The sequence below is a fragment of the Echeneis naucrates genome, chromosome 8, assembly GCF_900963305.1.
Source record: "Echeneis naucrates chromosome 8, fEcheNa1.1, whole genome shotgun sequence".
Lineage (NCBI taxonomy): Eukaryota > Metazoa > Chordata > Actinopteri > Carangiformes > Echeneidae > Echeneis > Echeneis naucrates.
Genome location: NC_042518.1, coordinates 5,088,328 through 5,228,952, shown reverse-complemented (window position 1 = coordinate 5,228,952; position 140,625 = coordinate 5,088,328). Strand labels below are relative to the sequence as shown.

Genomic DNA, 140,625 nt, shown 5'->3' with positions numbered 1-140,625 from the left:
GAAACAGCTTTATCTTCAGACTTTGGTTTGGCTTTCTCCTTTTCGTCACCCGTTGCCTCGTCTTGATCTGGAGCTTTGTTTTTGCTCTTCTTCCGTTTGTGTTTTTTCTTCTTCTTGGGTTTTTCCTGCATTACCTCAGAGTCTGCCTCTCCACCTTCGACTGCTCCTTTCTCTTTTCCTTTGCGTTTTGAGTGCTTTGCAGACTTCTTATGCTTCTTCTTTTTCTTTTTTTTCTTGGCACTACTGCTGCCAGTTGCAGGCTTTTGCTCATCGCCTTCTGCCTCTGATTGGCCAGCCTCTCCCTTCATCGTCGGTTTGTCTTTGTCATTGCTGGTTCCAGGTTTAGTAGGTGAATTTTCTGCAGCTGTTGAGGTTGTTACCTCTAGTCCCTTGTCATCAAACTCTTCACAGGGCTTGGGAGACTTTGCTGCTTTGCCACCACGTACTCCTTTGTTGCGGGACAGCTTGAAGTCAAAGTAGAGAGGATTACAGCTATAAGACAGGGAAGGCTGTGCTTTTGTGAATTCAAGGAGCTCAGAGGGCCACTGCAGGGTGGTACTTTCATCTTTGCTAAGAACCGGGAAAAAGGGACCGGTGGGTATTTTAGGACCTGAAGAGGAATCCTGAGTATCCTGTGTGGTCTCTGCCTTTTGTGTAGGTGAAGTGGGTACTGAAGAGGCGGTGTCCGCTGCGCATGAGGAGACGTCCTCTGTCTTCACTTTAGGTGATAGAGTTGGCTCTGAGTCAGGGTTTAAAGGGGCACTGCCTTGTTCTTTTTCAGTCTTACACTCTATCATGCTGGACTCTGTCTGCTCAGAACTAGTTTCAACCTTCTTCTCCTCCTGCACTTCGTCCTCCTCTTCCTCTTCTTTACTCTGACACTGCTCAGTGGCCTTCATGAACAGCAAAAACTGAAAGTGAGGCTTCACCCGGCAGTGAGCTGGAGGTACATAGTGATAGTACTGAGGCTCCTGGCCAGCATATCCTTCCTCTTTTTTCATCATCATCTTCAATTTGTTGAGTGTGGAGGCAAGAGAACCTCCGTCATCGGGCTGCTGTGCCTCCTCCATCCCTGCCACATTTCCCCCCTCTCCTCCTTCACCTCCTCCTGAGACTCCCTTGGGGCTGTCTGTACTGCCGCCAGAAGCCTCCTCTTGTCCTCCAGTCTTTTCTCCCTCCTGGCCTTCCTCTTCCTCCATAGCCTCCTCACCATGATCAGCGAATACTGCAGCTGCTGTCTCCAGTTTTACTGGAGCTTTCTTGGCAAAAGAGAAGGACACACTGACTTTAGATGCACCACTCGGGGTTGGGGAGGAGGAGCTATTCTTTCCCAAAGAGAAGCTGATGGTTGGGCCAGGCTTTGGCGAGGTTTGCCCAGTTTTGTCTGTCAGTGATCCTTCCAGGGCTCCATCCATCAAAGCAGGGTTGTCGGAGGTCATGCTGTCACCATCCTCTGCCTTCTCTCCATCTACGGCCACTGTGGTGGTTTTGAACATGGGCCCACTTCCTGGAGTACTGAAAAACAGATGCATGAGACCAATGTGATGTGGGTCCAACATTTCAAATTTCATTGCGGTGCTAGTAGGAGAAGAGGATAATTAAATGCTTGCTAACATTACAAGAGTCTGACACAATTTCTAAAGTCTTTAGCATCATCCTTTATTTTAATAAACAATCATAAAGGAATTTAGAGATTGTTAAAGTAAAATCTATGACATTTCTGTTCATTTGGGAAATGTGTCCCGCAGACAAAACTACCATTTCACTTCTATTATGTTTACAGAGGAGATCATTCACTAATATTAAATCCACATTGTGGTCTCTGTTTGGCCGCACAGTGATGAAGGCTCCACAGACACTGTGCCATAATAAATACATGGTGAAACCAGCCAGCAGGAGGCACTCCAGGAGTAGATTCTTACCGGTCCTGGTGTTTCCTCTGTTCAGCCAGCTCATGCAATCGGCGCAGCATCTTTTCTTGCTTCTTTCCATCTTTCCGGGAGCGCGATGACACATTTCGAGCAAACTCTCTCTGCTTCAGCTCTTTAAGCCTCTGCATCACACAAAAGAAGGGGGAGAAACATAAGGACCACTTTTTTTAGTCTCCAATCAGAGAAGAAAAACTCACAGTCAACAGTACCTGCTTGTGAGCGTGGTCATAAGAGTTGATGTGGTTGTCAAATTCCTGGTGTTTGGTGTACTGTTTGTCACACAGCTCACAGTAGAAATTGGCTCTCAGGTCTTCCAGAGCCTTTGCAATGGCTTTCTCTTTTTCCATCTGATCCTAGAATTGGTGGAAAATAAAGGAGAGAATGAGCGAAGGAATCTTAGAGGTAACCAAGTACAGAACGAGCAATCTTCTCTATCGTGGCAAAATGCTGAAAGGATTCACCTTGTATTTTTGCCGCAGTTCTTCTGTGTCCTCCTTTTCCACTTCGAGCACTCTTCTCTTCTCTGTGGCGTCCTCTGCATAGTCCAGCTAAAAAGGACAAACACAGCAGTTGGAGCACAGCAAACAAAACGCTCCTGCAATTACAACAATCCTAATTCACTTTGTACTGTATTTCTGCTGTTGTGTCCCAAAGCGCAATGCATCTGGTTCACAGGAGCTTTGAGATAGTGTCTGATGGTTATTGAAGAATTACACCAACACATTTACTATTTACTATTTAATCATATTCAACTCAATATTCATAGACCAAGAAGAGCCGTTTTATGATTTTAAGGTGAATAGTTACATCTTTGTTTCAGCAAAGAAGAGAATGATCCCATGCACAGTCCCCACAAAAGCAATACCACAAAACTGAAGCTGCACCATGATTTTTCCTCCTTGTACTGATTTGCATTTAATCATTCATGCAGTGTTTCCTGACATACCACACACTCATAGTTGTCTATCAGACTACCAACTGGTAAAAGGTGAGTGATAACTTTTGACAGTTTTCACCCCTCCTCAGCCCTTTGCTGCTGAGCTTTGCACAACTCCCATTTAAACTTGGCAAAAGACTCAGTGAGTGCTGCACCTACGCAAATATGTGCTCTCTGAAGCAAAAAAAAAGAAAAAGGGGGGCGGGGGTTATTATTCATAAATCAGTAGTGAGCTATGTAACAAAGGAAATATGATTTCAGTTGGATATAAGCTTCATCATTGGGTGTTCTTAATCTGTCTCTATGTGTTGCCAGTTACTGGACAGCTGTTGCTTCTGCTTAAGCTTAGCACTCACACATCACCAGAAGAACTTTAACAAATGATCCTAGTTTCTAGTACCATACTGAAAGTCAATGGGCTTTTCAATATTAGTTTCACAACTAATAGTTTTGACTTTCAGCAAAGCAGCAGTGGACGCTGAGTTGAAGGACAGGTCTGGTCCAACATCAAAACAACAATAGCGGAGTTGTGTCAAAAAGTGATAAATGGCATCTTACCTCCATCTCCATCCGTCCCATCCCCATGACATCATATTTGAGGATAATGGGCACAGGGTCGGTGCGTCCTGAGGGAAAAGAGACAGAGAAAGGAATAGGTGAGTTTTTGAGACATAGACAGGGAGCCAGCTCGGAGACAGCCTGCTTTTAGAGCATAGGGTGCTGGGGTTAGAGAATTTTGCCTTGAAGTGCAAAGAGACCAGAAAGCTACAGTGAACCAAACACCAGCTATTCTCACAGCTTACTGCAGCCAACAAGTACCAACCAATTTATCCTTCCTTTAATATTTGACCTGGCTGCTCATTTGCATTTTGAATTAGTCAAATTAGCTGCAATTATTTAATTCCTGGCGGATTTAATGAAGTCAAGGGCATCATTGTTGTCAATGATAAAGTTCACTACGAGACTTAAACGAGCTTAAAGTTAATGTGTTGTTATATCTTTTCAGTGTAGTTATTCGACCCCTCCTCTACCCATTCACTGCAGTCCTAGTAAACCAGAATCCCTAGTTTATCAAGGATACTACAGCTCGAGGGACTGCTTGTGTGTGTTTGTGTGGGTATGTGAAGGAGTTGCAACAGGCCTGCGCAGCTGCTGCCACTGCTCACTGAGCACCACTGCGACATCCTCAATGAGGGTAACAAAGCCTGCCAATATTAGCGAGGGCCTATTGCATCATCTCTCTCTGAACTCTGCAGGATGGCTGACCCTTGCAACCCCCTTCCACTTTCCTGACATCCAAATCTGTTCCCCTCTTCCCAGGACCGCTTTCCCATCAAGACTGGAACTGAAAAGTTATTTTCCTTTGTCTAGTTAAACTATGTTATGTAAGCTGTGAAAAGAGCTAGATCAGAAGGAAATTAACTGTTGAAAAATAAACAAACCAAAGACAACCAAAAGAAAACAAACAAAACAGAATGAAACATTAAAGATATAAAATATATAAAAATCAAAACTACTTTGGAGATTGACACAGAATTGCTTAATCCACTCATAATCAGCCAAACAAAGCAGAGAGAAAGACAGTAAAAATTAAAATAGGACACAAGCACTGAACTACAGCAGAGTGACGTCACAGGCCAGGTATCGCCATGGTGACAGTGCAAGGGATGGGGATACTTACCTGGTAAAACATGGGTATGGGTAGGAGGAGAAGGGGAGGACAGACAGACAGATAGGCAGGGAATCTCAAAACAAAAGGCATAAAAAGAATTTGGAATAGTCTGCTGCTCCTGTTGCCAGCCAGATACAATAATCCATCTTACTGATGATGAGTGATTATCAATTCAGTTTGATTTCAGTTTTTTTCCTCCCACATTATCAAGTTGGGTAATTTTTGGTTTTTGGGTTTTTTGGGTTTTTTTTTATGAATCAATTTTCTATGTATACCATTGGGCGCATGGAATAATTACAAGTGCTTGGTCTTGGAAATGTTTTTTTTTTTTTAGTTCTTTACCAATTTGACTTGAAAATGAAGTCCTACTGCAATACATTTTCCATTTTCCAGCCTAAAAGAGGCCACAGGTAGCATGCATAATATATTACAAAATGTATTTAGCTTCCCTAATTCAACTTTAAATTTGGAACTAATCTGGGCTACTCCCGGCACATTCTTACCTTCCTTGACAGAGAAGGGTAAGAATATTGTTGGCTCATTCCTTATGAGTTCCTTGAATAATTTATTTGTCACAGCCCAATGACATATTAATTCTGAAAATCATAGATACATGGGCATTGTAACATAGAGTGGCCTGTCTGGACTCTCACGCCCACTGCAGTGTCTGTCAGCTTAGAGTGCCTGTAACTGCAACCCTAACTCTGATTACAGGATTGTGGAGCCCTTAATCCACAAAGGAAGAGAAACAAGACTGTTTGTGTGGTATCTGGATCATAAGACTGAAGGGAAGTGAAACCAAAAACAAAGTTTGGTCTGTTAGCCAGCCACTGCAGTGGTCTGTCTGAATGGAGTCACAAGCCAGGCCCAGAGGTAAAGATTAATGAACAATTACAGTCATCCCAAACTATCACCAATCTTTAAACACAGTGACAATACTTCCACATTACCCATTCCAGTGGAAAAGAAAGGGACCAGACAAAAACAATGTGCATCTAAATCACAGGGTGTGAATCACAAGGTTTAAAAAAAACTGAAAACAAACAAAATGACAATGTTCTAAGAGTAATACATATGCATGATAATATACAAGCAGCAGAATGAGGACTAATACAGAAAGATTTGAAAGCCTATGTAGCATTGGTGCTCTGATGAGAGGAAAACAAAAAAAATGGGAGAAATTAAAACAAAAAAACAAAACAAAACAATTCAATTGGGGGATAAAATAACATTTACCACTAAGTTTACCATCAGCACAACATGGGCAGGATCAAATCGCTGTAAAAAAGAAACACCAATTGGTTAAGCAGGAAGATTGAGGCACATAGAGAAGGGAAGGTGGGGTTGGGAGTGTGGTTGTGGGGTTAAGGGGAGGAGGGGGTCATTACTTGAGGGGCATCAGTGTGTTACCCCCCACCCCCCTCATCCCTTCACTCAGGGCTAGGTGCTTACAGGGATTTCCTCTCACCAATCTCTCCCAACCACTGTTCCCAGTCCCCAGGCCCCTAACCTGGCATCAACGTGCTCTCAACCACAGTATGCTCTGAGGATAGCAAACTACAACCCCTTACAAAGAGCACCAAAAGACCCGTATCCCTGTTTTAGTATAAAAAAATAAAAAAATAAATAATAATAATAAAAAAAAAAACAACAACAACTAGCAATCCCTAACGAAGCAAAACGCTAAAATCCCCATAAGATAAATGTTTTGGGATGAGCTGTACTGGGAGAGGGGATGCTTAAAAAAACAACTTGGTGGTATATCAACTCAGATAGGTTGAGGAAAGAAGGAAGCCACTAGTCTAACAAAGAAATTAAAGGTAACAACTACCGTTGCAATGTTTGTTCCTTTTTTTTTTTTTTTTTTTTTTTAACTTGTGTTCAAATGTCTAGTCTGAGATTGGAGATGCCTTTAGGGACAACCACCATTTTCCCCCTTTGAGCTTTTTGCCTCACAGACACTTGTCAGCCCAGTTAGCAAATCTCCCTGAGATTCTTTCATTTCCTTGCTAGCCTACAGCCAGCAAGCCTGTTTTGGGATGTGCTTAACCCCCGGAACAAGTGATCACATGACACACATAAAATGTACCTGAGGAAAGAGTCAGCAAGGCTTTAAGCAGTGCTTAGAGCAGATTCTGCATTGCTATGAAAAAGCAATTTTTAGCAAGGTGTACTACATTATGAGCTGTGCACCTTTGATAATTTTTACATATCTCGGTAATGTGAAAGTCGTTGTTCACTGTGTTACCTCCAACACTGCTTAAAGCCCCAGGTGAGTGTGACAGTTTGAGGCAGGCAGGAGTGCACCTCTGGGACAAACATGCTGTGCAGGAGGGGCAAAGAAACAGGGGGAGGATGGGAGCATGTAACCATGGGGACAGAGATATACGAGGTGTGGAAGGGTGGTGAGGTTTTCCCTGTAAGTTGACTTGATAGCCCGGTCAGTAACAGACACACACAAACACACGTTTCTCAGTCCCACATAATGAACACACATACACACAAGTTTCACATGTTTGGAGGTAGAAACAGGCAAACAAGCGGGGGAGGGGAGGGGCGACTTGTCTACTCTGCAAGCCATTCAAAGTCTGAGCCGTGGTTACAGCCAATCAGATACCCGACAGCAGCCACGGAAACTCAAAGAGGAAACAAAAATCTAAAATATATGAAGATGATGATTCTAAGGGTTGTGATGGAATCATGGCTTCCTAAATCTACCTTGATTTCCAATGGATTTTTGTTCTTTTGTTCAAATCAAAGATCTTTACTCCTGAGCAGATTGAAATACAGGTTAAGTGATTATGAAGCAAAGAGAAGGAAGCTGACAGAGGCCATTAGCCTACAGTACACTGTAAAAGGGGTGTTACATTGAGGTCAACTGCTGAGTGGGAGAAAGAAAACACACCCACACACACATACTGACATACAGAGGGGATCCAACAAACCTTACCTAAAAAGGGGCAAAAAGGACAAAAGAAGAATAAGAACAAAGTCAATACAGTGAAAAACTTAAAAAGGGGACACAATGCTTTCACTTCAAAATTCAAAAACCTTCTCTTCTGACAAGGAGGACAGGAAAGGAGAATAAGATCATAATGATTATCTAGCAGACTTCAATGAGAGATAAGGGTGCAGTTGTGTTACTCCTCAGTGTATTAGCAAATTTTAAGTAATTTGAGATAGTGGGCTACAACACTGTGCCAATAATTCCTATATAACAACTGGACACAGTTTGCCGCAGTATCATCTGCCCACAAAGCAGGATGGTTATATAACCACCCATCAGTGGTGCCAGAGGCAAAAACAAGAGCACAGTCAGCTCCTGCAACTTGTTCTCTCAGCCACACAAAGCACACATCCTTATCACATCAAATAGATTGCTATTCGAGCTGTTCAAGGACAGATGAAAATAAACATCAATGGACGCTAAGCTCAGAAATTTCTACTGTTGTTAGCCTCTGCGCACTTGTCAGCCTGCCCAGCATGAAGCAGATCCCTGATCTACTCTGGTCCCTAGCCATGGTCAGGCTCAGAATACCTATGAGACGACACAAGGAAGCAAGGCCATATAAGTACACAAAGGAGTGTTGCTAGTGCAGCAACAACTCAGCTCAACAACCAGTCGCCAGATCTCTGTATCTAGAAGCACCAGTACACACAATCAATAGTTTAATGTCTAACTGCTTAGGCCAGATATAAACAAAAACACAAATGGTTTATGGCCGTAAGACCTTTTCCATATGGTTGAAAAATCTGACACCATTTATTTATTAGGGAAAATTGATTCGAAGACCAAACCAAATACAACTAAACAGCCCTTTTGTCTGTAAATGTTTATCATTTCAGTCGGTATCTAATAAAAAAAAGGAACAAATACAGCATCTACTTTATCACCACCTGCTCTGAGATAACATGTATGCAACTGTATTATTCAATACAGTCAGACACAATTCACTGAACTAGAAAAACCATGACAACATTTCCATGATGGATGTAATTTCCATTATCTACATGGCCAGCAAATCCAGTTAACCAGCACAAGTCAAAACACGCATATCTTGGTCTCTGTGTATTTACATTGTGTCTTCATTGACCCTATCACTTTGCTGGCTCATCATAGTTGTAGGTTATGTGTGAGGACATAACTAAACTGCAAAGTTTGGGTGTGTGCTGGAAACTCAGTTAAATGGAATGAGTGGCATTTCTCATTAAGTGTGGTTATAAAGCACAGATGTTACTGCTGGGTTTACAGGGAGAGCAACGCACTTGGAACAATAGTTGCAATTGAGCAACAAATAGAGGAAAAGTAGTAAGAAATGAGTACATAAGGGTCATATACACAAAACAGGTATCAGTAGTTAAAGTGGCATGGAGCAAGAGGACAGGAAGAGAATTTGTGGAGGAGGTAGACAAGAGTAAAAGCCAGAAATTATGTGGAAAAACAAGCTCTTAGCAGACTGCGAGGCCTCATTAGCTTGCCAACGATGACATCACTTGTTGACAATGCTATGCATCCTCCTCTTTGGCTGGAGTACAGGCAACAGCGAGGCTATGAAGGAACAGTTCAGAAAATAATAAAAGATTGAGAGAATGAAGATACTGACAGGAGAAAGGAAAGTGAGGGAAGACACAGGAAGATGCTCAGTGGAAATGTGCCAAGCCTCTGCACCACCATCTTTAAGCCAATGAGCACAGCAGGGTTGAGCTAGTGAGGTGCTGACGTTAGCCAAGTCCAACCCACACACTCAGCTCTATTCAGCCAGCTCCCTCTTAAAACAAATCAATATCAACTAGGCCATTCAATAGCAGTTGCTTCCAGAAAGTAAAGCAGCCATGTAGCTTTGTGAAAGCTCTCTAGATTACACAGAATTCATTCCAAGAGGAGTTATTTTTATTGTACATCTTTCAATAAACTTAAACGGGAAAACAATCCTCAAACTTGAACAATGATGGAATGATACTTGTGCAAACACTAAATTATACAGATACAGTGAGTGGATTTGTCACAGACTATAGGTAATCTAGTGGAGACAAAGTATCTGATGAGATTCAGCGGGGACCAGGACTGAAAACAGTCCTGTGCTAAATAAGGAAATGGGGCTGCAGTGATAGGGCTTATTATTTAGAGACCTGAGAAATAAGGAAATGTGATCCAGGAAGTCCAGTTTGAGGAAAGGATAAATGCAGGTGCCAAAACGCTGTCCAGTGTGTTGCAATACAGATATACATGATCTTTGCAGCTGTGGAAATTTATCACAACAAGCTATTTTGTTGAATGACCTAAAAAATATAAAGGTATTGCGTTCCAGTTACAATGCATAAGTGACAGGAATGCACAGTTAGTTGTATTTGATTGGAAATGCAGCTTGTTGAGCTGCAGCCAAAACTGAGTTTAGTTAACTGTTTTATTGGACAATATTGTGTTGTCAGAGCACTCTGCCCTCTGCATTGACACCTACAACTGTTAGCTTTAGGAGGTTATAATGTGGCCATCAACTGGCACTGCAAATTTAGAAAGGTTTTAGCACAGAATCTGAACAGTCTTTGAAAACTTAACTCCCTACTGTACCTAAGTTTTGAAGTGGGCCCAATTTCATGTCACAAGGGCGAGGTCTGAAACTGCAAGTGCAACGACCCCAGACAAAGAATATGCTCACACTTTCCCTATAAATTCATAAGCTTTACATTCCTGTCATGTTGCAGCCATGTTAATGTTTCCAGAATAAAACATGTGTTCTTCATTATCTGCATCACTGGCTCTAAAAATAGTTAACACCCATGTTTCAGAAGAGAAGTATTTATTTTCTGTTCCCAAGATATGAATCCAACAGGAGATGATAAGAACGGATGTTTGATTTGAACCAGGGGTTTAGTGAAGTAGACATAAGAAACTAGCACATCAAAGAATCTTAAGTTCAGAATCACAGTTTCTGAAAGCTGGTGGCCTAAAAGAAATGAATGTCAACAAATTTCTATCCAATTGTATCATCATTTGGAGCAGTAAAAAGCACGGTTTAATCTGCACTGATGACTAAATGCAGCAACGGCAAACAAATTAGCAATTCACTTCCATCTCCCACCCCTCAGGGTCCCTGCTTTTCCTTGCTCAACAAAACCGCAGCATAATACTAAAACGGACTAGTGGAACGATAATAAAAACCCACATTTCCATTTTTACCCAGTAACAGACACAAAGGAGGAGGTCAGAGAAAGGATAGGAACAAACAAGAAAAGTTGCTATAGTACAAAAAAATCCTGGAGAATTTAGAGTCAAGAAAATGGCATAATGTGGCAGCCAAGTACCACCAGCATACATTGAACATTAGTGTAAAGAAGAGTGAGTCCTTACCCTGCATGGTTTTGCCAAGGCCTTGCCCCAACTTCCAGCCATGTTTCTGAAGCAGCCGGTGCCCAATGTTATCCTAGCAGAAAGAACAGAGGAGAAAAAAACCAAAAATATTCCAATAATAAGAGGAGCTTTTCCCCGTGGGCATGAGTCAAAAAATAAACAAACAAAATAAAAATAAACCACTCAGATCACGCTATCATCATCAGCACAACCACCACCACCACCACCACCATCATCATCATCATTATCGTCATCCACATCACCTACAGAGTGTAACATCAGTGTCTTCGAGCACAAGGAGTGGTAGTTGGGGGTGGGTGGGGGGGAGATAGAGGGTGGGAGACTGAGAGGGAGGGCATGTTTTCCACTATGATGAATACATGAGGCTATGTGTAGCCTGTAAACTACATGACACCCTCCTACCGTGGGAGTGCAGTTTAAAAACTGTTTATGGCAAAGAAATTGGGCATTAGCACTTCTATTTTTTGGGGGGATGATAAAGATAACACATCAAGTCACATCCACTAACTGAGAAGTTAGGAGGAGAAGGAGGAAGGATAGGGCAATATATGTATCACACGCATACATATATGAACCACTACAGAGCAAGATCTTAGTACACAAAGAAAAGTGACACAGAACAGGTATGGAAATCTTGCATAAACAAAACAAAGACCAGAAACTCCAAGCTTGCTGTGATTCCGTAACCATGACAAGGGGAGCACCATGAAACATATGCAGCTGTCACAAAAAATACAGCAAGAGGGAGAGACAGAAGTGGAGCTATTGGGCCTTGGATTACCATTACAAGGCCCAGGGTGGACAGAATATGCTTGTGTGAAGGGATATGTGGGTGTGCAGGTGAAGAGAGGGAGACATTGTGTGCATGTGGCCCCATTAGGTATGCTAGAAATAGCTGTTGTGCTGTTCTTGGACACCTCCAGCATCTCTGGGCAGTTATCAATGATCTATTCCGTGTTTACGCCTTTTATGTTAAAAACCACAAATTTATGCTGTTAGCATGTCTATTATTTGACAATTGTCAAACAGTATGCTAGCAGTAGTAATCATACAGCAGAAACACTCTTTATTGACCAGATAGCTCTTATAAACAAAGTGGTTTTCAGCTAGCGTACGTGTATTCACAGCAGCTTCACAGCAATCTCAAAAGAGATGCATTCTTCACACAGGACCCCTGAAAGTGTGAAACCGGCAGTGCGGCCATCTACATTAAAATATTTAATTTCACATTTACTTTCAGTGCTAGTGGCGACAATTTACACCCCCTACACAGCCAACCATGTGGATAATGCCTGACAACTGGTAATGTATCAAAGAGGCTAGTGAGGAGTGCAGGAACAACCCTAACAGGAATTCCTAGCACACTGTGGGGCCCAATGTCCAATGTGAGACTGTTATATCACTAGTGTGGGTCAGCAAGAACATAAAAACATTAAGTGAAATGCAAGACCGTCCCACCACTACACACTACAGTACATCCTCAAGCACAAATAAACAGGAAACAATGAGATTTCTTATTAAGCATTTTTCTGTTGTGATTATAACTATTCCAAGCTTGTCTAACATTCACCAGAGTGCTGCATTCTACCAAAAACATACAAACCAAACAAAAAGCATATTTATAATCACAAAGAGAGTGACATCAACTTTCACAAAAAGAAAGTGAAGGGGTTGGAACAAAACAACAAAAAAATTAAAAAATAAAAACAGCATGCAGCTTTTTGTTAAAGAGTTTTAACAAAAAGGATCGTCGGTGTTAGTAGCGCACTGTGAATGGTGCACATACAGAGGGGAAGGGCGGGCTGGGGGTGGAAGGTGGCTTAACAGAACTGCAACTGTGTTAGTCTCAGGTGGATCAGGCACAGAGAGGAAGGTGATGGCTCAACAGGGCTCAATTAGTTCTCTTTGACAAAAGAGAAATCAGGACGGGGGGCAGAACAGAGCAGGCTGAGCCATGGTGAAGGTGAGTTTCTAGGGTGGTGGAGGTGAGCTGGACTTGTATGGGTTAGTGCATGTGAAGGGGAGTGGTAGTCACACACACAGCACGCACTACATCTCCGCCCACATGGTCTTTATTGGAAAACATTTGGCTTAATCTTTTTTTTATCCAATCTCTATTGGTATATCAGATCAAACTGTTGCCTTCATTTGCCCCCAAAAAAAGCAAGAGGGCGGTTGTAAAGACCATGAAATGGTGCTTCACCATGATGATCAAAATGATGTCCAAAACATCTGCCTGATGTTTTTTCTCTCTAATACCCAAGAGAAAGGCTGAACTGCCTCACTTCCTGTTGCTGAGGGTTTGGTATTTTGTCCCTCCATTTGATAGATTTGTTGGAGCTGTGTGTCTGTCAGATCGTTTCCGCTGTGGAATGAGATAGGAGAGGAATCTCTGCTGGGCCTCATGTAGTGGTTACTGACCTGAGGACAACCCACCCGCATTGACTCATAACCAGGACACTGAAGGCTACATCACTGTGATTGCATTGTCCCAATCCAGCAGTTTGTGGACAGGTCATAAGAGGCAGAGAACTAGAAGCTGTATGGCGGGACAGCGCAGTTCCTCCTTTTAGTGGACAATATCCACGGACTTCCCTGTGTAGGGCAACACTGCAGAATTTGCTGCAGTGAATGACTCCCCTCCCACCAACACTGGCCATGCTTCTGTCCCTTACTGCAGTATTATGGTGCAACAATATTGCAAACATGGGCATTTGTATTAATTTGGGGCTGATGTCTGAAAATTGGAGTAAGTAAGGAAATAAAATGCATCTGAGAATTGCTCTTGGTCTCTTAACTTAATTTGGAGAAAACCAGCCAAACATTTCATTGTGAATGCACTTCGCAACATAAGCCCTACATGAAAGCAACCTGGTTTTCTCTTCCAAATCTAACTTTTTAATCTATGAAATTTAAAAACAACAACAAAAAACAGGAAGGGCAGGCTGGATGAGGCACCAATTGCAATTGTTAACACTAATAAACAAATTAGTTCAAAATGGACTCTGGAAAGGTCAAAGGGCAGAGATGAGGCGCAGACTGTATGTTGAACAACGGATGGGTGCACAAAAAGATTAGACAGACAGACGGATGAAAGCAACGACGGCGAGTCCAACAGCAGTGCAAGTGGAGTGAAGGCATTTCCATACGAACCTGGCTTTAAAATACTGGGCTGTCAAAAAAACAGTCACACGTGACACAACGTAAGAAACCGGCCAAACGCTTTCAACTGCAATTCTGCTAGCTTCACTAGTTCTTAAAAATGCAAATCTCTCTGCTTTTAAACAAACATAATACTGTATACAAACAGAAAAGGTAGGCATGTCAATAAATCCACCAACCGACTGTTAATACAGGAGAAAGAAAAAAATAGAAAATGTTATCCAAACGAAAGAGTTCTACAAGAGGGGGTGTTTTTTAAAAACTGTGCATTGTGCTGTTATCGGCACAGTGCATGGATAAAGATGTGGGTAAGGGAAGTGATATGCAGGGGACCCCGCCTAGAGGCCTCAGTTATAACTTATATACTTTTTCAGACTATGCAGCCATTCATCTGTGAAAAATATTTTGATGTGTATGTTATAAGAAGCTGCTCTGGCTAAGATTACAAAAGAGGATGTAGCACAGAGCAGGCCTTGAATTTACTAAACCTGAACTGATCATTTTCAGTAAGTTTTCTTGAGTGATTGCTCTTAAACAAATTTGAGGTTTAGCACATAAAAAAAAAGACCCAGAAAGACTCCTTTGGGATCTGTCATGCAAAAAGTGGTCTGCTGCAGTTACTCATCATCATTTTTCATATCCCTGAGGAATGTCTTCTGACAAGCACTGGTGGTGGACCAGTTCTGCCGTCTGCTGCCGCTCATACACTTAACTCTTGCGGTGCCCTTGTGCTTGATGCTCTCTGTATTCCTTGCCTTTTTCCGCAACCGTAGGTAAAACTAAATGGAAACAAATGTCTCTGTGCATCATTAGGCAAAGGCCTAATACAGAAAGCTCCTACTTCCCAGGGAATTGTGTCAGATTTAATGTGAAGGGATTAAAGTTTTCATTAATTTAATGTGCGGGGAAAATGACTGATGATTTGGAAAATAAGGATTTAAAAATACATACTTACCTCCAAATCTGAAGACTCAATTCATCAAGCGAAAGCTTACCAAAGTTAAGTGAAGGCCCGAGTTTGAGTCTTCAGCTTCTTTAAACAGACTGTAACACTTATATTCCCAGTTTGAAGAAAAGTGGTCAGACTAGTTTACATACAAATGCGCTTGGATATTTTCAAGAGTTGTTCATTTGTTTAATTTAGTTTGCATTTTGAGGGGTGTTCAGTGGGTTGAGAGAACGATCGAGAGATTGTAGGAGTAAAAAAGATTACAAGAAACAGGGGTTTGGGTTTGACCTTTTCCCTCTGTTCTTTTTCAGAACGATTTGGCTACATAAGTCGAATAGTTAACAGAGACAAAGAGCTGTGTTAAAATATGGTCTGGCTATAATGCAAAGATGTACACAACTCAGTCTTCTTTGCTCTTCCACTTGATGAAACCAAGCTTCAGTAACTGTCTCAGTGATTAATAATAGATACTTCCACTAGAAAATAAAAATTGCACTAACTTTTTTACCAAAAAGTTAACCTTCCCATGGCCTTTATACATGCTTGGATTTCCAGTCTGTATGTGTGCTTTCTGTGGCTCTGAGGCTTCCCGCTGCATATCGCTCTAGGACGGGGTCAGGTAAGGAGAAGGAGAGGGGTAGGCGTGAGGGACTTGAAGGGGCAGGAAACGTAGGAGGAATGAGTTTGGAAGGGAAAACTGTCGTGATTAGGACAGAGTGTTGAGAGGACATAGTACTGAAATCTACCAAGTTAACACATGCAATGCAAAAACAACGTTAGAGAGAATGAGCAAAGACCAAAGGGGAAAGAGAGAAAGAGAAAAAAGATCCCAATAAAGTACCACAGACCTCTAGCTGCCTATAAATCACACACAATAAGTGGCAGGTGAGGGGCTCTGAGAAGCTGTGCTGAAGCATTCACCAACAGCTCCAAGAGGTAACATTTGTGGACAGTACCACATATCCTCCTAGAAGGCAGGCACAGTACTTTGTTTCTAAAGACATATAACTCATTATATGTATCTAGTTTAGGTGTTTTACCATTTAAAATATTATATAGGGAATCCATTAGTAACTCCTGCCTGAAAGTTAATGTGTAACTTGAATATTTGTTTTATGTTTTGAGCCTTTTTCTTTTTAAATATGAACTTCTGCATTTTCATGTGGCTGCTGTCACAAAAGGTCATGCAAGTTTACATCTTTAGTTTCCTCGAGGATAAAGAGTCTGCCACCTTCATTTTTGGACATGCACTTCCCAAAGACAAAACATAAAGTGTGCAACTTTACTACTGGTGACTCAGTGATAGTGACAGCAACTCTGATGTGGCCAAAACTGAGTGATGCTGCAGCGCGACCCTCAGTGCCCCTCCACAAATAATAGCGCAGGAGCAAAAGAGCCACTCAAGCCAGGTGAGCAGGCCACCTCTCCCTTTCTCTTCTCTAACCCCCCCCCCCCACACACACACACACACACACACGCGCACACGCACTGAAAGTACATCATACCCGCAACTAGACAAGGTCATAGAAATTTTATAACCATATGGAAATTATGTTATTAGATACATGAAAATGACCTTGGTCAGCAATGACTGAATTTCCTTCTGCTGTGCCTCAAACAATAAAAAAAGATACCGAGTGGGGAATATTAATTTATAACCTAAAGCTCTTTTCATTTAAACAAACAAAAAAAATTGTTAAGCTGTTTTTTTTTTTATGTTCTATATGTTTAGTCTTTACTTGTAGCAACTCATTTGCTTGCCATAATTATCATGTATGGTGAAACCTGTCAAAAATCTGCATTTGCGTTGATTATACATTTATGCTGTTTCAGACTGGGAAAAAAAATTATTAAATGTCATTACTTTGACCTGTATCTCGCTGTTAATGGGATCTGATTCATGATGTTGAAGAGAGGTGACCCGAAAATGCGGCGCTAAGAGGAGTTTGGGCCTGCTCACCACAGTGCTTCAGAGACGGAGGAGGGGATGGAGAGAGTGGGAAAGACAGAAAGAAAAGAGCTGCCTGCGCTATTATTGATGTGCCTCTTCAGCGAAAAATGCAGTCCCAGTTGCACAAGCACCATGCCAGCACAGAATGACAGAGGGTACTGTACACCGAATCACTGTGTAGTAGGGAGGGAGCGAGAGAGAAAGAGAGGTTGAGAGAGAGAAAAGATGTAGAGTGTCAAAGCAGTGAAAAAGAAAGAGAAAGATAGTCAGAGAAGCGTTACAAGGACCCTAAAGATAGGAGTAAGAAAGCAGAGCGTGCAAATACAAACCGGGTCATTGCTGCTTAGCTAATAGGGGCCAATTCGCTGCAGGAGAGAAATGTCGAACACCCCAAGTTGTGTACAATAAGATAACTGTCCTATAAACACAAACACTGTACACTAACACATGAATTCTAAAGCTACATATATACACACTCTCATTCAAGCACAAATGTAGCCATTCATACCATCTAATGTGTGCTCATATAAAGAGGAGTGGAATAAGCACTGCCTACATTTTATATTTGAGTTCAGATTTCCTCCTGTAAAGTCTATCTAATTAGGCTCTTTTAACACCAAATCCTTTCTGTTGTTGATTAATGAGTACTGGGAGACTGGATATTTGGTTTATTAGGTAGATCACTAACGGGCCATGCTATAGAAAGGCTCCGTTTACTAAATCTCACTCAAAGGAGCACTATCTAATGTCTAGAAAAAAAATTGGTCATTACCAACTCTATTTTTTTTTTTTATAAATTTAAATACATTAATAGCTCAATGATTTACATAAAAGTCATTCTTGACAGTGCTTCATCCGCTTCATGCTGTCAGAGTCTTCTCATCTCTGTGCTAAGATGACTAACAATGACTAATGGGAGACGTATCTGTAAACTCTACATAAACAAGAAGATCTAGCATATGCATATTATTTTAACTGTCACACAGGAAATGGAGTGGGCAGACGACATGGGAAGTGGAAGGGACTTTAAGGGTATTAATAGACATGACAAGTGGTTCTACAGGTTATGTGGCAACTGTGTTCAAGAAAACACTGGATGCATCTACATGGACAGAATGAATGGAGTAAAGAGGTGTGGTTCTTATTCCTCCCTGGACCAATCATATCCACTCTCACAGCTGGTCCAATGGATTGGGATTATGGATGTAGCCTTACCGATTCGATGGGCTTGTCCAGGGATGCCTGCTCCAGCTCCAACTGCCCTTCTTCATATTGATCAAAGTGATTCCCACCCTAAATGACGGACAAGCAAAAATCACCACAAAATCTTATTTTACGATCATATTTGAATGTCAGTACAATTCACCAACTGGCATCATTTTGAAGACAAGACACTGAGTTTATTTCCATCTTTGGGCTGTCAAAACAATGAGACAGCATTGTGCAAGGAGGGACACCAACTGCCTGTCATTTTTACTGAATAATACTTATTCACAGGAAATGCTAGTCAATAACAAAAAACTGTGACTAGTAGGAGTACAGTAGGACTGCATTAATCATTGAGAAAAAGAAATACAAACACATTCAAAGTTCAGTACTGTAAAACAGTGGAAAAGGCAGGTACATGCTACAAATGGAAACGATTATGGCTTTCTTTCTGTCTCCTGTAATTGTTATTCTAATTTTAATGTGAAGTTTATAGCAGAATTGCATTTCACTTTGGAAATGCTTTATTCCAAACATATTCATTCCAGCAGTGATGGTAGAGAAGAAAGATTTCCTCAGGGTATTTGCAGTCTGAATCTATGGCACAGCTTTACTGTAACAAACTGTGACTATATGGCCATGCCTTGGTTTGGACAGAGAGTGAGTAATGGGCTTACTACCCAAACCAAAAGGAGTTTGTTTATAGAGCTGTTCCTTCTCTGAGACAGATGGCTTCCTCTCTTCTGCAGCAGAGGAGAGATGAAGGTCATTGTTGTAGGTTTGTTTTCTCCTGACCTCAAATAAGCTGAAAAATATCAGAAATAGTCCACACTGTTAACTAGCTAGCTACCAGTAATAGACTCCTAGATGTATGCTGACAACTATAATTGTAATTATGAAATTATATCACAGTGGTAGTTTTTTTTTCCTCTCCAAATGTCTTCTCAGATGAAACATGCATAGTATGATCTGACTTTGATCTCCGCAGATCCCAACATTGTCTGATTATTCTGCTGAATTGTAAAAACACAACAACAACATGGGCTGGGTCATGAAAAAGGCTTTACCCACCACATTCTCCAGGGAATGTGGCTTTGCAGAGATAAGGACTTGCTCAAATAAGCCCACAATAATGAGGTGATTTGATGCCACTCTGACAGTCATTAATTCAGATGAAACAGAGCCCTGCATCAGCATAAGTGAAGACAGGCATTATGAGAAGGGGAGACGCCGGGGAAAAGCAAAGGCTTTATTTATGAACAAATCAATGGCAGCTGCCCCCCACCCCCTTCCATGTCTCTCCCTTATGGCTTTCTGCTCAGATCACTTAACGTGCTATCAGCACAGCCCCCTACCACAACAACTTCTTGTATTGCTGCTGCTTGCTTCCTTGTCACTCCAACTCGATTGCACCAACTCAAACCTACTGCATAGAAATTATATGACTTTAGACCTCAAATGAACATGAAACTGTAAATTTCCATCTGCACAACAACTGCAATGTGAATGCTCAATTCCACCCCACATTAGGAAATGAGAACACTAATGCTGGCAAGCTGTCTGGATGCTCAGAATTTCCAGGAGTGTTTCTGCAGATTAGCCACATTCTGAAGCTCTAACACTGATGTAAATCAAAAGAGCTGTTGGACTGGTTGTGCAGTAGATATTAGGTAGCCCGTCTGTGGGTGTTTCCAGGGCCGTGTTGCTTGGCAGCAAGCTTTAGTCCATGGAGTCAGAGAGAAACTTTCTGAATACTGAGCATATCAATGCCTTCACAGCAGATCTCAGACACAGAGCTCCCCTGTGCCGAGCTGGAGCTCCTCTCAACGGACTCATTCAGACCACATAGCAATTCAACACTCACTGACAAAAAAGGAGAATACTGAGTTCCCACTGGGCACCAACAGAGCGGGCGTGCAGGAAAAAACTATTTCACAAACTGCTTCTCCAACACATGTTTTAACTTGTTACAGGTTGCACGACAACTGCAGGTGACTTGACTCAACATGACATTGCTACATCAAATAGCTGAAAACCTCTAAAGCATACCATGCACAAACTGCAAACAATATATTTTAAGCATAACAAATTTTCTGCAGGTATTTTCAATTGTACTAAAAAAAAAAAAACCCACAATATTTGATAAATCAAAACTCCCTCAAACCAAATCATTAATGGCTTAACTGTTCACAAACACTTTCCATATTTCTAATAGGGTGCATATATGACAAACCAAGTTCTTGTCATCAAATATAAGGAACAGAAGCTTAATGTAAATCAGGCACTTCCGTTTTAGGGTTTGAATTTAAATTACTCATCTCAGGCTGAACCAACTCTCAATTTCACACACACTGTCCCTCTCTATTATCTCTATTTATATAATAGAAAATAAAAGTATGCCAAATGGATACTACAATAAATGCTTTGAAAATATTATCTATAGCAAAAGTAGACGCTGTGTAATAATAAAAATATGCCCCAAAAGAATAATTTGATGAACTCCTAAATTATCACACAACACTGTAAAACAAAATATAGGGTCAATATGTACTGCAGAATGACACCTGATGTTCATGTTTCTGTCTTGGCATTCATCTACTCTGCGGAAGCCTCCCTGAGCAAGACAGTAAATCACTTACTACAAACCTGGGTGGTACATAATGTTCCAACTGGCATTTAGATAGAATTAGCTAATAATGATTATGTATGATAGTTAGAAATTCACAAGAATTAAGAACCTGTTAGGTTGCTTAAATACACAAATGGAGACAAATAATGACTTATGCAGGTTCAAGCAAAGGAATGATATATGTCATCTAAGGGATTAAAAGAAATTGCCTATGATGAATGACTGAATGCTTACAGTGAGAAAACAACTGCCTAGTTCCAAACTACTAATACAGATGGTCTAGCCAGTAATAATGTGTTTTACTTTTACTGGGTGTGGTCTTAGATCATGCATAGGAAACTGAAAGACAAACAGTTCAAAAGCTCATGTTTGGGAACTGCAATTCACCTCAAACACCCATGTTATGAATACACAACCTGAACTATTGTGATGTCACAAAAAAATGGGTAATTAATGTGAAGTGGAGTCAGATTTATCAGTAATATCTGTGAATAATACCAGAAAACTGCATCAAAATAAGGAGCTCTTGTTGCAATACTACTGTGCTCATCCTGGTCTTTTTCTAGTGGAGAGCACTTTTGAATGTATGTACTGAGCATTTAAGTCCAAATGTCTATGCATACATTATAGCAGGTTTTTCCTACTTTAATCCTCTCTCGTGTTCAAGTGCTTATAATGGGAAGCAATTACAGAATCAAATATATGTTGAAGCAACAAAAGAGGCTTCAGCAGTCTGGGTTTCAAAAATCAAGAGGATGTCCTCCAAAGAATAAAACTCCCTCTTTGTGAGACTGTCACCCCACCAAAGCTCAACAGCAAAACATTGTCCAGGGAAACATAATGGGAAGAGAATTTTAGACTACAAAGGCTGTTACTTGGCAAAATACCCGCTTGATTTGATTAACCAGCCTAATTCGCCTTTTGCAAAATAAAAAAATGTTGACCGTGGATTTTTTTTTTTTTGATCACTTAAACGAATAGTATATTTGAAAGATGAGGATATGTTAGTAACCACTCTTCCCATCGACCTATAAAGTGTCTCACCAAAATACTATTTATAACTATCATCATTATTGAAAAGGGTGATACTTATTTCAATCAATGATTGTTTTATCTATAAAATGTCAGAATATCATGAAGAGTACCAATTAAAACTTTCTAGAGCCCATGCTGACTTGTACAAACGATTTTGTGTAACCATCAGCCCAAAATATAGAATATCATATATTTCAATTTGATAAGCCAGTAGAAAATAAGCAAAAACAATGACTTGATCACCAAAGTTTGGGAATCATTATTTGTGGAGCTACAATATCCTTGATTCAATGATTGTTGCAGCTCTAGATAGGAACAGTTTTCATCGAGCCTGACAGCCTAAAAAAGAAAGAAAATGGGGAGAAAAGGATGAGCCTATCCTATCAGTCAGCATTAGAGTTACAAGGAAAATCAAGGTGTGGTAAATCAGATTGGAGATAACAACAAAAACAGTTGAAGGGACTTGCTAATTTTATGCTAATTTGGATGAACATAGCAGCGATGTGTTGTTGTTTGTTTTCCTAAAATTCATCCTCCCACACTTCTGTTCCGTGCACTTAGGCTTAGTTACCCGATATATAAGCGTTAACTTCATACAATCCAACTAAATAACTGGACCAACATATTTTTGACCGAGTAAATTCAAATGTGCTAACTAGCTGCAGCGGCTGCAGTCTGTTTGCCAAAATTATACAGCCGTTTCTGGCTAGCACGTACAAGTTAGCTACCTGCTAGCTAGCCATCTAGCTATCCATCAGTAGCATATGTCGGTAAATAACCAAGGTCACTAACAACCCAATTGGATTAATATTGTGAAGGACAACGGGGAGAACGTGGGCTAATATTATTGTTCATATAACGCAAAAGTGGCCGAATATAGCGAGCACCCAAACACTGAGAGGCGATGGAAGTTAAATCCAAAAGAAGCGCACCACACTAGCGTTAGCCTCGTTAGCTTGCGGTGCTAGCAGGCGACATCTATGCCGAAATGCACGATGCTGTTTGTAGTCTGCCTCGGCTCTTCGTCGCGTTTAAGACCGAGAGCGTGTAAAGGCGCGTCCAAAGGGAAGCCGTAGCAATGTCCAAACCGTTTCGATTGCATTACCTGGAAATCACGCTCTTCGTTGAACCTAGAAAATCTGTCGGCCATTTTCTGAACACAGCAGCAGAAGCGGCGGCTCCTCTGCTCGCTCCGTCCGTGTCCGGCACAAACGCGCTGTGGTGGTGATGCGCACTCCGCAGCCAGCGCACTCTCTGTGAGCTGACATTTCACCAGCACTGTCCACCGACATGCTGCAATGTGGCCTATGAGGATTTATGATAACAACACAAATTTGTTTTGTCGTGCATTTGTTTCTTTACAGTCTAGGTCTGCTGAGAGAGTTGAGTTTGCTGGAACGCAATGGACATTGGATTACTTATGGGCAAAAGAGGTAATTGCCTAGTTGCCCCAGATCCTCAGGGCCCCCCAGATACCCCATTTTTATCATTTCTACATTTGTTCTAAAATATGCATCAATAGATGCTTTAAGTTTTAAGATAAATTTGTAGTCTTCTTATGTGGCACATATCAAACTGAAGACCACCATTACTGAATATTTAACACCCAAAGTTAGTTTGTGTTCATCTAATTTGGTGCAGAGTTGTGTTTTATCAAGTTTTTTTTTTTTTTTGTCGATTATATTAAAAAGGAGGTACAGTGTCATCATAACAGAAAGCAGGGATAAATCTTCATAGTGAAAAATATTCAAAATTAGATAGAAAAGTGGGTTAAACCACATATTATTGACTTAACTACAATTCCCGCTTGCATTAGTTAGACAACGTTTGTCAAATAGTGTGTATCAAAATGGTCAGTGGAGTCTCTAGAGACACCTAGCCACACATGTCTGAGTCACACACATGGTTTGGAGCCCAAATCGCAGACATCAGCATTTAGCATCTTTAACTGGTTATGTAGGTTGATTTTAGCTTAACTAGCAGTGAATGGCCTGTGTTAATGGTTGCACTACTGCAAACACACCCTCTCTATACTTAAAAGGTTTTTGCTCACCCCCTGTCCTTGTAAACTGTTGGGATTGGTTCTGTAGTTGTATGACAAATGAAATCCATTCTTTTATCACGAGAAACACTCAGTTACAGTACATTTGCTGCTTATTTGACAGAATATTATGCATTTACAAAGCATTTAACTCAAAATTAACTAATGTATCAATGAACACATTTTACAGGTCTGGTATGTGACCTGGTGCTTGATCAACATCATCAATTTATTTTACACTCTGGCCATTATTTTGTTACTTTTCTTAGAAAATTTGGCAGAGCAGAACACAGTCATCATTCAGGTGAAACTAGCCATTAAAATTTCTACACATTGAGTACAGTAGACGAGACAAGGTTAAAATCTTATAGTATTAAGTACTTGACCTGACAAAGGCATCATTCATTATTTTAGAGAAAATAGCATGAAGTGCACCTTCTTGTTCTTGTAATGTAATTGTTCTCTATTCAGATGGCAATTTTGTCTGAGGGTTTATCCAATTCACTGACACAAAATTTCACAAAAAAATTCTCTTCTGCTTGCTGTGTTTAAGTACTTCCATGGTTTGCCTTTAAAACAGCATGGCTTCTGTTCTCACAAATGTCACAGCATACAGATATCCAGGGATTTCACTTGGAGGCGAAAAAAGGGATATTGCCAGATGATCAATGTCCTCGTTGGCAAATGGCAAAGACACAGACTTTCCGGGACATTTTTTGACAAGGCTGCTCAAGAGATTCAAAACAAGCTCATGTTTTTATAAGAAACACATTCATTTAGTCAACAATGAACCACTGTTTATTCAGTACTGATAGGTAAACAAAGCAAATGCAGTTCAACAACATGGCAGCTTTGATGGATAGTCAGGTTTATGATGCTATTTTGATTAGATGTTGGTTAAAACAAGCAAATCTGAACATTTTTCAATAATTCTTGCTGGTGATAATTGGATTCCCTTCGAAAAGCAAACACAATGCTCAACTGAGAAATTGTACCAGTGTGAAGGGGAATGCCTGTCAACATATGGACATCTTGAGTATGAAAGAAACACATACTCATTACAATTATTTTATGGATTAAGAATTAATTACTTTAGAATAAACATTATTTTTATTTTCATGTAAATCTGAGAAGTAGTAGCGTGTGATCAATGTTTTTATGCTGTAGTTAATGCCTCCATCTCGTGGAATGTTTTTGTCATTGCGGGTTACCCATTTCAGATGTACTGCAAAGTTTGATAAAATCTTTAAAACTTCATTGATACCATGGTTGGATTATCATTATTTGAAAAGATAACGAGCGAAATCTGAGAACATCTACGCAAATAGGGTAATAGAAACCAAACATGAAAGTTGCAAGGCAATTCAATTCAAAATGATGTTAATTATACATTGCCTATCTACTGAAAGGCTGATTTTTGTTCACTGGAACAAGTAAAAACACATCACTCATCACACATTTTGTTACACATTTCCTATCAAAACACATTCCTTTATTATTAAAAAAAGAAAAAACAACAGCAAAAACAAGAAAAAGCATTGCTACGATCCAACAGGACAAGCTTAGAAGGCTTTCCTTCTTTGAATCCTCAGGAGCTGTCAGATTAAAAACGGGCGCACACAGGAAGTACCGAGTCTTTTGCTTCAAATTAAAACCAAACGAGAGCAATTAGCAAAAAAAAAAACTCAGATTCTAGCAGCTATTAACACCCGTCAGTACAATCAGATGAAAATAATTTCACTTCCACCCATATATCTTTTATCATACCGTTTAGTGTTATTAATGTGAGGTGAAGTCTTCCCTGTAGCCAATACTTTGAAATGTAACCGGAAGTATGCCATTCCAGCGAGGCACCTACCTGATGATCGCGTTCAGCCGACGCCTATTGACCGGGAGCTCGGTAAGTCACGAAAACTCACGTACAATTACTCTTAAAAGTCATTTCTGAAGTCGGCTAAACTAATTTTCCCACTTCAGTCATCCCTTCTTTATTTCGAGACAGCCATTTCTTCTCGTCTATTTTTGCTCTGTGAACGAGCAGCGGGAACATTTCGTGCGAAGCCGAATGTCGAATGGCGCTGAGTGTGGCCCGAAGGAAGTTCATATTTTTATTGTTATTCATTATTATTATTATTGTCGTTATTTCACTTCTGTGATCGGCCGTATGATCGCGGAGAAAATACATACTTGTTACCGGATTCAGTGGTTGTTTTCGTGAGCTGGGAAATAACAAAGATAGGCCATTTTTGGGCTGCTGTTACTGTAAGTTTGGCAGAACAGGTTACCCAAACTGTTTTTTTTTTTTTTTTTTTCTAACCGCACATACGCCTATTGAAGCCAGATGTCTCTGATTAAAACAACCCCAGAGCTCCACTCCTTGTTCTTCACTGGTACCAGCAATTGTTGAATGCTTATAAAGGAAGTTTTGTGACATGATCTCTGTGTTTTAATTTAGAGGAAAGAACATAGGCTTATCTATTATTGGGCAATAGCAATGAAATATGTGTGTGTGTGTGTGTGTGTGTAAGACTGTTTTACTTTCACCAAGGAGTCTCAATTGAAACAGTTGTTAGGTTAATTTTATATTTTCTTGTATTGATGTGTTCAGTGTTGTGCCATTGTCTGCTCTCACCTGAATGATAAAGCCGCTGTTAACCAGATGTGCCAGATTCAGTTGTTCAGCCTACACCAGTCAGTCCTCATTGGAAGCCGTCACTGCTGCCTTTTCATCACACACCCAAACACACTGTACATATAAATCACAGGCCTGCATTTACAACCAAAAACCCTGATTTAGGTCTTGGCAGTGCAGATGTTTTATGCTCTTTTCAACAGCAGAATGGTGGGAAAAAATGTGGGAAATATGTCTGTTCCAGTTGTTATGCATATCAATCTATGTATTTAATAATTTATGCACACTATACAGGAGTTTCACTGCAGAAATTTGTTAGGCTACAGCACCTACTCATATAAAAGAAGTGTCAGAATTCAAGTAAGCCATGATACTTTAATATAAATCATTAAACGGTGAGGTTCATTTCAATTCCTGTGTACAATTTCATGTATTGCTGTAAATGTATATTAGTCTAATTTTAGAAAAGCATTTGTTGGCTACTCAACAATAGCTACTCAAATGTATAGATTTGAAGTGCTGCTTTTTCATTGGGGACAAAGCTAAAAGTGAACATCAGATTGATGGCACTTTCTAGTTTTTATTTTTTTATACTTTTTTATCAAATAATGGAGAAATCAAAAGGCGTGTTAATCAGTATTTAAAATAATCATTGCCATCTTCCCCACACTCGTGTTTAGTCCATTTAGAGTTTATGTGTTTCTGAGATAAAAACAAAAGGGATTTTGAAAGAGATGAGCAGTTTTGATGAATTTTCACTGAATGTGATCATTTTTAAGGTCATCTTTGGAAAGAACACACAAAGCATTGATGGATAATATCCCACGGATTCAGATTTTTTCTTTTACTGAAACAAAGTCCACTTCTTCATTGTGGTAAAAAGTAAAGAGGAAAAGAGAAGTTTCACAGAAAGATGTGACTAAATCATGTATGATGCCCTCTGATCTTTCTATGGAACGCAAAGTGTGCATGGCTCCTTAATGCCCTGAACATATCTGGTGGAGGATGTTTTCGTGAGAAGCAGCTGGCGTTTCCCTCCAGGAATGCTTGGCTGTATGTATTCTGTGGCCAACTTCAGGTTGAGTCCCTCTTCTCTGTCCTTACTAAAAGCTTTGGAATTTCATTAATCTGTGTGGGTGTACAGCAGAAGTTGGCTTGGTATGGCCACCCACTCTCTGTAGCCTACGTTCAGGATTTCTTTTCAAAACTAGATTATAATTGTGCCTCAGCGTATTTATGGCTTCAGGCAATTGTGTGTATCCTCTGAGCTGCAGGTAAATTATGTTACAGCCCTTGGTGGTACAGTTTTTGTGGACAGTGACAGACAGGTGTTGGTTCAGCTTATTTGCAGATGTGAAGGCAATAGTGAAGTGAAATGTTTTTCGACTGTGAGAGAAGTAATTGCTGTTTGATGATTCATTCTTTGTCTGATTTTTTTTTTTTTTTTTTTTGCCCTCATAAATGCTAAACTTTCATTGGTTACAGTCCGATCTCCAATGTGACACATTGCTACCTTTCTGCGTTTTTCGTCACTGTCAGTTGGAAGTTTTTGGGTTTTGGCTTTTTGACTAAGTCTGGGTTAACGATTATTATTGATTTATCTCCCAATTATTTACTCAGCTATCAATAGATGCATAGAATGTCAGCATATTATCAAACAAGGAAATATTCACATTAAATAGGCATAAAAAGTTTTTTTTTTTTTTTTTTTTTGGCCCAGGAGGACTTTAACCATTTATATAATAAATCATTTTCAGATGTATCTATTGATAAATTAACGAATAGCTTTAAGTATAGATAAAAGGAGGTCAATTGTTAATAAGATTAATTGTATGTTATATCTTTAACTCCATTAGTCTCACTATATACTGTCGAAAATACTGCTAGATTGTGTTTGGCTGAGCGGCTATCAATACGTATCATGTTATACAGTTGATTCAAGATGCATCACTACTGTTGGGAATAAGAAACATGGAGTTTAAAGAATTGTTTCTTAAAAAAATGTTTGTATCAGTTGGTGGCTAACAAAGCCGTACAACTAACTAACACCTAACCTAAATGAGAGAGCCCACAGTCTACGGTATAGTTGCCATGACAATAACATTGTAAAGAACCAGTGAGTAACTTGCACTTAGTTTTTCACTCATGGCTTGTTGCAGAGCCTCTCAAGTGGTTTTCTGAGTTTCCTGTACTCTCCAGTGGTTTTTATATGCGTAAGTTGTTTTGCTAATGAAAAGAAAAGCATAAGAGATTCTCACATAGATACAGAGGACGTCTCACATTTGAAGTGACAGTGCGTACACTCGCTCCACATTCTCCCGGTGGCAAATATTTTCCATCAGATGAACCTGATAATATCAGATATCAGATTGTCTCATTTGAAAGTGAGAATGGGTAGTTTGTTGTCAGCAACAACAATACAGTTTTCTTGTTAATGAGTTTTAATAGCATGACATATTCCTTTGGTGTTATGAGTTTGTGCAGAAGATAAAATCTTAAACCAAATTACATGAAGTGTCTCTTAACAATATGCGCAGATACATTCTGCTTTTAATTTGACTTTGATCGTGTTCTCTAAACACTTCCATCATTACTTAGCGTAAAACCTGAGAATATCTTGATAGGCGTGGGCTGCCGAGAGCTGACATTCTGATTTTCTCACTGTCCACAGCTTACACTGATCTTCAAAAGCGCAACCAAACATGTTATCCTTTAATCTTGTGAAGAGGGAAGAGCAAGAAAGCCAGCCCTGTTGGAGGGAGCAGAGGGAGGGGGGAATATGGGGAAGTGGAGATGCATTTCCCATAAGTCATTGTCAGCCAGCTCCTCCCCCGGTTGGCGCACAGCCAGCATCAGGCAGAGAAGCAAGCAGTGTAACAGGGCTTGCGAGCTGATACGTTGCTAAGAATCAGACCATGAAGGACGAGGCAAATGAACACCGCACCAGGTCCTACTAATGTAGATGACAGGTTATTAAGGGCAGAAGGGAGGAAAGCAGATCAGACTGGCATCTCTTGGTATGTCTACACATCCCTCTGCCTCATACATACAAAGAGTTGTTTTTGTGGTTTTGTTTATTGCAGAGGGAGCCTCTCTATTTCCTTTCCACGTAAATTCACTCGGGTGTGGTGTTGTGCTTTCATAGTACCGGTGCAACGTCTTAAGAAGGAAGTGACAGTCAAATTGCTTCATTCTAGATAATGTTGCAGTGCATGAAGTCGGCACACAAGGTAATGACATCATTAGACTTAATCAGCTTTAATTCCCTTTTTAAAACAGCTTGATTATGATTACTTGTTTTAGTACTGTTAAGAGAGAATAGGCAAGAATTTCTGAGCTGTTTTTTTTTCCTTTGGCAGCCAAAAAATGGCTTTGGTTAGGATGTCCAGATTTATTCCTGTATGATCTCCTTTATGTTAATGTCTAGAGCCTAAAGGTGAGTGACAGGAAGATGCTAAGATCAAGTCAAATGTCACTGATGCAACACGCTGTAACTGTTTTCAATCCTTCATATACTCAGTGATTTGAACCAGTGCTGCTAGGAAAGCAATGCGTGTTGATTTTACATTGATTCCCGTTTTCCTGATTATTACCTCCAAGCCTGAAGGAATGCAATAATGCAGACCTTTATTGGAAATTCAGCCTGGCCATGCCTAATGCGCTGTTGTTCACTTCCTCTGACTTAAAAAAAAAGTAGTTGCGCATAATACGGTTGCAACTGTCAAAACAAGGCCAGGGTTGAATTTCCTGCCTTTTCTGTCAACCACAACCCTTCAAAGTTTCACTTTTGATAATTACGTGATCACTGTCCTGATCTGACACCGTGCAGTGAAAATATGCTAAACCTTGCCATAAACTTTGTAACTTTGTTCCAAGCTATAAATATGCTAATTAATAACCTAACCACAGAACAAAAGTGTCATTGATATATACATGCATATCAAGAGGAAGGACCTTGTGCTTTGTGGTATTAGTCTCATGCCTCAAGCAAACTAATTAAAATCTGTTGTCATGGTTGTCATTCTGCCACTGTAAGGCACCTTAACATTCACATTAGCAGACAGATAAAATTCCTGTGTTTCATTATGGGAAAACAGGGTTCACAAACTTCACAGCGTTTGTAAGTCACTCATTGATGAGAATAGAGCAGGCACCATGTGATTTACTGTATAGACACGCCGTATAGCTGTTTTGTGTCAAATGGCCATCTGATGTAACAAGTTCAATTTGTAAAGCAGACAAGCAGGAGATATCTGAGAATATCAGTCAAGAAACAATTTCAGATTGTTTGCTGGCCCAGTGGTTGCAGCTCTTATTATAAAATGATTTTCAGTCTCAATGCACTCTCAGTCAACTCCGTTATTATACTAATATATGTGATTGGCTCTGTGTCAGAGAGACAGTAGCATTGAGAGTTTCCCAATATTTGGTCAGTTATTATATAATTTAGGTTTTATTCGGTAATAATGTGGTTATTTAAGTCAAAGATATAATCTGAATTTAGGAACCAATTATGGCAAAAGCCCTTGACTTATCAGATGTTCGTTATATTCTGTTTCCAGATCCAGCTGATGAAATGGCGGTGAGACAGATGAGGCTTTTCAACTCAACAGCACCCTTCTCTGGGTCGCCCAAGACTGACTTAAAGGGGTCATACCCACCCTGCTCAGCTGCTGACCAGGGGACGGAGGAGGAAGAGGAGGAGGGGAAGGACAGCAAAATGGGATACCCACATTTAAATCCATTACTAAATAAAGCCTGGACACGTGGAACTGCAGAACAAGTAGATGAAATGCCATTGAAGACCTCAACTATCATTGCTCAGGCAGAATGTAAATATATTTGCTTCTCTTTTGAATAATATGATACATCAAATAATTGTGCCTGGACAGAATTTAACATTAACCTTGTCCTCTCATTAGGTGAAACCCAGGAATCCCAGGAGTTTAGTCCCTCTTATCTTGAACGATCCTCCTTCGTTCCCTCCTCCAACTGCTTCACCAGCAGGTACGGCGTTACCTTGAATTTGCCTATTTTTCACACTTCATATTAATTTATCTGGATCATATTAATCATTTAATGCTCTTGTGTGGGATTAATGGTGTAATTGTCTTTTCTTTTTTCTTTTTTGCATCAGTCTTTCCTCAGAGCACAACAACATTGCGTGCCCAACATCAGCCTTTGTCCAGGAGCCAAACAGCTCATCAGCACAGCTCAAACCCAGAAACAAGAACAGAAGGAGACAGAAGCGTCATGGGAAGAAGAAGAAGAAGGACAATCACCGACACAGACATCGAATGCCTTCTGGAGTCCCCGAACAGGAGAGTGGAACTTCTTTGGTGAGAATTCTGGTTTTTCTTCACATCCCATTGAGAAATTCAAAAAATTATTGAAAATTGAAAGGAAAAGTACATCCAACCTTATGAAACATTCAAAGATAAATTTAAACAGACGCAGGCTCAACCTCTTGACAGTCCTATACAAATATTAGCCTGTTTCTGTTTTGTGGATCAGTGACAAAGTGTCCTGAACAAATTTACATGAGAAGTTAAACACTACATAGTTTGATCAACTGTGTGTTTTGTTTGTCTCCTGTAGGTGCAGTCGTCTCTTGAAAGGAGAAGCAGCATTGGTGCTTCTGACTGTAGCAGCATTGAAAATTCAGAGGAGGAGGACCAAGGGCTTCCTCTTTACAGTGGAAAGATTTACAACACGGGCTACAATTGCTCTTTCATCAACTGGGGGGACAATATCTGTGGCCCACTGCAGTCCTTTGAACAGGACAGTAACTCAGACTCCCTCAGCAGTTTGGGAGACTGCTCGCTGGCCCTTGCTGGCCTCAGAGGCAGTGTCAGCCAGGGTGATTCTTGCTATGCAGGGCCCTTTTTCAAAGATGTGGAGAGGGACATGAGAGAAGAAGAAGATGAGTTCTTACTAGGAGATTCTGTCAGCAACGAGGGAATCATCTTTTACAATGATGTAATTTAGCTTTATTTCAGTCTACATCATGTCTCATAAGTGTGTTAAAATCCTGCTAAACCAAACTTACTTGATTCACTCTTTTCTTGTAGAAAATCCAACCTGTGGACTCTGAGTACAAGGAAGGGAGGGAGTTTGTCTATTCAGATTTTGTCAAAGAAGGTTCCTATGGCGAAGTTCACAGTGCTCAAGATGTCAACACAAAATTCAAATTTGCCGTCAAAAAGGTACCACAAAACATATCTTATATCTTCCTCTTTAAACTTTCCATTGACTTGTTGCAAAGCATCTGAGATTTATTCATTTGATCCATTGTTCAGATCGCCCTGAAGAGGTTCAGCAGTGAGGAGGTGGGTGCGTGGAGTGCCCTCAGATCTCCTCGTGTGGTGGAGCTCTTTGGAGTGGTCAGAGAGGGGACAAATGTTTTCCTCTTCATGGAGCACAAATCCGGTAAACATTTCTTTGATTTTACATACAGGCACACACAATTTGGATGTGATTTATGTTGAAATATGGAAGTGGGTGGTTCTGGGATGCTGGAAAAAAGCTGTTGAGCATCCTCGAAGCCAAATTAAACCAAACATCTGTGATGGGGCCTGCTTGCCCAATAGACACAATAACATGCCTCACGCTTTTTTCGACATCTGCCTCAAATGCTTCTTCAGCGCCACTTCATGGTAGCTGAATAAGATGCTTTGTCAAGATTAAAAACATAGTCTTTGTTCTCCTCTAACTTTACTTGTTATTCCAGGCTCTCTCGGACAGTTAATAACTGAGCGTGGCCGACTGCCAGAGGATTTAGGCCTCCATTACCACTCTCAAGTCCTAACGGCACTGGAGTACTTGGTGAAGAAAAAAGTGGTACACCTAGATATTAAAGGTATACTATATGGGCATTTTGTTTTCATAAACATCCAGTAACATCCCTCTTTTCCATCCCTAGTATAGTCAAATTGAGATAACACCAAAATACAGACATGAGTCTCTGGCCAGTTAACACTTTGAAGTTCAATTTTAAGCAAAAAAAACTAAGTAAACCAAAATGTGTTAGCTTGACTTTTACTTGCTGCACTTTGTGAAGACAAAACATGCAGAGAAAATCAGATTTCTAGCTAGTTCTCATCAGAAGATTTTGTGTCTTTGTGCAGCTGTTGTGTGGAACACAAGTGTCACACAGCCTAGATTTGATCTTCAGCACCTGTGTTGTGAAACCAGACTACCACAGAGAGAGAAAATGAACTAGCTGGGAATTTCCCACAGCGTGACTCACCGCTCCTCTTTAGAGACGGCGCATGCGCACAGAATCGGACGAGCAAGAAAAAAAGTGGAGTTTGAAATGGGCAAAAGAAGAAGGGGGGGGGTGCAGAGAAACAGGAAGTAGTTTGAGAGAACAACAAGAGAAAAAGTACAAGGGCAGCAGAGAGAAGGCAGGGAATAAAAATAAAGTGGTGAAAAGTATAAATGAGATGGAAAAAGAAAAACAAAAAGGGAACCACAATGGCGGAACAACAGTCAAAGAAAAATCTGACCATCAGGCAAAAAAGAAGCATGGTTGTTCTGTTGGAGCTCAGGCGCCACCTGGTGTCTGCAGTGCCATAGGAAAACAAGACAGTAAAGAATGTTTCCACATTCAGTGTTTTATATAGCACCATCTTTCAGTGACATCAAATTGCTCTTACTTTAGCTCCTTTGTCTGCAAGCTGTCTTAAGTCTTTGCAGCTGTCTTGTTTCTATTGTTGTTCACTCACAACAGTCAACCAGATGCCACTGAGAGCTCTGAGCAGTGTGTTGATGAGTCATTTTATTTATGGAGCCCATTTAAAGACAACAGAGTAAAGGTGCATAGTCTGCAGAGCAACACAGTGGATCATTTTGTCCCACATTGTTTCCCACAGCTGACAACGTGTTGCTGTCGGAGGACGGTAGAGACACATTCCTGTGTGACTTTGGACATGCAGAGAGACTCGACAATCAGGGACAGAGTCTCAATGGGTCTAATGGTAAATATTGTGTTCTGTTTAAATTAGAAATTCAGTCAAGTCTATTCTATCCACTTAAATGTGTTAATCCGTTGTTTTTCCAACATAATTCAATATAGATCTGAAGGGCAGCGAGACCCACATGGCCCCTGAAATTGTTAAAGGGGAACCCCGCGGAGCCAAAGCAGATGTGTGGAGCAGCTGCTGTATGCTACTGCACATGCTCAATGGGTGTCAACCCTGGACAAGATACTACAAATGTAGACTTCACTTGAAGGTATCTTGCATGGCAAAACAGACATCACATCTTGCTGTGTCATCACGGACGCTGAGTCTGTTACTCAGTCCACTTTTTGTGTCCGTTACAGATTGCAAATGAGCCTCCTCCTTTGAGGGAGATCCCACCTGACTGTAGTCCTCTCACAGCTGAGGTTATTAAGGCAGGACTGCAGAAGGATCCAGTCAAGAGAACATCAGCATCTGTCCTCAAAGAAAAAACTGACAGGGCTTTGAAAGAAGGTAAGCAGTTTGTTGAGTTTTTCTCCCATGGTGAAGGTGTAAATACAAAGGATACACTAATGTAATTTTATTTATATACAATTCAATGAATGCAGCAAACAACTGATTCATTATTAATTATATAAGTATTTTCTAAAACAATGGCATGTAGAAAAAATAAAAATACCTATGTACTATAGCCCTAATGTGATGTGTTTGTGTGACTACAGTTGGAGGACTCACCAGCCCAGTGAGAGGACCCTACACCAACCCCCTCTATATTGCTAACGAACCTCCTGATTGCCTTCAACTCAGTGTTGACTTTGACAATGAGGAGGAGGAGCATCAGGAGTCTGTTACAGATGAACTGGATGATGATCGTGAAGGAGAGAAGGAGAGAGGTTCGCCACTCTGTCCACTTACGCTGATTTCTGAGCCAAACCACAAGAGGAGCAACAACAAAACTACTGTGTCTGAACTTGAGCTACGTAAGTTGGCGAGAGGTGAGTCTTCCTCCTGTCCTCTCTTTCTTGTATCCAATCTAGTGTATGTGTGAGCTCATCTCACTGTTTTGCTGTTTGCAGATTTCTACCTCAGCAGTTTGTCTCAGCCTCAGTCGGCTGAGATGCAGGTGCAACTCTTGTCCTGTCTCAGCAACGAAGCTTATTCAAATTGGGAACTATGGGACAAAAAGGTAACCCACAACATGCAACTGAGTGCATCAGGATCTCGTTATTACACACACAAAACTTCATATGAACATACTCCTCGAAGAAAGTGTTTCTCACCTGTTCTTCCATTTTTTTTATTAACATGTTTGGCTGGTGCTCTTTCTTTAAATGTATCGCAGGACTCTGGTCGCTGGTCCCTGAGCCCTGGAGATGACTTCAGCTCTGGTGTCTTCTCCTACAACAGTCAGCCAGATGTGCAGGTCTTCAGTATGGATTTGTTGGGTCACACACAGTTACCACCACCTTGCTGTTTTGAAGGTGCGATGAAATACATTGCCACTACTTTTAATTGTAATGGGTGAAACCGTTTCCCTCACATCGTCCATCTCTCTGTTATCCCAATGGCTCAGGGGTGGATGTCTGCATCAGAGACTTCAGCAGGAGAAGTATCCGAATTCGAGAAACACGCCGGGTGAAGGTGGGACACATTGCCACTGGAATCAGTGATCAGGTAAAAACTAACGCTGTCAAGAGCTCATTATTCACTACAAGAAATTCATGTTTGTATCTTTTTTAAAGGGCAAGGTTTTACTCTTGTTTAAATGCCTACGTGTTTTTCTTTTTTAGATCTCAGAGAGAGTTTTCACTCTTGAGACCCAGCAGGGCCAGCAGATTGCTCACGATGAGGAAGTGCAAGAGTCTGGTCTGGAGCTTTGTTGTGTTCCCGCTCCAGACTTCAGCCCCATCTGGAAATGGAGGGTCAGAGACGGGGTGCTGGAGACGAGATAATGATCAACAACCTGTTGATAATAATCTATGGGTTCATCAATTGTCTTACAATATGAAGCCCATGCATTCATAAGGGGTAAATAAAATCTACCTACATGTAGTTACATGTTTTAAATGCTTTTTGTGTTTTGAGTACTGATAACTGAAAGCACAAAACTTGATGTCTTGTTGTTGTTGTTTGTATGTTGCTTGTCTACATTTTTGCAAGGAGTCAATAAAAGATACACCCAACTGTGCAGTGTGGTATGTTATATATCTTATTTCTTCACCTGAGTTATTGATAAATAAATTAGTTCACACAGCGAGTATGAAAATTCCTCTAGTTTAACCTAACCCAAACTACTTGTTCAAATTTGCAATCCTGTGCTGATATTATTTTAGTCTTTTTGGTTGTATACAATGTGAACTCATCTCTTCTTAGTCTGGCTTATTGTGTTTGTTTGCCATTGTTTTTTTGTCTGACATTACTGACATTTTTACAGTTAATTCATAGTTCCCAGAGAATGACATGATGACCTTTGGTTTATTCCGCTTGAGTATTTTGGCATATGTTTGAAAAGGTTGTGTTACTTAAAGTCACTTAAATACTGTACTGTCTGGATTTCCATGACATTTGCTATGGATGTTCTAAACCCCGCTGGCTGAATCTCAGTGGTTAAAGTGGATATGTTGACCTTTCCTCTACCACTGTTATCAGGCCAAATGTTAAACCTATGCATAAGCAATGTGTAATTCTGGTGAACTATGTAATTCCCTTAAAAAACTAAAAACATTGAAGGCACTAATCTAAATACCATAGAAAAAGTTTTATACTTTAATTACAGTAACCTAACCTCTAAAGCATTATTTCCCTTATCATGATCAGCTTTGTAAGAATAAGTGCAAAACTCAAGGATGTAGATGTACATAATTTTCTAATAACCACCATACTGATACATTCCTTTATTACAAATATTTAATAGTAAAAACAATTTAATGAATTGTGCAGTCCCTAATAGTCAATTGAAGCTCAAAAATGGCCACATGTATTCATTTTTATGATGGTATTGCAAATTATTAATAGATATCCATATAAACAGTAACAGTAAAAAGATTTATTTTCCATTTTATAACATACAAGGTCACTGCAAAAAGATTTTGAAGGAGACTTGAAACTAACTTAAAATTTACAAATGTGATAGAAAAGAGTGAAAATTGGAGAATATTGATAGTAAAAAAAAAAAACACCAAGGCACTGACAAACAAGAAATGTGTATAAAAAGCCTGTTTCGGTGTAGGTAAAATCGTAGTTTGAATAACTCAGTTAAAAATACAGTACTTTGAAGTGAGGTAAGTATCTGTGAGAAAACCAGTGCTTTCTGCACTGCAATGTCTTCCATGAACCACAGGAAGCATTAGCTCACAACTTGTGACTCCGTTCACAACTAACAAAAATAACCAACTGCATTTATCAGGGCTGGAAGCCACGTTATGGTCACAATGCTGGTCAAAATTCACAAAGACACTGTACACTATTGATTGATACTCATGACAGGAACTTCAGAGACTTAACTGCCTGTCATTTTACTGAATTCATATGACTTTTCACACAAATCTCTGCTACAACTTTTTTGTTATGTAAAATAACTCACTGAAATAAGGCAGCTATGCATTCGTGGAGAGAAAGGAAAATTTGTCAAAGTTGGTTACATCCAAATATTACTAGAGGAGTAATTTCTCTTTATATCAGGTTCTTGTAAAATCTGGTGATGTTTGTAAAAATATCTCTTTATAACTGAATGAATTGTGACCACCCTCAAACATGTTCATTGCCAGAAGATCATTGCAGATTTACACCAGACTACACTCACAAATACATATGAAGATGGAATTTCTAACATACAGACACCATGATAAGATGAGAGAGTGGGAATAATAATAATAAAAAAAAAAAAGGTAAATGAAACAAAAATAAAATAACTGCTGAAAAGAACTTGTTAAATTCTGGACACATTTCAGTCCATATATCTTTTTGTGAAGAAAACAGAATGCAGTGACACTTTTTAAATCTGTACCAAGTAAAAAATAAATTACCTAAAATGCTTTCCCTGTTCAAGTCAAACAAGCTCTCCATCCACCACATTTTATGCATGTAATCATGCAAAGCTCACTTCCTCAGTGGCAAAGAGGTCACAGGTATGACAGTATGCTCTGTCAAAACCCCAATCTTTAGACATGAATAGGAGGCAGAGGGGTTCTCCTTGTCCAAACACAAGTTCTTCCTATTCAGCTTGTTCATTCTCTCATAACTTGTTTACAGTGTCCTTCTGTTGATGTTCACTTGTTTCTGCCCCAATCTCCATCTGTTGCAGTTCTTCGTGTCTTTCTTTAGTCTGCTCCTCCCATATATCTCACATCTTGCGAATGACGATGACAGTGGTGAGTACACCGGCCAAGAAAACCCCTACCGTCTGCCATGTGGGAGTGCCGAAATAGGAACGAATGCCCTCCTGGAGATCAAAAGCAAACAGAAACATTAACACAATATTTGTAACATAATATGTCTTTTCAGCACTCACGTGCAGATGCACGTGCCAATTAATGAAGTGTTTGAAATACATTTGCAAGGCATTTCCTCACCCAGCCTCCTTGCTCCCTGATCCAGTTGATCACATTTTCCCGGAGGTAGTCCATGGTCCAGCTGATGATGGTTCTGATAATATCAGGAACTTGGGTCACAAGAGCCTGTGATGAGTGGAAGAAGGATGCTTTAGATCCATTTTATTGTTTATCAATTCCATCATTCAGACACACCTAACTGAAGTGAGGCACTACGCAGCCACTTGACTTACTTTGATGACGAGTCGACAGGCAAAGTAGAACAGCGCAACCACTCTGCCCCAGTTGAATTTTCCATCAGAAAAAATCTCAATGGCAACCTTCAAGAACATGTCTTTTGTGGGATTGACTGAGGGGTCGTTTATCATCCTGGGGGAGCACAGATTGAGAAAAAAAAAAAATCAGGGACAGAGAATTTACACTTTTATCGGTGGAAAAACCTTGTGATCAGCAGCACTTAGCACCTTGTCTCTGATAGAACAGAGACACGGCCAGGTGGGTTACCTTTGGAGCTCAACATTTCCATCCAGCTCATCTCCAATCTTCTGCAGGCACTCAGCAAGTTTCTTGTGGTTTGGGTCCACGAGCTCTCGTCCACCCAGCTGTGCCCTGGTCACTTGGGCATTGCCATCTCCATGTTGCTGCACCCGCTGATAGATGAAACTAGACAGATTGACACAGACATGTGATATGTATGATGTGATTACTTCATACTTACTAACCCTAACCACTTAAAATATACTTACTCCTTCAACAGAACAGCACCTACTTCCAGTATCTGTTCTTTGGTATTTCCTGAAAGACAAGTAATTGTTTAATCATCCCAAAGATGACACAGCTGTTTCCAACAACTTCGAAATAACAGCTCAGAAGCGCTAATGTTGAGCATATTATTATGTATAATATTCCCGGAAATTCACATAAAATTTAAATGTAGCTATTTCATTTCCTCTTTGTAGCCATTGTGTTAGCATTTAACAGAGCTCCGTGAGAACCATTTGGTGTAAACACAGACTGAGCATTAAAATCCATCGGCTGATTGAACTAGTTTAAGTTAATTTATCGAAGTTGGACATCGTGTTGGCTATCAGATATCGTCCAAGCCCGGAAGACGAAGGGACTTTGATACCGTCAGATGACAGAATATCCATCTAATATCTATGTTTTGGTTTCGATCAAACATATTTGCTAACTCGGTGTTTGTGGCTAAACAAGCTAACGCCGTTTACGGGAAAAGGCGCTTCAAGTGCAAGCTAACGTCAGGTTAGTCTGACCAGCAAGCAAACAAGCTACAGCCACAGAGCAAAAGTCAATTCTTAAGATGTCGGACAGTCCGTGTCCACCAACAGCTGGCAACGCTGTCACCCCCAGTTTAATGCCAAAACATCTTTGATGCTAACGGGTACCTTGGTCGCCTCCTGCCGGGTGAGATGATGCCATCTTGTTGTCTGTTTGGGTGTTGGTTTTTTTTTTCACTTCCGCCAGGCTGATGTAGCTGTCGTGACGTCAGAATCTTACATCAGGCGCGACGAGGTGACTTGCCGTTTCCGGTCGTCGATGTTTTGTAGATCTACTCACCGTAACGTTTTCGACATTGCCTTCGGTTAAAAAATGCATAAATAAATAACACCAAACAATTATTAAGGCGTGTTTAGCCTTATCGTGGCGTTTATCAGCTGTAGACGCCTTGTTAATTGTGGAGCCTCGCCTTTTTTGAACGTCACTTCCGGTGGCTCGCAGTCTTCCGTCCGTCGCGCGCATGCATAGGCCTCTTTACGACTCTGCTTGCAAAGATGGCGGACGCACAAGTACGTTTGGGAGAACAGCGTGGCGAATTTAAATCGACATTTATGCAGTAAAATAAACCTATTTGTCAGTTTACGTTAGATACAAATATTTCGGTGTTTTTTATACACGGACCGGAGTTACTTAAAGCCACTATCGGCATTCAGTGGCATACGTTTGTTGTTGCCGATCTGCACACCCGCGTGTAACGGCTAACTAGCCGGTGTGCTAACTTTATTAGCCTAGCCTGGTGCTATCAACTTCCCTAAGATCTCTTCTGTGCGTTTCTTTTTTTTGTACCCTCGTTGGTAGCTATTGTCATTACAACAGTTTAATTTTTTTTTACAATTGTCTATGTGTCAGTGTGCAGTTTAATGATTATTTGCCTATGTCATTCATTTATGAAGATCAGATTTGAAGAGCGCTGTGTGTGAGAGCGGCCGTCTAAAATGTACTCCGTCCTGCTTTCATGGCCTTAATGTCTCATTCTTGTTGTTTCGCAGACCGAGAGGGCTTATCAGAAACAGCCCACCATCTTCCAGAACAAGAAACGTGTTCTGGTTGCCGATGGTGGCAAGGAAGCCAAGGAAAAGCTCCCCCGCTACCACAAGAGCGTCGGGCTGGGCTTCAAAACCCCAAGAGAGGTAATCCACCGTGCTGGAACTGCTTTAGACTGGTAATACATAGTTTTTTTTTTTTTTTTTTTTTAGTTTTGGGGGTGCTGCAAGTGATGTTTTTTCTCACGATGGTCTTCCAAGCCTGCAGGGTTCTGACGACAATGCCTTCTGGCAAAAACTGATGCAGTCAAAGAGTTTTAAAAATGATTTAATTGTTTTAGGGATAGTGCTGACAATAATGCTTACATCACTCTCTTTCTCTAGGCTATCGATGGCACTTACATTGACAAGAAATGCCCCTTCACTGGAAATGTCTCCATCCGTGGCCGTATCCTCTCTGGTCAGTATCATACACAACAACATACTTGAATACTTGCCTGTTGGTGCTGGCTTGGGTTGCTGAAACAATGTACAAGTCCTTGAATTCACTGTTATTCAATCATAACAGTCTTCATTAAAATACTGCACACTATCATCTGAGACTTCCATACATTACATATCAGTTAACTTTAACATAATCAAAAAAAGATGGTGGCATTCCCTGTTTTGATCCTTTATGACCAAGCCTTAACATTGGGAGTTAAAAATGGCTTAATACCATAATAGCATCTAAAAGTCAGATTTTTTTAATAAATATATGCATGTGAAGCGATCCACGCCAGAACCAGCAGGCAATCTTAAAGAAAATACTTGACAACCCTTTCTTTTTGGTCACTGTCCTGCAAATGATGTTTTTTCTCACGATGGTCTTCCAAGCCCCCTGGGTTCTGACGACAATGCCTAATGGCAATACTGATGTAGTCTAGTGACAATAACTTGTGGTAACACTGGAGTGATACAGTTCTCAAGTCCTCCTAATGTTTAGACCTAAACTTCTCATTTCTTCTGAAATGTTTATAGGGTGCTGGTTATCACATGTGTTTTTGTACTAAAGGTGTGGTGACCAAAATGAAGATGCAGAGGACCATCGTTATCCGACGTGACTACCTGCATTACATCCGCAAGTACAACCGATTTGAGAAGAGGCACAAGAACCTCTCTGTCCATCTGTCGCCTTGCTTCAGGTACTTAACCTGTGTATTCATTTAGTAGACCAAACTTGGTGTTTTACTTCATTGTAATTAGTGTAACATTTTTTTTTTTAAACTTTAAAACAACTTATTTCTTATTGCACACAAAAGTAAATATTACTGAATTGGGACATACCTGTTCACACATGATAGTTTTGCTAAAATTGTTATTTTGCTGCAAATGATGTTCTTTCTCACGATGGTCTTCCAAGCTCAAGAAGCTCTGACGACAATGCCTTTGGCAAACACTGATGCGGCGCTGCTTCATGCCATCAATTCATAGCTAATCCTTTATCAGTTTCACATTGGACAGTGAAAAGCCTCCAAGCTATCTATTCACAAATCTCCTTGGATTGTGCTTTTCTGCAGAGACGTCACAGTTGGAGATATTGTGACCGTCGGAGAGTGCCGACCACTCAGCAAGACTGTGAGGTTCAATGTCCTCAAAGTGACAAAGGCTGCAGGCGCCAAGAAGCAGTTCCAGAAGTTTTAGGTGTTTGACTATGAACAGGAATCCAGCGGTTACCAACTTGTCCCATTGTCAAATAAAAACATTGTTTAAGTAGCCCTGTTTGCCTTATTTTGTCTTTCAGTCTAAATTGTTCAACTAAATATATGCACATAAACTGATCAGCCTGTGTTTTATTTGTGCATACTGAACTGGGTATGTGGTAATCTTGTATAGGTTGTTGGGGGTGCACCACAGATCACCTGCAACAATATTTAGAGGGGTTCAGGTTGGATAAGCTATTGATTACTAACATAGTGCTGATCATCTCCTTACCCTTGTCACTGAGCTGATTATGTTGGGTAGCAAGCAGTTTGTCCTGGAGTTTAAGTTTGAGAATGTGAGCTGCTTTGACAAGGACTGAACTATGGTGGCTATAGAACAGGATAAGAACGCCTCCAAAACTGCATCTCTTTTGGGATGTTAGGTTTGCGGCAGTGCCCACTTAGTTGTAAAAGGAAGGAGGACCTCTGAACCAAGGACAGGATCATGGGTGGTGAAGACTGGCCTATTCGGTCCAATCCAACAGAGGAGCTGCTGTAGCTAAAATCTTTAAAAGCTAGTTGTGGATTTGATGAAAATGTCAGAAAACAACTCATCGCAGTTTGTTGTGTATGATTGATGCCTACCTGGGGAAGGAATTGCAGAGGGAGGTCCGATGGGAAGGCAAGCTAATGAAAGCATTGTGATGCTTTGGATGTTACTTTGACACAAATGACCTGTTAAAAAGTCCACCCTTTTGTAGAAACATCTTCTAAAGGTAGTGGCCTCTTTCAGTGGGACAATATTCCCTGATTATCCCAGCAGTTGCTCAGGAACGTTTGAGGTCAAGCTGTGTATTGTGGCTTCAATCTCAGAACTCAGTCCACTCCGATATCTTTCAGATATGTTGGAGACAAAAGTCCAATAAACAGGCACCCCATTTGGAATTTCATAGGACTTAAAGGACTTGCTGTGAGGTACCTTCAGAAGTCTAGTTGAGTTGCTGCTTGACAGGTCATTTTATTTTGATGACAAAAGGGGGTCCTACATGCTGATAGGCAGGTGGTTACAATGTTGTGGCTGATGGGTATAAGACCGTTAATGTGTCTGTATGCTTGTTCACTGCAGCGCCTCCCAATGGCTCAGAACATTTCAACATGATTTTCACATAAAACAAATGTGACCAGCAGAGGGCAACAGATAACTGCTTTACCCTGATGATGCACTTTCATCTAACACATTTGAACATCTTTGTGCATCTGCCAAACTTCTAGCCCTTAAACTCCCCTAGTTACAATTTTCCCAATGTAGCAATGTGTGTGTAAATGGCCTCAGTCTGTCGCTTATATACACTGATTAATGTTGGCTTCGGAAGGTAAATGATTTATTACTGAGTACTCAGTCAACATGATTTCATACAATTAATCTTCAAAAGTACTAATTAAAGCTTCAGCATGTGTGAGTTGGTTATTTTTTCTTCCTATTAATATCATGAATTTAATCCCAGCATTAGGGAAATACAGATACACGATCAGCGTTTAGGCAAACCCATTACGTGGGCGCACAATGTGGGATTATTGTTATTTGAGCTACAAATTTGCTGGAGACCTGAACAAAAAGGCAACAGGGATAATGTTCACAGGATGTAGTTATGTCTGTGGTTGCTTAATTTTTTGCAAAATGTTTCCTTTTTCTCATTGAACTGTAATTGGGGATCAAAGTTGATCAATGGCTGTAATCTGGCATGGCCCCATTTCTTTGTCGAGTTACAGCTGTGAAGATGCGCAATAGTGTCTGAGAGCCAGATAAGCACACGCAAAATGCAACAAGCGAAGATCTTGGAGTTTTCACGGCCTGTCTGCATCAGCTGACTCAGTTGCATGTGTCCTCATTACGGTCTGAGAAGATGACAGCTTTTCTGTGTGCGAATCTGTGGGCCCCACCCAGGTCCCCACACCCACCCCAGCCTGTCCTTCTGTCTGCTGAGTGCCACGGCAGAGGGATCTCTGTTAACATAATGATGCTGTTCATATGTCTTTCCCAATGCTCAAGTGAATATGAACCATATGGTGAGGACGTGGAGAGGAGAAAGTGGTTAATCTGAGCTCAGCCGTGCAAGCAGTCTCATCATTTACTGATTAGCAGAGTAAGCAACCGTCAATCTGAAGATTTGCTTTGGGGGGAAAAAAACAAATATTTCCCTCAATGACTGTTTTCCCTTCACTTGTTCTTGTACTAACAGAAATCCCAGCTCTCCATCATTCCTGCAATATTTACCCAAACAGCGACAAACTCGGCTTCAAACCACAAGTTGTGCTCTCTTGCACTGGGGCTTTCCCAGCTCCTTCTGTCCACAGCCGCAGACACTACAGGAGGGTGGGAGGGCCTCTGGATGTTCTTTGAATAACAGGCCCTCTCATGAGCAGACACTCCAGGGAGCACGATGGCCCAGTGGGCCACCCAGTCAACAATAGTGCACACATGCTCCCACAGAGTGTTTGTTTGAGGGCAGAGGTCTGATCCCACAAAAAGTCCAGGCAACCATAATAAACCCATGCTGACAGTGTTAAACTCTGATGGATATGTGCTGTCAAAGATGTCTGTTAGTAAAGCTTTGAGTTATCTGTTGATCTCTGCAAGTTTGAGAGTATTTTTCAATCAGAAAGTCAAGATAACACCACTGAACCATTCAAACTTCTTGTGCTTTCTTGGCAAGATTGAACAAACGAGCAGACTCGTGAGCTGACTGACGCGAGAATTTGTTTTTCAGTGTTTTTAAGGTTTACAGACATAAACATTGGCGTTACCAAGGAATAAAATAAATGTTTGGTGTAGTAAATCCGAGATTTTGAACACCACATGTTTTTTATAAATCTATTTATAACCCTTTGCTTTTGCTTTGTTTCTGACTGATCACCTGCTGAAAAAATTCTGGGTTTAATTGTATGCTGGGGACCAGCCGACACAGATTATGTCGCCTGGTCCCCACATGTGACGTGTTCTATAAAGTTTCTCATAGATAGGATGAAGGAATTTGTTTCTTGCCTTTGTCCCACATATTTTTCTGGGTTTGAAAACAAAAGGGAGATGCCTTGTCCCAGCTCATGCCTCTGCCGAACCACTCAGTTTTCCATTTGGAGGCATTGCCAAAAGGTGAGGGTGAACCGGGGAGATTGAGAATCAGTGCTGCAGTCATCAGGAAACAGTGACCAATGCAGGCCGTGGAGGTCAGGTGGATAGGCAAATAGTCTTTGTGTACACAACAAACTAATTCCCAAGAGAACAAATCCAGACATCATTTTTTATGTGCCAGCAATAGCAAAAGCTGCATCAGTATTTAAAATGGATCGTTACTCTGAATAGATGTCTGTTTTTTGTCTATGGCAGCAGAGACAAACTCTTTTGAACTGCCTAACTTCGCATTCCTACACTTTGCCAACATGTTTACTCAGCGTCATGGAGCAGCATACTCACGGTCGTGCTTACTTGTGTGTCTAATGTCAGCGATGTTAGCTCAGAGGGTCAAACCAATGAGGGTAATGGCCACTATCAAAACAGAGACCTTCTGGTGGCTCAGCAGGAGGTTTGGACAGGGCAGGCTGAGGGAGGCTGTCAGCAGCACCCAAACTGTTTTCCAGCAGAAACAGCAGCAGAAGTTCAGACCTGATGGGAGGAACAGATGGGGACCATGTTATGTGCTGGAGCCGTGGCTGTAATAGATAAAGGCCTTAATCTTCTGGTCTGTTCTGCCTCATGTGAGGCTGTGATAGATACCAAACTGGATTTTTTAAATTAGAATCTGGTTTATTGCCAAGTAGGTTTTTCATCATACGAAAGCGCAGAAACAGCAAACAAAGTATGTAGGAAAGAATACAGAAATACATAAATAGAGAAAATACTGACAAATATTCTCTTATTATATGACTAATTGCCAGGAAAAAGTAGGAAAAACTACAGTACACTTTGTTGGGTAGCTTTAATTTATAACAACAGTGCTCCACTTAGGTTGAATAAATCTAGAGATCAGATAATAGTTAACCTTTTTAAAGAGATAAATCTAATAAAATAATATAATAGTAAAAGTAGAAAGATAAAGTAACAGATACTTTAAAACTCTTTGGTACGTTTCCTTTCACTCTTGCTTTCCATCTGCAGGCTAATTTGTTCATTTAATGGACGACTAATCTCTTAACTAACTGCTTCTAACAAATGTCTGCTGCGACTGGATATCTTAGCTGTCATGAAAGAATAAATGGGCATTACCTCTGAAGAGCTACTCATGCTGCCTAATCATTTGCACAGTTCATTAAATGTGGATGGATACAGGCTAATCATGAAACCAGCAGATGTGAAAGTATTGGATCTTTTCAGGCGTACTTCGTAGTTTGTCGTTTTCATCCACTTCTCTTTAACCTTCTTTCACTGCACCAAAATAAACCATTGAACCTATCAGTGTCCAAGAGGTCATTGCTGGGGTGCACAACAAGAGCACTGTGGGCTCTGCCAAGGGTGAACCCGGGGTCACTCTCCACATCTGGACATGCCATCAGCCCTAAAGATCTACACAAAGGCAGCCAGTGTTTTTGGATCAGAGACAGACTTGTGTCCGAAAACATCCGATTGACAAAAATATGCATGACTGTATTCAGGGATATACAAATTGTCGTGTGTTTGGGCTCTAAGTTTGACCTAAACATATAACATCGAGGTAAGGATGGTCCACTGTGAGGGCTCACTGTCAGTGAAAGTAGATATGGAGGTCAATGGGCATGTGATGATCTATTACTTTCAGGTTGAAAGGTTGTGGTCACAGTTATCAGTGTCTGATATCGTGAGCTTCTTAACTGATTTGGATTGATTTAACAGATGCACACACTTCTTGGATCCCATCAAGACTGCAGAGTTGTGTTTCTGAAAAAAGCCGCCACCGCTTTATGGAACCTTGGCCGGGCTGACTCTTATTTACGTGTGCGTGAAAATGATCTGATGGGTTAAGTTTCCACCCTGCTGTGGGTGACTCCTGCAGAGCTCCAAATCAAAGAGTATCAGTTACAAAAACCTTGATTGATCATCGCTCACCTGGCCCATCTCGTAAACTGAGAGCGATGCAACACCCCTGATTTGGACGACAGCTCCGAATTCAATATTCTCATGTTCATGCCTGCCTGTCAGACGGACTGCATGTCTGGCGTGTCTGAGTGCGAAGGGGCATCTCCAAATTTACAGCGTGCTGTCAGATCAAAGTGGGGGCGGCTGGCGGCCGGGAGGTCACAGGACGGGGTGTTGTGTGCAGCAGCGCTGTCAGGTCATGTGTTAACCTTCCAGCATGGCTGCCGTCAGAGCATCCCTGGGGTGAGCTCTCACTGAGTGATGTCCTCACATCGGAGCTCCAAATCCTGCAGTCCACAGATCAGGCAGGATCAGGACTGCATTTCTAAGTAGTATTATTCGTGCTGCATTTATGACACCAGGTGTCCAGGGTCTGCAGTTGGAATTGTTTTATATGCACGTGAGTCCCCCGCCCCAGTTAGAACTTAAAAAGCACAATAAACAAACTAGATCATCATCAGAGCAAAAAACGACAAAGAATTACTACACAAATACCGGAAGTTTTAGTCCTTTGTTTGCCGGTGCTCCTTGCATGCTTTGAGCTTGTGTTTGTGTCTGGAACAAAAGAACTGTAAAGTGTAACACTTCTCTCTACAAAAGGTAACAGGAGAAACTCAAAGCAACGCCCCACAGCAACAGTTTGGGCTTCTATCGAGTGGTTCCTCTCCAGCACCAGGAATTCACCCCGGCAGATGGCGGGGCCAAGGCCCTCGAGGCCCCAGGCAACGCTACACCCTGGGACCCGGATATCTAATCGTACCCTGTTGAGCCTCTCACCTGCTGCTCCGCTACTCTCAATGTTATCTCATCTCCCTGACCTATTGTGGCTCCCATCGGTGATAATGACAGTTGAGAGACCCACGCAGACCGGGAGCAGGGGCTCGTTCTCCCCGGAGAGAGGCAGAATCATGGGAAAACGTCAGAGTAATCGATCCCTCCATCTTACCACCTCTGGTGGATCTTGTTTCTTATCTTGACCTGCGGACAGCTACTGTGTTGTTTTGTTATGGCACAGATTGCTGTGATGTTCAGGGCAGCTATTCTTAGATTTACATTTTTTATAGGTTCATTGTGGACGGTGACGTTTTTCTCTTGTGGTGAGTGTAAACTGAATCTAACTCGGAGAATATTTTCCTAGAACGTGGAACGGAAAAATGCAATGTCGGATCTTGTACATGTCAACATTCACCCAAGACGTATGATTTGTTTATTTGCGTTTTTCCGGAACTGCCATTCTTATAAGTCATCATATAATAAGAGAACATTTCACTTCTTCACCACCAGCTTTTAAAACAATCAGAACATAAATCTGCAGCTTCAAGAAACCACAACTGGCTGCATTTTGAATTCCCAAATCTCGCAACCGACATAACCAAACCGTCGTGTTGTGGAAAATGGAGTTGTTGTCTTTTTCTCCACCCTTTTAATTTTCACAAAGTCAGACCATCCCTGAGAAAACACCATCCAGCTCCAGCGTGACCTCGGTTCCCACCATCTCAGACAGACTTTGTCACAGTGGCCCAATTCTCACTGAGCTCTGCAGGATTGTTAATGAGATTTACATAGCTTCATCATGAATGTGCACAGTCTCTCACTCTGTGGATGGGAAAGCGATCTGACCAAAATATTAAAGTAGTGGCATACTTTAGGATCCACTTTCTCTTCAGCCGAGCAATGACAAATCATGTACAATCTGAACAAATGAAGATCCTCACCAAACATAAGCCGTGTTTCTAATCCTGGATCAGTGAGTTGTAGTCTGTGTGTTTAATTCAAAATTAAAACACTCTTAATTAAAAAAAACTGAAGAAAACTGAAAAATAAATAAATAAATAAATTTGAAACTTAAATAAAACCAGTGCTTTCTTTATAGTTGCCTGATATATGTGCAGGAAACACCTATCACACATACAGCTCAGTTTGACAATGTTGTATTTGGAGTGCTGCTGAAAACATAAAGGGAAGGAAGTGGAGGGAGTTTCACAACGATCTATTTCATTCTATAAGAAGAGAGAAAAAGAGTATCCTCTTGCTTCTGTACACTTCGGCGGAGGACAGAACAAAAGAGATCAAATGGAAAGAGCACACCCAATTTTTGCCTGAGTGGCTTAAAATGTGCTGCCTTTGTAGTCTCACAATCAATATGTAACCAAGAGGAAGGCTCTATTGGTTCTTTGGGCCTCAGACAATGTGAGGAGAATCACAGTGTATGGTTTTCACACGAGATTTCCAACAGACTTAGCCCCTTTAAAGGTCACTTTGCAGTCAGCTTTCCACTTCACTGGACTTTAAGGAGGATATGAGTGTTTGTGGAGTGAAACGTGCTAAAATCTAATAAAGTTTAAGTTCGTACTTTTCTTGCTTGGCGTAAAAACACACATTAAATCAAATCTTTTGTTTTATGTTCAAAAGCCTTTCTGTAATCAGGAGATTATGACGATTCTTCATTTTCTTCCCACTTTGTGAAGTCATATTTTTTAACTGAGTTCACAAATTTGGCGTGAATGGAGCAACTTGATGTAGTTTGGTGTATTTTTAAGCGCATAACTAAGACATCATGCAGCTGAAATTGACTTGATGTGGCAGATCTCCATTAGATGTCTGATTCCAGGAACTTAAAGAGGAGTTATTTTATGGGTCTTGTATTTTATAGATTCAAATTTTCATGTTTTGAATATATAGCAGGTCTAATTTAGGTGCTATCACAAAACTACAAAAGTAAGAAAGTGAGCTTTAAAACAGTGTCCCAAAAAAAAACTACTTGGACCCACTAGAGAATTGCAGTGTTTCCCAGATATCTGGTATATTTTCATTCATTTAGCAGAAGAGTGTAAAATTCGGGACCTCTGAATGCATCTTTGACTGAAAAATTAAAATTAACATTTGCATCCAAAAACACGCAGAGATCATGACCTCCACGTTCGGTGGAAGTTATGGGCCTGGTTGACATGCCTTTTCCAGAGGAAAACAAAGTGTGGGGTAAAACCCCCTCCCTGAGAAACAGAGCAGGATTTCAGTGCAAAAGAAACCAAAGTGACACTGCTGATAACCCCGTGCCATTGTGTGCCTGTCTGCCTGAGCATCTCCGTTGCACTGCAGTGTGTAAAACACGATGGAGATAGCAGCAAATCCCAAACATTCCCCAAAAGAAAAAACAAATCCAACATTTTTCTTCCACAAAAGCAAACACCAGATCTCTTTATCTTAAGCTAGATTGCATCTCAAAGACCACCACCATTCTAAGAGAGGAAAAGTTAATGTTTTGTAATGTTAATGTCTCCGGGGACAAAAGTGGCATTTTTCAACTTATATGAAAATATACTTAGTTAAAAGCAAGAGACAGACTGATGTCGGTATGTGTTAACAGACTTTTGCAATCTGAGCTTATGCCACAACTGCTGTTGTGTAGTTAGAACGAAAAAAGATCTGTTAATATTTCCATTAATTTTCTGTGACGCAGAAGTGAATGACTTTGCAAGACATTTTGTGAATTCAAATATTCTAAAAATTATGCACAACGTAAATTCTCTGCCTCAAAAGAAAACCTAGCCAGTCAGATTATTACCTCAAATAGCAGTAGTGTGGAATTACCTGGGCACGTTAACATTAGTTTCAAATGACAAATGTGTTTTAATTTCCCAAAAATAAATGATTATTATTATTTTTGCTGTCAGGATAGCTTTCTAATCCAACAGTGGAAAGATTTTGGTCTTTTTATTTGTTTATTTATTTTTTGGTAGGAAATTTTCTCTAAACAACACAAGCTTTTATAGACGTCAGTCTTAGATCAGGCTTAGAAATGAGACAGAGGTTTTGAAGAATTCACCTTTATTAAAAAAGCAGCGCAGGTTAGAGCAGGCAAAGACTTGGCCAGCGGGTGAAAGGCCAAAAACAAGCTACAGATGAGAGGTTGAAGCTGTGTCTCTCTCTCCAATGAATGCTAACTGGCATGAAATAGTCGATGCTCACTTTTTCACATGCACGCTGGATATTCAGTGACGGTCCTCTTTGTTCGGGAAGATGACCGACTGTCCAGACCTAGAGTGCCAGTGACAACAAATTGCCTCAACGCCAGTGTGCGACAGTGCCGCAGTAACAGGGGGAGGATTTCATTCCATCAAACCTCCATTGACCAGCCCCATCCTACACCCCCATCAATAACAACAGGATCAATTTGTTTTCTTTTCGGTTATCACATGGATGTAAGTGACTCATTTAATGAAAAAGAAAGAAAGAAAGAAAGACAAAAAAAAATAAAAAAAATCAAAGCCACGCTGCATCCTCACAAAGTGGCCCCAACATAAACAGTGATCTGTTGAACAGCAGAGTAAACTTCCTCTGCTTGTGCTGGTGCACACACTTCCTGGGGGGATTGAGCGATGCATCAGACTGGACCCTGTTCTCCATGAAGGCTGGAAGTGTCTCACCCAACAGGCAAATTCAAGCCACATGCTGACCACTGTACATCATCTCCTCCAATTAATACAGAGTGTGCTTTGAAATTTGAGCTTGAATAGTAAAGATCTGTTTTATCTCATTTTATGAGACTGAAATATTTCAACAACCACACAAACGGTACGGCGTATGACATTTTATACAGCCACACACGGTAAACCACTGTGAGCGCATTCTGGCTTCACTGTTGGGGGAAAATTTTCAGTCATAGTCTGAAATCGAGCAAGTAATGAAACACAGTTTCCCACAATGTCTCATGTAAAGATGACTTCCTTTTCTATGGATGATCTCAGCACTAAAATGTTTTCTGAGAAACATGCCTCTTACTTTATTGTTCGGTAGAAAGTGGATTAACTAGCTGTTTCCACTGATTCTGTGGCTTCTACGTCTTATTTTGATTTCCTGCTCCATGATTGCAGATTAATATCCCCGGTGGCAGAAGCCCAATCGTAACAAACCGTTGACTAAGAGGGTTTCTGACCTCCGCACCATGAGAAATGGTGCAGCCAGCATGAAGAGCCGTAGCGGCACATAATGAGAGACATGATTGGGGAACAGTAGATATGTGTGAGCTTTATCCGCCCAGGGGGAGTCCCACCCAGGGAGAGTGAAGAGGAAGCTGTGCAGATGGAGGTCAGAGTTGGGTGGCTCACATCCTACTCACTATTTGTCCTGTTATTCCAATCTCCACCAACACACACACACAGGATCCTGATCAGGGATAATGCCCAGGGAATTCAAAGGAAAACTTTTCTTTTTCTTCCAAAAGAGAAAGAGTTGTGGAATGACACTTACTAGGCCACGGGATTTTAAGAAGAGTTTTAAAACGTTTTCCTTGGAGTGAACTTGCCATGAAATCTTTTAAAAAGCTCATAAACCAGCGTAATTAGAACATATTCTTCTTTTTTTTTTAAATATACTGCCATTTGTCTTCCATAGAGGATGCCAGATGCAGCATTTATGGCTTGAACTGGCAAGTTGAAAGGCTTTGAAGATGTTCATCATCTCCATATATGATGTCCCTCTGTGCCTTATTTCCAGGCTGCCGCTGCATTTGGCCTGCAGAAGTTAAAGTTGGCTGATGTAATGTTTTTCATGGCTTAGGCTGAGAAAGAGCATTCTCACATGTTAAATATATCGGTCGATAATATCAGATATCTCCAGCAGTGCCTTCTTAGGACATGACAAGATAGTTTGAGAACTTCATGTAAACAGAATAAAGCTGGTTAGGCCTTCAGCATTTTGACTGTTGACACCACCCAAAAGATATTTGCTATTTTGTAAAACCCCACTGACATGTCATTATTGCTCTAAGAGGTGATTGCCGGAAAAAATATCCAACTCTGGCATCGGGATTCACGGCATGCAGACTACAAAGGAAAGTCACAATGAGCACTCTTCCTGGAAATGTGACTGTGCTCACGACGTCTGGGACGGGGTCACGGTGAGCATGTCAGGCGAACCTCACCAAAGACCAGATAAGCAGCACCGGCGGCAGCAGTAGCGGCGATGGCCTGGGAAATCAGGATCTTTTCCGTCAATACTACAGACACAAAGCAATGCCAGAGGACGATGACCCTTTCCTGCTAATCAGAAAGGAGATTCTCGGAGAGGAAACCACTCCTCCCTCCACCTCTGCTCCGGCAGCGATGAGGTTTCCATGTTTGTGTTGGCTCGTGGCGGCATGAAGGTACCTGTATCCTCTCTGGCAGGAGACAGGGACACACAGACTTATCTTCTGGCTACGAATGGGAAAGACAAACTCCCAAAACTTAATCAGTCACGATTGTTTATCATCCCCTAGATTTTGAGCAAATTTCCTTTCCGTTGGTGGTGCTTGACTTGTTTAGAGATGGTGCTCAAATAGTCGTCCAAGTACAGAGTACTTTAATCACTTTGTTTCCTTTCACATTGTTTTGCCCGCAGTCTTGTATAATACAATCCATTAACAAAGTTCTTGTAAACCACAGCTAAACTCCATTCAAACAAACAATCCAGATCTAAATCTACCTGCCATTTACTCGTCCCCTCCCTTGAGTTTTCTGTTATAGCCAGTGACATTACATTATGTACCGACATTCATGCTCTCCAGAGGATGGACCTTATGCACTTTTGTGATTTCATTACTTTTTTCAGAAGTTTCAACCCAGAAATTGGCACACACCTGCACATTTTCAAACACTTGGTGACTAGGTATTTGCAGAGCTAGAGGCAAATCTACCAGCCTCAGCTTCACTTCAGTGATAATTAACAACTTGCTCTCATTCCAGTTTCATCTCAGCATGTATTGTCACGGGGAGCACGATAGGAAGATAACGTGGCTTAAAATCTGACCTCGTTTCAGCGGCAGTCTCTCTGTGACGGCATTAACAGGCTTGCTGAGAAAATAGAGCTTTTGCATGAATTCCTTCTGTAGTCTGACTACTTGTCTGTACTCTTTTGAGTCCTTGGACGGATTACCCAAACTCATATGATATGAAACTCTTTTTCCTCTTGAGCTGTTCCTTCAGTTTCTCCAACAATAGCTCCATAGAGCGGTGACCAGGACTTTTGAAGAGGTCTTTTCAAATGTTATGGTCTTCAGTCTTGACTGAAGATGCATATCTGAGTGTGATTTGACCTGTGCTGTTCTCATGTCAGCTGAAGTTCAAGATTGGTCCAGAGCCCCGGCCCACTTTCATTCATTCACCCTGGTCGTCCTGACCGTGGGCCGTGACCCTGGTAATGCTATACAAACGTCAAGCCTCCCAGGAGTGACAGCTCCCGTAGAACAGGGGAGCATTCGGCCTGCGAGCATTGTCAGAGGGCCCTTTGTGGATGGACAAAGACCCCTGGCCAACTGAGCCACAGTGTTTTACAGCCAAGATCCAAGATCAACCCCCCCCCCATACACACACAAACACATTTCAGCTCATACATTCATTTTAAAAGTTCTTCTGTACAATATTTCGTAATCACGGTTATTTCCCTAAAGCAAGTTATTACTTAAGTCGGTTCTTCCGGAGACAAGCTCAAGAGGAACAAAGTTCTTTGTGTTTCAGCACAGTGTGATTTGTCAATGATGATATTACAACAGTTTTAAAGCTTTATCACATTCCCTTTATGGCTGCTCATACTGTGAGCTTTGATGTTCAAGGTCTGATGTGGTAAGGTGGTATCCAAACAATAATCTCATATAAAATAATAAAAAAGTCTGTCAACCTTTGCCTCAACCCCCTGAGGTTTAGCTGCCATGAGGATGCAACCAGCATGCCACAGCTATCTTAGCTTCTTCCACTGAATCAAAGTGAATGTTCATTGCCTATTTAGCGCCCTCGGAGATAACCTGACGAAGCCCAGCGTTTGATCAAAGACACCAGCAGAAAGTTGCTTTCTTCTGCAGCCATCACCTCAAAGGAAATGAGCCACAGTCCAGCTACAGTAAACACTGGGACATCAAGCTGTGATTCTTATCTCTGTTTTATTTCTGCTGCATCCTGGTGGTGGTGGTGGTGTTGGTGGGGGGGGTTCACATAAAGTTTCTTTTTATAGTCAGTATGTATGGACCAAGCTTTACTATTGTCTTTGTCATGTCTCAAAGTAAACCGGAAAATCTCTGCATGGAAGGAATGACGAGAATTATGAAGGCAGTTCTTTAAAATATTGTGAGAAATGAGACAATACTGTCAGAAGGTAACTATAGACAGTGGTGGCCCGACAGTCTGAGACCTTCCCCTGCATTTCAATACAGTACTTCCTATTTACAGATAGAGATATTATCAGTTCAAATGTAAACTAAGATTTTTCATCAAAAAGGTGGTGGTTTATAAAATGTTATACCTTCATCAACAGCATAAAATTCACACATTATTCTGCTGTATTACGTATAAAATCTTATTCTGAAGAGTAAATCAAAGTCGCCTGACAAGAAAGAAATCAAACACATCAAAACTAAACCTGAGTAAGTATCACTCTTCTAATTTTGAGTTAATTCTTCACAGTTGTTGCTCCTTTTTTGTCTGCCCATAAATGTCTTGAGGAATCTGAAATAAATCTGATCCCGGCTCTGCTTCTGCAGTTCTGTTCCCGGATAAAGCCACGTTTTGTGAGTCTAAAGTCGTATTTCATGTTCCCAGAGAACAGACGGCTTTAGTGATGCAGCAAGCTGTCATGGAAACCAGAGTTGTGTGTTGTGCTGGTTGTGTCAGGAACCCGCCCTTTTGCCCCGACCCTTTCTCTGTGTGGTGGCACACTTTCCCCGGGGGATTTCAGATATAACATCTTCTCTGCCCCCCCCCACCACCTCACCCACTTCTGACCCACCCACTCCAAAAGCCTTAGAGCTTCTGCACTGGCTCTTCACAATAAAGGCCATCTATACACACCTGCTGAGAGGTCAGAGGTCACCATCCAAGCAAAGGCCCCACCACGACCTGACATGGCTCCAGCCTGTATCAGAATCTCAACAACCGTGCCTTCCCGTCATCCAGGCTATCACTGAAAAACAGCATATTTTCTGCCCTCTCCGCTGATAACGCGAAGTGATGTGAATAAAACATTACATCAGCTTCTCAAAACACTTTCCCTTTTCATTTTCCCAGATTGTTGAGTCTGGCCACCGCGCCATGTGACCGCTGAGCGTCTGTGCCTGGGGTGCCTGCTGCCTCGCCGGGCCCTGAAGGAATCGCTGGGCCCTCATCAATCTGCCTGCACATTCCACAATAGCTGACAAAGGGACTCCACTCTGTCAGCGGCAGATGGCTTCGCCTTGGGCTGTCCACGCCAAGCGCCCATTGTTCAGGCTCCCGGGTTTGATGGAGGGACCTTCGCTCCTCCTCCTCTGGTGTCAAAAGAGGATTCTGGGGTGCAGAAGTTGAATTCTGAATCGTGTTGAAATAATCTGTCTGGAGTTTCATGCGTGTTTTAGTATAAACTGGACTGTGCACGTAGTTCAATCAAAGGATTTTTAACAACATAAAGTACAGTGGATAGAAACGAACAACACACAAACAAACAAAAAAATGTTTACAAAAACACAAGGATCCATCTGGATTATCCTGATTCCCACGGGGATGCAGGAGGCAAGCGTGGGCCCAGCAGGCAAACAGCAAATGGGTCTCTTACTACTGTATCATCCTGGGAGCCATGTTTTCTTTTGCTGTCTGCAGAGGCAAAACTAAACACTTTTAAAAGAATAATTTAAGAAGTAAGAGCAGAAAGTGACCATTTTGATCTTATTGATTCTTTGGGATCAATACACAAAATAACAATAATACCAACAATATTGATTTAATCTGCACACCTTTGATTTTGAGGTTGCATCTATCTAAGCCTTTTAGAAACAAAACTCAGCCAAACCCAAATAAAGCTCCACAGTGAGTCCCTGTTGGCTCTGAAAGTGCAGTTTGGTTAAAGGTCTTCTAACAATTTTATGGCCCCCTTTTTTTTGAGGAGGAGGGGTTTCCTTCTTTCCTGGAAGTGGAGGGAAGTGAAATCTTCTTTATGACACAGGATTCCTTGAACAAACTCACTGCAAGCTGGGTACGACTTTGACCGACTCCATTCAGCAATTAACATAAAGCTGCCTCTCCATTAGCGTGCATGCAGCCCCGGCTCTCGGCGCTTTTTGTGAGGGAGATGGCTACGTTTAACACATCTGTTGTCTCCCATGTCTGAGCAACCCACAGGCAGGTCTGTTCACAGTGATTCTTTTATTTGGCCCTGAAAGGACCTATAGGGGCTCCTGATAGATGGCCTTCATTCCAATGGAAGTGGAAAGCCGGATAATGGGAAGAATGGGGAGCCAGGGCTCCTGCAGACCCCCAGCTCCGAGCCCCTAAACATCCCTTTAAAGGGCTTCTCTTAAACAGTCTGATTCTGAGCATAATCATGTTGAATCGAGAAACCATGTCTAAGCAAGTTTAAATTCCCGCCTCTGATGTGGGTCCGTTTTCATTTAACCTTCCACCAAATTAAATAATAAAATTAAATGATTCATTCTATCATTGTAAATTTAGTTTTATTCTTGGTAATGGTGTTTGAAAAGTTGATTAATAAAAGTTTATCACCATCAAAAAGCTGGCAAAAGAAAATCCAAATGATTTGCATTTGGATTAGCTAAACCTGAAGACGATGTGGAAAACATGCTGAGAGCATTTAACTGTTTTTCATCTTTTAATTCAATGAATGCAGCTCTCATGTGAAATGGATTAGTTTCCATTCTGCCCTGCTTTTTTGATGCCGCAGATTTTAATCATTTTAGGTTGTGTAAATTCAGAAATCTTTTTATTGGTAAGGCTAAAATTTATGTGGCGAATACTCTCCGCTTTTCACTTCTATCACCAGCTGTTTATGTTTAAAGAGATGCTTTGGCTTTATTTACGAGACCAGGGTAGCGTAACAGCCGATTATGAACACAGAGGCCGGCATTTGATCCATGGGAGTGGAGGGTTAGAAGGGTCAGAGGATGTTTACCGCAGCGTGTCAGCATCAGTGATCAGGACAGCGCAGGGATGGAAAGACAATAGACAAAACAATGTCCTATTTAAAGATGGGTCACTGCTATTAATAAACCAGTGATGAGGCCAGAGGGGGTTGGATGGAGAGCGAGTGTATTTCATGGTGTCTGTTCAGGATATGTCTAATTTATTTCTATGCGTTCAGCAGCATTTCCAGGCGCCTTCAGGACATATAGCAGGCCTGCGTGGCTGCTCTGTGTGAGCCAGGCTCTCCGCTGCTCCTGTCTCGTGCAACACTGCTTTTGGGGTAAATGTGTGGATCCAGAGGTCTCGTCCATTTGTCATACTAAGCTCTTATTTTGACATCTCTGAGAGGCACTCTAAGTTAAAAATAAGGCAGTTGCGGAGGGATTTACTCTGCAGCTCAAACAGATGATACTATCAGCTGAGGCGGTGTGCATTTCTTTCTGTTGCAGTAAAGCACATAGAGTCTGATGATGCTGCCTCTCCGTGGAGCTCGGATATTTCCTGGTGGTGTGCAGTCCTCGACATATCCTGTGTGTTATTCCCTGTTCATTGTCTTTCTGCTTGCGAGGTCTCTTTTACATCAAAATAGACACTTGTGGCCGGACACAATGGAGCGCATTGTCCCTCCGTGAAAGGAGAGCATGTGCTTTGCTAATGCCGCACTTGCAGCAGCCAACCTCCGGGACAACCTCTACATTCAGCCTTTGATTAAGGAGCACCAGTTATGCATGGATGACTTCCTCCAAGGTGCCTGGAGGTTGTGGGAAAGGGCCAGTGAGTAGGTGTGGCCTCAGTGAGAGGGCCGCTCCTGCCTCAGTCAAAAGACCACAGACCTTAAAGGTGCTGGAGTGAGTCCAGCTGAGCGGAGATCGCTTTAGATCACATGACTGTTGGAAAAAATTAAACTGGCTCTTATAAAACAATATTGTATGGACCACAGGCTTTGACCCCCCCCCCCATCCCTGGGGGAGATCTCTTTGTTTGTGGGATGCCTTTGGTTGGATTGTACAGCTCATTAATTGGACATCACCTGCGAAGATGTTTTACAACTTGCATCATTGTGTCTGAGCCTTTTCAGCGAAAGGTTAACCGCTAATCTAGTTAAAGAGACTCTTTGTAATTTTTCTTCAAGCGTGGTGTCTTGTCAGCAGTGTGTTGTCCGACGGGAGCTGCAGTCATCACTGCATTTACAAGACAAGAGGTTATATGGCCTCAGATCAGCGCTGCATCTTTAGGGCATGTTGTTGTTGGGAAGCGATGAAGTAGACAGAGGCTAACAGACGTTAGTGCTCCTGCTGGTTTTGTAGCAATAATAAAACTTTATATTAGCTGCTTTTAACATATTTTCAAATGTGAATATACATATTTATTCTTTTCGTATTTCTTTACTTTTTAAACAATATAAACTCTTTCCTCTACACTGGGGTTTTTAAGATTATTGTTCAAGTTTTTGGTTACATATTGGAGCACGACTGGCTTCACACCACATCTTCAAATTTGCATTTCAGGTGGACACCCAGGAATTTTCCCCTCCAAGAGCTTAAAACAACCTCTTAGTGTGAAATTCTGCATGTAAATCAATCTGCAAAGGGAAATAAAAAGAGGAAAAACACATTTTTGACTGGAGGGGGACTTTGAAGAACTGCTTAAATAAATTTTGGAGCAAATGTTAACAACAACAATCAGCTCAAAAGTAAGAATAACACATTAATCATAGTTTGAGGGGGGTGTCTGCTCACAGACATCCAAGTTCAAATTCCAGATTACATCAACAATGCGAACATGAAAATCCACGTGATGGCTCATGTCCAGAGACGGACTTAAGAGTCCAAGGACCGGTCCTGGAGCGGGGAGACGGGCTGATCCAGGGTCACGGCTGTTTGTGCCCCATCTGATCTCTGAACATCTGTGTGCGGTGTGAATGCTCGGCCACAGATGGCCTCCTGCTAAACAGTGAGATTAGTTAGGCGCCCGTATGGAGGCCCGTGACGATGAGCAGTCGGCCGCCTTCCGATGGAGATTAATACACGAGCACGCAGGCTGGGAGGAGCACCTGCTGTCCATCTTCTCAAAGACCAGTAGACCGCAAGATGTAGGCTGTGTTTGAGGTGCAGTCAACAACATTTAATCACATGATAAACTCTGAGTTCATGCTCGTGTAGTACGTGGATATGAAATGCAGTCCGGCCTGCAGTCTATGTGCTCAGCAAACCTGAAACGCTTCACATGATTTGTTCTGATATCTGTAACATGATCGCATCTATTCCACTCATAGCAGGCAGCATTTGGATCCCAACCCAACCTTCTCCTGCCGTGGATGTCTCCCATGGGAAATCAACAGGACTGTATGCTGTGCTAATGCTATACTTTCCCACGGACACCAGAAGATCTAAAAGGCGCTGTAATTCGGCAAAGACGTCCGCTAAGAATCTGATTTATTTAGCAATAGTGTGCTCCTTTTACAAATCCCAGTGAGAACGGGTTAGGAGTTCTATTTATTGTTTGAAATTTGGGTGAAGGAAAAAATGCCAACATGCTAAATCCCTATTCTTCCCCCGAACACCTGAGAGTAGAACAAGTACTCCCCTAATCCATTTAATATGAGAGGATCAGCCCAGTTGGACCCACCACAAGGGATAAACTGCTGCTCTGTGATGCGAGCTGCTCCTCTTCCCTGGCTGGATGTGGGCCAAGGCGGGTGCCACAAATGAATCTCACAGACAAACAGCGTAGCGGATTCCCTCAGCAGACCAGGTTGGAGTCTGGGAGGAAGGTGTGTGTGTGTGTGTGTGTGTGTGTGTGTGTGCGTGTTGGTGGAGTCTGTAATGATACAGGATTTCCTGACAGGTGGTATGTTAAATATACACCATCTGTCCACCTCTGCTTGGCCGTCATCCTTCAATACGGTGTCATCCTGCTATCATTTAACACGGGCCCCCTGGTTTTAATAGCCATTAATGGATAATGAAAATAAACAGGGAAAATAACGAGGTCACAGAGAAATGGATGGACTCTCCTGGATCCACAGCAATGTGAAGCAGGGTTGATTCGTTTGTTTTTAAAGGGATTCTCAATATTTTAGGAATGAGACTCATTCTAAGAAGATAAGATTGATGCAAACTATCACACCAGTAAGTTAAATGTGTCGCCAGGACGAGCAGTTAGCTTAGCTTAGCGCAAAGGCTGACCTGTCCAAACTCATCCGACCAGTACGTATGAAAGTTTGATAATTAACTTTTATATTTCATATTTTTAATTTGCATTTGTTGTAAAACTGAGAAAGTTGTGAATCCTTTTCAACTTTAAAAAAACAAAAAGGAAATAAGAGGAAATTGACTGACTAGGGGGAATCAGTAAAACCGACAGATGTGAAAATAAATGAACAGTTGAATAAAATAGAGTCAAAGTACCCCGTGTGCTAAGGCTAATTGTTTCCCTCTGTTTACAGTCCTCATGCTAAGCTAAGCCAACCAGCTGCTGGCTGTATCTTCATATTCATCACACAAAAATTGTGGCAGACATCAATTTCCACATTATACTTGGCAGGAAAGTAAATGAATGCAACACGCATTTTGTGTTAAACCAATTACAAGAGTCTCTTCGACAATTAGACAGGATTTACTATATTGTGTCACACTGTTTTCACATGGGAGTAAATTTTGTTGCCACATCTGCTGCAGTCACATCTGCTTTTCATTGTCATGCTTCCTTAATTTGTCTGGCCTCTCATGTCTCTGTATATCACCCGGGTCCCTGCAGAGCTCGCTCTTGGTAAATTGCAACCCGTGACTGAACTTTGCCACTCCCGATTATGAAGAAAACAGGAACTACAAATCATAATGGGTCAGAAAAACAGCAAGTGAAGGGCCAAAATGAGAGATGGCTAATTAATCTAACACTTATTAAAGCCCTGTGTACTGCTGACGCCCCGCAGTATCAGAGAGTATTCAGATAATTCTTGGTTTAATATGAAGGTTCGGTTGTCTCTTTCGATGGTGTATAAAGGAAGGGGGCATCCGGATTTGAACCGGAGACCTCTTGATCTGCAGTCAAATGCTCTACCACTGAGCTATACCCCCATAATGGAGAGCAGGAACTGACCGTGGATACAGTGTACAAATGCATATGAACGCGTGAGAAAGTGAGTGAAAGAAAACACGTGGATGTGAAAATTTAGAGATTTTAAGGAGAAAATTGAGATGTTTTCTTTCCCCGGATCACAAATAGTCTTCCTTGGAACTCCTTCCGGGTAAAAAGAAAAATTACACAATCCACATAACACTCCCTGTAACCTCAGCAGTTTCCCATCAGAGCCTCTCGCTGCAGCTCCGCTCTGCCTGTTGTCCCGTGAGAGCCTGACACATCAGACTGCTCTGTCATTTTCACAGTATCCGATCCCACAGGCCTATTCTTCCAGCATAATACACACGGATCATATCTCCACACCTCTTCATGTTCCACAACAGAAAGCTGCCCCCCAACGGACACAACAAACAGGAAACCATGCCAGCAACTCCCCACCCCTCAGCCAATCATTCATAATTCAGGCTGAGGTTTTTTTTTTTTTTTTTTTTGTGTGTGTTTTTTTCTGACAGGAGCCACACAGTTGTGTGAGGCTGTGAAGAGGCGACTAGACTTGAGTCCTCCCAATTTAGTGTGTCAGTCATTTGAAGCTCCCACAATAACAAGAGCCGGCACAAAGAGAGAGTGCTGGGAAACATTAGGCTGACAGAGTGGAAGTAGGCCAGGAGCAGGGGGTGACGAGCAGGTCTGAACAGTTATGCGAATGGCTTGTGTTCGCCTGGTTATGGAGAGGACAGTGAAAAGGGGAACAATTACAGAAGTGGGGGCCGGCAATCTAAAATGGGACATTAACCACCAGCCATGAGTTTCCTGTTTTCGTTGGATACGCTGTGATGTGCCTTTTGCCTCTCGCTCTCCTCACAGCACAGAGTTTGCTTATTTAGCCAAGAACTTGAGAATAAACTTCATTGCCATGGATATGTCCTCTAAAGGAAGAGATCAGTCAACGACCAGCTCTTAATGTGTAAAGTCCTGTGACAGCTACAAAGAAAAACAAATCAGATTATGCTCACCGCCTCTGCAACAGCTCGCACATTTGATGCATTTAAATGATAAAGAGCCTGATGAGGGGACGCAACAAACAATTAAAAGTCCTTCAATTGCACCAGCGTCTCGTCTTTGTCTGCTGGACCGCCCTTCGGACGTCGCAGCAAGGTAGCTACAGACCGCAGACAAAAAGAGGCTGGTTGGGAAAATGGCCTTTTACTGCAGCACAAGGGATCTTTTCAGAGGTTTGTTTTGGTCACATAACCACCATCTTCTCTACGTCTTTACTTCACATTATAATATGGAAATAACTCACTGTTGTCAACAGCTTTTAGAGTTCCCTCAACTTCAGCGTTTGCCCCACGAGTTTACTGAGCTCTTAGTGGAAACATAAACCTGAAGGCTCTCCAGTGAATATCTCATTTCTGGTAACAATAAGGAGCCTTGTACAGTCCAAGATGGTGTGGAGGAAATAATTCTGGTTTTCAAATGAAAACTGATCTATCGTTGGCTGATATTTTGGACGGACTCACAAATGATCACAAATAGAAGATGGTTTATGGGTTGTATTGAGGTTAACATGTCCTGACTTGCTCCAGCTCAACCACTGACAAACGCCTTGGGAAATTTTAGGATAGTCATACTATAAAGGAGGAATCCTTCACGTGATCTGAAACCAAATTTTGCCATTCCTGATCATAACGTTTTCGTCGGACAACAAAATATTGTCATTTCTTGTCACATCTGGAAAATGGAGAAAATTATGAGACAAGATTATTTTGAAATTTCAATGTTCTACTTATTAAAGGATCTCAGTGCTTCCTCCACCCTGGCATGATGCCATAAAATACTATATCTGTGTCTATTGTTTGAAGTTAAGCTTAACGTTTGCGTGGCTCTTTGCATCATCTCATCTGAAGAGTGACCACTCAGACCTATAAGAGCTCTGCCTCTCTGCAAATCAATAAATAAAGGTCTTATTCATTTCTTTCTTAAGCAGCTGTGGTCATTGGAGAGTTTTTCCTGAGAGACAAGGGATGTCGAGTTCTGAGTGGCGTGTAGTTCAATCAGACTTAGTGTGTCGGTGATGGGGAAAATCAACACAACCAAACTCTGACCCCATCGCCCAGCTCTCATCCTCGGCTCCTCAGAGTCAGCGTAGTCTCCCACTTAAAAAGTAATAAATTCAGACCCTTACTGAGGTTGGCACAGTTTTGTTTATCATAATGAAATGAAACACCCCACAGCAATCCATTGTGTTTATTTTCTGAAAACTGCGAAGAAAAGAGGAATCTCTGGAGTGTGGGGGGCTCATCGTGGATTCTGGCCTCATAGCCAGGGCCCTTCTGCATGAAGTGAGAGCAAGCTGTACAACTCAGTGAAAAGACAAATTAAATGAAAATAGATGCAAAATGACCACAAAGGGACACAAAACTACGTGTATCATTTTTAATCTGGATTTCCGAGTTGAACCTGCGTGCTCTCGGGGGTCGATATTCTCATCGCTGCCTCGCCGAGCTCCAGAGTGTTTTAACTATCAAACAATGAATGCTGAGAAATCCTACACCGTTTCTCTAGAAATTTCAGGAAAAAAAAAGAAAATCCATAAACATAGGCTTTGAAGGGCTAAAATGTTAAATGGAGCCACATTACTGCAGCACTCTAGTTTACTGTGCAGGGGATCCAAATCCTCACACAGAGATCTAAATCCTCTCAGATTACAGATAACAGGAAAAGATGGAATTCAGCAGACACATATTTGAAACAGTCACTAATAAACAAAAGTTTCAAAAAGCTGAACCGTCCCGAGCAATATTCAACAAAGTGAAGCATAAAAGAAAAGAATGATGCGGTTTCAAGCTAACGTCTTCCATATTGTGTTGGCTGTTTGGATCTACATATACTATAAAGAGTATCAAGTTAACTGACATCGCCCGAAGATGAATGTGCACATGTGTCTCCAGTTTTTACGGCATTTTACGGCAAACAGAAATGCAGCTTTTTGGACAATTCATGTCTTCATGAAATACGAGCACCCCAAGATTCTTTACCTGCTGAATTTCTTGTGCGACGTATGTAATCATTGTCGGCAGGAACTATAAATAGCAGGCCTTTAATTTTACCATCCAACTGAGGCCCCATCAGCCACTAAGATCCCCCAGCGTGCCGGGACAGTCCGGGGGGGAATCAAACACGCTGGGGTTTAAATGTGGGTTTGTGGGCACTCTGTTGAGGATGTGGTCTTGTCTGAAGAAACTGGATTTAATCTGTGGTATTCAGGGAGGGTGTGTGTGTGTGTGTGTGGGAGGGGGGGGGGGTCAAACCAAAGATGAGACAGAACAGTGGGGTGATTTCAAAAGGAACAATAAGGTTTGTTTTCCCAAGAGGAAGCACAAAGATGAAATAAACCGGCTCAAAGGGGAGCGAGGAGCTCATACGAATGGAAGAAATTCATGTCATTTTGCACCATTTTTAACTCTCATCTGCTGCTCCTCAGAGTGTCGCCTCATTCCAGATGTGCTTTATTACAGCTCCTGTTCACAATTAAACAGCTGCAGTCAACAATAACCCTCACTGCGGTTATCATTGTTTTCATTATCATGAAAAGACAAAAACTGAAAATACATCCAACAGTGATCACATGTTTTCTTCAAACTGCAGAGAAAAACGGATCTCTTGATGGGTCTTAGTTTAGGGACAGAAAAACACAAAGTGACCACACAGAGGGGCGAAACAACAACAATGCAGGAGTCCCATATAGGAGGAGGGGGAGCCTCGCCTTACTGTACCTCTCTATGCCCATTTTCTTTGCATAATCCAGGGAGTCTAACTCAAATGTGTCCGTAAATCTCAGCAGTTCATTTAGTCACCTAAACATTTCCTGCGAATGAACTGTAAAAGTGATAACACAGCATTTTCAAGTCCTTCTATGGAGCACTCAAACAAGTATACACATTTATAAAATGTGATGTGTCTAAATCCAGGCCAAAGAGGCGGTTAATCAAAGAAGAATGAAGCCCCCCCTCCCCACGCCTGGTTTCTTATGCTTGCTTTCTGCACACTTTTTAAAAGGTGAAAAAAAAAGGGCCTGGTCAGAAGCAACAAAGCGGGGACGTAATTCATGTCCTGTGTGCGACAGTATCAAACCGAATAAAGCACCTGCAATGGAAAAGAAACTGTTCTGGTGTGAAAGTGAAAGACGGAGGAGTTAATTACAGACGATAAAGGATGATTGGGTGAAGCTCAATGTGATCTTTGTTTCAAACACTCACTTTGGGGGCCCGTTTTTCGATCTGCGTGTGAAACCTCTAATATCATTAATATTCTACCAAAGTGACAAGCTTGGCTCCGATCTTGCACCGAAGCAAAGCTGGACATTAATTTGGGTGGGTGGGTGTTGGTGGGGCCCCGGGCAGCTGCATGTTTTAAAATGTCTAAATGGGACTCATGTATTTTGGTCTGCGTCCCAGCACCAGACGGGCCTCGGCTGTGAGAGCCAGAAATTTGAATAACAAGTGTTGAGGAATGGCCAACTGTTTTGGAGTCCCCACAAGGTCAGCGGGGAACAATAGAGCCTGTTTCTTTGGTGGAGACCCCGTTCATGTTCACACCACCCAGCTGACTTAAAAAAAAAAAAAAAAAAAAAAAAGACAGTGTCACAGGGAGTGTGACAGGGCAGATCTGTGGGGGTGGGGCAGTTTTCCTCCAGGTGCTGTTGGAGATGCACCATCTCCTCCACCTGCAGCTTTGTTTCCCTTGGGTCAATCTTTGACTTAACTATCAGAGGACGAGCTGAACTTTAGCAGGAAAAAGCTAAAGCTTCGGCCACGCCCCTTTCCCGCGTCACTAAATTGGCGTGCTGCATTCAAGGACCTCCCACTGGGGGGCGTGGCCATCACGGAAGCTTATATATGTCCCCTCGAAACGGCGCACTCGGACACAGTTCCGCTATGTTCAAAGGTGGATCCTTAGTTCATCCTCTAGTCTTTTACTGAGAAAAAAAAAGAAAAGTAAATAGAAACATATGGACTTTGCATTGGAGAGTCGGGCCGCTCTATAGTTTTTAGCTTTTTTTTTTTTTTTAAGTTGAAATCATGCTGAAGAGTAACGCAAAGAAAGCAGCCATCTCTGCAGCCAGCACGGCGGCCGTCTGCCTGATGCTGCTCCTGGTCGTAGTGCAGCATCATCGGGCCAAGGTGGCCGAGGACGCGGGCACGGGGGCCACCGGGACCGGCTCTCCGATCCGGGACGCCGCGTCGCCGGCTGCAGAGGACGCGCGGCTCGGGAGCGCACCGGCGGTCAGACCGGGATTCTCCGCGTATTTCACCAAACTGAGCCGCGGACGCCGGGAGGCGGAGAAGCCTTTACGCGCCTCCGCGTCCGCCGCCGAGCCGCCTCCGGCCGAAGACATCAGCCCGGATGACATCTTCATCGCCGTGAAGACCACCAAGAAGTTCCACCGGCCCAGGCTGAACCTGCTCCTGGACACATGGATCTCCAGGAACATGCAACAGGTGAGCATTCATTCATGGCATCAACCAACCTGTCTTTTCAAATACTGTTGGCTGTTAGGTGGCTGCCCACAGTGCAGCATTGCCCCCCCCCCCCCTGCCCCCCCCCTGTCAGCAGAGGACACAGTCCCTGTAAACCATGCTGAATTTCCTCGGCTCTGTCACTTTTTATTCTCCTCAGAGTGATGTCCCTGAGAACGGAGGGAGCACTTTCAGGCCCCCCTCTCTCCCCGCTCTATTATTCCTCCTCTTTTTGGGTGTCCCTGTGAATGCACCCGGTGCAATGGATGCTTCACAGCGCCGAGTCCAGCGTTGTCCCCCTTCCAGCGCTAACAAAGCGTCTTTCTGAAGGGGGAAGAAAAGCTTTCCCAGCCCCTTGTCTCGCCTCTTCTCCATGGGAACGTGGGAGCCGAGTCTGGGTCAAGCTCACTGGAGGGATGGGAGAACGGGGGGCTTCTTTAGGAGGATGCCTGGGACAAAGGGGCACATCTATAGGAAAGCTTGTGCTGGGAAGTCGCACAGTGAGAACCAAGATGCTTGGCTACAGTGTGTGGAAAACAGAGGCTGGTCAAAGTGATTATTATTATTTTTTTTTATCCTACACCTTGGGAAGAGAGGGTGGGGGTGGGTGGGGGTCACAAATCCTTTCGATTTGCCCCAGGCACCGTCACATGCTCTTTAGCATCAATGTTTGGGGCGAGAAATCATCTTCCTCAGATGCATTTAATGTACAATAATCTGCCCCAGACATTGAGACTGAAATCACCTGCGTAGCCCCGATTCATGTTCAAATCTGGCTCTTATCATCTGTTTGTATGAGAACTGATTGTGCTAATTGGTTGTAATCACTGTGCTGGATGATGTTTGTTAACCCAGCCGACAGAGTTAACAGCAGGGCTCACAGGCGGGCAGCTGGCGGGTGACAGTGTGGACAAAAAGGGACACAGGGAGCACCACAATGCAGGAGGGAGTTCCTGGAGGACGGGTGCCAGGTGGTCTGGGGAGGGGAGGAGGCGGAGGAGGGGGGGGGGCAAACAAAAGACGGCCTTAATGCCAGCCATATGATGCTGAGAGTTCCCACCGTGTACATATGGCCATCCTCTGTGTTCATGTTGGGATTCTCACGCTCAGCTGATGAGCATCTGCGGAGTTTGGGTCGAGTTTTGTAGCTGCAGGCACAAGAGAAAGAGCTATTATTAATCCAAACGCAGGAAGACATTAGCAGACACTCTTCTTCTTTTGCTCTCGGTGCAGGTGGAGCTGCTGTCTGCTGCTGTTGACATGAGCAGCAGGGAGGGGAGATTATCTCTGTGATAGCTGTGTTGACACAATAGTGCCTGTGAGTCTTGTTAATCTCCGAGCCCATTCAGAGCATAAACAGCATTTTCTGGAAATCCACCACCTTGATAAATGGTTGCTAAATTCACAATGAACCGGCGCTTTTATATACAGTTATGTTTTACTGTTTTCTATCATTAAATTCTTTACACTGGAACAATGAAGCATCAATCTGAGAGGGGTGGGGGGGGGGGGTCAAACAGGAAAAAGGGATCCTGCCTCACACAATCAAAACTAGTTTTAAGTTTAAATTTTACACACACAGAGGATTTTAACCCTCCTCCTCATTTACCTGAACTGATTTGCAATCTTGGCACGTAGTAGCTTTTTCTTCTTTATTTTATTCATTTATTTATTAATTTATTTTATCAAAGCCTAAATTCCCCCTGCGAGCGCCCGGACAGCTGGCACCATCATCTTCATGGTAGTGTGCCACGCATTCCTCTCTTTAAGAGTCCGATGATTGGCCAGTGCTCCCAACAATGAGTGCATTACCAAGCAGAAGTAAAAAAAAAAAAAAAAAAGAAACCCGCTTGGCACTGTCTTTGCATGAATGAAATCGCCACACAGTGGAGCAATAAAGTAGTACGTGGTCAGAGAGTTTTTTTTTTTTTTTTTTGTCCCTCCTCAAGTCATTCTACACCCAGATTTGCAAATGTGTCCCTGATTTAAAAAAAAAAAAAAAAGCGAAGTAAATACTTTTAATGTGTGAGCCAGATGGGGGATGGAAGGAGGGGAGCCTGATGCCCTTCCTTCCTCTGGAGCTGGAGACAGCCAGCCAGGCACCATGTTCAGCTCAGACGGGGCTGTGCCAGGCCTTCCTGTGGTCAAGAGTGCCCCCCCTCCTCCTCCTCCTCCTCACCCAGTGGCTTCACACCTCTCATCCCTGCTCCATGTTGCTACTTTTTTCTTTTTACGTTTTCCCTCTGTGTGAGTTAGTATTCTGCGAAAGTAACTTCTTCTTAGCTTCACTTAAGAAACAAAAGACTAAGAAAAAAAAAAACCCTTCCCAGGGAGGTTTTCTCTTTAGTTAACTCCTGCAGCTGTATGCAAATGCTGGCAAACATATTTACAATTTACCCAGTGGAGACTTTACCCAGCATGAAAACTCACAGCATTGTTCTATTCAAGAGGCTCCGGCCGTGTATGTGGCCCAGAGGGGGGAGGAAGAGGAGGAGGCAGGATAAAGGAGGAAGGGGGGGGGTTGGAGGGTGAAGAGGGGCTGAATGGCCACACACGGTTTTCGATTTTACTAATCAGCAGTGAGATTCCTCCCTCCTACACCCCCCCCCCCCTTTCTGTCAGAGGCCTGGCAGCTGCCTCACTGATTAGGCCGTCTATTCAAAGGGCTTTAAAAGCAAACAGCGCCAGCCTCTGATCCCATCACCAGCAGAACCACCACCACCCCTTCCTTAAACAAATACAGGATCATGCCTTTAGCATCAAGCAACATCTGCTCAGTTTAGTCCCATGAACAGTTAGAGTGGCTTTATTTTCTTTGTGCAGAAGAAGGAAAAGTGGGCGAGCGAGATGTGGTCTGTCAGTCTGGCGAAGCCTGTTTGGACGTCAGAGATGTGGCGAAGGTGTGAGACGGCAGCACGACCTGGCGTGTAGAGACACGTGGCGTAGATAAGGCAGCGTGACGTTCGGCAGGTGCTGCCTCACCTGAGGTGAAGAGTAAACAGACCACTGGCGGTTACAAAGCCCACGGCCCGGCAGCCTTTTCATCATCACCATTCACCGGCTTGCACCTGCTTCAGTGTGAGCGGTCACAAAGAGCAGTTTAATCTTACCCCGGCTCTTTAAAGTGCTCCTGTAAGGTGTCCTTTGTTGTTAAATCCTTTTATGACTAACTGCTACATTTAACAAGCGCCTGCAGCCTCGTAGTTTGCTCTGGTTTGACTGACTGTCAGTCCTGCAGCAGCGAGGAGAAGTTTTTTTTTGTGACTGTGGTTTATCAGATCTCATGGCTTGACTGTAACATTTTTTTTAAAAATATATATTTGTGTCACCGTCTTGGTCGCATTCAACACGTTGAAGCTCGGCAGCAGGTCCAGCCGAGGGCAGGGGCTCAGCCGGGGGATGGGATACACGGATGGGGTGTGCGTGGGGGCGGACAGTCTGCCTCCTCCTTTGTTCTATGTCTGGGATGCTTCGGGGCGGCTGCACAGTTGCCATGGAGAGAGAGAAACGCAGTACAAAAGAGCTTTATTAGAGCAGGGGGTTGTTTAACTCGGGGTGTATTCCGCTGCATAAAAGACATGTTGATCGATGCTAATCACACCAGGCTTCGTGGGACGAAGAGGGGACTTTGGACACACTGTTGAATTCAATCTTGTGACTGCTTTCACATGATGAGCCAATACAAAGTGATTTTGATTTGTTGGGTTTAAAGACCACGGCGACTCATTTGTGATGTCCCTCTGTTTGTTCTCAGACCTACATCTTCACAGACGGAGAAGACGATGAGCTGAAGAAGAAAATCGGTAAGTTTAATGCTCGTGGGGGATTTCCATCTTAAAAAAGGGATGCACGTTGTTAAATACACAAAAGACCAACTGTGAACTTGTGCGTAGCTAAATTATACGTTAAAGGCCATAAAAATTCAGCTTGAAGTGTTCTGTCTATGAAAGATGGCAATGAAATGCAGAGCCTCCCCTGACTGTGCATCCTTTCATTGTTGGTGCAGGGAGTCATGCAATCAACACCAACTGCTCTGCAGCTCACAGCCGACAAGCTCTGTCCTGCAAGATGGCTGTGGAATATGACAAGTTCATAGAGTCGGGGAAAAAGTAAGTATCGCTTCTCCTCCACGTTCATCTAAATGGTGGTTGTTACATCTGAATATGTCAGGATGCAATAACTCATCTGGTTTTGCGTCTCAGGTGGTTCTGTCATGTTGATGATGACAACTACGTGAACGTTCGGGCTCTGGTGAAGCACCTGTCCCAGTACCCCCACACCCAGGACATGTACATTGGCAAACCCAGTCTGGACCGGCCCATAGAGGCCACAGAGAGACTGGGGGACAATAAGATGGTATGCATGATATTTTAAAGCTGTAGTTTCAGCTTATTTTTCAGATAATAATGTGTAACATTTGTGTTTCCACTTTATAGAAACCAGTGAACTTCTGGTTTGCTACTGGAGGAGCAGGCTTCTGCGTGAGTCGGGGTCTGGCACTGAAGATGAGCCCGTGGGCCAGGTGAGATTCAGACACACTCACACGCTCTGTATTGTTACTTACTTTGCAAGTCAGGATGAAAATAACTAAAAAAGAGAAAATGCCCCAATAGTCACATTTTAGGACTTATTTGGTTTCTCAAAATGAAATCCTCACGTTGCTGATTTTGTCTTTTGTCTTTCCAGTGGCGGCCACTTCATGAACACGGCGGAGAAAATCCGCCTGCCTGACGACTGCACCATCGGCTACATCATCGAGTCGGTCCTCGGCGTTCCACTGACCCGCAGCAACCTGTTCCACTCCCACCTGGAGAACCTGCAGCAGGTTCAGAGGTCTGAGATCCATAAGCAGGTGAGCGACTTATCGCCCTCTGGCATGAATGACCAAAGCATGAATCTTTTATACGTTACTCATAATAATTCTTCTTGCAGATTACTCTCAGTTATGGGATGTTTGAAAACAAGAGTAATATCATCAATCTGAAAGGAGTGTTTCCTGTGGAGGAGGATCCATCCAGGTCTGTATTTAATGACCGCCCGCCGGTTTAATCTGAGTGTCAGCACCTTTTCACAAAAACCAAACTGAACATTGCGTTCTCCTTTTTTCTGCAGGTTTAAGTCTGTGCACTGTCTCCTGTATCCAGACACCCCGTGGTGCCCGCCTCAGGTTGCCTTTTAGGGCGACGGCTCCTTTCTCATCCTCGTCCCCGTTGTGCCTCGGTATCTGAAAGGCTCAAGGGGACCAGTGTTTGGTATTAGACCGTGTGACTGCTGCTGCTGTAGTGGTGCGCGGTCTTTAATAGTTTTACTGGGCTGCTGTGCGGCCCGCCTCGGGACTATTTCTTCCTGTCTGGAGCCAGGACAACCCCCCCATCCCCCCATCCCATTATGTTCTGGCGAAGGACTCCGGCTCCCGGCAGGAAGTAGCTTTCAGCGTTAAGCTTTGCAGGCAATCAGTTGAGCTTTGTTATGTATATGTTGCTTGGAAGTGTATCTGCTATTCTCATAGAATGTATTGTCATATATCCAAGCCTTTCTGCCAGCTTTACAGAAACATTTTTTGGTTTTTGCTTTCAAAAAAGGCAAAGCCATTCAAGTCTATTGGCTTTTTTTGGAGAGTTTCTTATCACATATAATTGGCCTTTTTTTAATTTTATTTTTTACTTTTCATTCAGATGACTCCGGACAAATGCTCTAATATGAAGATGTACTTTTCAGTTAACAGTGTTATTTCTCCCACAAACCTGAGCTGGCAGTAGGCTGATTTCCAAAAGCATCGTGTGTTGACCAAATCTGAGGCATATCAGGACAAAGCACTTTTTTTTCCTTTATTGATATTTTTATGGTGAGCTGACCTAATATTTACTTCCTTTAATGGAAATTCCTCAGATTTGTGTCAAGCCTAACAAAAAAAAAAAAAAAAAAGAATAACCCCTCAAAATCTATTCATTATGTATTTAATAACACTCCTTGCATTTGTTACAATCAGGGAAAAACAGTGACTAGAAGAGATTTTGATTTTGGGGTTACAATCAGCTTTTGAATTGCTATGAAAATATATATATTCTTTTTTGGGGGGGTTTGAAAATTGCACATTTCAGTTTGAAATGAGCTGATGTTTTTGCTCCTGAGAAGATGCTCCCCTCTAAAGGTCCAACAGTAAAGAGGCAGAGAACACAAAATGGCAAAGGGAAAAACAAAAGTTTGAACCACAGTATCAAATTAATAACATCTATAATCTGGGCCACAGTCTATAATAGTTTGCACAAAAGACTGTTGAGCCTCTGTTGTCATTTTTATTATTATTATTATTATTACTGTTTAACATGAATGTTCTCTATTTACAAAATATTGGCTGGTTACTGTTGAGGCCTGTGAGGAGAAAACTTAACAAGAGCAACGTCAGTGTTTCCACATGGAGGGTTTGTTCCCTCTGTGTCATCTCTCACCCATATTGGGTTTCACTGTACATCTTGATGACAGTATTGTGTACTGTGCCTTTTGTTTAAACGACTAGCTATTGTATATGTTTAGAATGTAACCCCCCCCCCCTCCTGTGGTTTACATACGCTTTTAATGACCCAGACATGATTTTTGTGCCGCTTTGAACTGTGCGACTAAATGACTGCGGTGTTTATTCTCCAGTATCTGGAGGGTTTCGAACAGTTCAGTCCCATTTCCGGCTTCTCAGGGATTATGAGCTGATCGTGGTATTCACCTACCATGGGACCCACGGTGGGACCTAAAACTTTGAATAAAAGTGCATAACCACTGAGAAACTTTTAGGTAATTGGTCGTGTTTTTATTTCGCACTCTTACAATCCATGGTCTTTTAGGGATACACGAGCTTCCGCTAAACAGGAAAAGGAATAGCTAGAAAATATAAATGCATAAGGAAACCAAGCGTAACAGAAACATGTCACATGCACCACTATATTTCCTCCTTAAACTATGAAATACTTATATTCCATTTTGACTTGGACATAAAACTGTGAGGAAAATAATGTATTCCATTTAACATCAGTGATAGGAAATAAATAACTTTCACGAGCACTTTAATAAATCAAAAATCCGTCATGGTGTTAAAGCGAAGAATGTGAATTCTTCCCCCCGGTTATTATGATGAATAGTCATATTCCGTGCTAAAACCAGAGTATATGGATTTCCGAAGTGATTTTTAGTTCTACAAATGCTTCCCCCAGGGTATTTTCACGTAGTCTTCGGAGAATAAAATACTCACAGAAAGACAGATTGCTTGCAACTTCTCTAATTATCAGCAGTCGGTGGTTAAAAAAAAAGAAGACATTATCAGCCTCCTGAGGCGGATGCTGGCTGAACCCTGACAGGCCCGTAGCTGGAGATCCATCACCAAAGGCCTCACATGGGAGACAAATTAGCTGGCGCAAACATTCCCGCCACAACCCATAATCACAGCTTTGCCATGCAGAGATGTACAGTGGGAAAAACTCCAGTCTTTTATGTTTCTAAATCTCATGTTCAAACAGACATAAGTCATCCGGGCCCCGCTTTATTCTCTTCGCTGACTCACAAAGTACTTCTATTGAATCTGTACACAAGTTTTCAGATCACACATTTGTGCAGAACAGAGGAACTGCGGCTGCTTGATGAGCAAATTCACTTATTTATTCAACACGCAAATGGCTGATCAGCTTCTCCTGGGTTGCTAACAAGAGGAAGAGACAGATTCCTCCTCTGGCACTGCACCCATGGGAAAAAAGGGCATGTGGCTTAAGTGTAAAACTCTTCTATTACTAAATTGGCAAGCTGTGAATGTGCAAACAGTAATCGGCTCAGGAGCAGTTTGATCTTTTCCTACAAGAGGTTTTTACATACATAACAAATCATACGAGTGTTGGTCTAATCTGTCTCTGATCTTTTTAAAGCTAGACTCTGAAAACAGTCACACGTTCCGAGTCATGACCGCCGAGACGTGTGCATTGTCAGCGTTGCGCGTTGTTTTCGTGCTCCAAGAGGCAACTTCATTTCAGAGAGAAGTCTTCATGTGAAGCAGTTCAAGGCGAGAAAGTAAAGTACGAGAGTTAAACTTGGCTAAACTCATTTCCTCCAGCTCATTTGTAATCCCTCTTTGTCAGTAATCCCCCAAACACACCAATCTGTCACATCTGTGAGCAACTTTGAATGAATGGCAGTTGTTATGTGTGATTACTGTCCTGTGGTGGTTTCCCATTGTTTATCTATGCTCCATTTGCTATTGCAATTATGTCTGTTCCCATACCAGCAGCTGTAGAATTAAAAAAAAAAAAAAAGCTGCATGTTTTTAGCGTACGCCATTAGCATCTCAATTTACACCCCAAGCTGAGGCCAAATTTTCAGCCTCGCACACAGAGGGACAGTCCTGGATGCAGCAAACACAAACCGTCCCATTTTAAATCCCTGTTTTCATGCAAATGAAAGGTGTTGGTGAGCTTCAGCCTACATTTCAACATCACAAGAAATTAACGACCCGTCCTCAGATAAGAAGTCGGTATCACGACAGGAAATGAAATTTCTCCAAAACTGTGCTTTTCAAATTCAAACTCCTGGAGCCGTTTTGCATATGCATGATATGACAACATGAGAGTGATTACATGAAAACATCCAACTGCAGACCACCTGCCAGTCTGCGCGCTGTTATGAAATCTGACTGCAGGCTGTTTCTGTGGCTGATCATCTGCCACAGATAAGAGAGCCAGTATCCAAAAGTGTCATCATGTCCTGTTTACAAAACAGAAAACAACCGTATCAACCGCGTTCGTCTCAGTTTGAGTCATACTTGGGAAGAAATGCAGCTCGTCTGGACAACTTTTTCTCCTCTTCAATCCCCCCGAGGGCGGAAGCCAAATGTACAGACAAGGGGTGTCTTGTCTCATTTAATGACCCAACAATCTGAGCTGGAAGCTGTTACCAGTTTTATGATCGCTCACATGAATGGCTCTAATCTCTGAATGAGACACAGTTTAACTTTGAATTCTTAATGTATAAATACCAAAACCCACAACCGATAAATAAAAGAATAACAGCAGAAAAAGAGCTGGGAGAGACGTCTCTGCCACCCAGCTGGCCTCTCTTGGTTTAAAGTGAATTAAACAAACATCAAAAAAACACAAAACAAACACAAAACGACAAACTAACACGACTAATGAGCACAAATAGTAACAATCACAACGTGATTTATGAGTTTTACTCCTAATTTAATGACCTCTGTGTACGGAAATGTTGAAAACAAAAAGAATCCACAAGTGACATGATATCATGAGTTTAAAAGTTGTCTGCATTAACAAGAAACAGCAGAAACATTAAAAACTGAAGCTTCACGCATCTCAACAATGACATTGTTTCCGCCCTGTCTTAAGGTGGAATGAACGCAAGCACCTTTGTAATTCTTGTAACGGTTTGTGCCCTGCTGATTGAAACACAAACTACAGGGTGTGCGTTCTTGCACCTCCCATCAGCGCTCTGAGCAGAATATGTGAAATTTCACAACACTGTAAAATCGCTCTGTTTGTTTGAGCGAAAACCAAAACAACAGCTCTGACTGTCGTTAAGTGGAAAAGGCAGGATGGAGGGGAGGGGAAGGGTCGGGGTAGATGTGGTGAGGTGTGGATGGCTGCCACTGAGGGACATTCCTCAGAGTGTGGGGGATTACAGGGACGCTGGCCGCTCACACACCGCCTTCATGACTTTCCTTTGCTGTATCAGTCAGTCTCCAATTAACAGCCTGCATTGTCTGCAGGATTAGCAGTGGCGGGACAAGTCCCACCGGCCCACAGAGAGATCTCACAGCAACTGGCACAACGTTAATCCTGCTCAGTGTGAGCTCTGAAGGCGGACCAAGTGGGAGTTTACTATAATCCAGGTATCACATATCCCTGCTGTAGAAGCACTTGAACTTCATAGTGAGCAGCTCTTGAGTGGAGGACTTGAGGAATCTGGAGGCGGACCAGGATTTCTGCTCTGAGCTGGCCAGGAGCTTTTTGTTGGAAGATGTGCTTCAAGAAATGAGCGATTTTAACATTAGGCGTTCAAATTCAACTCCATCCTCAGAGACTCTGCACAAAAATGATTTTAAAATCTACACTCGCCCACACACCTCCACTTTTCGAGTGTGCGTAAGGAGCAGACATTTATGTGCCGCAACACTCTTGTGTAATATTATCGGCCTTATGTAGGCTGCAGAGACTGAAGGTCAAACTGACATTTATTAACTGTTAAAAGGAAAATTATGTCACAGCTCTATATTGATCCTTCGAGGAAAAACGGCTCATTTCAGCGAAGGTGGTAAATGTTTATAATCTGTAAACCTGCCTCACACAGCTACACTGACAAAAACCAGAGCGATGAGACTGATCTAATAATATTTTACAAAGCAAAACGTTTCTCATTCAGTTTCATGGCGTGACCAACCACGCCAACCAAAAGCAAAACTGTCATTCAACCATATCTCTACATTCATTATGGCAATTTTAACTGTCATATAATTGCTGCTCCTTTATACAGTAACATAACATTGATCATATTGTTAGAAGGGTCATTTGCATTTAAAGCAACAAAACTGAGTCACAGTTGCACAATTCAAATCGGGATGCTTATGATGGCACACGGTGAAATCACATAACCTCCCAGTGAATTTATGCTGACGAGATGATAAACATGCTGACGGTTAAAGTGCTATAAAAGTTTTAGATGATAAAATCTTGCAGGCGTTTTGACTATGTCTGATTGCTTCTGCAGATGTCGATTGTGTTTCTGAATCTTTCCGTCTAATGTCGGTGAAAAGGATGTTCATATTTCCGTCACGTTCAGCTGAGATGATGTGGATAAAACTCCGGGGTGGCAGAGAAGCACTGGGTCATGAAAAAAAAAAAAAACACAAGTCAGAAGACTTTCAGATAACTTTCAAAGAACAGGGAGAGGAGAGGAGAGGAGAGAAGCGCTTTGGGAAAAGTCATGATGCATCTCAGTGAGCAGGAGGCTGTGTGTGTGTGTGTGTGTGTGCGTTTGGTGTTAAAAGGTGAGGAGAGGAATAACTAGACAGCTCTGTGAACCCTTGGCTGGGTACGTGCTCCCTCTGGCTGGTCCGGCTGATGTGCACAAAGGAGGAGCTGAGGTGTGAATAACATGAGCACTCACGCAGCTGCTTCCCTCTGAGCTCGGCCACAAAGGAGACACACCAGGGAACCTGTTTCCTTGACTCCCTTTAACTTGGAAGCCACAAAGATGCAGAATTCCCTCCAGAAAACGGGACACAAAGGTGCTCGCGCCCTCAGTTTTTCTGCCTCGTCCATCCTGCAATGACAAGACAAAGATCAGCGGTCAAAGTGGGAAGTATGGAAACAGGAGCACTTTACAGTTTTAGAGGAAAACAAATGGAGGAGTCAGGGTTTTATTTCGTTTCATTTCTTCTCCTATCAGTCAACTTGCAACCTCTTAAATATATCTGGTGACTTGTTTGAGGGACAAGAACCCCCACAGGTTTGGAACAGTAGGAATCAGACTCTTTACTACTAAATTCTCTCTGAATGAATAAAATGGAATAACATTGAAAGTGATTTTTTTTTTTACTTCACATAAAAGTACATATTTATCATCTAAGCTATTTATCACTGAAAACTATTTCACAGCAAGTTTTATAGAAAGAAACAAAACAAGACATCCCTTTCATCTCATCGGTTATGTGCCTGAGAATTTCCCAAAAGACTCCCCGCCATGGGAGCAATAGATAAACTCTGTTCAATGTCCGTACTGAAAAAACATAGTAGAACAAATGGAAACTCCAAGCAGCCATACAGGCAGGGGACCAATCTAAACATTTTTGATATGTTTTGGAAAATCAGTAATGTTGTCTAGGAATGACTTCTAGTTTCTTAAACATACAAAACCTCTGGGGTTACGTTATGCTACATTATTCCGGGTGCCGAATAGCAGAAATGCATTTAGATTAAAAAAAAAAGTATGAATCAATCTCTGTAAGAATGTTTGAGATGCTGCTGCCGTCCGATCCAGGCTGATAAGACATTCGCATTTTTAATTGGAAGTCTGGCGTGTCTCCTGGACGTGGTGCAGCTGCCTGGCATTGAGGAGAGCCGTGGTCTGACCACCTGGCGGAGGGCCCAGCCAGACCCAGGAAGTGTCCTTGTGGTGGGAAGATGAGGGGGGGTGGGGGTGGGGTGGTGGTGGTGGGTACAGGCACCCCCCCCCCCACCTGTCACTCAGCGCCTCACCTCAAAGCATTAGTAATGCATTCCTCCAGTCCAGCAACAAGCAGGGTAATTCAATTTCCTCAACAGTGCGACCGTGTGAAATTTCATTTGCATCTCTGGGCCTTTGAGTAAGACGGATTGTTTAAAAAAAAAAAAAAAAAGAAACCCCTCAGCCTACGTCATGCTTTGTTTGTTTAGTTCAGCTCCCACAATAAACAGCAGGGAGCCAAGGAGATGATGTAACCTCCAGATTCATCTTTTGGAATCCAAAAAAATTTATGAATATACTGTCAAAAATTGACATATTTTAATATGAGTTTATAGTTTTTAACCAAAAAATAGAAAGTGGAACATTTTGAGACCAAATAATAAAAAAGATTTTGATTTGGCCCAAATATGTGAAGATACAGAAAAGTTAAAGCCCAAAAGATCCTGTCCTCTGTTTTTTCATGTCCTATTCCAGCCCCAACATGAGAAATCAGTGTTTGGGCCACCAGCAGCTGGCGGATGGTATGAAGGAAGCTGATAAAACCAGACTGGTGGGCCGGTGCTGACACTGACCTCCTGCCTGCTGTCAACCCAGAGAGGTCAGAAACACAAAACTGCCTTTCTGCTCCATTCAGAGTGCTCTGCACGTCATGCCAGAGGTCTGTCACAGCACAACCAGGAACTCTCTGCAAAGAAACACCACTTGGTACGAGATAAACTCAGATATTGGACAAAGTCTCATATTTACCTTTTACCTTTATATTGAAGCCGTAAATCTGCTGGTAATTCATATTTATCGTCACTTTAAAACTGTTCTTGGCCAACATAAAATAAAACTTCCGGCTATTTCAGACCAAAATGTCTTTGTGGAAGAACGTCAGGCTCTCCTGCGTCTGTAAACAACCAAAAAAATTAATTAAAAAATAAATAAAATAGAAAAAACTGAATTTCTGTGCTGCTCATCTCAGACTTCAAACAATTTAGAAGATGAACTTCCTCTGCTGCCTTCACAGTGGCCAACCTGAAAAATCTTATTTCACATGCACACCACACTGAATATCATTAAGTACTGATAAAGAGCTGCTCTGTGGTGATCGGGGCCGACCACAGTGAAGTTTTGCTGCTACCTAGTGTCTGTTCCTGGTCAGGATGACAACAGAAATCCAGTGAGCAGGAGCTCTACAGTTAAGGTTTGTTTAATTTTAAAACACAGCATTCAAGCTCCATATAACCACAGGTTTTACATGTACACTTTTTAGCGATTGGAAAATGATGTACCAAAAAAAAAAAAAAAAAAAAGAGCCACAAAAAGTAAATCTACAATGATTTTTTTTCCCAGAAAAAAAAGAAACTTATCTTTACCATATTCACATTAATGAAGCAACACATTTTGCGTGCTACAAATTCTAAATAGAAATAAAAACCACCTATAGCCAAATCAAATAGAAAAAAAAAAAAAAAGAAGTGAAATAAGATATTTAAGAAACTAAAAATGACAATTTCAGCTTTTTTTTCCTTTTTCTTCATTTTGTAAATGTTTACAATCTGTACAACAGCTCTGTGTAACAAACACAGAAGAAAAAACAGAGAAAAGATTGCCTCAGTGTGATGTCTTACAGAGCGTAGAAATCTCATCTGATCTCAGAGACGACCAGGAGCTGTCAACTTTACAAACAGGCCCGAAAGTAAAGACATTTAAAAAGATACTCGTATAGTAGAAGAGGTGTGCATAACTTGTTGGCAGTCTTAAAAGAAATAAACAAAAAACAAGCAAACAACAACAACAAAAAAACATCACCTCTTGCACATCTAAGGATATCTAAGAGAAGCAAGCAACATCTGAGTCCACATGTGAAGGATGGTCACGATTCAACAGGAATAATTTCCAGTTTACAGAGAGCAGAGTTATCAGAGTCCCTTCACAGGATCCACTCATCACTATCTTCAACTGTTATAAATGCTAAAACACATTTGTCAGACACTGCATTGCCAAAGCATTATGTTTCTCTGGGAAACTCTGAGAAACAGTGATGTCTACTTTTTCCACATTAACCTGTGCCTGAATTCCTGTTGGGATAACCGGTGAGCGGCATCCAACTCTGAACTGCTGCATTTGGTCAAGAAAGATGCTGGACAGACTCCAGGGCGAATGCGTACAAGTTCCCATTTCGGCGAAGGGAGATGAAGCTTTACAACTTTGCTGAAACATAAAGAGAATTACGAGCAGTCTGGCGAGTTGAGGACACTGTAAATTATCTTTAAAAACTCCGGAGTATTGTTGCAGAAGACATCACATCATATCATACTCCTTTGTATTCCAGTGATTCACCATCGTCTTCAAAGGGCTGCTTAAAAAAAAAAAAAAAAAGTTAATTCCAGTAGTATAAAACTTTTCCTCCTTTTTCCTTTCTTTCTTTTTTTTTTTGGATGAACGTCATCATCCCAGCTTGTCTGTCTCCTTATTAAATCCTCTGAGAGAGTGAAGTTCACAGCTTCACAGGTTACAGTCACTGCTGTGGAAAAGTGGCTCAAAAATGGATTTTTAATAAAAATGCCACAGGAAATAAAAATGTCCCAAAAAGACACACATACATACACACACAAAAAAAAAGATTTCAATTTCAGACCTGTATGACGTGCAACGCTGCAGGAGAACTGCTCCCAGACGTCAGATTTAACACAAAATACAAAAATAAGCCAATGTGCGCATGCGATATATGGTATGTTGACAATAACAGGAGAATGATGCAAATATCAGATTTGCGTTCCAAGTTCCACGAGGGGAGCGAAATCCTGAGCAACTGAAATGCTGTGCTGTGATATAAATCTATACCAGAACGGTATAGAAACATTTACTCCTCAGGTGAGAAGAAAATGGTTGATTCCTCCCATGTTTATGAGTGAGACATTAGGAGAGGTCACCGTAGAGTACGACACAAAACAAAACAACAACCAGTAATAATCAGTGTTAGCCGATGAGCACTTCCAGAGTCCTCAACACTGCAATGCCTTGTTAGAGGGGACAGTATACAGTGAGTTTATGTGGAAAGGAAATAAAAAGACTAAGTCCAGGCTCCAACACATCAGACTGCAGATAAACTCCAAGCACCAGAAGAAAATATCTGCTTGAGATTCACGAGATGCGATTTAATTGATGTCCTCAAGTTTTGCTTCAACCAACCAGCAAAAAGCTTGTTCGGTTTTGTGTTTCATGTCGAGTCAAACAGTTCATGTTGGAGCGAGGAGGCGGGAGGTGGAACAAGTGAGGGAACGAGGGATTTATGGGGGAGGAGTGATTGAATGTGACTTTAGAGATGTCAGTGCTGCAGACAGGACGAGTCCAGTGTCGACTAGTTCTCTGGAGGGGTGTTGGGATCTGGTCGGCTGTTGGCCAGGTACTTTGCCCGCATGCTGGAGGTGTACTGTGAAAGAGAAAGAAAAAATAATGAGACAGAAGAACATGTAAATCACCATTTCACTCTTTACAGCTCAAAATGAGACAGAAGTCACCTCAAAGAGTAAAAAACACTGCTGTCTTACAACATACAAGAAAAACTCCATGTAGGATTTGATTTGAAACAGAAAGGTTTTACAGCTTTTGAAAACACGTACGCGATGTATAGCAAAAAGATGAGAGTGCTCAGAGCTGTCTGGAGTAAAAAGAAAAGCCTTTTGGTAAATAAAACATCAAAAGCTGCTGTGAAGCAATGTAGAAAATATACAGATTTGACATCCACAACAGAGCACTACAAAACACGGTTCAGTCAACAGATCAGAGAGAATTCCACATAGATTACCTTTCAAACTACTGGAAACTAAAAGGGAACAAAATGATTCAGATACAGAGAGAGAACATCACCGCACCAGCTCAAGAGGACAAGGACATCAGAGCACGAGGAACTGGATAAAAAGACACCCAATCTAGCGGAAATTATTTCACGCTCTACTGTTAACCTTCGTGCACATTGGCAGGGCTGGGCATTCATGTACATATAGGATGCAACCATGCATTTTATTTTTTTTTTAATTTAGGCAGAACAAGGACAAAAAGGCTGCATTTCAAACTCAGTGGACTTTTAAACTTTAAACTAAGTGATATTGTGTTGTGATCACCCTTCAGAGCTCTTTGTACAGCCTGTGGATGATGGAAAATGTGTGCTTTGCAAAAAAAAAACAAAAAACAATGACTTACCTTAGGTATCAAAGGGAAAGGTGGAAAAAATTACCTGAACATCACACTAAGATACACTGTGCCTGCCCTTAAAGACAACAACAGTAACAACAGCAAAAAAAAAAAAAAAAAGAATACCTCCAACTTATAATTGTTTACATTCAACACCAATAACAGTTCTCCATATTACACAATCAATGACTGAATCTTTAACTATTTTAAAATACAAGTGTGTCGTATTTCAATGTGTGAATTCCCTTTCAAACCCCAGAGAGTCAGAGCAGCTCCAAATGATCAGTGAAACGGTTTAATAATCTGATGATCTGAGTCCTTCAGTCAGATCACAGTGAGCCTCAGGGCAGAGTTACAGCCTCATGTGTTCCTCCCAGTGCATCTGTGGTTCAGGGGGGTGCAGGAGATCATGCAGCCCAGGACCACAGGAAACAAACATTAGGTGAGACACCATGTGGGACTGGAGTCAGGACAGAAAGGGTCGGGTGGGGGTGGGGGGAGGTGGTTAAGGGTAAGGTGTCCAACAGCCTGTGGGGGAACCTGAATAGAGGGTGACTATAGCTGGGAGTTTGGGTGGTGCTACACAGGAGGAACAGGCCAGCAGGGGGAGGAGGCAGGCATGTTTTGTACCTGTTATCTTAGCAGATGAGGTTACCAAAACGATCTTGAACTCTCCGAAGGCTTTAACTGCCAGCAGTGACCGCTGTTACTGTCCGCGGCAGTCAAATACAACTGGATGGATTTGCAGAAAAACAACAACAGAACGACAAGAAGAGAGTATAGAGAAGTGACATAAAGCAGCGTCTAGGTCCAAGCAGACACACAGACACCAGGGAGGGCAGGATGTCTGGTTGAGGTTCAGGCCAGGTGGTGGTAGGGGGCAGGAGGCTATAACTGGGGGGGGGGCTATTAATACATTCTCTAACATTGTATCAACATCTGAAAACTGTCTGAACTTTCCAGAAAAGTACTGGCACAATTAAGTCTCCTTAATTGTGAAGAATTCTGCACACTGGCCATCATTTCAACTCACTCTGTTGATGACATTTTGGATCACAAAGAAAAACCAAAAACAGGAAGAGTAACAGAAGATTTGGGCAATGCACAACACAAAACCAGATGTGATACTGAGCTCTGTTTCCTGAGGCAAAGTCTGCTGCCATGAAATGTGCACATGATGTTTATCTGATGAGGTCTTTATGGCCAAAATGTCATCAGAGTGCGTGATAGACAATGTGGAGATTGTGTTAATGGCGTACATCATTTCCTACGGCAGTTTAACACTTCACAGATCCTTGTGGGGAAATGTATTCTTGTTTTACACCCCTCTTCTATAAATATGCGTGAGTCTCAGCAGTCAGTTCTGGGAGAGATGAAGTGAGACTATGTTTATTAGAGTTATGTATGAAGAATCTTTATATACAGGTTACCTAAATGCCCAATAGACTGTGGCATATTCTTAAAACCACGTTTTTACATGAATGAAAAGGTAAAATGCATGATTTTCTTATGGAAGTAGAAATAAACACAGTAAAGACTCGGGTTCTACCTTCTTTCCACCAGCTGAACTTTCACAGGAAACCAAGAACCTTTGGAAAAAAACTTAAGAACTAAGTGCTATTCCAGAGCGGTCCATCCCTGAATGGTCAAACAGACTGCAGATGACTCAGGTTGTATAGACGTTAGTGTCTAACTTCTTGATGTTCACTGACATTAAAACAAAACTAGGCTTCACTGTCAATGTAAAGCCTAGTTCTAAGGAAACCAAAGCCTCCACAGGCACAATTACACAGCCATCTAACATTCAGGGGATTGTCTGCTGGAGAGAGATGCTTTGTGTTTAGAATTAATCATTCGATTTCAACTCAAACATCTGACTTATGTAATAAGTAATAATAAAAACAAGACAAAGCTCAACATGATGACTCTGATGTAATTTCATTTTCCTAATCTTTAATTTTTACAAAGTTTCTGCTTTAGTTCCTGAGTTTTCTTCCTCTGGTTCCATAGTTCTGAGAGTATTTCACACATCCAAAACAGAAGACAGCCAATTTCCAAAAAATGGATGCCAAATGACCCAGAGTTGCTTTTACAGCACTTATGTTTTTACAGGCAACGTGACACTTACCGAGGGGGGAGGGGACTCTCGTCCGATCAGAGGTGTGTTTTCACAGCGAGAGTTCTGGAAGTTGGCGTTCTGAGCCCTGTTGAATTTAACACAGTGGGATCAAACACAAGCACACAAGTAGAGAGCAAATCCCTCTACATTGGTTTCCAGATGTGAAACAGTACACTTCATATATGAAACTCTCCAACTAAGACACAGGGGGGATCCCCCTCCCTCACTTTCCCTTCACTCATGACAGAGGGCTTTGGGTTTCACCGGCATCACAACTGGCGAGCAACAGCTGCATCTACTGGCCTTGGCTTTCTGTAAAAGAAGCCAGCCTCTATCTGGGGTTGCATAATCTGACTCCGGAGAACAAGAAGTATCTCATATCAGCCTCCCTGTATTGAACATAGCATGTGGTGTGAAAATAAATTAACTGCTGCTTCTGTCTTTCATTTTGTCCTGCTTTCAACTCAAATTCAAAGAGGTAACATACATGTACTCTGTAACAGGTGCATTGCTGACAGTGTGGGCGGCAGCAGGGATGGAGGTCTCGCTGCCGTAGCTGCTGCCGCAGCTATACAGACTGGGCATGTGTACCCGGTACAGGTTATCGTGGTTTTGCCTTCCTCCGGGACTCAGAGACTCATCCTCACTGTCCTCATCACTCCTGCAAATAACAACACAACACTGTAACATCACCACCAGAGGGAACCCCTGTCCAAACTAAAGCATGATAACAAAGGAGCACAAAAATGCCACGTGGTCACGTTTATTCTTAGTCACGTTTTGATTCAGTTTCATCACCGCCTGAAGGAGAAAAAAAAAAACCAACCAAACAAACAAACAAACAAACAAAAAAAAAAAAACTAAATGAGCACTCAGCCGAGGCAGTTTTCCACTGACCTTGATGAGTCTGAACAAAGGCTGAAAGAATGGACTCATGTTTTCCATTTCTACAGGAAAATGAAAAGTCTTTTCCTCTTAATACTGCAACAGCCCAATAAATGCATCTACTTACTGTCAAATGAGGACAGCAGATTTCTGTTGCAGACTTTTCAGACTGTCCAATAACAATAAAAAAAGAACATAATGGGCTGAATGACGATGGAGCCTGACTGCCTCTAGTGGTCATGGGAGGAACAGTGCATTTCCTGCATCTCTAATCCATGAGATCATAGAATTACATTAAGAGCAGTTTACAACACATTTTCAATGAAATATGTTTAAGAAAAAAAAAGTCACAAGTACTAATAAAACCATAAAATTCCCAATGTTCAATACATAAACATGAATAAGTTAACATTTGAAACTGTAATTCCAGATGGGATAAGAGGAAGAAGGTTGAATGTTTCATTATGATTGTACAACAGCGCAAGCTTAGCAGCAACCACTGAGAAAAACAGATTGGAAGCTGGTAAAGCTTCACTTTATAACAGGAAGCTCAAGCTGAGATCAACCTGATCAACATGCCCCCCAACGGTAAGGAAGGATCAGTTAATTATGCGTTGCAGCTGAACTGACAGCTGTGCCTGGGAAAACACTTTCCTTGTAGCCTTCTCCAAACCTTATCTGGTACAGAGAGGAGTGAGAAATCATTCTGATTGCTCCCCTCTGCTGCTTCAGATGACAGCAGCCCAGGCAGTAGTGGTGATAGATTTAGGCTGGGACAATTAGTGGGGATAACAGGAAGAAATCTATCTTGTCCCATTGGTAAGCACAACATAAAAATATTACACAAATATATTGATGTTTTCCCATCTCTTTATGAATTGCTTCGTCTGCTTCATTCCCATGCCATGTTAAAACAAAAAGCGTTAAAAGGAAATGCTCCAAAACCATAATTAATTGATAGGGTTACCCTCGTGAATTATTTCTCCGTATACAGTGTCGTACACAATGTCAGCTTAAAAGCTTTCATGCAGGTTCCTATGTAGTTGTTAGTTGAAGGGTATGCATTTGTGGGAGAGCACTGGCTGCCTTACCTCTTGCCCAACCAGGTGTGAGGCACACTGCAAACAATGGAGGTAAACATGAGAGCGGTGACAAATGAGAAGAACACCAGGTAGATGAGGCCTTCCAGTCCATCGTAGCACAGACCTGTCATGGCCTGGACGTAGTCCTGCAACAAGAAGAGGCACAGATTTCACTGTGGGATGTATCAAAAGCGTATTAACAGTGTCTGCATGCAAACATCTGACAAACATATGAAAGAAAGAGCAACACAAAGCATGTAGAAGTAGCAAAAAGCTGGAGTTTCTGTTTCTAAATTTCACCATGTGGATTCAAGAGTCTTTAAAATGCATCTGCATTGAGTTCTGATTTAAATTAGGTCAAACCAATGAGCTCACTGCTGGCAAACTACAAGGAATACAGTGCAGTTCTACCTTGGATGGGAAATAAGCTCTACTCTCCACAATATTGAGACTGCAAATCTTCATTTTATATGCACTGTGCTGCAGAAAAACATTTCATCTTCTACTGAAGACACTTCTTTTTGAAATAATAAGCTTTGGCATGATAAAAGGGGGTTAGTAAAGGGACCAACAAAAGAGCTCCACTTGCACATGTGCACGTAGAACTTGGAAACCTCTGAGGCAAAGTCCTCCAAAGCTGAGTAAGAGCCAAGTACTCATCATTCAGCCCAGCTTCATAAATGGTTCACTGCTAGCATCAATTGGACGAGGACTTGGACACAGGAAGGCAAATGTTATCTGCAGTGACAGGTGTAGTCAGCAGCACTAGCACAAAGGAAGGGCTATTTTGTAATAGCTTGGCTCCTCTATGAAGATGTCACAACATATCAATCCTTGGATCCACTTTAATCAGACATGGTGGGACCCTACAGTCTTTTCTTGTAAGCCTTCTCCTCTCTGCTCACCATGTGCAGGCTACGACAGTCTACCAGCGCAGTGAGCTGATGCAGGCTGATCTCTGTGGTGTTCAGTATCCCCTGGATCACCTCCAAGCTTCCCTGAAAATGAAAGAGGTGAAAAATCCAACTTTGGCATCTTCACATGATAAAATTCAGAAATTCTCAATGTCTAACGGTAGAAAATTTAAATCACTGTCTGTCAGTGATTGAAACAGTCAAGAATAAGGTAATTTTCCTGCAAAAAGGAAAGAGACAAAATTTCAACCCTTATCTATTCTATGCAAATTTTTCAGGGATGCGTACCTCATCAATATGCAACAGGGCACAGTGGTTCCAGCTGAAACCGCAGATTTTTATGTACGATTTGCTGTTTCTCCCATTCTCATCACAGTTTCAGCCGAAAATACGTCAGATTACCTGATAGAAGTGTTTCTGCAACATCAGCACATTTCTCTGTGCGGGTATGTGTGGTGAAATATGCCCCCCTCTCTATTCCCAATGTCAGCTCTCATTTGTGCCTCTGTCAACATAGTGTAAGAACCAGCGGTGGACAATGCCAGTGTTGTATTGACAAGGCGCAGTGAAAGCCTAATGCAGCCAAATGGACATAATGCACATCCCAGGTGGGCCGTCAGCAGATCTTTATGTGGACAGGTGCGCTTCACTTCTCTGCGGCCTAGTTGTTTAGTTCCATTCACTGGGATATTCTGTCATCACAAATGGTACAAGAATGGAAGGCTTGTGGCGCAGGGGTGGGAGAGGGGTTACTGACACCCTGTAATTTGCCATTTCTAGTAAAGGGCACATTGATTGGAGAAGAGGGCTGGAAAGGTACCTTAGTTTGCTTATACTCTCCGGTGGCAGAGCGAAGAAGTTCAGACACATCATCCTGCATCTCCACTAAGGCTTTGTGGCTCCCGGAAAGCTTCTGAAAAGAAGCATAAATACTGTAGCAGCACAGTACATCCCAACAGTCTCTTTATTTTGAATCATTACTGAGAACCATAAGCTGTCTCCTTTTGTAGTCAATTAGACGTCTTGTGAAAGCCCTGCTGGCAGTTTATAGATGTGCATTTAAAGATTTTATATACAGCGTCTTTTTCTATATAGTTATACTACCAATAAAAGCTTGGACTTCAGCAGCACTCAAAAGTTTTGATTTATTCATGTGGCTTGAGAGATAAAATGCAAGTAGTACATAAAAGCAAACTACGGATTCCTAGTGAAAGTGACTTTCTACTATCTATAACATCCCTAAAGTCTGACACAAATACTCTGAAGTTGGAACATGCTATCAGTCCAGAGACATGCAGGAAAAGCTGCTCCGCATCATTTTTCCTACTGGTAGAAAAGGAGTATTGTACTACTGCATGGGAAAAAGTCCTCTGGGGCTGTGGGAGTGACTCATTGTGCCCACTTGAATTCTTACCAGGAACAAGGTCAAACAACAGGCAGTGGATATGTTTGATATGTTTGATATGTCTGTGCATTATTTTGATCCAAGCAATTAGCCAAACAGTATTGTAGAAAAGTGAACAAACCTGTTGGAAGGGGTTGGTTTGTTCCGAACTGCAACTTATGTAGTACTGCAAGATTTCTGTGGGTAAAAACAACAGCAGGAACAAGACTATGTCAACAAAACCATGATACAAGGTTCAAAATAACAATTATTTACATTAACGAATAATCTTGACACTATCTTCACTGTGAAAAGAAAATCACAAAAACTACAAGAATATTTGCAGCTTAAGTTCCTAGTGCCTCGTTCCCAGATCCTACTAAAATTTCCAGAACACAGACATTTTTGCTTCCTCTTTCCTGTTGCTGGCAGACACACATGACATCCCCGCATCACACTCTACAAGTCGTGTTTTTGGTGTCTACCAAAGCCTGAGGGAAACATCGCAGCTCGCAGTTAGTTTGTACCTTCCGGCAGTTTGGTGGTGGGAAGGTTGTGTACGGGGGTTTTTAGACTTCTACCCTGAAAACAGCTTCCTACTTAGGTTGAAATAAACACGACTGTGCAGTGAGTGATTCAAAACAGCAAAAGTTTTATGCGGAGAGCTAAGCAATGAGCTGAAACTCACTATAAAAGTTCTGTAAAACCAAGGCAAGCTGTAGATTCAGGTAATAACTTGTGCCATTTAATTCAGGAGCTTCTAATTTAACACTGAACAGTTTACTGCTTCAGGTTCTACTCTTCTCTTCTAGGAAGGAAGCCAACTGACATTTTATTTTACTTTCTACATCTGTCTTGTCATGATCCCTGCTGCCCTGTTCAAGCTTGATCGCTTCTGTAACTGTACACCCACTGAGCTAATCCTGAATTCTGAGGCAAAACGTTCCAAGACAATCAAGTTCGCATACACATATGAATGAATTAATATCTTTTTCACTTTACAGAGCAAAACTTCATCAACAACACAACACACAGCCAGTGAGAGGTTTAATACAACCCTTCTTACTGCACAGAGCCTCCTGAGAAACACCACAAAGAACAGACATCATCTCAGGATCCTCACAAATACAACATAAACCAAAGCAAAGTTTTGGACTCTCTCATGCGATTGCTACCCACTTCAATTATTCAATTATTTCTTTTAACACACAGCAGAGAGTAGGAGTAGATGAGAAATGAAAATGTGACTAAAAAGCAACAGAAACATCCACCAACACAAGCTGTGGGAACACCAACCAAAACACACGGTGCACGCACACAAACACACACACACTGCTGTGTCAGGAGCTTCTTTCCCACACAAGCTTAGCATGATATGAGAATTTCCGGTGTTTTTTTTTTTTTTTTTTAAGCATATCAAGCAAGCGTCTGTCGATGCAGTTCTCATGCATACACCCACACATGCAAATATCAGGAAGGGCAGATTTCCTGGAGTCTAACTTTCGGTAATGGATGAAAAAATTGATTCCTCATCGTTGGGCCAGGGCTACTTTTTGTGCCATTTGGTGCCAGTTGTATTTCTTCTCTTGCCTCTGTTCCATATAGCAGTGAATAAGGAATTTGTTCTGCTATGGACTCAGTGACGAAACTTCAGCTAGTGTGCCGTGGACAGGACACAGAGATTATTCTATTTTACGATCACACTGATTAATAGCGAGCCATTGCTTCAGTCACATGGAAGTCTGCTTATTGGACAGAGATTTGGCAACATATTATCCCAGCAGGTTAAAATTTTTGGCAGGGTTAGGGAGTCAAAACAAATCTGTTTCCAGTCGGCAGAGCTTCACATAAAATGCTTTTGGAGTACTTTGTTGTCCTAAGTTTTCAGAGCAAGAGAAACTGCTGGCTGCCAAATTATCAACCAAACTGAATAAACAAATGTTGCAGGGAGAGACCGACCTCTGAATAATTGCTCAACTTTTCATTTTCAAGGCCTTGTCTTGAAAAATAAAATCTATATAATATATCAGATGCAGCTTTTGTTTGTAATGGCAGCATTTCTTTGTAAAGTGTTTCAAAAATGGAAACAGTAGAATACCAGAGAAGTATGAGAGATGAACTCTAATTCGCTGCTTGGATTTCACCCAAGTGTCTTACACAAGGAGGAGAAAGCAGTGGGATGAAAAATCACAGTTAGGTTTGTTGAAATGATGCATGCTCAAGCAAATATAATAGCTATCCAGGGGCAGGAAGTAATAAATCCACTGAAGTATTAACAAGCTTTATGCTATCAAGGGCTTCGTCTGGTGCAATTTCACATAGATGAAAGCTGAGAAGGAAAAATATACAAGAATCAATTGAAAAATATTCTATAAATATTATATTTTAACGGTTATTATAGGCTTATTAACATGTATTTGTTATTCTTTATTATAGGTAATATTCATTCATAAAGATGTATTTGAATGGCTGAATACGTAACAAATGTTTCAGGGAAAAAATAGAATTGAAAATCGCCATACTGCATGAATCTGCCCTGGGGGAAAACACAGCTTCATGGCAGCAGAATGACAGAAGATCAGATCAACCATACAGTGCAAGATTTACAGCTGATGTCTTGACTTCTGCCTTAAAGCTTGAATTGTGCATTCAAAGAGTAAGCTCCACCTTCTAATTTGGCTTCCTTAGGCAGGAAATATAATGTCCCTGATCCTCTTCTCCACTGTCCTTATCTCCCCTCATACACTCCACTCCACACACACACACACACACACACACACACACACAAAGAGAAATCCAAAGCATAATTTTCCCTCTTACACGCATCCCATCATGGGACAGATTGAGCAATTACTAACATGAGGCGCGACAGAGAGACTTTTGTATGGCTTAAATTGGCAGCCCATTGCTCTCTTGACCCTGCTGCAGATGTGCTAGTAAATTTAGAAGCCCTTTATGTGCCATGAACAAGACCAGGCCCCCTCTCTTCAAAACAATGTCCTCTCACTCCTGCACAATAACATGTCTTCAACATTAGAGATGACTAATAATCATCATTTTAGAAATGGGGAGGGAATACGAAAACCATGTCTTTAAAACCTTTAGTGAGATTACTACGTGGTATATGTGATTCATACCTTTATTGATGACTCCATACTGGTCTGCTACTTTTGTGACATATGTGTCAGGAGCAACACAGAAATCACTGGAGGTCTAGAAAACAAAGACATGCTTACAGTTATATTTTCACTTCATGTTTCCAACAATGAAATTAAACGGCGTCACAAACACGACAGCAGATGCATCATCTTTGATGTAACGTGCGCGTAATTGATCACAGTATTAAAAACAGAATGCCACAGGCTGTGAGCAATCACACAAACTAAATAAAGCAGATTTAGGTGTGAAGTTTGATTCATCTGCATGGGAGGAAATCCTCCACACAAATGTTTTATTTGCACAAGCATTCATATTCGTCGGCATTTCTCGTCCCCCTGGGGAATAACGGTTTTCGAATTAAGTCCTTAAAACAACAATGTGTGCTGTGGTTTGGAATCAAGTAATTCTTTTCTTCTGTGTGGCACACCAAATTAGCTGCTTTGGCCCTCTGAGAACAAGGGCTGCCATACGGTGGTTACTGAGCTAATCCCAGTTGTTTTGCTTGTGATCAGCGGTCTTAATCACCATCATCAGACTAAAGGATTTTTGAAAAATGCTGAGTAAAGAAAATGATAAAACCGAAGTATTTTGCAGCATTGCCTCATACAATAATTTGTGAAATCTATACTTGGATATTATTAGCATGAATGTTGGAGTTTCAAGAAAACAACATTTTTATTTAAGATATAGTTCACTGCCTGTTTATGTAGTGCCTTGGTGTTGATATTTTTAGGATCACCACTTTATTTCAGCACACATTTTATAAATATTTGAACCCTTCAACCCATTAAATGAAACTAAATTCCCCTCCAAGGCAAAATTCTGTAGTCACTGACTGCACATAAAAATCGTGTTATCCAATTACACACCATGAACTGTGCAGCTCTACCTGGAAAACAGGATCATGCTCTGATGGAGACACTCACCGCAGAGACGGCCAACTCCAGCCCCAGGGAGGCCCAGCTGATAACTAGAGCAACTACACCAAACAAGCACACCCTGGGGAGACCAAGAGGAGGAGATGGAGGGTAAGTGTCTTTAACCTGCAGTGTCATTCATACATACATCTACAATCAAATACAAAATACAAGGAAATGTGTTTAAGATGATTCATCAGCCTTTCAGTATGTATCAACTGTTTGCTGTGATGTTTTACATTATCACATTACATACAACATTACATCAGTCATCCTTCCTAAGTAAAATACCATTTTCATCTCCAAATTCTCAGAGACTTTGTTTAATCAAATGTGAAGTCATACTGTGATAGTTCTGTAATCAGTTTGTCGATTAATGGGAAATTAATCTGCAACTTTGGTCAAGTGATAAAATGTTTCAAGACAATTCAAAGAAAAAAAATGTCAAGGTGTTGTGGTTCAAGGTTGTACAATATGCAGATATTCTGGATTCCTTTATTCCTTTCGTAGACTTGGTATCTTTTGGGTTTGAAGTGTTGGTAAAATAACAAAATAATTTTAAAAAATGGCATTTGAAGACTCAGGCTTTGGGATACTGTGGTGGTATTGTGAGTTTTCTGACAATCATTAACAAAAATAATTGTTAATCCAAAGGAGAAAACAAAAGATTACAGGACAAGACCTTCGAGGGCCAATCAACAGACTGAGACAAGTGATTAACGATTAACTATTTAAGAAAATGCAGCTGAATACTGATATGTTGGAAAACCATAGGACACGATTTGGGGGAAAAAAATACTAAGAAAATACTACTGAGGAACATATGAATATATAACCATTTCTGAAAATAAAGTTAGTGCAGTTGTAGCTTTATTGCATGCTCCCATTTTTCTTCTCATTGGTGTATTTATTAATTTTGACTGTGTTTATTACAAAAGAGTGTGTATCCAGTATAGGGCAGTAAAGGGCAAACCTTTGGAGTTATGTGCATCACAGAGTATCACAGGAATCATGAAAAACCTTCAGCTATCAAGGGGGGGGCTAAATTAATTGTGATTGGACTGATATTTTAGTGTTTTGAATACAAATTACTGACTAATCTGTACTGACAAGGAGGCTCTGATGATTCGGGGGATTCATGCACATTAATTGCTGCTCACAGCGTGACAAGGGCTAAAACAATTTCCCGGAGTAGAATCATTTTCCCTTAAGTGTTCCTGCGGCCATGATCTCATGATGAGACTCACCCTATAAGTGTACCCTTGGAGTTGCGAATGAGGCCGAACAGCACCAGAAGGCAGATGAGGACATCGAACAGTAGCAGCCCTATGTAGCCCAGCCACCTGTGAGGACAAATGCCATTAACACCAAATGGCTGAGAGCTGCACAGCAAGCCATTTCAGTTGAACTTAATCTTAGAAGCAATAAGAATAATTTCTTCTTGCAAATTAAGGATGAAAAAAAAAAAAGTTTTTCCTGCGAGAAGTATGAAACAATTACCATTGAGATAAGACTTTAAATACATTTGATTTGGATGATGTCATACACCTCTATAATACCATAAACACACAGTGGGCCACTTCCATACTTAAACCTTTTAGGCATTAATGTGGGCAGAGTCACAACACTGTTTCTGGAAAGCCTCAATGAAGGTTTAAATTTCTGCCCAAGTCAGATGTCTGTGCTCACACCTTCTTTATACTATGGATTCACTCATGCTTGGTTGCAGACATGTCCAACAGTGTTCTCAGACAACACTGTCTCACCAAGGAAAATACTGACTCGCTTTCAACCTTTCAAAAACATGTGAATTCACAGATGAGTGACAGTCTGACAATTACTGAAGGAGTGTGTGGCTACATAGTCATGGTATTTGGATGGATGCAATGTTGTTATGTCTGCCAATGCAGCTGCTTCTACTCTCTGTTGCACCATAGAGGAGCCAAATTTAAGTTTTCCTTTAGTTCTTTTATTTATTAAACCTACCTGTACCAGTCATATAGTTCAATCGTGACAGCCAGCTCTTCCAAGGAGATGCTAGTGTTGTCCCAGAAGGGAATCTCCACCATCTGTCTGACCAGCTCATCCAGCTGGCCTTCAAGCTTTTGGACTATGGATAGGTAGTCAGCTTGCCGCGCATATTGACCCTCAAGCTGTTGCAGATTGTCATCTACAGTCTGGTTCAATGAGGATGTACTGTCATATACCTAAAATCATTAAAGGGGCAAACAAGGATTCACTACACAGCTCTACTGCCAGAGAATCAGAGGACTGTGCATGGCAGGAGGTTGATTAATTATTAAATATGTTGGTATGATTTGCACTTTCAGTCTTACCAGCTTCTGAACCCCTGTAATTGTGCGGTTTGCATGGCGCAAGGAATATGTCAGACGATTCACTCCATCACAAGTCTCGCCGTTCCCATAGAAACCGACAGCAATGCCAGCACTGAGGGGAGACAAAAGGAAGGGAGGGGAGACAGGATGGTGAGGAGGAGGGATTAGCTAAAAAAGACAGAGAGGAGACAGAGAAGAGAGCGGGCGAAGGGGGACAGCGAGGCAGTGGGAGAGGCGTGTGAACTCCACATTAACCCTGTCGGCTCAGACCACAGTCAACAGGCTCCTTTCAGCTTCCAGCAGAAAGACTCCATACAGAACCATGGAAACACAGAGGAATGGACCAGCTATGCTCCAAACCCCACACTAGGGCTGACAAAGGCTGTACTGAGGCAGGAGATCAGCTCTCATTTACAGAAACAGACCTCAGGTTGCAGGGGAGAAAAAAAACAAACAAAAATAAAACTGTTCTAGTACCAGCAAAGGCAGTAGTTTCTACAGGTACATCTGCAGGAAGTACAAGTTAACCTTGATGCATTGTAAAGAGTTAAAGCTAGTCCCACATTTATTTCTGTGTACGTTCTCTCCATTTCAGAAACAAAAAGCAGTCTATCTAAAGATATCTCTTCCCGTGTCGCAGCTGCTGGTCTTCTTGTTAACCTCAATCCAATGCCAGAGTGGATTTTATCGAGTGGGATGATAAGCGAATAATTCAAAGCCAAGTGTAACAGGCTTCAGCCTGCCATCAGTGGGTTTTCCCTTTTCCTGGAAGGTTGCTCATCTCTTCCTCTCACACTTTGTACATACTGCGAGAGAAAGGGTGAATGGGAGCAGTGTCAAAGTAAAAATAAAACTAACCTCCCTGCTGCAAAGTGCACCTGTGGAAAGTGTGTTGCGCAAAAAAAAAAAAAAAGAGAGAAGACCCTTAAGACAATCCATATTCTCAAAAGAGGCTCAGTGCTTTGTGCAATGATGTAGACAGTGAAGAACCTCCTGTCAAAGAACCAAAACAAAAAAATATCTCTGACTTGGTTTTACTTGCTCTCACTAAAACATCTGTGTGTGGGTACAAGCACAAACTGATACAGTGATTATGATGCAGTTCTTGTACTCATCAGGTCCCCAAGCCCTTTGTGCTACTCTGAATCAACCGTGATGGCTCTCCAGTGGCTCGACAGAGGGAGGAAGACAGGAAACAAATGTAGTGTTGAAGAGTAGAAAAAAAAAAGGGTACAGTTCTCACACTATTGCTCTTAAAAAAAAATAAACCTTTGAAGCCAGTGTATATAGAATTGTGAATGCCTATACATGAATGGAAATAAACAATCCCATAGCATTTATGTACATTTCTAACCTGTGTGGTTTGTGCCTGCTCCAACCAGAAATACATGAGCATGTAGCAGATTTAATTTGACCTGGGACTACTTTATGTTGTGAAACTCTTGATCTTTTTATTTCATGTGAAAATAATGAGGAGAATGAAAGAAGTTCAGACCTATTGTTGTGGGGGTTTTTTGTGTCCTGAGGACGCAGAGAGCTGATTATTGTCTCTCTGGTTTTAGTGCTGACTACATGATTTAAAAATTCATCTACAATTGTCAGCCTGATGTCTTGCTTTCTTCCTGTGTCTTTGACTTTTGGTGTGTGAATGCAACTTAGGTCGCATCGACAACAGAACTGGGGAATTTCATTGGCATAAAATGCACAGTATGCACTGTAAACCTTTTGTTGCTGTTAAAAACATGGCAGGTGGCTTAAAGCATGATCATTCTCTAGCATTCCTGCCACTCATGTGTATACTCACCTGCAAACAAGTGTTGCTATGATCACGCACCAGGCTGTGCAACAGCAGTCAGCGTTGGGTTGTTCTATGTTTTTGTTTCGGCGGCAGCACAGACAGATGGAGTAGAAGAGCAGAAATAGGAGGTCCAGGGCCAGACAGGCGAGCGCCACACCTCCTAATAACAGGATGGACTGATGGACAGAAGGGTGTGGTTATGGAAAGTTCACTACTGACATCGCTTTCATGTCAATAACAGTGGAGATAGTGGCCTACCAAAGTTTCCCCGCAGAAAAACATCTGAAGAACTGAGTGCCAAATACTCTGCCTTAATGTTTTTCCTTTCTTTTCTTCTCTATATAAACTGTTGTTGATTTGTCTCCATCACAAGCTTTAATAATAAACTCTGTACATCAAAAGGAGCTTATCATCTTTCCCATGTCCTAAATTAAAAACTGAAGGTGGGTTTTGTGTACATGTATCTTCACACTATAATTAGGAGAAAACATCTTCGAAATAAGATTTCTAGGATCTTGTCCTGTCATTTGAAAAGAAAAAAAAAATAAATAAATGAGTAGGCAGCTTTTGAGTTTGATGAGGTACAGAACAGTCTGTTCATTTAAGACCAAAAAGTGGAAAGCTAATTGTGGACTTGATCTCCTAGAGACAACTGACAAAAGCCTCAATGAAAGGGTTCATTTGAAGAGAGATAGAATTACAAAACGCGTGTGAACAAAAAACAAAGAAAGAAAGAGAGAAAAAAAGAGAAAAGATAAATACTCCCTGGACAGTTCTAAAGGAAAATGCTTATTATGGCATTATCTACGATCTATTACCACTGTCCTCGTCGCTCTTCACGAGCAAAACTTTAAAGCTGGCAGCACAGTATGATACAGCAATAGTTACACATCTGAGGCAACAACAGGACTTCCTATGTAGGTCAGACAGTGGGCCCCTGTGCCCAGTGTTTACTCTTGAGGATTCAGTGCCAGTGCAAATTTCCATCCTACCACTGTTTTGAAGGGGGGGAAAAAAACAATCTAATTTTTTTCAGTTTCATCAATGAAGCATCAGAGCGACAGCTACACCCACATTGCGTTATGGCTGGACCTGTTCATGCCAATGAGGGAACTCGGTGTCGTGAACAATCACAGGCAAAAGCGTTAAGTTTGCCCAGTTTAGTGTTAACTGTGATACATACTAGACAGACTTGCTAATCTGTCACAAATGCCAGTGGGTGATTCCGCTGCTGTATGCTGCAGCCAAACTGGATTCAGTGAGTCCAACAGGAATCCAGTAGTAAATGACTATGTAGCTAGTACGTGCTGCTTTTGATGCATTGCTTCCATATGACCTGTGCAACATAGTGACGTACTCCATGAGTGAGCACCACTAACAGTTCAGCCATCTGGACAGCTCAAACCTTTCCCTGAAGCCTGGCTGAGAGCAATGCGTTGGCTATAATTAACAGCCTGTCATCACAGTGGGTTAATAATTATGGTTTAGCAAGCTGGTCTAATGATAATCACTTTTATGCTGTTCTTCATGAGATAAATGTGTGAAAGGAACTATATCAATGTGCTTTAAGGGTCAAATTAGTTGTGTGCATTCAATTAAATGTGCATTATGGTTTGATCCAATCCATTTAGCTTCCTCTGAGTAGTCTCATTTTAACACTGATGTTGTTTATGTCCAGCTTTTCACTGTTCATGCTGGGCGTCACACAAGCACAGCTGCAGTCATTATCCAGTCACTGAACTTGTCCTATATTTCTCCAGGAAAGGCTCACAATCATACCTCAGAGAGCTGCAGCATAACAACAGTAAGGTTGTACAATTGTGTTTTTTTCCGCAGCATGTGGGCTCCAATGCCACCTCAGGTAAACAAAAGGCTCCCTTAAAAATGTTAATTTTGTCTGAAATAAACCTCCTTCCCACTAATTCGTGGTTCAAGTGAAGACTCATCTAGCATCCATGTAAACTGGACAAAGTGGAACAAGGTTGTTTTTTTTTTAAACCACATGAATTGTGGTCATTTTCAAGAAATGATGAGCGCAACTGAGGACAAATGCACATATGGAGCGTGGCTTCCGTATTTTCAGGAACTGCAGTACATTCTGAACTTTCTGAATCACACATTCAGAGAAAAGGGAGGAAAACTGTTGTGCCATGTCACCACTAAAGCTTCACCCATTTCCAATTCTGTGTAAATCTTATCTATTGTCATCGCCTCTGCCAGTACTTCCTGAAACTAGCAACACTCTCATTGCCATGTCTCTCTGAGCCCTTCTAAGAACCTCAACACCATAGAAGATTTTATAACACATTTTCAAAAGGAGAATCACATAGCGAAAATCCATTAATAAATGAAGTAAAGACCCTGGATTTATGACCAAAAACAATGGTACATTTAGCTCTTAATATTCCTATGACAAGCAAAAAAAAAAAAAAAAACCTCCCCCCCTTACCAGACACACAAAGGATTATGTTAATTGAACAGTTGAATCAGCTGTTTCCACAGAATTTAGGTACTAACCAACTTCTGATCACAGAGTGGTCACAGATGGTAAGGGATTTTTTTGTTGGACATAAAACCAAAAAGTCTCTCTAATGCAGACCACCCAAAGGGGGGGGGGCGATGACAGACATGCGCTAAAATAAAATCAAATATCACTTGACCTTATAGAAAGAAAAAAAGATTCTCATTAATATTAACCAACTGAACAAATGTCAGGCTGGTCTTCCCTTCCCCCATCTTTGCTGTACACCAGGCTGTGACACCTTCTGGACCCTTGCTATGAGTTTAACCTCTTTAATCTCAGTAGTTAAGGGTCTTTATTGCAAAGCACTTGAGAATTAAGCCACTCTTGTGGTACAGAAAAATACCGGCATATCTGCAGCACTGAACTTGATATTTGAGAAAATTTTGTTTAGGGTCACTGAGGACAACTTGTGTGGCTTGGCACACACACTATACAATGCCAGGTGGCTTGTGTCTGGAAAAAGGTCAAGACGTGGATAAAACAGCCACACACAGATGGTGACATGGGACAAAATGTGACAAGAAAGCACAGGTGGAAACGGATCATCTGCCACTGATCAAACTTATCCACACCATCCCCATGAAGGTGGACACTGAAACAATCAATCTGAGCCTGAAACAAGTATTATTTCTAAACACCACAATCTGAATGCACGGGCTGACTGTCAACGCCAACTTTTAGGGTGATCCCAGTGGGAATCAAATGAATCAGGGCGGTGGATTTACCTGTTGATATGTCCAGTCCTCTGGTTGGAAGTCACTGCTAGTTTGCTCGAAATTGAGGTTGAAATGGGGGAGTCTGTGCAGCAGGTTCACCCACCATGGAGGAGAGTAGCTAACCACCGCTGCCATGATGTGGAAAAAGTCAACGCGTTTGCGCTCAGAGGAGGAACAGGCAAGGATGCTTAAAACTGGAAACAGGCAGGGGAGTCCTCTTCGTGCAGTTTGTCTAAATCCGGGATGGAAACAAAGAAAAACGAGCGTTATAGCTCACCAGCATCAGCAGCTAGCATACGTCACTGACAAGCCTGTTAAAGTTCAGCTGTTGTTTTCTCTCTGCCAATCAAACATATTTCATTATGCACCGAATACACAATTACAAAGCTTCGTGTGCTTTGCTCTATTATTTACTATTTTCAGTTAATGCTACACAACTTCACGTGCGCGGGCGCGCACACACGCAAAAATATAGTTGACACGGGGTTAGCCAACCTAGTTAGCTTGTTAATCTGTCAACTTGAGTTGAGTCGCTAAAAGGGATTCCTTTTACAATACTAATAGTAATAATAATAATAATAATAATAATAATAATAACACTCGGAAACAACAAACCACCAAGTGCCGAGATTCGTTTAAATCTAAAATAAAATAAACAAATAAAATCTAAATCCGCTTTGGTTAAATGTACCCGTAGTGTAGCTAGCGTTAACTCGGCTAACGTTAGCTGGTTTAGCCGTTGGTTAGTTCAGTCCGCTGAGAGTCGAAGAAGAAGAAGAAGTCTGCCAAGTTCCTCTGGACATCCTGCTCTACGGTTCTTCGCTTTACATCCTGCTTTTGTCCCTCTTTGCTGTTGTTGTTGTTGTTGTTTTTTTTAATCAGTTGGTTGATTCCCCCGTTTCGTGTCTTGAACTCTTTTGCACCCCTTCCGAGTTAAACCTCCATCCAGTTCCCATTGAAGCGCCGGGAGACTGGAGCCGGGACGGCGGCTGATCGAGGCACTAACCCAGCTGGAGAGCCGCCCGGCCCTGCCCGCACACAGCAGCGGCTCCCCGGCACAAAAAAAAAAAAAAAAAACTAAACAAAACAGGCCGACACCGCCACCCAGAGGCTGCTGTCCGGCTACTGACGGTCCAAACATTAAAAATGTGTCCATACATTATGTTTTGTGACTGAATCCTGCTGGATATCAAGCAAAAAAAAATCAACCTGATCTCCTAAAGTGGAGCTATGTGGATATTAACCAGCTGTTTTATATCTCATATGCCACAAGTATCGACATACATTTCAATATAGTTCCCCATTGCTGAGCCTATTTTGTGTTTGTAAACCATTCATCATCTAATCTCTACAAAAACGAGCTGTGTGTCTGTCGTGTTTGCAGTAAAGCACATTGCAGTGTAAAGATGAAGCAGCATGTCTCTGTATGTTACTGTCTGTTGTGTGAGTGATGCATGTAAGTGAATTTCCCTCAGGATAAATAAAAAACACATATCTATCATACCTATAATATTGAAATAATATAAAATTGCACCTGTATATGAGCTGGGATGTAGATGAAGAATACAGATGGAGGTTGCTGATCTACCAGTTTTCTGCAGCTTGTCTTGAGCAGCATGGAGGCGTAGTGGTTAGTGACGTTGCACAATAAGAATAATGACAATAAGAAGTTTTGTGGGTTCGACCAGCCAAACATTTCTAGGTTAATTGATGACTCAATGTAAATGTAACTCGAGCAGCATGGTGGCATAGTGGTTGGCGATGTCGCCCCCACAATAAGAAGGTCACGGGTTTGGTTCCCGGCCTGAACATGTATAGGCTAATTGATGACTCTGAAATTGTCCTTAGAGTGATGAAATGGGTTACAGCATGGAAAAGGACCCCAGAGGGACTAGACAGGACCCCTTCACAGACTAGACCCCAGACCTGAGACCGGACCCCCCTAAAGACTAGTGGCCATGAGACAAGTGCATGAGAGACTCAGGACCTGAAGACACATACTTTTAAGTCTTCAAGGAATTTATCATTCCCACACAGAGAATACACGACAGAAAGACCTGTTCGTGAAGGAAGGACCAGGGGAAAAGAGGAGGAATCACTCTCTGACATGACTTGTAACTCCCGACTCATACAAAAGATTTGTTCCAAACCAACGAATCGCTCACGAATGACACATCACTAATGCATAATCTATTATTCTAAATAAAACGTTTTAAAACAAAATATCTAACTAATTTTGTGATCAGGCGAAAGTTCCATTATTATAAATGTCGATATTTCTGATATTTGACATACAATTAAAGGAAGCAACAAACTCTAAAAGGATAATGCTTTTGCTCAGTCTATAGTGTGTCTTAATTTCAAATAAAAAAAAAAAGGAACCTGAAGGTAACACAGCTGTTTTAAATTACGAGGAGTCATTGAAGGCGGCACTATTTATACACGCGAGTACGGCGAAAGAGGAGGAACAGAAAATCAGATGAAATTAACCTGCGCGAGTGAAACCAGGAATTAAATCAAGTCTAAAACAACACTAAATATTGCTCAGATTATTGAGTGATCCCCGTATTTAATTTTTAGAGCTGCTGGGATTAAAAAAAAAAACAAAAAAAACCCCACCTAAAAACTAGAAAATGTTCAGTTGCAATCACACACAATGACAGCAGCGTTTCTTCTCCAGTGCCTGTGAGTGTGTCGTCCGCAGACTTGCACTTTAACCGGTGCTCACTACAACTTTAAGAAATAAGTTACTTGTTTTTCCTTTTCTTCAGGAAATCACATGGAGGTGCTCTTGTGCTCACATGACACTCTGAACCATGGCAGGAGAGATCAATGAAGGTACAGTGCGAAATCTTCCCACAGTCTCTTTTAACGCCACTTCTCGTGTTACTTCAGTGTTTTGTTCGTTTTGTTGGCCGTGTCATGATCACATATGCTGCAACAGATGTTTTTAAGATTGTGGTTTCTTTTTTGTTTTTGTTTTTTTTTTGGTTCTCTCAAGTCGCGTTTGGGAACCAGGCGATCAGAAACCTTTTGGGCACATTGCGATCGTCAGTGAAGTTTCTACCATCTCACGACTGGTTAGCAATTTAAAATGACCTTATGATGTTTTCTTAACACTCGATGATGAACATTAGAAGTGTATGTCCCTATTTTTTTATTTATTTTTTATTTTTTACACGACGTCGGGGGAAAAGGTTTATGAAAAGTTTTTATGCTCTTTTTTTTTTTCGTTGCCACGTGAAAACTGTCAGCTGGTCTCTTCAGTCCTGAACTCAGCAGTACTTTATTAGGCCTATACTGAAATAACAAGAGATTGTTATGTAAATTTGATCAGATAATTCTGTTCATGTCAGCTTTAAACCTTTCCGTGTCTCTGAAAGATAATGTTTTTGGCCAACAGTGTAATCTTTGTTGGGATGATGAAAAATAAAAAATAAAAACTTAGCTCTATTAAAGTGATATCATCACCATGAACCCAGCTCAGGCTGCCACAGATGTAAACTCTGATATTTGTCCTTTTTGGGTGGATTTTGACGCCATGCAGGTGTTGTTCCTCTTTTAGGCTCAGTTCCTGCCTATTACAGGGAAGTATATGAAGCCGTCTGCTGTAGGACAGATGAGAGGGTGCAGGTTGAAGTTTTTCAGCGGTTGCTCCAAAGGACCGATCTCCCCAAGGCTGTTTTAGGCCAGGTGAGGGGTTCACACTTAACTTTTGGGGGAGCAATCACCAAGACACTGCAGCAGGCAGCCCCTTGTAACAATTCACAGGAGGTCTGCTCTGTAATTATAGTTGGAGTGATTTTGAGGCACATAATTTGCCCAATATAGCTTTTATATATTGGTCATTTACCACAATTTAACATATGAGAAGGTGTAGCCTATCAATCTGGAGCTTATTATGGGCATTACGTGCAAAATTTCATATTCATTCATGAATGAATATGAAATAATTACAGATTTGTGAATTAAAAAGCCTTAGATTTGTGCTGCTGGAACTGAATGGATACATTAAACATGCGTGTATGTGGGCTCTCCGCTCAAATATCAGTTTGATTCTGATAAGATGTGTTTTGTGAGTCCCCGGAAGGCAATTTAAGATAAAGAAGATGCAGGTGTAACGTCTTATCAGCAGGAAGCTGTGTGGCAAAAGCCTTGTGTGGCCAGTCAAAGACAAAAGATTTAAATAAACGGCAGTGCCTTTTTTTTTTTCCTTTATTTTTGGGATAAAGGTTCCAGTTATGAAATTCCTCTGAGATGATAGTATGTGTTACATTTTCTATAATTCAGATAGATTTCATCATTCAGTAGAATTTCCCTTCCCCCAATAATCCAGCATGCCATCACTTTTGTGTCTTGTGAGCTTTTTTTTTTTTTTTTTTCTCTTTTGTTTTGTTGTTGTCGTTGTTTTTTTGCCATGGGAATCCAAACCACTGTTGAATTTAGATCTCGGACTGAAAAATGGTGACCTTTAGGTCGTATTGTCTTTGTTCTTCGCAGATTGCTGAGCATGTTGACTTCACGGATGGATTCCTGAGCAAGCTGTCCTTCTATAAAGCGCTGGCCTTGATTGCTCTTGCTCAGCAAGGAAAGCAGCCAAGCCCCAAACTCTTGGAGAATTGCATACAAGGTAGGTGACAGTGACAGCAGTGCAGTAAAGGTTTTGCTTAATGAGTAGCTTGATGATTATTCAAGGCATCCAAAAGAAACCTCAGCTATATTTTAGTTCACATTTAAGTTATAGCTTGTTTTATTGGCCTGTTGTGACAGTTGTAAAAGAACAGAGGGACTTTCGGCTTTATCGAGCTAACATATAGGAGCAGTTTTCCGCCCCATAGCAACGCTTGCATTTTCTTTTATTCAGCTTAAGTTGTTTTATTTTGGAAGAGAAGGCGAAGCCAATGTTTAAGAGTTGCATTCTTTCAGTAGTCCTGAGTGGGAAGATGATAGGAAGGGCAATTTTTGGTTTTCATAGAGGTAGCCATTACGCCAGCTTGACTTAGATCCATTCCCCACCTTCTGTGATTATTTAAAGCCCACACTGTCATTTCAGGTGTGGCCAGTATTGCTGATTGCTGCATGCCACTTCTTCAGCTGTGCTGGAACAAGTTTTCTGCATTTGTCGCAGTACATTACATTCAGCTCATGACTCCCTTTGGAATGCACAGGAAGGGCTGAATCACAGAGCACGCATGCACAATGCAGTACTGGCCAAATACGAATAGGGTCAGACACGTAGCAATCTGTTGTCTGGAGAGAAGTGGTTTTAACGACAGCATTCCTGCCCGTTGGGTTTGAAATTTCTCACTGTTTGCACTGATTTAATCACAAAAAAAAAAACACAATTATTTGAAGTTAATTCTGATTCTCTGCTTGACAGAGTTACCCAAACCTCAGCTCGGGGAGACGAAGGACCTGAGCATACTGAGGATGCAGCCAGCTCAGGAGGATGTCCTGGTGGTGTCCCAGACGTTGGACAAACTGCTGGTCATAGACACAGTCCAAGTGGAGCTCATACCTGAGAAGAAGGGCCTGTTCCTCAAACATGTGGAGTACCAGATCACCAGCCAGGCAAGGCATCCCATGATAGATACAATATATAAGTAATTATATCAGAATAATGTCCCACCCTTTCTTTGACGATGCTGATCATTTTAAAGTCGACCACTACCAACTTTTACATTTTCTTTCTTTGATTTTTGATTTTCAGCGTTATAAAGTATCAGTTTACAGACGCTATAGTGACTTTGACGTCTTCCATGAGGTTTTGCTACAGAGGTTTTCCTACAGAGTGGTGCCGGCACTGCCACCTAAAAGGATGCTGAAGGGAGGTATGTCTAAATTCTCGAACATCTGGGCCGTTACCGATGCTTATTTCTTTGTTTCGCATATTTTACATCATAATTTTTCAACGGTTTAATTACAGACCATTTCTATTGAGCTCGATATGCTTGACTGGAAGCTCAGCTGCATTGTCAATTTCAATAGTTTCAAACAGACATTTTTGTTCATCAAAGTTACTGCCTGATAGAGACAAGAAATCCAGTGATGCATGAAATGAGCCTGTTTCAGTTCTCACATGAAAATGGGCCATCCCACCAGTTCTTCTCACTTTTTTTTCCCCCCCCCTCGTGGTGCTGATTGACATGTATCGCCTCATCTAGTTGTTGATGTTAGTTCAGTTTTTCAGTTATGAGAACCGAGGATTTTTGAGGACGTCAGTATGATTTTGACGACAGTTTACTTGGGGGAAATTGAAAGAATGCTTCACTGATTTTAGGAATGAAGTCCCATAACAATGTCAGACTTACGATGGAAAAAAAAAAAAAAAAAAAAGCCCAAAAAAACTGAAAAGCAAATATGTATTTTTCATCCTTGTCAAAATGAAACCTGATGCCTTCATAAGTGAAAATGCAACTCAACCATCATCTGATTTCTTTGGGTGTTTTATACCACCAGCTTCTGTGAGGAAGGACCTGTTGGCAAACTTTAAAATCTGCTTAAGTTTTCCTTAAACATTTATATTTTTCAAGGGATGCTACGCTATACAAGTCAACCTTAAGGTGGCTCTCACAGATATTTTTTTATGTAACAGTGTATCACAAAGAAATGAGACAACTTGAAAAAGATTGAGAAGTGATGAGCTGACATGGAAATAGCACACAACTCAGCAGCTATTGTCAATTAAAGAGCCACTATAAACCAGTGGAGAGTGATAAGGCAGCGGAACAGCAAATAACATACACTTTTATCGCACCATATCACAGTTGAACGGGAGTGACAGCAATTAGCCAAAGTGATGTTACATCACTCACAGTCCACACATGACACTGACAGGCCAGAGTATCACATTGGACAGTGGCAGTCAAATGGGACACACACAGCGGTGGCATATCATTCGCAGCAGTGAATAAGAAAGAGTTGGTCTCGATCAAACACAAGTTGCATATAACACACACACTCACATATGTTTTTATATATATATATATGTGTAGCTAATAGACATACCGTGAATCAGACCTATTTTATACGTTGACACCTCTGGTCAGACTGCAATTATACTAATTACCTGATTTATTTATTTATTTATTTATTTATTATTGTTGTTTGTTTTCTCTGGTGTCTGTCCACAGTGCTAACCTCCATCTCAGAGCGGGAGTTTATTGAGGGGAGGAGACGTGCTCTTGCCAGATTCATTAATTTGGTGGCACGGCATCCCATCTTCTCAGAGGACGAGCTGGTTAAGACCTTCCTCACCTTCAGTGGCTCTGTGGGTAGTTTCTTGAACTTGCTGTCTGGTTTTTGTGCTGCTGGCTGTGGAACAATAAGTATTTATCCTACTGGTGACTGATACTGAGGGGCATCCTGTACTTTTTTTTTTTTTTTTTTTTTTCTTCTCGCACACTCCTCACCCCTCTTCCCAAACAGGATGTTCAGATTAAACTGCGTGACACTTACAAGAAAACGGGTGATGAGTTCATGACCAACAGAATTGCAACACAGGCAAAGGTTTGTCACAGATTGTGGAAACAATCAATGGAGGTCCCTGCATGGTTACCCCCGAAAAGAATAACCTCCATTTATGTGTGATGTTGGGTCTTTTCCACAGGAATATCTCCCCTCTGACATCCAGGCTCAGTTCTCAACAAGCAGAGAGCTGATTAGAAATATCCACAACAGTTTCCAAAAGTTGCGGGACAGAGCTGAAAAAATGGCAGAGCGGTCTAAGGAGAATGCAACTGATCTCCTCATGTTTGGCCGAGAGCTCAGGTACTTTATTACTATGGGTATGAGGTTAAGGCCTTTTTCTCGTAACCAGAGGTTATGGACTGAGAAAACAAACGAGCTTAATATGATTCAAAATTCTGTGTTGTCTTTCTTCATGGTTGTATACTCAAAATGCATTTGGCAGCTAAGGCACTACAATATTACTTTCTGTCCCAGTAATAACGCTGTCCTCTGCAGTGCACTGGGCTCAGATGGTTCATCTCTACCCGCCTTGGCCTCCCCACAAAGCACCTGGGGGACACTGCGCCAGTCACTGAAGAGTTTGTCGGTGGAGTTTGCTGTGCTGTCTGACAAAGCTGCACAGCAGGTAAAGCCCTCAGTCCTTCACCCACACCACCTGCGCTCTTCTGCGCTCGGCACCAGCTAATAAACGTTGTTTTGCTGATGTCTTCAGGGCAGACGGGAAGAGGATGATGTTGTGGAAAAACTCAATCTTTTCCTGGATTTGTTGCAGTCATACAGAGTAAGTTGGTTTGTTTTTTTTGTTTTTTTTTTTTTTAAATAATTCATCACCAACCTTCTGTGATAGACGAATTCATTAAAGCTTGTAAGTTGTCACTGACACTTACTTTATATAATACAGTTGTTATTGGATATTGGAGCTGTACACTGACAGTAAATTCTGATTCAGTTAATAACTATACCACAGATCTTGTGTAACTGTCAGTTTCAACCCAACAAAATCTATCACACTTGGTGTCGGAGTTTATAATTGGTAAGTGGGTGGCTCGCTCCATTTCATCGAGGCAACAAGTGGGCCGATTCAGTGGCTTTTATCGTGTCTACTATGCTTTTTTGTGTCAGTGTATGTTCCAATTTTGCCCTTTTGTGAAAAATAAGAAGGGCTGTTATGTGACTGTCACTGTGTTTTTCTCTAGGATCTCTGTGAGCGCCACGAGAAGGGGGTGCTGCACGAGCACCAGAGAGCTCTGCACAAGTACAGTGTGATGAAGAGGCAGATGATGAGTGCCACGGTTCAGCCAAAAGAGCAGGCATCTGTGGAGCAGCTTGAATCGCGAATTGTTCAGGTGATCAGCCTCTTTCAGTCGCACTTCTTGCCACATTCTTAGTCTCTCAGTTGGCCTCCTCGCTTTTGTTTCTACTCATTTACTGCTTTATAAAATATTACATTGGCTGGAGTGTATTTATTACAAATCCACTGCCCATAAAGCCCTTAGTTCATGCATAGCGATAGTTGCCACAGCAACTATCCCTCCATTATGCATACCGCCCCAGGTTTTCATATAATGCATTCATACAGATGATGCAGGTCTCGATAGTGAAAATAAATAAAACATTTCCTATATATAAACAAAAAGTCACCAAATTAGAGCTTTAAGCCTCAAGACAAAGTCTGCTTAAGGAGATTTGCACAGTAACTTAAATATGTGAACAACATGCTCACTATTAAAAATCATAACATGCTGGTACACATAATGTTTACTAGGTGCACTTTAATTTAGAGTTGACATGATAATAATTACTTGTTAGCACAAACGGTTGATGCGAATGTCACAGATTTAGCAGAAAACGTGTCATTAAGGGGCTGGATGGTTTAGTGATGATCCTAAATGAAAAAGTTAAAATATCAGCATAAATAATCTCAAATGATCAAAAGGGGAAAATAAATGTTTGTACCAAGTTTTCAAGTTCATTCATCTACAATGGTAGTGAACACAACTGCTAATCATTTCCATGGAAATAAATTGTTAAAGGTTTTATCATCGTTTTGTTTTGTTTTGTTTTTTTTTTAAATCTCTGATTATCATCGCTTGATAAGTGGCTGCAATGTCACATTATGTTTTTCACTCTGTGTTTTCACTGCTAACAGCAAGAAAACGCCATCCAGACCATGGAGCTGCGTAACTACTTCTCCCTGTTCTGCCTTCATCAAGAGACACAGCTTATCTTCACCTACCTTCCAATCACATCCCACATTCTCGGGGCTTTTGTTAACTCCCAGGTCCAAGGACACAGAGAGGTGAGGCTGCAACGTCTGGAAAGAATTCTTCTTTAAGACCGTCCTCTGTATCGACACAGCACTGCTCGCTCCAGGAGAGCCAAATCAGCTTTAAATTGGCTTTTAAAGTCCAACAAAAGAACTAATAATGATGGATGGTATCACTGACTGGATAATCTTCTCATCTAAGATTTCAGTTGGCTTACATTTCATATTAAAAGTGAATGTCCCACATACCTTTTGCCCGTGATAAAATCAAGTAAAGTGCACAGCGTATACTTCTTTGGTTAGACATCAGATTTTTTTTTTTTTTTTTTTTTTCCCCCACCCAAAGTCAGATAGGCCAAGGTTTTCTGTTAAACTCAGAGCCCCTGAAGATAAATTTACTCCTTTATAAAAGTAGTAAGTGTAAAAAAAAAAATGTAGATGCAGTGTATTATATTTGTTTTTAAATGAGAAAATATGACTGTTTTTTCCTTTTCCAGATGGGAGAGGTGTGGAATGAACTGCAGCCCAAGCTTGGATGTCTCTTTGGTGGGAATAATGGGTTGAAAACCTCCATCTAAGACCTAAGGGAGCTGCAAAGGAGAAACGCTGACTAATGAAGATTATAAACTGGAAAATAAATTGCTCTGTGAGCTAAAGCAAAAAGGAAAAAACAAAACAGCACAATACGCTTATTTTTCTTTGTACAGCATCTTGAAGAACGGGTTTGATCATCAACCATTTCACCAATAACTGGACAGTGTTGGTCATGAGTCATTTTATACTCTTCGTTATGAGGAAACAATGTCCAAGTATAATATCAAATAGATTTTTAGAACTGCCAACATCGAAACAAAAATGTCTGGTATTTTACAAGGGACACAAGGAGGATGACAGTATTCTCATGCATTCCAGCTCGTGATAAAGCACGTTCCACCGACTCAACACACTAAAAATAAAAGAGAGAAAGTTCGACTTTATTCAAGGATGAGATTATTTTAAATCTCACAAACTACTTAGTGAATAACTTCAGACCAGTGTATTTTTTGATACAGATTTTAGTTTATATAGATGTGTAGGAGCATGCATTATATTTTTTTATGGACAGGTGTGCTATTTCATATGGATTTCTATGTAGAGAAACATCTTTGCTTTGTTTGCAAGTCTCCCTTTTTATTTTATAAGCTAATTTCTTTCAAAAACCTTGAGCTAAAATGATCAGATGCTACGAAAGGCGGGCTTTTGAGCTGTGCTGATAGAATGATGGCCTGCAGCACTTTTGGCATGTCAGTAATAACACTATAAGCTACTGATTTACTACCAAAGATATTATCAATTATAAATGAATGCACATTTACACAATTAAATTCCTGGAATTTTTAATGATTAACACAGTGTATTTGTAATTTCATCAGAGCGTCTTTAGCCATATCACTCCTTACCAAAAGACTTCTTAACAGTGGCAGATATCAAGTTAAGTTTGTATGAATGTGGGCAGGAAGATAAATAGTGTGGATGTTGTGGAACTCCTTCCATTTATGATCAGACATCTTCCACGTCTGTCTGCACCTTTATGTATTCTGAACATTGTATGTTTTTCTAAGAATGAAGCACGAAAGGACCATCTTAACATTTTATAAGTTACCTCACAAACTGCCACCAGCTAGTCTTCGTCAAAACCAGCTTTTATTGGATACACCAAACAGATTGTGTGAAAATGTCAATATTCACATACATGATAGTAATTTTATGAAAAAACTGTAATGCTGTATGAAACACGTTTGTTTTGGCAATCCAATGCAATAACTGTAAATAATGTCAATATTTTACTGAAGGAAGAAAATGCTGAATTGTGTAAAATCAGTTATCCTGACAAATAAAACAATAGAGCTAAAAAAAAAAAAGTTCAGCACACAGCTGCTTTGCTTTTTATTTATTTTCTTTTCTTTTGTAAATGTGTGATGCTTAAAACAATTTAACTGGGAATATTTCCAACGAAATCAGACACAGAAACAATGTGCCACGAACGCAGGCTTTTTAAGTCCTCAGAATCTTCTGATCTCTTCCCACAAATGAAACCGGACGAAAACATGGAACCGTCAGATATCTTTGAGAATCAATGTTCACATTTTTAGGCTGATGTTTCTTTTCTTTTAGAGCCCAGTCGATACCCACAGCCAGGTAAGCTCAGAGCTCCTCCACCTCTTCCAGTTTGTGGCTCAGGATCACATCGTGACCTTTAAATTTAAAATACCCGACAAATTTCTTCTTCTGGAGCATCAAAGGGAACCAGAGGATGTCGTCAGCCCACATTTCACTGAAAGGGATTTGATCACATGTGAACCACTGAGGCCTCATTTCTAGAAGAGCATAGAGAGAATAAATAATAGTCAGCCTTGCGAGAGTGACACATCATCTGTCTTGTTACGATCAAGACTATCAAGATTCGTTGAGCTTAACACTCATTTTTTCTCTGGCACTTATGAATCTGTGATCAGCCACAAAGTCAGTCCAGTGAATGATGGAAATTATGACTTGAGTTGCATTGAGACTTCAGTTCATCAGTCATAAGTAGATGACAGGCTTTATTATTATGGCAGCACAGATAGAATAAATTTTATATTCCTGCTTTATCTAATCATATATCAGATCGTGTATGTGAATGTGTTTTAAAACTGAAAATGAAAGACAGTCACTCAGTTAAAATTAAGATTGGTCTTTTCTGTATTCTTCCCTCAAACAATGCTCCCATGTTCATATGTATATTGAAGAAATCTTTTTTTTTACCTCTAAAGACAAAAATCTTTTCTAATCTACAAGTTGTGTGTAATGGTCATCTGAGAATAATGTGAGGCTTCAACAGTCGAAGTGAGACAAATCCAAGTGATTTTTTTTTTTTTATTTAAATGCAAAACTTCCTCTTTCCTGTGGTGGAGGGGGATTTTGACTTCAGTTCATAATTAACTGTTGCACAGAATGAGGATGTGAATTTTTGACCTCCGTCTCCGATACAATAGTTGTGGTCGGAGGGTATTTCTCCACAGCCGGTGCAGCAAGAGCCAATCAATAAACTGACCAATTACCTTCTTAATATACAGAACAGGAAAAATGGGCTTGTAGGTAATGCCCTAAAACAGCATTCAGCACACAATTTCCTGACTAAAAGGCTTATTTTCTTGTCTTGTGGGGCTCTTCCTGCACTTGCAAGTTAAGGATAAATGAAAAAAGTGTGTTTTCTTATTTCTCAAACTTAGCAAATTGAATCAAATCTCATACGCTATTAGACTGCTAACAAAAGCCTTTTATTCTTCTTCTCCCACTGGCTGTTAGACTGGTGTAACCCTTTGGTCTCGCTGGCTAATGGCTGATTTTCTGACTCCTCTGCAGGTTGTGGTTTTCTCTTTGCTGTCTGTAAACTTCACCCAGCTGACTTTGACAAGATTCTAAAGAAACAAAGATCGCTGCTGTGTTTGTTCTACTGAGGGGCTTTTTCTCTCTCTATCTACAGCTATGTCATTTTTTTTTCTCTACTGAGAACACGCTTGAAGACAGCGGTTATAAGTGTTCGAGTGGTTATCCACATTAAAATATGGTGCTGTTGTGAGTCCAGCTTTGTAAAATGTGACTGAGGAAATCTTTCTGTTTATTTTGAGCCTATAGTTGTGTTACACACACACACATATATATATATATATATATATATATATATATATAAAGAAAAGTTGTTACAATTGATTTTGTCCTGTTTGGTGAGTAAGATATAATACAGGAATGAAACAGCTCAACATGCCACAGTGGAAATCATACCTTCAGACTCTGTTGGGTCCCCGTGATAATCATCAGCTCTAAAAACATGGACGTCAAGTAGCTGTGTTTCTCCGACAAACTCAAACTTGATATTTCCGACCTTCTCGAGAGCATCCACTGTGAGGCCACTTTCTTCCTGCAGCTCTCTGAAAATGAAAACATAAAATAAATGTTTGATCCTTGTATTTCAGAAATAGGCTCATGGCCCTCCTCACACACACACACACACACACACTCAAACAGTTGAAGGAAGCAGTAAAATGATGATGCCAGTGTTTCCCAGAGTATCTATTTGTTTGGCACACCCAAAGAGAAGGAAAACATTTTTCTAGTGACTCAGCTACAATCACTGATGAAGACAGCAAGATGTGGCTGGCAGCTGCAAAAAATACAGCGCAGATGATCTTTTCAGTTCGACTTTTTTTGGTTTAAAAAAATAAAAATAAAACAAACTGCAGCGTCACAATGAAATGCACATTGATTTAAAAACAATCTGTCGGCACAGTAGCCAGCAACTGAAAGCAAAGTGGTGTTTTTCAACCAACTTCCCTTAAATCATAAAACTAGGACTTTCCTGAGAGAAAACAGCTCAAGAATGGGCCCGATTGCCTTCAGGGCTTCCTTCCTCTAGCTTTTGGAGAAAACTTCCTGCTGATGATGGATTGCACACTGTCCACACTCAAAATTCTACCAAGCTGAAAAACTTTGATGAACATGAACAAAACCTTTCCACTTAATGCGATCACCACCACTGTTGTGACATAAAATAGAGAATGAGTAGGACTTCAAATGCACAAACACACCTTGGATTATGTTGTTTTTAGTAATAAAGGCATTACAATGGTGTGACACAATTCAATGGATATACGTTGCAAGTCATGTTTTAAGTGGTGCTGATGTGGCTCGATGATGGAATACACCTGGTGAAAGAGCTGAAAATGGAAAGCCAAACTTTCTGTGTTTTTGTTGACATTTTAAACATTTCGTGTTGTGTTTATGTTGACATTTTAAAATCCAGATGAAACGAATCATTTAAAGCCAGAACTTTTTTTTGCTACTGTTTTCCACGAATGTTGAAACTTGAAAATTCCCCAAAAACATTTAGCTGAACTTAAAGTAACTTCTTGTTTTGTTTGAGCAAAAATACCCATGTTTAATTTACAATGACATATGACATAGAAAATGCAGAAGATCCTGTAATGTGAGAGTCTGGATTATCTGGAAAACAAAACTGCATTTATACATTTATTTGGCAACTTCGTGACTCGAGCTTATCAAGGTTGAGGACAGCTGCGTAGACATTGGTCCAGCTGTCTCTTAGTAGAAAACTGATTTATATTTTTCTAATGCCTTATTTAATGTATGTAATTTATTCTATGCAGTGTCTTGTTTTATCTGGACCTGTCTGCAACAAAGCTATTATTAATTGTAATATTTTCTGAATTGTGATGTTTTTTTCCCCCCAATATGTCTGCAAAAACAAACAAACAAGCAAACAATCTCCTTGCTAAATATTTGTTTTACTCATATTTCATATCTAATCCTCTTCTGCTAACAACCCCTCACATTTTATGAAACACCTGATCATCCACCTCATCTACCTCCTTGCAGCTTCTTCGATGGTTTCTCCAGGTTGGACTTTGCCCCCAAAGCCGTTCCACTTCCCGACCCCGAATCCACGTTTCTTCATCCCCAGCAGCACCCTCCCCGGCTGGACCACCAGGACCAGAGTCAACAGTTTGGGCTGCAGCATGCCTGCTCACAGCTGGTGTGTGTGTTGGGGGGGGGGGGGGTCCACATGTCATAACGGGACACAAACAAACACAATGAAAACACAACCTGAGACCACACCAACAGCTGCGCGTTCACATCCTTACCTGACCTGATCGCAGCGCTGGACGACTTGTTGTGATTGTTGCTCCAAAGTGCAGAAACAAACACCGGAGAGAAGTCGAACGGACGACTCCGTGCCGCAAAATTTCCCGCGCGCGCGCCCACGCTGATACGTCGGCGGCGCGTGGGGTTGGTCTCAATGACTCCGGGGCAGTGATTTTGGCGGGGACGCTCGAGTGTAAGAGCTAAGCTCGGCGTGTCACCCTGAAATACGCTCGTCTGTAGGACACCGCCACGGTTTAAAAGTGCCGACAGGTGAGTCCGTCCAAACCGCTGAACTCACCCCACAACCCTGACCAGAAAATAATAGTCTATTCCAAATTATATTTAAACGGTGTAAAATACAATAACACAATTTTTTGTGTTTTCTAGATTAGAAAATTGAACAGTACAACAGTAACAGTAGCAGTACAACAAACTGCTAAACTGTTTAAGCACATGTAAACATATACTACATGATATTATAATACTTTGGGGATGAAATCTGAAGATCCATATTCTCTGAATTATATTCTCTTCGATAAAAAAGTCAATTTAAAAGACGATAACGGTATTAAAGACGGCAATCTCACGTAGGAACTGTTGTCGTCGTTGTGTGTGTTGCAGTACGGAGACTATTACCGACGGAGTCTTGCTCTTCCGCGCAGGCGCAGCAGGCTTGCGGTGTGTGTGACCCCGGCACGGTGTAAACAATGTGGCGTGTGTCGCTGCGGAGGACTTTTCACTCCTCTGCGACTCTCCTGAAGAAGCTGAGAGGTAAATCTGCGGCGGAGCAGCGCTGGGTGACCCGGCAGCTCAGAGACCCGTACGTCAAAGCGTCCCACCTCCTCAGCTTCCGCTGCAGAAGCGCCTTCAAGCTGCTGGAGATTGATGACAAGTTCCGCGTCCTACGGCCCGGGGACGCCGTGGTGGACTGCGGGGCTGCCCCCGGAGCCTGGAGCCAGGTGGCCGTCCAGAGAGTCAACTCAGCGGGGACAGGTGAGAAGAGAGGCGGGGCGTTGTGAAAGAGGGTATGTGTCAGATCTGGCAACCCACTTTTTCAAATTCTTCAGCTGAAGGCGTTATTTTGCTTCTTGGTGCTGTCCTTCATTCATTAAGCTCTTGGTTTATTAGTTTACATGGTCTTCTTTGTGAAGATCCACTTTTAATGTTTTTGTATCTATAAATATTGTTTTAATAATGTGCTCAAATAAACTTTATTGTTACCTTTTACTCTTAAGACATTTGCATTTACCTGTGATTATTTTTGTTTTTGTTTTTTTTTTTAATTAAGGTTTTCTGTCAATTATGGACTGAAAAACTAATTGACAAACCTTCACACAATTGGCAGATAAACAAATAAAAATAATCAGTGTCACTAGTAGCTGTAGTCAGCTTTGTACAATCAAATCATATCAATTCAGATTTATTTATATCAAATCATAACAAATCCCTGCAGGAGCAAGGAAAAACTTCAGAACTGGGCTCAGGGGGGTGCAGAGAGAGAACCAGAGGCAGTGAGAGCGAGCTTGAAGGAGAGGAGGGACGGACAACAACTGGAGGAGAGAAGATGCCGTGGAAAATACAAAGAAAACATACAGTGATGTGCACCAGTTAAGATTAGCAGCAGGGGGAGAAGAAGAGGTTACAACAGGAAGTGAGTAGTAGTGTGTGATGATAACAAAAGGTTACTGTGCAGGAACACGGAGCAGAGATGATTCAGCGGCTGTAGGACGGGGACAGGAGGGACAAAACACAGACTACAGGAAGAGACAAAGTTAGAGACATGGAATAATGTAATATACATTCATGGGAAGGAGAGATAGAGAGAGAGAGAGAGAGAGAGAGGTTTAGGCCTACAGCAACTAAAAGAAAAAGAGTAATTAAACCTTAAATTTTAACTGTAGTCTTTGTCACAAAGGAAGGGTCTTGAAAGCTGCGACAGAGTCCATCCCCCCTCGGCCTGATACTAGAGCCAAACTGAAATCATCTTGGGTATAAAGTAGCATTTTTTCAGAAAAATGTGCTTTAAAATGACAGTGGAAATGTTTTCTTTCACCCAAGATCCAGAGTTGCCATGTGGTACCGTTGTTGGCATTGATCTGCTGAACATACGTCCCCTGGAGGGTGCCCACTTCCTGTCCAGTCATGATGTCACCGACCCCGTAACGCACGCCAAGCTGCTTGAGCTGCTGCCCAACAGCCAAGCTTGCGTCATCCTGAGTGACATGGCGCCAAACGCCAGCGGTTTCCGAGAGATGGACCATGAGAAACTGATCCTGATGTGCTTGTCTCTGTTAGACTTGGCTGAGAGGATTTTACAGCCGGGGGGCTCTCTGCTTTGTAAATACTGGGACGGGATCTACGTTCAGAAACTCCAGGAGGAGCTCTTGAGGGTCTTCGGTAGCGTTAGGACTTTAAAGCCGCATGCCAGCAGGAAAGATTCTTCTGAGAGATATTTCCTTGCAAGACTGTACAGAAAACCAGTGAAATGATGGCAGATGTCTATTATTTTCCTGTTTGGTATCTTTAAATGTGCTTTGTTGAAATTCACAAAAGTGCCCCAATGTGTTTTTCATCAGACTGAATATGAAGTAGTTCATTCTTCATACCTTTTGATCAAAAGGTGGCACTGTTGAGGCATCAGTGAGCCTCACAGCTTCAGGCGAAGACAGATCTCATGCTGTCAGTGCTGATTTTCATCAGAGCAAACTTAACACAATAGCATCAGTGAATCAGTAAAATGAAAACCTATGCAAAAATTATCAATGCGATATTCCTCAAGAGCCCAATCCTGTGTTTTCTCTGAAGTTATTGTTTGCCCCAACAGCGTTTGTTTTACACACTCAGTTTGCTATTTGCTTTGTTACAGAAAGTCATTTACCAGTGCTGCTTATGCTAATAATTTGCACCGCCAGTCATGTAGAAACGTGTAATCATTCTCCCATTCAGCGCTTATGAAGGGAAAACTTAATACATAAGAGTCACATACAGCATGACTAATGGGGAGTGGAATGACACTGAAGCTTGGCATGCTGCGAGGGTTGTCGGGCTCTGCTCTCAGTCAGGGAAGAGGTGGCCATTTCCTGAAGAAATGTCTCTAGAGCGATAGACGACAGATTTTAAGATTCTTCTTTAACATGCTATTTATTTTTTCTGTTTCTGCCATTTTGTTCTGATCTGAGTTTGGAACCATGAGTAATGAAATAAAGGAAGCAACATTATAAAAGATGCCAGTCGTGCATTTGGTGCCACTGAAATCTGTGGAGAGATTCACAGCACAGATCTTGCCGATACATGACAGACATAACACTGTCCACAGTGTGATTTATATAATCGTACGCAGAGCCCAGTTAATTTGGTCATCGGGAGCGTAGCATGAAAATTTGGGCTTTGTGCCTGTGTGGTCTCCGTGGGCCCAGTTCTCCTCTTTAATATATCAGCTTTCATGCATGAACAGATAACTGTCTGTTTTTCTTTGTTGCTTTCTTGTGCATTTTACGGCTTTATTATAGCCAGCAGTAGACAGAGATGGAGAGTGACTTGCAACAAAAGACCCTGACCAGACCAGAGATAGTGCAGTTAATGGTCAGCACCTCAACCCCGAGGCCACCAGGGTGCCCTCTATGTGCAAACAGATGAATAACAAACAAACACAAAAGATATTCTTAATGGCTGTTAGGCTAGTCAGCACTGACCCCTCTGAATGAAATCATTACTCTGATCAAATCTGTTGTGCTCTTTACTAGAGGTTTTCTCTGAGAGGGATTGTTGTCAAACATAGTTTCCATAATGGATGTTTGTGTTTGTGATGTGAAGAGCCAAAGTTCCAATTCAGAAGGAGGAAATGCTCTGCAACTCCACTAAAAGAGCCTTTCTCAGCAACATGCTGTGTGGCTCGCAATGCATGTTAAAGTAAAATGTTGTATCTGTTTTTCAATATTTTTATATTTAGTGTCGTCTTTGTTTCTCCAGCAAAAAGACTGTGATCAACGGTGATATCTTTTAGGATGAGGAAAGTGAATCTGAAAATGATGAACTGTGGACTGTTTGGTAATCAACAACAGCTAAACTCAGATTTCCCTCAAGTCCTGTTCATCCTCAATTTTTAATGCAAGCGCTCGGTTTAAACGTTTAAACCACTGCAAATAACTGCTTAAGTTATATATAACATCCCTTTTAAGCGCTTGCTCTGTCTCACATCAACATGAGAATATGAAGGGAAGGTAACGCGGTTTCATTTATCTGCAAGCTAAGCACAGCCATTAATTAGCTATGCACAATCTTGCTGTTTTAAACTTATGAATGACGATTTTCCCTGAAATTACCACTACTGCTGTGTTATTTTCTAATTTGGGAACCTCTAATTTTGTGGGGAACACAAATGACTGGAAGTTATCAACCATCAACCCCCCCCGACAGCCCACCTGCACACAGGGGCTCCAGTGTAGTTTTAGATAGAAACTGTGGTTATCTTGTGGCTCACAATGATTCACTGTGCGTGTTAGAGCTTTCGAAAAGGTACTAACTTGAATTTCTTGCTTCTTGAGGGACCTCTGTAATAACTTCCCCTATTCTGCACATCTGATGCCCCTGTTATTCATTGAATAATAACACGCCTGATTAAATGCAAATTCAATCAAATGTTCAAGTCTAAATTCCAGGGTTGTGATTCTGAAAAATATCTCTATTTTGTTCTTGCTGTTGTTTTTGGCTTTTTTCATTCTTTCCACCTGAGTACACCGCCCTTTAACTAGAAAATCTGCATTTTTTTTAATGAAAATAAACCCCTTCAATTTACTGTTTAATTAGCATAGTTATTAAAATCTAATTAAATCCAATTGATTTTTAAACTCCGATCATTTCGCAAAATGACAGTCAGAAGCCCAATCAAGCCTGAATTTGCATTTGCTGCTGTGAAGGAAGAGATGATCACATGAATGAATTAATAAGGCTGTTATTTGGCCTCTCTGTCTCGGAAGCAATGAGTAACAGTGCGAACTGAATCATTCGAGACTCTTTGCGCGATTAACTGCACAGAAAAGTGACTGACCTCTAAAGATGATTGTTTGGATGAATGGGAGCAGCCATGGCTGTTGATGAAGCCGACAGTGAAAGATGTGAACAGATGACCAATTTTACTTCTCATCACTTGTTGATTATTCTGCTCTTGGCTATTTGGATTTAAATTACTCCAAAATCACTGTGGGATTTATGTAAATTCCATTGGTCCCGAGCACTCATGCTCAGGATGAATGATGAAACATTCTCAGGTTAATTAATTCTTCTCTGGCCAGCTGCAGGTTCAGTTGTAAATATTAGTAAATTAAGACAGGGGTGAAAAAAAGAGAGCCACAGACCCTAATAGGGTTAGGGTTAGGGTTAGCTTTTTACCTAATAGCTTTTCTAATAATCTGAATTTTGAAAACAGCTCAGCTGCACCGAGACCTCTTTGAACTGCACATTAATAATCCAATGCTGTTTAGGAAATCCAGCTGACACAAATATCCATCATAAAGCAGGTTATATAGTTTTGATTAACAACATCTGGTTTGTGTCACATCAAGACGTGGATTGATGGATGAAAATGAGTTTAATCTGCTGCCACTTAATGTGACCTTAATAACGTATGAACTGGAAATTTTTGGCAGGGTGATTTCTTCAAATTATGAATGATCATGAGTCATTGTTTCCCTTAATTCTGCCTGTGTGCTCTGGTGTCAAAGACCCAACCTTTGATATCTGCTACGCCACAAAGAGATTCAGAAAATGTCCCCACATTCAGAGGCAAAGCAGCAAACGATGTTTATGAGAAGCAACAAAACTGTCTAATTTTGCTTTTTGGAGAAGGTGGAACGTTTCCATTTTAAATCCCACTCTGTCTAAATAATGAAAACAAACAGTCTCTCAAATATTACGCAGTGAAGGTCTCAAATTGACAGGAAATTAAAGAAATGGTAATATCATTTCTAACCATCATGCTATTCATTGCCTTGGCTGACCTGAGTTGCCAAAATGAATTGCTCGTCTGACAACATTCATCATTTCTCGGGTCTGTCCCTGAATGTTCGCAGACTGAGCCAAGCAGGCATTCACTGACACAAAGTAATGACTACTATTATAATGATAATTTCATACCATCTTCACAGAAAAATTAATCTGAAATCTCAGGACTGTGTGACGCCTTTAACGGTGCCGCCCTCACTTGATGATGCCAATGTTTTTGGAAAGGTATCATCAAAACAACTGTCTGTCAGAAAAACAGAAAATGTCAGAGTTTAAAAATGAAGAATGCAATTCAAATATTCATGCCTGTCCAAACATGATATTGCAGCTACAGCACTGCTTCTTTTCCTCTGGCGGTATCATACTAAAGAACGCACGTCGGTGAAAAATAAAACTATCTCCTCTTGATCTTCCCTCTTTTTTGCTTTTTTTTTTTTTTTTTTGAGGATGCGTCAGTCCTGTGGAAAAATGTCAGGACCATTACTGCAAATGGGGTGAAGGAAAGGTTTTGAGAGGAGGGTTAAAGAGACGGGTGAAAAACAAAACAGCAGGCACAAAGAAAGCATTTTGTATCCCTGCATCCACTGACATTTAGCGAGAGGAAAGGAAAATGGCCGCAGATGGAAACCAAAAGCTCATGTTTTCATGCTGATCTTATTGTTACTGTGGATTCCCTCCAGGTAAGAAGACATTTGTCAGGCTTTCATGTTAGAGGGTTGTTTTATCCTTTATTGTATTTTTTTTTTTTTTTTTTTAAACCAAAGCTCAAGCTTCTGTCAAGCATGAGCAAAGGGTTTAAGCCCACACAGAAAAACCATGCTGTCCTGTTTTCTGTCGCTTTTAAACGGCACCCAAACACTTTTCTTCTTCCACTGAGAAGTAGAAATATAGTCCAACTCACTCTCTAGGAAAGGCTTGAACCAATGGCACCAAAGAATCTCTTTAAACGAGTAAATCGAGTAATCTCATGAATAAAAATGCTTTGCTAAAATGCTAACCTTTGAAGACCAAAAAGAAACTTATAGGGCTTTACAAACACGTCAAACACATCTAATGCTTGGATCTCCAGGTAACATGTTCCCCATGATGAACTTAATTATACATGATAGGTTTACAGTTTCTGAATGGAGAGAAATACAGTGAATCTTCTAAGTCTTTTTTTTTTTTTTTCACAAACTTTAAATTCTAAGGCAGATTTATTTTACAGATTTACAAAGGTCTGGATTATTTCTAAATATCACTTTATAAACTCCAAACCATTTGGGCACTGTCATCCATCATTCAGATCGGCGGCGCAGCGAAGGCGACAGAACTTCGGTGTCACACACTGTGTAGGAACTTTGAGCACCAGGTTTCACAAGTTAAAAAAAAAAAAGAAAGTGCACTTGTAAAAGATTTATAAGCCTGAAAAGAAAACTGAATAAAAACTGAATGATGTGAGCAATGAGGCAACACAAAGGAAAAGAAACATCTGTGAACAGATTTACAGAAGAACACTTGGTTGACATTGAAATCAAAGATGTACGGTTTGGTCATTTGAAACGTTTGTGCCAAAAAGTATTAGGCCAGTAAAAACAAGAAAGCATCAGAAAACAGGACACACCTCAGAAAACTCAACGGGAACAGGCTTGTGTAGATGTTTTCCGTTAAAAGGTCAGTTCCATGCCTTCTTTGATGTATTAAATAGTAAATTTCATTGACTTCATCACTCTTTTTTTTTTTTTTATTGAACCCTTGACATTCAGAGCTACCAAGTGCAGATGATGAAGTAATAGTGCTGAAAAACCTACTCCGGAAGCACTGACTGGCTGGCAGTTCTCATCATCGTGAAACTTTAAAGATTTACGCTCATCAGGCTATAGCAGCTATATCTCTGAAATTACTTTGAGATGACTTATCTCACTCAGGCCCATAACCCACAGTAGCTGTTGTAGCGCCTAACAGCTCCATCGAGATTTTCAACTACATATTTTATAGCTTAATACTCTCATTTGTTGTTATAGCACGATGGTTTGTCCTTTTTTTTTAACTTTAGGGGGAAAAAGCTGCATGTTTATAAATATTGTTCAAATTTTTCTATGGCAGAAGGATAACTATTGGAACTATCCTTGGATTATTGTATGGTGTCCCATCCCCAAAGTAACAATGTAGTTTTCCACACTTGCATCAGATTACAATCAGCAGGATCCATTTGAAACTATTTCAGCTTTTTGAGCATACATGGACATACGTCTGCCATTTATCTTAAAGTAATGACCGCTTCCATCAAAATCACAGCATCAGTGCATCCTCATTTTAGATACATAATCACTTGAGAACAGACCGAGGGGTTTAGATTTCCTGCTTAGCAGTAGAATGTTTTATCTTATATAAATATATTGGATTAAACGAATAACTCGACTCGCTGTGAGATCTCCGTTTAACAAACCAGGTTCCCTTTATCCCCAAAGTCACGTGACTTCACTTCCCACACAGTATGCGTTGCTTCAGTAAAAATGAGCAAATTTCAGTTTATTGCCACAAGCATTCATCACCACAGTTTTTTGAGGTCATCAACATCGTTCCCATGTCACTTTATCCGTCTGGGGCTGTGGCACACAAACATTTTTATGTAAGTGATGGACGCTGAGAGACAGTCTGGTACTTATTCTGATCCTTGTTTGCAGCAACCAGTTGTGCAGACCAGGTGGGGGGTGGCTCAGGATTGAGGCCATAAATGAGAAAAAATAGCCACTGTGAAAAGCATTATTGGCATCTTTGCGATCTCCCGCTGTGAGATGAGGAAATGTTTGATCACACACCAGGGATTTGATTTAAAAAAAAAAATAAATAAATAAATATGAAGTGATAAGTGATTTTAAAGAGTCTACAATAGTGTTGAATCAACAGGGAAAAAACCTTTTGGCCTCATGCTAAGTTTATCTTCCATGTGATGGGGAAATGAGAAAAGTTTAAATTCTAATTAAAAAACAAGGAATGCTTGCAATGCTGGAGGCCCGATGTATTATTTATGACACATTGATAAAGTGAGATCTGCATGTTAGAGGTGCTCTCTGAAGTAATCAGCCTCCATTAGGAAGGTACTGAACCTGCCAGAGTTCTCTGCAGAGTAGACATGGGTCAGGTAAAACCCCAGATGAGGCCAAACAGGTCTAGATTAAAGATGTTGTGCCTCGTCTCCCTCACTGTGGATTAAATATCAAACTTACTTACTTAAGATAAAATAAAGCCAGTTTCAGAAACAAAACAAAGCTTTATTGTTTATTACGGTTGCTAAAACCGCAGATTCTGTGTCTGTTTATCTCACTTTATCTGGAAATATTAAACGTTATTCTTATGAATGAAACCTCAGTATCTTTGGACAGAGCGTGGTGATGAAATGACTTTGTGGCCTGGACCTACAATCCCAGACTTCCATGCAACAAACCGTCTTCTGCATCGTCTGTCTTCTCCCACAGCTACAGCCTTTAAGTCGTTCCATGTTGTTTTCAAGGCACACAACGTCCTCCTGCTACTGTTTCCAAGTTTTGTGGTTGCAGCATTTCCTGGCGTTCCCGTGCATCCCGGACAGACAGAGGCTTGTGTGCCGCCAGCGAAGGAGCAGCAGGTATCACACACCTACGTGGGTCCGAATGATTTATAGCTTGTTAAATAAAACTGCAGGGGAAATCCAAGTTGCATTTGTGTTGAACAAAAAAAAAAAAAAGACAAAAGGCAGTGAGTAAATTGAAATCATGAACCTAACCCGCGCCGCCGTCCACCGTGAAAATCGACAACACCATTCAGGATGGGCATTTGTGTTTTATTCTTGTGGAGTATTGCTCTTTTAGACTTTACCAGATGAGATTTGTACAGTTCAAAGTGAACAAAGCAGGCAAAACTTCTGCAGAGCCCAGTAGTGAATAATCATTGTTTCAGAGGCGGCAGTGCAACTTCATCCATACAATATTTCTCCATTTAAATGTGGAAAGCACTTTGAACCCAAGTTTTAATTAGATTTTTGTTTTCTTTTCAGTTTAATTAACTTGTCAAGGGACAGGTGGGGAGCTATCTTGCGGGAATCCCGGCGCTGATCTACTGGCTGGTGAATATAAAACTACACACGCAACTGGGAATGAAGACTGGGCATAAGACAGATGGTGCAAGGGCTAATTGTCTGACATCTTACTCTATGTAACTGTTTGCACATACGATAGAGGACTTTGCATTCACCAATAACGTTTTCAAGCAATGTTTTGAAAAAGATCTATGAAATGATGTACTTTGTTAGTAATATTATGAGCAAATATTTTTTGTAATGAATACTCTAATTTGACTTTAAAAATGTTTTAGCTGATTTTGCCAAATTACACACACACACGCAGACTGCAAGTCTGCAAGTCTGTAATTTTACAAATTAGGCTGCGTTCATCAAATCCCAGACTTTAAAGTAAAATTCACACATTTAGCATCTCAGGTAAAAGGCTGGAACCCCCACTGGATTACTTAGAAGGCGGGAGAGGAAGCGGGGGAGTTTATGAGTATGCTCGGTCATTAATCATTCTAAAGATGCTGTAGGCAGGACTTGACACGGTTGTACAGTGGCTGCCCCTTGGGTTCACGTCAACGCTGTAAGGAGAGCAGGTTGTACGACCAGGGGCGGGGCGCTGGGTTTTTGTTTTTCTCAATCAGAATAGGAGAAGTATGGGGCGAAGTGTCTTCCAGCTCCCACAGCGCTCTGCTGGTTGTTACGGTTGCCTTGCCTTATTCCTGGAAGGTGCAAAACTTCACCTATTGGGGGAGTTGTCATTCTACCAGCAGGAGAGGAAGACAACACTTTTGGCAAGGCATCTAACATTCTCTCAGAGCGGGGAGCAGCGGGAGGTTGATGAATGTAGAGGAAAAACATGCACTCATTGTTATGCAAGGGGCTTGAACGATTCTTGTTACCGGTTTATAGCTTTGGTCGATTCAAGCTGTGATTGTAAATATTCAGACAATTTCAGAAGACAGTGTAGGACTTTTCAGTGTGATGACGGTACAGATTGTCGATATTAGTGGTGAAATAGAATAAATCATGAAAAACATATCACTCATATAAAAAAAAGCTTAAATCATTCATATTGTTTAAGTTTCATTCACTTATTTTTCCATGTTTCTTGTTTGTCTCTTTGCACCATTGTAAAAAAAAAAAAAAATCAATGCAGTGTATACTACAATCTGCAGGGAAGAAAGTCAACTGGGATTCAAGCAAAATATAAGATGTGTACAGCGGATGCTACTGGATGTGTCTTGTTTTGTGTAATTGCCACAGGAACCTTTAACAAGGCTTGGAAGTGAACTGCATAAGAGACATTCATCATAACTGTATATTTTACAGCTACGGAAAAAAACGTACATCCGCACTGACAGAAAAGTGAGAAAAAGGAGAAAAGAAGTGCAATAAAAGATGGATGCGTGTGGAAAGCAGAGCCGAGTCAGGTTTACGGTCAGGAGGCGGAGAGAGGTGAGGGCGGCCTGATGAGAGAACAAGCAGCACCTGAGTCCCATTAACTGTCTATATCTGTACCCGGCCTTCTGCACAGTCACAGCCCATTCCCACTGCCTCGCCATATGGCGGCTGCATCTGTGTGCCACTGTACTTTTATTTTATGAAAACAGCCTTTTGTTGCTGCGTATTTTGTTCTCAGACATGTGAAGGGCGTGGCACGGTCTTTTTTGCAAACTTCTCTGCTGTGACAGGGCTCCTATGCCCCTCTGCAGGATGAGCAGACCCCTTTGTTTGCAATTTTGTTGTTCTGATTTAGTCTCAAAATTGCTCCATCACCCATTTCCTTTGGTCTGCTGTTAAACGAATGAACCTCTCTCCCCGTGGGCCTTTGGTTTTTTGAGGTAAAAGAGGAAGGAAAGAGCAAAAAAACAAAAAAAAAAAAACAAAAACAAAAACAAAACCCCCCTCAAAACAAAAAACTGCAGCACAAAGAGAACACGTTGCCTGAAAAACAACTCTGGTATTTTGGGTATGTAGTTGTTGTTGTTGTTGTTGTTGTTGTTGTGTGTCTCTGCTCCCAAGGGCATCGTTGTCGTCTTATTGTGCTTAGCAAAGGTTGCTGGGTAGACTGAGGGAGGAAAGCGAAGCTTATCAGAGCAGTTGAATGTTCGAATCCACGTGGGGCGTGGTTGAATTAAGATCTTAATTTTGACTGAGATGATCCGAACACGTTGTTAATTCGGAGACTTTTCCTTCTCTTCTCAATTCTAGCGACGAATCATCAAAGCTGAAGACTAAAGAGTCAAACTGTATTCATGCCTGTTGGCTTCAGGTGATACAGGACATCTCTTCTTATTTATTTATTTCCGTTCCTGGTTTCGGGCCGAGCTCATGTAATTTACGACGAGGTTGCTTTGAGCTATCAGCAGAGATGCAGCAGAGAAAGTGCTGGGTGAATGGAGCGATGTGTTTTGTTGAGAAAGTGTCAACAAAATCTGAATTTTTCATTTTATTTTAAAGGGTTTGCTATTCTTCACTTTTTTTTTTTTTTTAGGGCACTTCAATGTCTCTTTACAAACATTATACAAGCGTGGACTTCTAAACATTTTTCACCCAAGCAGGTTTTATTTTCAGTCCAAAATTGATATCGGTATTTATATATATAAATAACTGTGGGGCAGCACGGCGACATAGTGCTTTGTGTTGTTGCCTCACAACAGGAAGGTACTCAGCCTGGGGCCTTTTGTGTGGAGTTTGCATGTTCTCCCCGTGTCTGTGTGGGTTTCCTCCCACAGTCCACAGACATCATGGTGACTCTAAATTGGGTGTGAGTGTGTGTGGTTGTTGGTCTCTGTCTGTCTCTGTGTGTTGGCCCTGTGACGGGCTGGTGACCCGTCACAGGGTGAACCCAGTGTGAGCCGGGATTGGCTCCAGCACCCACCGTGACCCGCACATGAAGAAGTGGCAGCAGGTGAATGAATGAATATTCCTAATTGTCATTTCAGCACCATGTAAAAGCATTAAGAAGAATCTGTGTGAAAGTCTCGGGATTCTCTCAGCGCAGTTTCTGTAACAACCTCTGTTATGAGTCCTGTGTGACAAACTCACCACCAACGTTTTTATGTGCCAGATTATCTCCTCGATAACGTCTTAAACTAACACTAATGAATCCTAACGGTGAAAAATTATCAGTGTCAAGGCTGCCAAAATGAAATGATGACGATAATTTCGCAGGTCACTCCGTCCTTGTCTTTTGTTTCCTTGGGTTTGTCATCTAGATAATTTGAGACTCACACATGCACAACAGCAGGACATCCTTTAATAGAATCCATCTGAGATCCTCATGTATTTGCATAAGTGACAAATAACATTAATATGTAACATTTATATGCATTCAGATGCAAATATTTCACATTTCCTCAAACTGTGGTACAATTTTTTGACCAGGACTTTAAAAAAAAAACCCAAAAAACCAAAAAAACCTGAATTTCATTTTGGAAAACAACTTTGGCTAGATGAAGGTCAGCGCTGCAAAGTTTGAAATCTTGCACAGCTGAACTCGACAGGAGAAGGTTTATAAGCAGCACGCTCACATCACTTCACATGCCTTGTTTGTGATCAGCGTTTCAAAGTTGCAGTGTGACTAGAAATCCTTCTCGTCATTTGGGCAAACATGCAGAATAGGAGCGGGCTCAAATTCCAGTATCGCAGTTCCTGGCGTAAATGATTTCACTTCGACTTGAGACACGATAAATGAACTCTCTTGTTAAACTTTCCCGGCCCTTTATTTCACTGATTTATGCAGCAGGTGTAGGGACTGACTATTCTTCATACTGACCATTACAGCTGCTCTGATTTATTATTCACACAAGTGATCTGTTGTGACATTGCTGTAATTTCACGTGATGCATAAGTCTACCTGAATTATAGTCTTGATTAACTATTTCTTAGTTCAGCCACTTTGCCATTTGATACAATGAATAATAATACTTTAATCAACCTGCGCAATTTGAACTCAACCTTAAGACTATTCTTTCTGTCAGCTGGTGGGGCCCCCACTCTGGTTTCTGTTGAAATATCTCAGCAGTTAGTTTTCACTCATTTGTTCAAAAATCTTCCCATTAAAACAATCAAATGCCTCAAAAGTCATTATTCCCCAAACTATGAAAAAACAAAAAGATATTTTTATTGTCGTCCCAGTAATGGCAGAACATGTTAGCATTTAAATACCTGATGAACAGTATGTTAGCATCCTTCCTGTCAGCTGAGGTGCAGCATTTTGGAGTACTATTGCTCTCAAAGAGCTGGTAGTCTTGTTAGAAATAAAACTGTAGCTGTGTATTTTAGCCAATCTTTGATTTCATATGCAGACTTTTTGACTTGACAGAGGATTTTTTTTCAAAAATCAGTCCAAAGAAGCAGGAAATCCAAAGGATGACTCATTCATTCCAGCTTTGTGAATGCTTAATGGCGGATTTCAACAAAGACAAAAAACAGAAAACAACTGTAACTGTTTGTGTGATATCATCTTAGGGACACTGTGTTTGTTTACAGTTAGATGAAGATCAGATCCCAAACCGGCTAATTCCAAAAGGTTGTTCTGGCAAGCTGTTGTTGTCAAATCAACAACAAAGAAACAAACAAACCAAGACAAATAAACCAGAACAAAACAATGTAGGGAATAAAAGTATTTGCTGCATTTTGTTGCTGCTCATGTGGAACAAGTGTCTTTTTTTTTCTCAACAGGAGATGTGTGCATAAAACGAAAACAACAACAACAAAAAATAGAAAGACTAATGACGCAAAAATTTGAAGCTCCTCCGAGAGAGGCTCTGCATTTGTTTGACCGGATCGATGAACGGTGTGGGTCTATCATCAGTTTCCCCCGACGGAGATGACGGCTCACTGCTGGAGACCAGAACTTAGATGTTTAACCCAAACTCACTGCTGCTGCATGAGTCTTTAATGCAATATGGGGACTAATCTATCCTCACACTGACATTTATATAAGCCCCCTTTTTCAAAATCTAGCTTCAGATTTAGAGGTCAATACTATGATATATATACGAAATTATCAGCCACAACCGAGCTCATGGTGATCTTTGGCTGATTCCATCTATCACACTAACTGTAGCTGACAATCACTGTCGTTACTCAGGCTTTACCATCCTCGAGAGATTTGGGACTCTGTTGTTTCAGCTGTATATGAAAGAAAAGTGCTCCACATTCGAATGGAAGAATTGGATCATTATGAAGCGAGCTCGGTCTGAAAGTCCTGGGAATTACGCGTCTCGGTTCTGAATGAGGGTGGATTTTCTTTTTAATGAAGAAGGCTCACTAAAGTAATTGTTCAGCTTCATCTCGTCTCTGTTGCGTTGACATGTGGCTCGTAAGTTGAATAGAAAGGCCACAATCGTGAGATTCTAACAGAATATGAGCTTAAAAATGGGAACTGAGACTCAATGGTAAACCTTTGAATTACTGAACAAAGGGACACTGATACTGCCCTTTGGTTGGGGAATGCTGAAAATGTAAAGTCAGAAAGATAATTCTCATAATGGTGAACACCGGCTGCCTGAACGCCGTACGCCTGACGCTGCTGTTCTTCCATTTTATAGCACACATAAGGAATTTACCACATAATCTGGAATCAGCGCTGCGATTCAATAAATGATTATGTTGCTGGTGCTAAAAATACAACTCAGGACCATGTGACTGTTTAACAAACAGAGTGGGCATCGATTGAAGTTGGGTGCTGAAACAAACCCACGAGAGTAGATCCGAATGAAGTGAGTTAATCAAAGGAGCAAGTTGCAGACAGATATTCCATATTATTGATGTGCCATAAATAAGAGGCATATATTTTAGCTTTTGACAGCCTCTCTAGTTACTGAGCCATTTCAGATCAGAGCATTATTACAGCTGGACAAAATATAATGCCGAGGTACTTAATGGCGTGCGTTTTGGAACTGCTCCCTTTTTCATCAATGTGTGACAGAGAATAAAGTGATATTTGGTTGAAATCCAGTAGATACTTGCGTGGGTGGATAAAGAGACAATAGGCCCCTTGACAGAGACGTGTAAAAGGCCCCCCAACCCCTCCTACACTGACGAAACACTCCTTTGGCGGTTGTTATGCGTCTTTTTTTTTTTTTTTTTCATTCTCATCTCTTTTTTGGCCGTTTGGTGTCTCTTTCAGTTTGGTACAGACCATTACTATGGTGTTAGCCAGTCTGGTTTTTTATTTATTTATTTTTTATTCTAAATTCCTGTTAAATGCTTAATGTTGTAAAATTGAATATGGGCAGACGCTTTTCTTCGGTTTGAAGCTTGGTTCAGTAAAAAAAAGTAGATCATAATGTGCCATTTGTTTAAAATCCAGCAAATACAGTCAAAGGCTCCTCATCTCTCCTGCCTCGGGGCAAGACCCTTTGTGGCTGTTTTGTGTGTCTTTGTGGTCTAGTCTACTGTTCGGTACTGCTCACTAATCCAACCACTGTGGAATGTGCCAATGTTTTCCAGTCTCTTTCTATTTATTATTTGATTTGATAAATCACGCTTAATTTGTAATATTATAAATGAACATGTTGCCAAAAGATTTTTGCATTTTTGAAATAAGAATGCTTAACAATGCTAATAATTATCATTACTCTTACACACTACATTATCCTGCAGGAAACGAGCCCATGAATTCTTCATAGTGCGAGAAACCCAACATGCAAACTAAACAGGCTTTTGTGTTCAGTAATAGGATCTTGGACAGTAGCACAACTTCAGCCCATCTGTTTGTTTATGCAATTGTTTCTACTCATTTCCTTTCATCAGACACTGCCAACCGAGCAGCGAATGAGAAGGCCAGACTACTCCGGGCCTGCAAGCCTTCACTTATGTCACATTGTTGATAACTCAGCCAAAGCCTCATTCAATCCCTCATTCAGGATGTGGACAAGCTGTTTCCAAACAGCGGCTGTCTCCTGGAAAGCAGCAAGCGTTGGTTCGTCATGTGTTAATGAAACATTGCAGCCTGGGCCACTGATAGCGAGCACAACAACACGATTTCTCTGATTAATTTAAAGCTTTATTGCTCAACAGTGAAAGTTTATATGGCTTGCAATCATGGTGATAACACAATTGCTCCACTGCTGTGTGCAGAAATGGGACTTTTCAGTCAATAATGCCACATTTGCTTCACATTCACTTCAGGAAGAGATAGTCAATAGAAGCAGAAAAACACCAACGAGAAACAAAACAAGTCAAAAACTAAAACAAAATCAATGTGGAAATTGGAAGTAAAAAGTCAAAATATTATGTTTGTGTGCAAGAAGTGACAGCTGGCAAGTCGACCTTTCCTCCACAATGTTTTTGTTGTACATTTACTCACCTGGACTGTGTGACTGAACCTGACACACACACACACACACACACACCAGTACACACCTAGGTTTCCTTGCTGGGCAGTTGCCAGCATGAGTCATGACTCAGTGGAAAGAAACAACAAACAACAGGCCCTTTTTTACACTGCTGTTTTGCTAAACCATTACAGTATTGCAGGAAACAATTTAGTTTCATAAAGAGGCAACTCCAAAAGCTGTGTGATGCTCCCACTTCAACAAAATTTCATACCGTTACGGCATCTCAATGGTTATTTAACATTGAACTATTTAACTATTATGTAATATATTTCAGTCTGCGACCCACGACTGTGGGCGATCATGGTGGCCTATCAGAGGCGTCATCATGGGAGGCAAACCATGCAAATGTTCGGGGCCCCGAAGAGAAAAACAGGTTCTCTGATGACCTCCTACATTCGCACATTCTCCAATGACAAGTGGTTGGATGGTTTCTGAGTCCTGACCCTCCTTGTCCCCAGAGTCTGAGATCAGCAGTGCTGCCCAAACACCAACCTTGAAGTCTCCACTATGATACATAAATGTCAGACACCGTAGATTGTGTTGAGCGACAGCGACCGTAAGACGACCTCGTTCTTTTCAGCTAATGCCCCAAATGACGTGTTAACAATCCAGCGACACCGGCCTCCAGTGGCCCGAAGTAATGAGGCAGGTATGTGTGACAAAGTCCACGCAGGGAGCAGGTGGAAAGAGAAAATCAGCGCTGTCTTCACATATGTCATCCACACCTGTTCCATAATTTAAACCACACGTTGATAGTTGTAACAATGACATCAAATGGGGGTCGTATCAGTAGAAATCAATAGAAAATTAACCGCATCGGCTCAGCAGGAGAGCAACTGAATATTTCTGGTTATCTGTTAGAAACGGCAAAGAGAAGTGAAAGTACAGAAAGTACTTGCTCCTTCCTCTGTTGGACTCCAGCAAGTTTTACAAGTCAGAAATGGCAGATTAGACTATTTTTGGTAAAAGTCCGTGTTTTCGTGATGCTGTGAACCTGTCCAAGAGCCAGCGGCGTATCAGCGTTCAATCATAACCTGATTCTGCGTGTTCATCCAAATATGTGAGTCACGCCGCTGAAAGTTGTCTCTCATCACAGCGACTCTAACGGCCCACTCGGGCGGTCACTTTGACACACAAACCGAAACGCACACACAGTGCCTGCTGTCCGTCTTGTTTTGCGATCTGCATTTTATCGTTTGCGCGTTCACCTTGCTGCACAGTAGACAACTTGGAGCTCTGAAGCAAAAATGAAATGAAATGCCACTATTAATCAGTGTAATTGTGGACATTGATAGAAGTAGAGTAAAAATAAAAGATATATCTGGTGATCTGCGTGGATCTGTGGGTGCCGAGCTGAGTCAGCGCGCAGCCAAGACACTGTGTGAGCTCTTGCTCGTGATTTTGAATGTCTATTTATTTTTAAATGCCATGTCAGGGATGATTTATGTGGATACTTTTGTAGATGTTTGGTTGAGATTCAGGATCAGATAATCAGGTTGCATTATCCATGACAAAATCAAAATTAGCTTATTCCCCATCATCACACTGGATGTGCAATAACAGTACCGATGGATGAGCAACCTATCAACAGGAGGCAGTTCTTAAATCGGGGGAGACAAAAACTAATCTGCTCCGGTTGAGCAATTTCGTGTATCACCTTAATTACATTTCTCAACCTTCCAAGAAGGCTGCACCCAAGTATCAGTGTTTGAAACTGTAAAAATCATCTTTGCTATAGTAGAATTTACTGATATCTTTTCTGATATGTCATCAATATGGTGGACGAACCGTTTTAAACATTTCATAAATGTTATTGAGAGATCTTCTAGACGCATGATTCTGGCACAGAGTGCTCTTTGAGAATTTAAACATAAAATGGGACATATTTCATTTTCACTTGAATCAGATGTAACCTTTAAATTTCATGATCTCAATCTGGGCTCAGTCTCCTGCTCTACATCCATCAGTCCTGCCGCTCCAGACTGCCCAAGTCTTTTCAGGCTCTCCTTACAGAATCAGAATAAGAATGAGGAATACTTTTACCAATCGCCAGGGGAAATCCCATTTCAGCTTATTCCAATTCAACTATCATCCATCTGAGGAGGGCGAGAAACTAGTTGAATGACATTCATTCTTCAAAGTACAGAATGGTGAACTTTCTACACATTGTCCTTTTCCTGTGGCACAGCCGCAGGCAACAACTAATTCGGGTCAGTGGTCAGGCTCGTTTCCCATTTACCTTTGGCAGCAACACTGACTGGAGTTTTGCGAGTGTTGTGTTTAATGGCATGTTTAAAACTTCTACAAGTTGGTTCTATCTGCATCAGACCCTTAAAGACAGTTACAGTGCAATCGTTGACTGTGTTTTTGCAGTATTTTATCCATCCATATTATCTCTATTACATTTTTTTAAATGAACAAATGTTCCAAGAAGCACTTGAAGGGGAAGTGCTGCAATCACGTATGAATCCTGTGAATCTCTTGACAAATTTATTGGATACTGGCGTTAAACTGTTCTATTTTGGTTCTTTGTAAGCCTAATCTTTGGTCCCAGCATCCACCTAACCCAAAACAAAACATACGCTGAAGGCCCAAGCAGCACAGGAATACATAATATATATAATAGTGCAGCATTTAGCAGCCGAAAAAAATGCCCAATATTTCCTCAGCAGAGAGCAAAATCAGGCCTCAGACAGAATGAATATTGTTTTCCAGGTGAACAGAAGTATGTGAGTCAGCCATTGTTCACCGTATCAGCTTGACAAAGTGATGTCAAGTCTGCTTTTGGACTCTTGTTGTGCTGCCAGCAAAATTATGGATGTTCACACTATTCGAGGGGAAAAAAAAAAATATTGCAAATTTGTTCCACCTATTGAAACTGAAAAGAAATTTGGAGACAGAAGTCTAAAAATAAAAATTAGGATATAAAAACATTAGAAATCAGCAAAAATGTCCCATTTCTTCCGCAGGAGAAGCACATTGTACTTACTCTTGAGTCAGTTATGAAATGTTTTATGAGGAATCTTGGACTTGGACTTTCCAAGAATCTTGGACTTTCGCCATTTAATGAAAAGGTGTTTCAAGCTAACCAACAAACTAACAGAAATGTTGTCCGCGTTGTGTTTGCCAGGCGTTTGAGACTGCACGCTGAATGCTCTGCTTCACGAAATGGATAATCTGCTGTTTCAGTGTGATCACCTCAGGCCTTCATCGGCGACAAGGGTCGCAGCAGTAAAGGCGTCATCATCAACCATCATCCGTTGAGTTGAGTTGAGTCTGTTTGGATTCAGAGATCGCTCATTAACATGATGAAACCTGTAACTCACTGCGCGGCAACAGTCTCATTATGTTTAAGTTCAGAAAATAGGAATAATCTTCCTTCTTTATGTCATCATTGAGGTTCATAGGTGGAGGAGGTACAGACAGATTTGAGTACCTGCCATGTGCAGTGAGGGTCACGGCCACATTATTTCTGATTATAATAATTGGAGGAGTGTGCCTTTTGAGCTGTTGCTTTTCCAAAGAGGTCGTTAGGACGAAAAATTATGACATTAATGTTGCGCGGCAAAATCTGATTTCCTTAGAGATATACTTTATTTATGCAAGAAGCAAAACAAAATGCTCTGCCCTCACAAATATCTGTGCTGTCGTCGTGAAACGTTTAGTCACAGGCAGATTTCTGCAATAATTATAAGGATACAGAATGAAACCCCATTGCAGCTAATATGCAGCCCGTTAACAGTTATTTCAGGATGATTAGACTGCCTCACAAGTTAGTGGAGGGGCAGCACGGTTTCAAATTTATTTGTTTCATGAAATACTTTTTTTTTTTAAGTTCACAAACGAGGGCAAACCAGTAAATGTGACAGTTGATTTAAAGCCAATGGTGACTCGTTAAATATGAAAAACCCGCTGAAAATGGAGTAAACAAAGAGCAATTAAAACTCATATGAAAGAGGGAAAGCTGGCATCTTCTGGCTGAGCTTAAACTGAGGGGGGCGGGGAGATTCTCATTAAAATGTGCAATAAGGCCCAAGTTTGAGCTGTACATCAAACAAAGCTTGAATGTCTACTTCATGAAACAGTCATTTATCTGTATTACAACTGCCATAACAGTCTGTGTTTCATTTAAACTAAAAACTCCATGTATTTAGTTATTACTTCCTGATGCTTCCGTTGCTTCGCTTCATGTTATTTGAATATTTCTCCCACGAATTGATACAAGTTGTGTAACTGCAAACTGCAGATTAAGCCTTAAATAGATTACATTTAATTGCAAAGATGCTGTTGGCCCATGTCATGTTCCCGAATACACAATTCCTGCTGATTTATTTATTTCCTTTTTTTGGCGGTGGGAGCAAATAAAAAACAAGGATTTGGTTTCTTAGTCGATCACAGAGGCAGTGACTGCAGCGCTGTATTAAAAACCTGAAGACCGTCAGCGGCTGAAAGTAACCAAGTAATCGTGGAAATACTGTTCTGAAGTGAAATTTAGATACAATGGCACTCCCCTTGAGCATCTTATTGAGCAAAAGCTTAAATTTATAAGTTTAATCTGTTACAGTTAGGGCAAAAATATTGAACTTTTCCCTCCATGATATTTATCTGACAGCTTTGGTCTTATGACAAAGCTCCGTCATAACTCAGAGAGCTCATAGTTCCTTATTGTCCCAGGAGGTCACTTCGCTCTCTGGATGGAGGTATTTGTGGTTCCCAGAGTCTCCCAGAGTAAATCAGGAGGCAGATCTTTCAGCTGTCAGCCTCCTCTTCTGTGGAAACAACTCCCAGTATCGGCCCGAGGGGAGGACGACTCTGTCGCAGCTTTCAAGATCAGTCTTAAAACCATCCTTTGTGACAAAGACTACAGTTTTTCTTTTAGTTGCTGTAGGCCTGCACCTCTCTCTCTCTCTCTCTCTCTCTCTATCTCTCCTTCCCATGAATGTACATTACATCATTCCATGTCTCTAACTTTGTCTCT

At 41.3% G+C, this 140,625-nt stretch overlaps 9 protein-coding genes and 4 non-coding genes across 26 annotated transcripts in view; 8 read left to right on the top strand and 5 right to left on the bottom strand.

Annotated features, from left to right (window-relative positions):
- gpatch8 (G patch domain containing 8) overlaps positions 1-23,071 on the bottom strand; it is a 26,413-nt gene extending 3,342 nt beyond the window's left edge. Inside the window, exons 1-9 of one of the 6 annotated variants that reach the window (XM_029509444.1) lie at positions 18,188-18,265; positions 14,064-14,082; positions 10,890-10,962; positions 5,777-7,490; positions 3,427-3,494; positions 2,393-2,479; positions 2,141-2,284; positions 1,923-2,053; positions 1-1,515 (exon numbers count right to left, since the gene is read on the bottom strand). The exon at positions 1-1,515 is cut by the window's left edge and continues 3,342 nt beyond it. In XM_029509444.1, the coding sequence (XP_029365304.1) occupies positions 1-1,515; positions 1,923-2,053; positions 2,141-2,284; positions 2,393-2,479; positions 3,427-3,453 (1,904 nt within the window). In that variant the 5' untranslated portion in view covers positions 3,454-3,494; positions 5,777-7,490; positions 10,890-10,962; positions 14,064-14,082; positions 18,188-18,265. Of the gene's footprint in view, positions 1,516-1,922; positions 2,054-2,140; positions 2,285-2,392; positions 2,480-3,426; positions 3,495-5,776; positions 7,491-10,889; positions 16,464-18,187; positions 18,266-22,947 lie in introns of those variants that run through there. The other 5 variants (XM_029509442.1, XM_029509439.1, XM_029509440.1 and 2 more) reach the window with 5 other exon arrangements.
- A 2,664-nt stretch (positions 23,072-25,735) lies between these two features.
- map3k14a (mitogen-activated protein kinase kinase kinase 14a) lies at positions 25,736-36,669 on the top strand. 5 transcript variants are annotated; one of them, XM_029508445.1, is made up of 17 exons: positions 29,396-29,532; positions 29,661-29,745; positions 31,078-31,347; positions 31,438-31,522; positions 31,653-31,854; positions 32,114-32,494; positions 32,587-32,721; positions 32,815-32,944; positions 33,246-33,374; positions 34,390-34,494; positions 34,593-34,750; positions 34,842-34,992; positions 35,202-35,474; positions 35,556-35,665; positions 35,822-35,960; positions 36,053-36,153; positions 36,270-36,669. In XM_029508445.1, exons 3-17 carry the CDS (start codon positions 31,092-31,094, stop codon positions 36,429-36,431), a joined length of 2,517 nt encoding a protein of 838 aa, XP_029364305.1. In that variant the 5' UTR covers positions 29,396-29,532; positions 29,661-29,745; positions 31,078-31,091; the 3' UTR covers positions 36,432-36,669. The 5 variants fall into 5 exon arrangements, with proteins under 5 accessions (XP_029364306.1, XP_029364303.1, XP_029364302.1 ...); XM_029508446.1 differs by lacking the exons at positions 29,396-29,532; positions 29,661-29,745 and adding an exon at positions 25,736-25,783; XM_029508443.1 differs by lacking the exons at positions 29,396-29,532; positions 29,661-29,745 and adding an exon at positions 27,544-27,568 and having other exon boundaries at positions 35,202-35,459.
- Positions 36,670-37,364: 695 nt separating this feature from the next.
- On the bottom strand, positions 37,365-40,521 carry baxa (BCL2 associated X, apoptosis regulator a). Its single transcript, XM_029508263.1, has 6 exons — positions 40,436-40,521; positions 39,776-39,824; positions 39,534-39,692; positions 39,263-39,398; positions 39,051-39,155; positions 37,365-38,920 (listed from the first exon to the last, which is right to left on the bottom strand). Exons 1-6 carry the CDS (start codon positions 40,467-40,469, stop codon positions 38,822-38,824), a joined length of 582 nt encoding a protein of 193 aa, XP_029364123.1. The 5' UTR covers positions 40,470-40,521; the 3' UTR covers positions 37,365-38,821.
- A 237-nt stretch (positions 40,522-40,758) lies between these two features.
- rps11 (ribosomal protein S11) lies at positions 40,759-43,068 on the top strand. Its single transcript, XM_029508219.1, has 5 exons — positions 40,759-40,837; positions 41,318-41,458; positions 41,696-41,771; positions 42,366-42,495; positions 42,871-43,068. Exons 1-5 carry the CDS (start codon positions 40,823-40,825, stop codon positions 42,992-42,994), a joined length of 486 nt encoding a protein of 161 aa, XP_029364079.1. The 5' UTR covers positions 40,759-40,822; the 3' UTR covers positions 42,995-43,068.
- Positions 41,537-41,622, top strand: LOC115048239 (small nucleolar RNA SNORD35). Its single transcript, XR_003841064.1, has one exon. It is a non-coding gene; the product is annotated as a small nucleolar RNA SNORD35 (small nucleolar RNA).
- Positions 42,152-42,236, top strand: LOC115048237 (small nucleolar RNA SNORD35). Its single transcript, XR_003841063.1, has one exon. It is a non-coding gene; the product is annotated as a small nucleolar RNA SNORD35 (small nucleolar RNA).
- Positions 42,678-42,762, top strand: LOC115048240 (small nucleolar RNA SNORD35). Its single transcript, XR_003841065.1, has one exon. It is a non-coding gene; the product is annotated as a small nucleolar RNA SNORD35 (small nucleolar RNA).
- A 19,958-nt stretch (positions 43,069-63,026) lies between the features above and the next one.
- Positions 63,027-63,098, bottom strand: trnac-gca (transfer RNA cysteine (anticodon GCA)). The gene has a single exon. It is a non-coding gene; the product is annotated as a tRNA-Cys (tRNA).
- Positions 63,099-68,174: 5,076 nt separating this feature from the next.
- Positions 68,175-74,582, top strand: lfng (LFNG O-fucosylpeptide 3-beta-N-acetylglucosaminyltransferase). 2 transcript variants are annotated; one of them, XM_029508215.1, is made up of 8 exons: positions 68,175-68,603; positions 72,376-72,424; positions 72,628-72,730; positions 72,824-72,977; positions 73,058-73,143; positions 73,308-73,473; positions 73,554-73,639; positions 73,734-74,582. In XM_029508215.1, exons 1-8 carry the CDS (start codon positions 68,184-68,186, stop codon positions 73,798-73,800), a joined length of 1,131 nt encoding a protein of 376 aa, XP_029364075.1. In that variant the 5' UTR covers positions 68,175-68,183; the 3' UTR covers positions 73,801-74,582. The 2 variants fall into 2 exon arrangements, with proteins under 2 accessions (XP_029364075.1, XP_029364076.1); XM_029508216.1 differs by having other exon boundaries at positions 72,376-72,428; positions 72,632-72,730.
- A 7,535-nt stretch (positions 74,583-82,117) lies between these two features.
- On the bottom strand, positions 82,118-103,888 carry ttyh3a (tweety family member 3a). Its single transcript, XM_029509459.1, has 15 exons — positions 103,539-103,888; positions 102,857-103,079; positions 99,614-99,783; positions 97,810-97,921; positions 97,460-97,680; positions 96,721-96,816; positions 95,483-95,555; positions 94,535-94,610; positions 91,540-91,595; positions 90,834-90,926; positions 90,005-90,097; positions 89,109-89,245; positions 87,620-87,793; positions 87,142-87,217; positions 82,118-84,252 (listed from the first exon to the last, which is right to left on the bottom strand). The coding sequence occupies exons 2-15, from the start codon at positions 102,980-102,982 to the stop codon at positions 84,181-84,183; spliced, it is 1,575 nt and encodes a 524-aa protein (XP_029365319.1). The 5' UTR covers positions 102,983-103,079; positions 103,539-103,888; the 3' UTR covers positions 82,118-84,180.
- A 1,541-nt stretch (positions 103,889-105,429) lies between these two features.
- On the top strand, positions 105,430-114,465 carry snx8a (sorting nexin 8a). 3 transcript variants are annotated; one of them, XM_029508901.1, is made up of 14 exons: positions 105,430-105,532; positions 105,619-105,685; positions 106,413-106,540; positions 107,348-107,477; positions 108,228-108,418; positions 108,558-108,678; positions 109,981-110,117; positions 110,276-110,356; positions 110,457-110,617; positions 110,813-110,942; positions 111,030-111,098; positions 111,514-111,663; positions 112,467-112,616; positions 113,081-114,465. In XM_029508901.1, exons 2-14 carry the CDS (start codon positions 105,664-105,666, stop codon positions 113,159-113,161), a joined length of 1,551 nt encoding a protein of 516 aa, XP_029364761.1. In that variant the 5' UTR covers positions 105,430-105,532; positions 105,619-105,663; the 3' UTR covers positions 113,162-114,465. The 3 variants fall into 3 exon arrangements, with proteins under 3 accessions (XP_029364761.1, XP_029364762.1, XP_029364763.1); XM_029508902.1 differs by lacking the exons at positions 105,430-105,532; positions 106,413-106,540; XM_029508903.1 differs by lacking the exons at positions 105,430-105,532; positions 105,619-105,685; positions 106,413-106,540 and adding an exon at positions 105,834-105,927.
- On the bottom strand, positions 114,248-118,482 carry nudt1 (nudix (nucleoside diphosphate linked moiety X)-type motif 1). 2 transcript variants are annotated; one of them, XM_029508906.1, is made up of 4 exons: positions 118,265-118,482; positions 117,989-118,152; positions 116,388-116,533; positions 114,248-114,940 (listed from the first exon to the last, which is right to left on the bottom strand). In XM_029508906.1, the coding sequence occupies exons 2-4, from the start codon at positions 118,138-118,140 to the stop codon at positions 114,768-114,770; spliced, it is 471 nt and encodes a 156-aa protein (XP_029364766.1). In that variant the 5' UTR covers positions 118,141-118,152; positions 118,265-118,482; the 3' UTR covers positions 114,248-114,767. The 2 variants fall into 2 exon arrangements, with proteins under 2 accessions (XP_029364766.1, XP_029364767.1); XM_029508907.1 differs by having other exon boundaries at positions 118,270-118,482.
- mrm2 (mitochondrial rRNA methyltransferase 2) lies at positions 118,410-122,845 on the top strand. The gene is made up of 3 exons (XM_029508904.1): positions 118,410-118,535; positions 118,887-119,258; positions 120,324-122,845. Exons 2-3 carry the CDS (start codon positions 118,973-118,975, stop codon positions 120,752-120,754), a joined length of 717 nt encoding a protein of 238 aa, XP_029364764.1. The 5' UTR covers positions 118,410-118,535; positions 118,887-118,972; the 3' UTR covers positions 120,755-122,845.
- Positions 122,846-140,625: the final 17,780 nt, after the last annotated feature.

Bases quoted from the DNA above. Each gene is read 5' to 3' on its own strand.
- snx8a (XM_029508901.1), top strand. From the start codon at position 105,664: ATGGCAGGAGAGATCAATGAAG. The intron at 108,679-109,980 runs GTATGTCTAAAT...GTCTGTCCACAG, and splicing joins TAAAAGGATGCTGAAGGGAG to TGCTAACCTCCATCTCAGAG. The intron at 110,118-110,275 runs GTGGGTAGTTTC...CTTCCCAAACAG, and splicing joins TCCTCACCTTCAGTGGCTCT to GATGTTCAGATTAAACTGCG.
- rps11 (XM_029508219.1), top strand. The intron at 41,772-42,365 runs GTCAGTATCATA...TTTGTACTAAAG, and splicing joins CCGTGGCCGTATCCTCTCTG to GTGTGGTGACCAAAATGAAG. The intron at 42,496-42,870 runs GTACTTAACCTG...GCTTTTCTGCAG, and splicing joins CATCTGTCGCCTTGCTTCAG to AGACGTCACAGTTGGAGATA.
- mrm2 (XM_029508904.1), top strand. From the start codon at position 118,973: ATGTGGCGTGTGTCGCTGCGGAGGACTTTTCACTCCTCTGCGACTCTC. The intron at 119,259-120,323 runs GTGAGAAGAGAG...CTTTCACCCAAG, and splicing joins AGTCAACTCAGCGGGGACAG to ATCCAGAGTTGCCATGTGGT.
- nudt1 (XM_029508906.1), bottom strand. From the start codon at position 118,140: ATGCTGCAGCCCAAACTGTTGACTCTGGTCCTGGTGGTCCAGCCGGGG. The intron at 116,534-117,988 runs GTAGATGAGGTG...TTTCATTTTCAG, and splicing joins ATCGAAGAAGCTGCAAGGAG to AGAGCTGCAGGAAGAAAGTG. The intron at 114,941-116,387 runs GTATGATTTCCA...ATGCTCTTCTAG, and splicing joins GGACCCAACAGAGTCTGAAG to AAATGAGGCCTCAGTGGTTC.
- ttyh3a (XM_029509459.1), bottom strand. From the start codon at position 102,982: ATGGCAGCGGTGGTTAGCTACTCTCCTCCATGGTGGGTGAACCTGCTG. The intron at 97,681-97,809 runs GTAAGACTGAAA...TAATGATTTTAG, and splicing joins TTACAGGGGTTCAGAAGCTG to GTATATGACAGTACATCCTC. The intron at 91,596-94,534 runs GTATGAATCACA...TTTTACCCACAG, and splicing joins GTATGGAGTCATCAATAAAG to AAATCTTGCAGTACTACATA.
- map3k14a (XM_029508442.1), top strand. The intron at 34,495-34,592 runs GTAAATATTGTG...AATTCAATATAG, and splicing joins GAGTCTCAATGGGTCTAATG to ATCTGAAGGGCAGCGAGACC. The intron at 34,993-35,201 runs GTAAGCAGTTTG...GTGTGACTACAG, and splicing joins TGACAGGGCTTTGAAAGAAG to TTGGAGGACTCACCAGCCCA.
- baxa (XM_029508263.1), bottom strand. From the start codon at position 40,469: ATGGCATCATCTCACCCGGCAGGAGGCGACCAAG. The intron at 39,156-39,262 runs GTAAGTCAAGTG...CACTCATCACAG, and splicing joins CCTGTCGACTCGTCATCAAA to GCTCTTGTGACCCAAGTTCC. The intron at 38,921-39,050 runs GTGAGGAAATGC...TTTGATCTCCAG, and splicing joins TCAGGGAGCAAGGAGGCTGG to GAGGGCATTCGTTCCTATTT.
- lfng (XM_029508215.1), top strand. From the start codon at position 68,184: ATGCTGAAGAGTAACGCAAAGAAAGCAGCCATCTCTGCAGCCAGCACG. The intron at 72,978-73,057 runs GTATGCATGATA...TCCACTTTATAG, and splicing joins GACTGGGGGACAATAAGATG to AAACCAGTGAACTTCTGGTT. The intron at 73,144-73,307 runs GTGAGATTCAGA...TTGTCTTTCCAG, and splicing joins AAGATGAGCCCGTGGGCCAG to TGGCGGCCACTTCATGAACA.